This window comes from Lithobates pipiens, unplaced genomic scaffold (assembly GCF_037356315.1).
Source record: "Lithobates pipiens isolate NorthernLeopardFrog02 unplaced genomic scaffold, aLitPip1_a1.2 Scaffold_13, whole genome shotgun sequence".
Taxonomy (NCBI): Eukaryota; Metazoa; Chordata; class Amphibia; order Anura; family Ranidae; genus Lithobates; species Lithobates pipiens.
In genome coordinates this window covers 483,425,980-483,570,158 of record NW_027507718.1, presented here as the reverse complement: position 1 = coordinate 483,570,158, position 144,179 = coordinate 483,425,980, and the positions used below count along the sequence as shown (strand labels likewise).

At 43.5% G+C, this 144,179-nt stretch overlaps 2 protein-coding genes across 2 annotated transcripts in view; one reads left to right on the top strand and one right to left on the bottom strand.

Moving 5' to 3' along the window:
- Positions 1-59,166: 59,166 nt before the first annotated feature.
- Positions 59,167-113,688, top strand: KDM3A (lysine demethylase 3A). Its single transcript, XM_077477968.1, has 27 exons — positions 59,167-59,351; positions 62,956-63,134; positions 77,886-78,041; positions 78,309-78,419; positions 80,826-80,928; positions 81,098-81,222; positions 82,915-82,984; positions 83,092-83,174; positions 83,259-83,396; positions 84,880-85,031; positions 85,906-86,438; positions 87,397-87,598; positions 90,075-90,289; positions 90,378-90,530; positions 91,598-91,696; positions 100,642-100,769; positions 100,845-101,007; positions 101,152-101,321; positions 103,967-104,203; positions 106,276-106,447; positions 106,565-106,655; positions 108,038-108,168; positions 108,575-108,694; positions 108,784-108,923; positions 110,052-110,228; positions 110,337-110,471; positions 112,789-113,688. The coding sequence occupies exons 2-27, from the start codon at positions 62,964-62,966 to the stop codon at positions 112,867-112,869; spliced, it is 4,056 nt and encodes a 1,351-aa protein (XP_077334094.1). The 5' UTR covers positions 59,167-59,351; positions 62,956-62,963; the 3' UTR covers positions 112,870-113,688.
- Positions 113,689-140,862: 27,174 nt separating this feature from the next.
- CHMP3 (charged multivesicular body protein 3) overlaps positions 140,863-144,179 on the bottom strand; it is a 33,697-nt gene continuing 30,380 nt past the window's right edge. Inside the window, exon 6 of the mRNA XM_077477967.1 lies at positions 140,863-144,179. This exon is cut by the window's right edge and continues 2,248 nt beyond it. The gene's annotated coding sequence lies outside the window, so the exon portion shown is untranslated.

Genomic DNA, 144,179 nt, shown 5'->3' with positions numbered 1-144,179 from the left:
TTTCATACGAACGAACAAAACCATGACCTTGAAAGTGGCCATTTTAAAATGCACAACATGAAATCAAAGCACATGGAGCATGTATGCAAGCAAGAATAATCATATGAACACACGACAACTACTTACTTTTTTTAAGAACACGCTTGATCCTTAGGTACTGCTCGTGCTCCCTCAGTTTCAGGTCTGACCAGCGTTTTCTCAGTTGATGCTTTGAACGGTGTACCCCAAAATTCTTCAGAAGACTCTTCACAACTTTATTCATGATCTTGGCCTTTCTGATATTTGGGTTTGGGTAAGGTCCATACTTCCCATCATAGTCGGTCCTGTTCAATATGTCCACCATCTCCAACATCTCTCCAAAAGACATATTTGAGGCCTTAAATCTTGTCTTCCTGGATCGGGACGTTTTAGGCTCCGGGCTTTCCTCGCCCTCCTCCTCGTTAGTGGAACTATTATTGCGCACCTGCGTTCTCTCCGCCATGTGCTCTCCCCACTGCGCGGGAAGCCAAGGGGCGGGGAATAGTCTGGAATAAACATCAGGGGCGGGCGGAGTTTCACGCATGCGCACTGTATATAAAACGCCACATGTGGCGAACATCGAAACGAAGGTAACAGTTTTAACTTTGTGCTTCATTAGACTAGACTGCTTGTATCTAGGCCAATGTTGGGACAAGATTAGGAGGGATTTTAATTGCATTATTAGTATTTGAGGGTTTGTCTTGCAGACAAAATGGACCTATTCAAGAATGCCAACTTTATGGGGCTATTCCTCGAGCTCTACATGGAGATGCCCTGCCTGTGGCAGTTCCACAACAAGTTTTATAATGACAGATCAAAGAGGAACGCAGCACTGGAGAAACTGCTTGCTTTGGTGCAGATCAGGGTCCCCACGGCAGACATGACATATCTGAATCGCAAAATTGTGGCCATGAAGCTTACATATTTCAGGGAGAGAAAGAAGCACCTGGAGTCCTTGAGAGCAGGAGATCCAGATGCTGTTTATTACCCCAGGATGGTGCACTTTGACAGGCTGCATTTTCTGGTAGACCAGGGGGTACCCAGGCCACCACTCAGGCCACCACTCTCCAGGCTTCCTCCAAGGCATCCTTCACCCCCAGCTGAGGCTTCTGATGTCCAACCTGGGCCTTCCAGGCAGCACCATGTGATGGGGCCCAGCTTGAGACAGGTATTGCATTGTTGAACATATTTCTTGTGTTACATTTAATGATGTTAACTAGATGTTCTTATTGATCAGTAAGTTGAGATTTCTCCAAGTGGTTTACATCTCAATAGACAGTAGTGACCAAAAATGATTGGGACGGGAAAGAAAAATGCTGGTGTCAGGAGCACAAAATGTTGTGATTGATGATCAAAAAACTAAAACTATGTCCCCTTTTCATACACAGGAAGACCTCAGTCGGGGGGAGGCTGTGGCAAGTGGCAGCCAGGAGGTCCACCAACGCCCTCCTTCTCCTGCCCCAGCTACAGGAGCCCAGCCACAGCCTGGAAGGATGCCTGGTGGGAAGTCCCAAAGGAAGACCAGAGAGTGATGGCCTGGGTTGAGTCTGGTGTGCCAGAAGATGCAGCCTCTTGAAGATCACCATCCTGGGGACAGAAATGGCATCTGAATTTCCTGCTCTCTAGGACTTCGGGAGCAGACTTCTCTCCCTGAGATATGTACTCCTCAGGTCACCAATTTTTTAATATCTCATTTAGTCATGTCTGCCCTGGGGGCCAAAGGCTGCACCAAAGTTAAGAAGTTTCTCCAGTGCTGCGTTCCTAGTTTTATTTTCGAGCAAACAAAATAAATTTTATTTTTGTTTAATGAAATACTTGTGTAATGTGTTTTCCTTCAAAAAGTACAGTTTATTTGTGAGCAGGCAGGTACATTTCCAAAAAACAAAGTGAACTAAAGAACAAGGGGTACCAACACTAAACAACCTCCTGTAGATTAAAAAAGAAAAAGAAAATATAAAAAATACAATAATGTTGTTGTAAGTTTACACCCAAAAAAAAATAATTTAAAAATAAGGAGAAATGAGCAGTGTCTTTAAAGGAGATTTTTAGGGAATCCCCCCCCCCCAAAAAAAAAACATCCCCAAAATAAAAAAACAAATCAAACATTGTGTAGATGTGACGAAAACTAAAATTGTATTGCTGAAATGGTTAAAAAAAGAGTAATGAAATCCGTTCGGGAGAAGTGTGTGTGTGTGACTATGAGCATCAAAAGAAGTTCGTTCTTGCAGCATTGTAAAGAACAAGAGAATGCGCTTGATGAATGATTTTTTAACATTGCAGCGTGACGAATGTGCTATATCGCTTACAAGCAGTAGCTTTACCTGAACGAGCGCTTCCGTGTCGGAATTTGAATGTGAGCATGCGTGGCACTTGGTCCGATCAAAATGCTCTACACATGATCGGATTAGGTCCGAGCGGCCCAGTTGGTCGGGAAATATTTCCAAGATGTTGGAAAATTGGGTCGGACGGAGATTCGGACGGAATCAGTCCGATGCATACCACACACAGTCGGATTATCTGACGACACGGTCCGATAAGACGCATTCCGACAGATTCTCCGACCGTGTGTACAAGGCATAAGACAATACGCGTTAGGGTGAGGCTACACCGCAACTCAGCTTATCTACCCTCGTGGAGCTCAACCTGGGTATTGCCACGATCCTTTCAATACTAAAAAGAAGCTTTAATATCACGTTAACATTTTGGTATGCAATATTCAACAACCATGAAATCAGTGCTGAATTTGAATAGTGGGAGGACTGTGTATGGTTCTCAAACGTGAAAAATATCATGGTGCTTCCATGAAATTTACAAGGATTGGGTAATTAAAGTACAGAAATAGAGAAGAATACAAATACCTGTACATGTAAGAATACATATCCCACAGTTAATAAGTAACCCCTTTGCTTTTTTCCTGCATTGCTATTTAATATTGTACTTTGCACATATAAAGTGGACTATAACATTACTAGCATGATATTTGTTAAACCATAAAATGATGATAACATTGCTTTACAATTGTAATAAACAGCACCATGCACTGACTCTGAACATTTTCAGTTAGGCCGCGTACACACGCGCGGACTGTTTGCCCAACCTTGTTCGGCAAACAGTTTCGGCAAACAGTCCGCTCAAAATTTGCATGAGCGGACTTGCCCACACACGAGCGGACTGTTTCAGCGAACTGTTTGCCAAACAGTTCGCTCAACTTTTGAAATGAACGGACTCGCCCACGTAAGGAGGAGGCAAATCCGCCCATTTCGAGCGCGTGTACAGGTAGGCGGGGCCCGCGAAGGAGACGTCGCGGGCTCCGCCGCCTGGAATGGGCTTAAAGGGGAACCCCAACGCCGAAAAAAATCGGCGTGGGGGTTCCCCCAAAGTCCACACCAGACCCTTGTCCGAGCACGCTACCCGGCCGGCCAGGAAAGGGGGGCGAGCGAGCGCGCCCCCCCTCCTGAGCCGTACCAGGCCGCGTGCCCTCAACATGGGGGGGTGCCTTGGGGAAGGGGGGGCCGCGCGGCCCCCCCACCCCAAAGCACCTTGTCCCCATGTTGATGAGGACAAGGGCCTCTTCCCGACAACCCTGGCCGTTGGTTGTCGGGGTCTGCGGGCGGGGGGCTTATCGGAATCCGGGAGCCCCCTTTAAGAAGGGGGCCCCCGGATACCGGCCCCCCACCCTATGTGAATGAGTATGGGGTACAATGTACCCCTACCCATTCACCTGTGAAATAAAGTACAAAAAAAAACACAACACAGGGGAAAAAATATTTTATTGCACAGCTCCGGGGGTCTTCCGTCTTCGGGGGTCTTCTCGCCGGACTCCTCCGCTATGTGTGTGTAGCTCTTTTGCTAGCGGAGGAGTCCGGCTTTCTTCCTCCCCGCCGCCGGCCTCTTCTCCCGACTTCGGGGGTCTTGTCCCCCTCTTCGGTTCTTCTGCCGGGCCACCGCGCCTTCTTGTAGCTCTTTTGCAGGCGGTGGCCCGGTCTTCTGTCGCCGCTGCCTTCCGTTCTTCTGTCGCCGCCTTCGGTTCTTCTGCCGGGCCACCGCGCCTTCTTGTAGCTCTTTTACAGGCGGTGGCCCGGTCTTCTGTCGCCGCTGTCGCCGCCGACTTCCGTTCGTGTTCTTCTTCTTGTTCTTCTTGTTCTTCTCCAGGAGATGTTGACACGTCGCTCCCTCCGGCCGGAATGCCAGAGCCGCGCTGTGCGGTCACTTATATAGTGACAATGGGGCGGGGTCACATGGGTTGGTCACATGGTGACCCCGCCCCCTTACGATGTCATAGTCCCCATGTGACATCAACCCATGTGACCAACCCATGTGACATATACCATGTGACCCCGCCCCATTGTCACTATATAAGTGACCGCACAGCGCGGCTCTGGCATTCCGGCCGGAGGGAGCGACGTGTCAACATCTCCTGGAGAAGAACAAGAAGAACAAGAAGAAGAACACGAACGGAAGTCGGCGGCGACAGCGGCGACAGAAGACCGGGCCACCGCCTGTAAAAGAGCTACAAGAAGGCGCGGTGGCCCGGCAGAAGAACCGAAGGCGGCGACAGAAGAACGGAAGGCAGCGGCGACAGAAGACCGGGCCACCGCCTGCAAAAGAGCTACAAGAAGGCGCGGTGGCCCGGCAGAAGAACCGAAGAGGGGGACAAGACCCCCGAAGTCGGGAGAAGAGGCCGGCGGCGGGGAGGAAGAAAGCCGGACACCTCCGCTAGCAAAAGAGCTACACACACATAGCGGAGGAGTCCGGCGAGAAGACCCCCGAAGACAGAAGACCCCCGGAGCTGTGCAATAAAATATTTTTTCCCCTGTGTTGTGTTTTTTTTTGTACTTTATTTCACAGGTGAATGGGTAGGGGTACATTGTACCCCATACTCATTCACATAGGGTGGGGGGCCGGTATCCGGGGGCCCCCTTCTTAAAGGGGGCTCCCGGATTCCGATAAGCCCCCCGCCCGCAGACCCCGACAACCAACGGCCAGGGTTGTCGGGAAGAGGCCCTTGTCCTCATCAACATGGGGACAAGGTGCTTTGGGGTGGGGGGGCCGCGCGGCCCCCCCTTCCCCAAGGCACCCCCCATGTTGAGGGCACGCGGCCTGGTACGGCTCAGGAGGGGGGGCGCGCTCGCTCGCCCCCCTTTCCTGGCTGGCCGGGTAGCGTGCTCGGACAAGGGTCTGGTGTGGACTTTGGGGGAACCCCCACGCCGATTTTTTTCGGCGTTGGGGTTCCCCTTTAAGCCCATTCCAGGCGGCGGAGCCCGCGACGTCTCCTTCGCGGGCCCCGCCTACCTGTACACGCGCTCGAAATGGGCGGACTTTCCGAGCGGGAACAGTCCGCTCATTTCGAAAGTACAGCGGACTGGCCCACACACGGGCGGACTGTTCGCTCAAACACAGTTTCAGCGGACAGTTTTTCGGAATTTCCGAAAGACTTTGTCCGTCCAACTGTCCGCTGAAACTGTCCGCTGAAAGCCCACACACGAGCGGACTGTCCGCCCAAACACTGTTCAGCGGACAAGGTTGGGCGAACAGTCCGCCCGTGTGTACGCGGCCTTAGGCCGCGTACACACGCGCGGACTGTTCGCCCAACCTTGTCCGCTGAACAGTGTTTGGGCGGACAGTCCGCTCGTGTGTGGGGCTTCAGCGGACAGTTTCAGCGGACAGTTGGCCGAACAAGGTCTTACGGAAATTCCGAAAAACTGTCCGCTGAAACAAGGTTTCAGCGGACTGTTCGCTCGTGTGTAGGCTTGTTCGGCCAACTAAGTCTCGCGCATGCTCAGAAAGGATTTCCACGTCGGAAGGTTGCATTGCAGTGTATAGGACGTCGTATTTTTCGTCCCGTCGTACGTGCCGTTCACGTCATCGCGCACGGTTTCAGCAAACTGTTCGTCCGTCGTGTGTGGCCATGTCCGTCCATGCTAAGTTTGAGCGGACTGTTCGCTCAAACTGTTGGACGGACAAAGTTGGGCCAACAGTCCGCGCGTGTGTACGCGGCCTTAGAGTACAATATGTAATTCATATGCACGAGTATCTTAAAATGCCAACCGAGAGTAATGGGATGTCAATCTCATATGTAAAACATATGATTATATTTGTTTCCTCCTAGGATGCTATCTTTATTTTAGGCATTTCTTCCTGTTAGAAATGTTCTTTCATATTGCTATTGCTCATCAATTACTTGCTAAGTAATTTCTAGTGTGTTTTTTTACCCTTTTTTCATTCATAACATAAATTACTAATTTCATTAGACATCAATGCAGTCAGCCATCCTTAACCTTTTGCAAATGCTGGTATCTGTGCCTACTGAGAACAAATCTTACATTGCATCAATTCCAGTTTCCCAGCCTGGCTCAAGAAATACTTCAGCTCAAACAGCCTGATTCAATAAACTGCAAAGTAGCCGGTGTTAAATAATTAATCAGATTCAAGACAGTTTGTGCACACACCAATATTACACAAAGTTGTGTGCATTTCTCTGCCATTATGGTCTGCACCCAAATGTCGCGTACACACGATCGCACATTCCGACAATAAAACCGTGGATTTATTTTTGACGGATGTTGGCTCAAACTTGTCTTGCATACACACGGTCACACAAATGTTGTCGGAAATTCCGAACGTCAAGAACGCAGTGACATACAACACATACAATGGCACTATAAAAAGGAAGTTCAATAGCCAGTGCACCACCCTTTGGTCTCCTTTTGCTAATCTCGTGTTTATTTGATGAGAGACGATTCATGTTTTTCAGCCTCATGCTTTTCAGTTCGTTACTGCTCTTCAGTTTGTGCTTGTGCAGTGATGCTACTTATTATAGAGTTTGTGCAGTGCAAAGGCTTGGTGTTGGAGTTCTTGCTTGGATTCAAGCCCAATCCATTAACAGGGTGAGGAGGAATTAATGGACGAAGAATTGGTTGCTCTAGCGTGACCAATTCTCTCACATGCCTTTGTTGCGGGAGATCCAGGAGAATAATCCTGATGATTTCAGGAATTATCTCCGGATGTTTGTTGGCTTTGCTGTCCTCTTATATTATGAAGCAAGACTCCTGCATGCGACAAGCCATCACTCCTAAACAAAGGCTAGTTGCCACCTTGCGGTACTTGGCGACGGGGAGAAGTCTGCAGGACATCAAGTTCTCAAATGTCATCTCCCCCCAGGCTCTGGGGATCATTATTCCAGAGACCTGATCTGCCATTATTCAGGTCCTGCATAAGGACTATATTAACCGCTTCCCGACTGGCGCACAACGATGTACGTCGGCAGAATGGCACAGACAGGCAAATTGGCGTACAGGTACGTCCATTTAAAATTGCCACCGTGCCATCACATACCGGTCGGGACCCCCGGGAGTCCAGTCGCGAGTCCCGGGGACTCGATTGCCGCGGGGATACCCGCAATCGTCTCGCGGGGAGGCTGAACGGGGAGATGCGGAAGTAAACAGCATCTCCCCGTTCTGCCTAGCAACAAGTGACACTGATCTCTGCTCCCTGTGATTGGAACAGAGATCAGTGTTCATAACACACAGCCACGCCCCCCACAGTTTGTAACACGCCCCTAGGACACACTTTACCCCTACACTGCCAACACCTGGTTAACCCCTTCACTGCCAGTGTCATTTACACAGGAATCAGTGCATTTGCATAGCATTGATTGCTGCATAAATGACAATGGTCCCAAAAATGTGTCAAAAATGTCTGATGTGTCCGCCATAATGTTGCAATCACAATAAAAATTGCTGATCGCTGCCATTACTAGTAAAAAAAAAAATATTAATAAAAATGCCATAAAACTATCCCCTATTTTGTAAATGCTATAAATTTAAAAAACCAATCAATAATTGCTTATTGCGATTTTTTTTAACCAAAAATATGTAGAAGAATACGTATCGGCCTAAACTGAGGAAAAAAAATGTTTTTTTATATATTTTTGGGGGCTATTTATTATAGCAAAAAGTAAAAAATTATGCGTTTTTTTTTTTCAAAATTGTTGCTCTATTTTTGTTTATAGCACAAAAAATAAACACTGCAGAGATGATCAAATGCCACCAAAAGAAAGCTCTATTTGTGGGAAAAAAAGGACGTCAATTTTGTTTGGGAGCCACATCGCACAACCTCGCAATTGTCAGTTAAATAGACGCAGTGCCAAATCGTAAAAAATGGTCTGGTTTTAAGTCAGCAAAATGGTCCCGTCTGAAAGTGGTTAAGATAAGTTTTCTCCTTTAAAATCACATTCTATGTATTTAATGTATGCTAATGTATTGTATTTATTTCATAATTTCTTTCATAATTCCATAATTACCATGATTGTAATATGCTGTGAATGTCCCCTTTGTCCTCATGCATGCTGGAAGCTTTTAAAGTTCCCTTTTTTGTCCTTCATGCATATTTGCCTTCACTAACCTCCCCAGCATGCTATCCTGGGCCCATACACACCTACAGCCTAGTCACTTAACAATGTATTTTGTCAGCTCCATTGTAGTGCTTACCCTAAACACCCTCTAAAATGTGTAAAAATGTTTTTTTTTTTTGTCCTTCAATTCAGGCAGAGTGCAAGAGGCTTCTTTTTTTTGGAACCCTCCCCGCAACCGCTAAGTCGACCAATAACAATACTCTATCTGCTGACTTTGCCAAACCCATACACACTATACCTACCTATTTTGTGGTCATATTTATGGATGAATTCACCAAAGCATGTAGTGCAAGGGCCTGCCTGAATACTTTCAAATGGTACTGTTTAAAGTTTTGTTCTCCTATTATCTTGATAGGTAATTGCAGAAAGTATAAATGTGCTTCAAATTGTACAGTGTGTATTCATATTTTTGTATTATGACACTTCTTACCTATCCAGTGAGCTGCCAATAGTGTAAGTAAGGAGGGGCTGGCCAAAGTAACACACATTATTTATGCATTCAGCTCCCCATGAAGTGGAGAGGGTTACCTGCCAAAAACATCTCCCCCTCCCCCCTAAAATCTTTACAATTGGCCTTTAGAGGGGGTGAGGAATCTGATAAGTGGACCTTATATAGTGGTCTTTAAATTTGCCTTAAAATAAATATTATACTTATGCCAAGAATGTTTGTCTAATCTGCTTGCAATGTTATGTGCAAAAGTACCAACTTTTTTTTTCTTGTTTGACTCCACAGTTTCCTTCAAACCCACAGGAATGGCAGACTGTAGCATCCCAGTCTGCCCAGATTGGGACTTTCCCAACTGCAGAGGGGCAATAGATGGGAAGCATGTCCACATAGTTCCACCCCCCCAACTCGGGGTCATACTGTTCCAACTATAAGGGGTTTAACAGTATTGTGATGTTGACAGTGGTTTCGGGGACATACACATTCCCGCATATGGACATGGGGAAAAATGGCCGGATTTTGGATGTCATCGCCCAGACGGAGTTCTTCAGATGTCTCTAGAATGGCGGCTTGGGCTTGCCACCTCAGGAAGACAATGTTGGTTGGCTGGTCTCCCGTTTTGTGTTCGTCACTGATGAAGTGTTTGGGCTGGGTGACCATCTCATGAGGCCATTCCTGATGAGGATCCTCACCCTGAATCAGAGGGTTTTTAACTACCTGCTGGCCAGAGCCAGAAGAGTCATGGAGAATGCGCCTATTTCTGACAGCCATACACATGGCGGATTATAAACTGAATCATATTGTTCTTGCCTGCTGCATTCTCCATGATTACCTCAGAAAAAATGTAACAAACTCTGTGGCCTCAGTTGGGACTGAGGCCGGATTTCAAAATACTAATCTGACGACACTTGAACCTGGTCGTCTTGGCTTGCCCCCCCCCAAAGCACCCACGAAGTAAGACAAAGTTATCTTGAGTACTTTGTGAGTAGGAGGACCATTGATATGCCAGAGAATCTTTAAAAAAAATTTAAAATATATATTTTTTTAATAAACTGAAATAATATTTCATTTGATTTACTGCTTGTGTTTCTTTAAGCAGTCTCGTAGGTTCTCCAACGGCCTTTTATTTTTGGCCATTTTCTTCAATAGTGCAAACTTAATTTATTTGATACATGAGGCGGCAGTCTCTTCTTCAGCTAACTATTAAGCCGTGGGTCTGCTACACACACACACATTGTTTTTGTTGTTAATGTATGTAGTGCATTAATGATAAAAAATAATCATCCTTTTCAGCAACATGAATTAATTACTTTGAGTCTCTAAAATGGCCTGATTGGGGCAAATTTTAGAACACTGTGGGGGTTATTTACTAAAGAAAAATCCACTTTGCACTACTACTTGAAAGTGCACTTGTAGCGCAAAGTGGATTTGCCTTTAGTAAATAACCCCCATTGTCACTGTAAACATCAACTTACTTCAAAAACTGGTATTGATCATTGAAAGAAGTCACACATTGTTGAGTATAAAACATTTTACTCTGTGCACATTCACATGTGCGTTAGATTTTTAACAAACCAACATCTTTGGTGTATAACATTTTTATGTTTGACAGGAAAAATATCCTTTTTTCGGTCAAACAGGCATGTTTAAAACCATAACATACACAACTCAGGAACTTACAAAGTTCAACTTTGATAAAGTGAAGGCCATATCAAACATTAGTATGTCCAGACTTTGTTGATCTTGCCTTCATCAGATGGGGTGATGCCACCACTGTAAAAGCCAAATTTTGAAGATGCACACAATTTGGGAGTCAAAATGTGTCTTTCCCTCCTGATATCATGCCTAATGTCAATATGTGCTAGCTCCCATCATGGGGGATCAATGGACGTGTTTCAGGGGTGCAACCCCTTCCTCTAACCTATTTGAGTTGCGAGGAAGGGGTTGCACCCACAAAACGCCTACGTTGATATCCCGTGATGGCAGATAGCACATGTTGAAACACTGTGTGCATCTTCAAAATTTGGCTTTCTATTACTTTAAAACTTGACTTAAAATAACAAATTCAACAACAATACTGTACAATTTTTGTGTGTTTTATATTCTGCCTAAAACATCAATGATGTTCTTCATTTTTTGTGATGAGAACTTGTGCACTTGTACTGGTGAAATGAGTTTCTTCTTCTGCAACATCCACATCACCTTAAATTAAAAAACACACCACGTATTATAAATATGCAGGTATACATCTATTTCTTGAAGCTGTGGTCTCAGACACTAACCTGTTGTGGTCACTACTTCTCCCACATCACCCACCACTTCCTGAACCTCTCCCTCCACATCTTCTTCATGGTGTATGTGGATCTACCCTTCTTCGGGTGGTATGGGGTTCCAGGTGTCCTCATATGTCCTGATTCTTTTCTCACCTATGTGAATACAAAAAAGGTATATTTAGCACACAGACATGTGAGGTAAGAAATAGGAATATGAAACATTGCTTGGAAGTGTCGTACAATTGTCTGTTTTGGCAGAGTTCCAAGCTGAAGGCATGATTTGTTCCCTTTTTTAAAGCTGGAATACTTACCTTTTTTGGTACAGTTTCACACATGGAGAGACCCCTAGTATCCACTGGAGCACCTAAAAAGGGTGTTGTGGTGTCCCACACTAGTGCTCCTGTGTCCAGATGTGTAAACAGCTGCTGAGTGTCCTCTCCTTACATTGAATCAGGTTTGCATTTCATTATAGTTACAAACCCATCTAGACAACAATGTACTATTATGAAGCGGTAGGCCCGGGAGTAATAACCTCAACCATTAGGGCTAGGACGCGGTGGGAGAAGATTGTCCTGGAGTTGTCGGAAGAGATGTGGCAGGAGGCACTGGACACATATTTGGTGTCTGTTATCTCCTCTACAGATAAAATTATCCAGTATCGCTATCACCAGCAGTACTATACTCCAGCTAGACTTTATAGAATGCATGGGAGGGAGTCGGCTATTTGTCACAAATGCTTTCCTACATATGGTGTGGGAATGCACAAAGGTGAGACCATTATGATCACAAGTGACTGAGTTTATCTTGGAAAAGTTTGCTCTACCTAACATTTGTTCTCCCTTATGGTGTCTACTCGAGGTCTTTGATCAAGAAAAGATGAATGCATACACTAAAATATTCCTTAGGATCCTATAGTTTGAAGTGAGTAAACTCATTGTTACTCGTTGGATTCATGATGAGCAACTGACTCTGAGGATGTGGATAAAAATAGTAAATGATGATATATAAAATGATGTATGAAGCTAGGGGGGCTACCAAGAAGTTTAGGAAGGTGTGGTTCCGTTGGGTGGACTCAGAACACACACTGGAGGAGGAGGGGTTCTAGACCATTAGATAGGAGGGATCTGGGGCTACTACCTAATTCACGACAGAGAAGCGGTAGCTGGCTTGCTCCTTTCGCCAAAGACTGGCGGGGGTGGGGGGTCGGGGGTTCTTTATTTTATCTCTTTATCTCTTTTCTTTCTTTCTTTAAGCTCGGCGCTGAAGGGCATATTGAAATTGTAATGATATTTGCATTACTGATGCCATCTGTACGGAAACATATATGTGATGTAACCCCTATCTGATGCATTGTAGGATTGTTGTTTATGTGCACAACAAAAATCTTCTTTAAAAAAATAAAAAAAAAGACAACAATGTACTAAACTTCTTTTAATACAAATAGGCCTGAACAAATGTAGTTAACCTGCATCTGCCAAAAACATCGTATTAGTGGGCCAACGAGCAATGTTTACTAAGATCGATTACTGTGCCCACAAACCTGAAACTTGTCATGTTAAAATGTACAACAGTAAAGAAAAGCACATGGAGCAGCATGCAAGTAATAATAATAATAATAATAGGTACACAGGACAACTACTTACTTTTTAGAAGCAGTTTCCTGATCCTTCTGTACTGATCGTGCTCCCTCAATTTCAGGTCTGACCAGCGTTTCCTCAATTGCTCCTTGGATCTTCATACCACAAAATTCCTGTGCAGACTTTTCACAACTTTAGTCATGATCTTGGCCTTTCTCACATTTGTGTTGCTGTACGGTCCATACTTCCCATTATAGTCGGCCCTCTTCAAGATGTCCACCATCTCTACAAAGGACATAATTGAGGTCTTATATCTCCTCCGGGATTGGGACGTGTCTGGCTCCGGGCTTTCCTCAATGTTGCTGCTATTATCATGCACCTGCTGTCTCTCCGCCATGTGCTCTCCCAGGGGAAGGAACGGGGAATATACTAGAAAGAAGGTCAGGGGCGGAGTTTCACACATGCACACAATTTGCACAGTGTATATAAAGCATAACACGCGTGCGTCGTACGTACAATCTGTAAGCGGAGGAAGGAGTAACGCAAGCTCCGATCGTGCAAACAAAGGTACAATTTTTACTTGGGGCATCAGTGGTTAGTGGGCTTATAGATTGAGGCCTATATTGGGACAAGATTAGGAGAGTTTAGCCTGACATTAGGGTTTGTCTTGTGTTGTGTCTTGCAGATAAAATGAATAAATTCAATGACCGTGACTTCCTCCCCAACTTCATTGATATGTACAGAGAGCTTCCCTGTCTGTGGCAAATGAAACACCAATTTTATACCAACAAACTAAAGAGGAAGGCAGCACTCGATCAACTGTTGGAATTGGTAAAGCCGGTGATTACCACAGCAGACATCACCTATTTGAAGTGTAAAATTGGTGGCCTGAGGAGCACATATAATAGGGAGCACAAAAAGGTCCAGGATTCCATGAGATCAGGAGCAGCAGCAGATGACATTTATGTCCCCAGGCTGTGGTACTATGACAGGCTGCGGTTTTTGTCAGACCAGAGAGAACCCCGGCAATCACTCTCAACTCTTCCTTCCACTCTTCCCCCCACCTCAGCTGAGGCTTGCGATGTACAACCTGGGCCTTCCACCCAGGATGTGGAGGAGCCCAGCTTGAGCCAAGTATAGCATTGTTCAACATATTTCTTGTCAAAAAATTGAATGATGTTAACTAGATGCTATTATTGATCACTAATTTCTGATTTAACAAAGTGGTTTACATATCAATAGACAGTAGTAGCCAAAAATGATTGGGACAAGAATGATAGTCTTTTCTATTTGTTAACATTCAATTTGCAACAGTCATGAGCTCAAAATTGTGTGTGATTGATGACAAAAAAATAGGATTTTTTGTACTCACCGTAAAATCCCTTTCGCTGTAATTCACCGACTGACTCAGCTTTTCTCTTTAGACCATTGGGTTATTATGCCACCTTCAGGAGAGGACTAGGCATTACATGTTAACATGTGATAATAAAACTAGAACTTTCTAGTTCCGCCCAAGGGGCAGTCCCTTGGGTAACAACCCCTCAGCATGCTACTGCAGCCTCAGTACATCAACAAGCAGTATAACGTAAAGAAAAATAAGAGGGGCAGGTGCTGTGTCAGTCGGTGAATTACAGAGAAAAGGATTTTTTTACGGTGAGTACAAAAGATCCTATTTTCTCTTATATTCACCGACTGACACAGCTTCTCTCTTTGGACCATTGGGACGTCCCCAAGCACTACCAAAATGAGGGGTAGGAATACAGCAAAAAACTTCATCCACCATGGCATGTGGGAGCTAGTACAAACTTTACCCACAAAAAAACTACAGTGTATGAAATAACCACCACAAAAAAACAGGGTGCTCCTCAACAGAGAAGCACTACCCACAAACCTCAGCAAAACGGCGGCAACAAATGCAACAGTGCAATAACTTAAAGGTACTGCATTTTTACCCCCAAAAAACAGGTAAAAAATTGTATGTGCGATTGCCATTATACAGCCGCCTGCAAAACTTTGCAGCCAAAACAGGCATCAGCCGATACACTGACATCTACCTTGTAGAATTATGTAAAAGTGTGAACAGACGACCAAGTCGCTGCTTTACTGTCAGGGCTGGCTTAGCCCTTCCTTCTCTGGGCTGGCAGCTGTCGGCTAATTGCCAGCTCTCTTCTCTCTCCACAGTTACCAGCTGTTCCTGATGATGCTTGTCTGACCTGCGTACTTAAAGCCTTCCAGCTCACTTCACCTCTGCCTTCATCTTGGTCACATTACTGAAACCATCTCCTGCGGTTTGTTTACAGATTGGCTTGCTGACATCCCTTCTGGCTCCTTATCCTGCTTGCTGTGCTCTACTTGGATCCCTGACTTCTGGCCTGGCTGACTACCCGGATCTGGTTAGTGGACTCTGGCTATGCTTGACTATGCTTTTTCTATTTACCTTTTTATTTTTATTAATAAACTGTGTGATTTAATTGTACTTCTGTCTCAGCCTGATTCATGGTTTCTGACATTTACACACTTGAGCGACAGACGCTTGATGTAGGAAGGCCCAAGACGTTCCGATTGTTCTTGTAGCGTGGGCCTGTACAACAATCTATCTAATACACCTGGAAAAGGTGGCGACGAGACCGCCATGCCTTTTTTCGGACCAGCCACCGAAACAAGCAAGGAGTCTGACTTCCGGAAGGGAGCCGTGACAGACAAATACCCCACAGAGCCCGAACCACGTTCAGGGATTGGAGGGCCACTTCCTTAGGATGTGTCCGCTTAGGACACGGTGGTAACAGAATGCTTCATTGATGTGGAACGCCGAAAACACCTTCGGCAGAAAAGATGGTTGCGAACGCAACACCACCCTATCCTGTGGATAACCAGATAGGGCGACTTGCAAGAGAAGGCCGCCAGTTCCAAAACCCTCCTGGGCGAGTGATGACCACTAGAAAGACCACTTTCTGGGAAAGAGTCAACAGGGGAATCTCTCTGATATATTCAAATGGCGGTTTCTGAAGCGCCACTAACACCAGATTCAGACCCCACGGGGTAGCGGTGGACGCATCGGAGGAACTACATGTCGGACTCCTTGAACAAAAGTGCTCACTAGAGAGTGAGATGCCAGGGGTCACTGAAAAAAGACAGCCAAAGCTGATATTTGTCCCTTAATGGTGGTCCCCTAATGGTGCTTAAAACCAATTTCTGGTCTACACCTTGCTGTAGAAACAGCAGGATCCTGGATACAGAAAAGGAGCGTGGACGCCATCCTTTCTCCTCACACCTAGAGATGTAGGCCTTCCAGTTATGATGATATATCTTCCGAGAAGAAGATTTCCGCACTCTCAGCATAGTTGGGATCACCAAGTCAGAAAGACCCTGGTTCCTCAACACCTGGCTCTCAATAGCAATGCCGTTAAAGCCAGCAATGATAAGGTAGGATGGAGAATCGGACCTTGAGACAGAAGGTACAGAAGGAAGCGTCTGCCACCAGGCGCACTAGGTCTGCGTACCAAGGACGCTGAGGCCAATCTGGGGCAATCAGCATTACTGGGATCCCCTCGGCCACCACTCTACGAAGCAGACGTGGTAACAGTTTCAGTGGAGGAAAGGCATAGATCATCTGGTACTCATCCCACGGAGCCACCAGCGCATCTGACGCGTCTGCCCATGGATCCCTTGTCCTGGACACAAATCTTGGCACCTTCCGAATGAGACGGGAGGCCAGAAGATCCCCGCCTGGTGTGCCCCACCGAAGGCACAGTAGCCTGAACACCTCCGGATGCAACGCCCATTCTCCTGGGTCCAGCATCTGACGACTTTGATAATCCGCCTGCCAGTTCTCCACTCCCGGGATGTAAATGGCCAACAGGGACGGTACATGTCGCTCTGCCCACGGAAGTACGCGAGCGACCTCCCGTGCAGCGGCTGAGCTTCTTGTTCCTCCTTGGTGAGTGACATATGCCACAGCTGTGGTCTTGTCTGACTGGATGCTGATCGGACGCCCTCGCAGTCTCATCGACCATGTGGAGAGACATAGCCTGATCGCTCTCAGCTCGAGCAGATTGATCGGCAACTTGGAAGTCCTGAGTCAACTTAACTCCCATTACTCCACCCCAACCAGATAGGCTGGCGTCCGTTGTGATCACCATCCATTTCAGAGGTAGGAACAATTTCCCGGTCTGAAGTACCAGGGACCTCAGCCACCAGATCAGGGAATCCCTGACTAAATGGCTCACCTGAATCTGTCGATCCAGGGACAATGGTGATTTGTCCCACTTCGTCAAAATCTCCTTCTGCAGAACTCCGCTTATGCTGCCAAGTGCCTCATGTCCATCAAACAGAGTACGAGAACTGTTGCCGACTACGCCATTGAATTCCGTACGCTGGCAGCAGAGGTTGCTTGGAACAATGAGGCCCTCGTGGCTGCTTTTTCTCATGGTCTCTTGGGTTCCATCATGGATGAGATAGCAGCCCGAGATATACCCACTGAGCTGGAGAGCTTGTTCTTGTTTGCCATCCTCATTGACACCAGAGTCAGAGAAAAACTTCCTCTTAAGGAGCGCTTGCGGAAGCCTCCTGTACGTTTGCCTCCGAGCTTTGTAGTCCCACCCATGCCTCCCTCACCTCCCATGCCTCCTGGTACCGAGTTGGTCAGTGAAGATGAACCCACGCACCTGGGCTTCACGCGTCTCTCTGCGGAATGAGAGAGCCTTTAGGATGAGGGAGAGATTGTGCCTTTATTGTGGCCAGGCAGGTCACTTTTTGAAGTCCTGTCCTACCCGTCCAGGGAACGCCCGAACCTTGAGGTCCTGTCATGGACAGACCTTAGGTGTGGCGTTGTTTCATCCCCAGTTATCCAGAAGGATCAGCCCCTGGTTTTGGTCACCCTTTCTTGGGCTGAGTCGTCCATCGAGATACATGGTCTAATCGACTCTGGGGCTGCAGGCCTGTTCATTGATGCTGTATTTGTTTCGCAGCACTCGATTCCGCTGCAGCTGCGTGACACTCCACTTGCCATTGAGGCTCTTGATGGGAGACCTTTACAGCCTGCCCATGTGACTCATAAGACGGTTCCGTTGTCCATGGCCTTAGGGGCTCTTCTCCATGAGATAATCCAATTCCAAGTTATTTCCTCACCCAGGTTTCCGCTGGTTATTGGTTATAGAGGCACAACCCCTCTTTTGATAGGCTCCCTGCTGAGGTTCTCTCCTGGTCACCACAATGCATTGAGACATGCTTCCTGAAGGTATCCAAGGTCCTGTGCACCTCTTCTCTCCCTTCCCTGCCGGAGGAGTACCGTGATTTTAGCGATGTCTTTGATAAAGGTCAATACGGTAATTTGCCTCTACACCGGTCTTATGATTGCACAATTGACCTTCAACCCGGTGCCATACCTCCTCGTGGCTGGGTTTACCCTTTGTCGGTCTTGGAGGATAAGGCCACGGAGGAGTATGTTGCTGACGCACTTTCTCGAGGTTTCATCCTCAAATCCTCGTCTCCTGCTGGTGCTAGTTTCTTCTTTGTGAAAAAGAAGAGCAGTGAAATGAGACCTTGTATAGATTATAGGGGTCTCAATTGTGTCACGATTAAGAATGCCTACCCGATTCCATTGATTACACAGTTATTTGACCACCTCAAGGGAGCAACCGCTTTCACGAAGCTTGACTTGAGAGGGGCATACAATCTCGTGCGCATTAAGGAGGGCGACGAGTGGAAAACTGCGTTTAATACCGGAACAGCCCATTATGAATACCTGGTAATGCCTTTTGGCCTTTGTAACGCCCTGGCAGTTTTCCAGGAATTTATTAACAATGTCCTCCAAGATTTGTTGCAGTTGTGTGTGGTGGTTTATCTCGATGATATCCTCATATTTTAAAAGTCCCTGGAGAGCCACCACACAGATGTCTGTCGTGTGCTTTAGAAACTAAGAGAGAACAATCTCTATTGTAAACTGGAGAAGTGCGAGCTCCATCGTGAACAGGTTTAATTCCTGGGCTATATCATTTTCACTGCTGGTTTTTAGATGGACCCAGAGAAACTTTCGGCAGACCGACAGTGGCCTCAGGCCATGAGTTTACGTCCTCTGCAGCGTTTCCTGGGCTTTGCCAACTACTATCGGAAGTTTATTCGTAACTTCTCGTCTCTGGTCAAGCCTCTGACTGATATGACCAGAAAGGACGGTAACCCACAGAGTTGGTCTCCGGAGTCCATTAAGGCCTTTGAGACTCTCAAGGCTGCCTTTGTTTCTGCTCCTGTGTTGGCATATCCTGATCCTACGTTGCCTTTTATCCTAGAAGTTGATGCTTCTGAGACTGGAGTTGGCGCCCTTCTGTCTCAACGTCCTAACTCTGAGAGCTCTATGCATCCGTTTGGCTACTTTTCCAAGAAATTGTGACCTGCTGAGTGCAATTATGAGATTGGTGACAGAGAGCTGTTGGCGATCATTTTAGCCCTTAAAGAATGGAGACATCTCCTTGAAGGTACCACTGTGCCTGTTCTTATTCTTACCGACCATAAGAATCTTACATTCTTGTCTGAGGCTAAGAGACTCTCTTCCAGAAGGGCGCGATGGGCTCTTTTCTTGTCGAGCTTGAATTACATTGAGGCTCCAAAGAGCCGGTTGCCAAGGAAGGGTAAATCCGTCAGGGCTTTCTAGGATGCCTGGTCAACCTACCAGCATTTTAACCAAATCAGGTGGCTCAGCACCACTGCTGACACTGAAGCCCTGGATAACAGAGGGAGGGTATCCAGGTGCCGCGTCACAAACCTACTTAAGGCCTGCACTAGTTGGTCTGCTAATTCCATGCAGACAGGAGAAGCCTGTTGTTCTCCCAATTTGCGGTGCAACAGTTTTGCCCACTCAGTTAGTGTCTGCGACACAAGTGCGGATGCCAGTACTGGTCGCATGGTTGACCCCACAACCGTAAACAAAGAAAGGAGCCACTGCCTCGGCCTTCCTGTCCGTGGGATCTTTAAATGCAGGAGTCCCCTCTACCGGGATTGTGGTTACTTTGTTTAACTTGGATACTGGGGGGTCCACGACCGGAGGAGCCGACCACTTCTCGAGAAGGCTTTCCTCAAAGGGGTAATATACCACCATATATTTGCGGACTGAAAAGGTCAGTTGCAGTCGACCTTATTCCTTGTAAATGAACTAGTCAAAATAAGTGAGATACGGGAACACCTTAGGTGAACGGGCTGGCTTATGGGACCCAAAAGGGACCGCTACATCAGTAGAGGCATCTGCTGGCTCCTGAATTTTCAGGGTATCTCGCACAGCTGTGATAAGTGTTTCAACAAGCGTTTTTTATCGCACACGGACCCGGATGGGGACTTATCCTTACTGTCCGAACGGTCCTGGTCAGCGTCGTCTGAAACGACAGAGCAGGGATCACCAGCTTCAACAGGGCCCGAGTCTGTGTCAGAGCTCTCCCCAGAGCTGCTGGCTGAGGGGCTCTTTCCCCCAGGACCCACCACCTTGACAAGTTATGCGCTGTCCAGCAAGTAGTGCCTGTGTTCTCTGACAGCTCCCAGGTGCAGAGGAATTCGCTCTGTGTCATTCAAAGCTGCTGCTTACAGCACTGAAACCACTCTGCAATGTGCTCGGGCTCAAAGAAAATGGCCACCAAGCGTCCAGCATAAGGACATAAAGCGCTGGGAAAATGGCCGCCAGACTACAGGGACACATGCTGTCTATAGAGAATACTGAAAAAATGTGGCTTAGAGAAAATGGCCGCTGGGGGCGTCCAGTATAAAGGACAAAACCACAGTAAAAATGGCAGCAGAGAAACAGGAGAGCATGCTGTCCCTTGCCCATACCTAAGATTGCCACTGACACTGAAAAAACATGAAGTACAGTGACTGAAAATGGCAGTGATCAGCGCTCCAGAGATCACAGACACAGGGAAATAAAAAAACACATCACAGGACACAGCCAGCCAGCGCAGCCCCCCCAGGTGAGAGCCCCCCCTGGAGAGCCCCTGCACATGACACACACACCGCTCAGCAGCCACATGCAGCATCCCCCACAGGGAGGGGGAGAGAAGATAGGGACAGGGAGAGAAGAGAGGGAGCTGAGGGACCCCAAATCGACCTCCCAGGGACTGCCCAGCTGCTCAACCCCACTGAGGCAGGGAGAGCTGTACTTACCAGTCCTGAAGAGCTGGGAGACATTCCATCACAGACCCACTCTCCGATCAGTATGGGGTGGCTGCTGGCCTCGGCACACTGTGACGCAGACATCAGTAGCCCGGTCATATGTGCGCCCCCGGAGCATAAAAGCTCACAACCACCTCTGGAGCTGAGGTATGTCATGGCCGGCCTAGCACATAGCTGTGACCTGCACACGCTCGCTGGCCAGGCTGGGGAAACTACAAGGATAAGGGTATCCAGCCTGTCACCCAGCCAGCTGTTGATAGCAGATCACAGGATCTTTATCTTGAGCAAAAAGCAAAGCTTCTGCAGAAAAAAACACAGACCGATGGGCCCGTCAGGGTTCCTAGGTCCTTCTCCTTCACAAGGCAAAATAAAACTGAGGCTGCAGTAGCATGCTGAGGGGTTGTTACCTAAGGGACCGCCCCTTGGGCAGAACTAGAATGTTCTAGTTTTATTATCACATGTTAACATGTAATGCCTAGTCCTCTCCTGAAGGTGGCATAATAACCCAATGGTCTAAAGCAGGCATATGCAATTAGCGGACCTCCAGCTGTTGCAAAACTACAAGTACCATCATGTATCTGCCTCTGGGTGTCATGCTGGTGGCTGTCAGATTCTTGCTATGCCTCATGGGACTTGTAGTTCTGCAACAGCTGGAGGTCCGCTAATTGCATATCCCTGGTCTAAAGAGAGAAGCTGTGTCAGTTGGTGACTATAAGAGAAACTAAAACTATGTCCAATTTTCATACACAGAAAAGCCTTAGCCAGGAGGAGGCTGTGGAAAGTGGCAGCCAGGAGGTGGCAGGGAAAGTGGCAGCCAGCAGGTGGCCGGGCCCAGTAACCTGACCGAATGGCAGGTTCCTCCCCTCCACATTCCAACAAAAAGGCCCAGGAATGGGAGGAATGTGGAGTCATCGGCTGCTTTGATTCGGCAGGCTACTGCCATCCTCAGAAACACCCCCAGTGTTCAAGAGGCCTTTGGCTGTATGATGGGCAGTAAGATGCAAGAAATGGAGGAGGGCCAACACCTCATCTGTAAGGAGGTCATATTTCAGTGCCTAAATAAGGGGGTAAGGGGCCAACTCACCAATAAAAGTCACGTATGTGAGTTGGACCATACTCTTCCACCTCCTACAACAACCCAAACACCACAGCCACAGCCTGGAAGGAAGCGTGGAAGGAAGTAAAGAGAGTGAGGGCCTGGGTTCGGTCTGGTCTGGCAAAAGACGCAGGCTGTTGTAAGGCCACAGCCTCGGGACATATATATCATCTGCTGCTGATCGGACTCCCGATCTCTTGGAGTCCTGGACCGGATTGTGCTCCCTATTAAATGGTCTCCTCAGGCTACCAATTTTGCCTGTCAAATAAATAAATTATGTCTGCCCTGGGGTACAAAGGCTTCCCCAATTTCAACAGTTTATCCAGCGTTGCCTTCCTCTTTAGTTTGTTATGACCCCTAATAAATTTCTATATATTTTTTGCCAAATATTTGGCTATGTGTTTTACTTAAAAAAAGGACAGTTTATTTGTGAGTAGGCAGGTACATTTCAAAAATACAATGTCAACTTAACAAAGGACACCAACCAACCTCTTTGAGGTTAAAAAATACGAGATAATAATGATGTTGTGGTAACTTGACACACAAAACGACAAAAAATATTATGGAGATCACTATAAAAAAAAAAATCAGGAGATCTTGAAAAATAAAAAGAAGTAGATCACTACAAAAAAAAAAAAAACATTATTCTGGAGATCTTGCAAAAAAAAAATAAAAAATAGATTATTCAGGAGATCACGAGAATTAATAAAGAAATCAGATTGTCAGAACTCTGTGTGAATATCAGCAGCAAAGCAACTTCATTATTCTAGCATTATAAAGAAGAAGAGAATGCCCTGCATTGAAAGATTAAAAAATTAGCAGCGTGAAGAATGTGCTATCTCCATTATGAACGCTAGTTTTACAAGACTGGGCACTTCCGTCTCGTACTTGATTCAGAGCATGCGTGGAATTTCTGACAATTACATTTTTTGTTGGAGAATTTGAGAACCTGCTCTCAAACATTTGTTGACGGAAATTCCGACAGCAAATGTTCGATGGAGCATACACACTGTTGGACTTTCCGACAACAAGCTCACATCGAACATTTCTCATCGGAAATTCCAAGCGTGTGTACGTGACATAACAGTTTCCTATGTAAGCTGGGCTGTGTTCCAAAAAATTCCAATGGTGACACAATTGGGAAAAATAACCCTTACAGAATAGAGCCTTACTCTTCATTGGTTAGCGGGCATTCTTCCATGAATGAGCGCCACTCAGTCTTGAACTTTTGTGAGCCCAGCCTGCATGGTGATGGGCTCATGATAATGGGTAGAATGATGGTGTTGTTCAGCCTAGAGGTGGGCCTCCAGCGCTGGACCAAAGAGGTAGTCAGGGACAGTTCTGGAGCATGGACAGGGTAAGTATAACTGTCAAATCATTTTTTTTGTTATATTGATCCGTAGAGCAGGAGTGTCCAAACTTTTTTTCAAAGTGGACCAGATTTGATGAAGTGAACATGCGTGAGGGCCGACCATTTTGCCTGACATTCTTTGAACCATTAAAATTTGGTCTAAGTGGGTTCGTTCAAGCTCTAATACACTGTTCAACAAGAATTTTCTTGCCTTTAAGGCTGTGTGTGAGTAAAGAAATGAGCTTGGGCGTGTTATTTGGATATACTGTATTGATTGGTGTATAATACACACCTTCACTTTAAGAGGGAAGTTTCAGGAAAAAAATCTTAAATTTTAAATAAAGAACTGTGAAGCAAAATAAGTCAGTGCCCATCTGCAGCCTCACAAGTACCATTAATGCAGCACCCCCATTGCCATGAATGCAGCCCCACCATTGCCATGAATTCAGCACCCCCATTGCCATAAATGCAGCACCCCCATTTCCATCAGTGCAGTACCCCCATTGCCATGAATGCAGCACCCCCATTGCCAGGAATGCAGCACCCCCTATGGTCAGGTATGCAGCACCCCCCAGCACCATGAATGCAGCACCCCCAGCGCCATGAATGCAGCACCCCCCAGCGCCATGAATGCAGCACCCCCCCATTGCCAGGAATGCAGCACCCACCATTGCCAGGAATGCAGCACCCACCATTGCCAGGAATGCAGCACCCACCATTGGCAGGAATGCAGCACTCATCATTGGCAGGAATGCAAAACCCATCATTGGCAGGAATGCAGAACCCCCCATTGCCAGGAATGCAGCACCCACCATTGTCATGAATGCAGCACGATCATTGCCATCAGGGCAGAACCCCAATTGCCATAAATGCAGCACCCCCATTTCCATCAGTGCAGCACCTCCATTGCCATGAATGCAGCACCCCCATAGCCATGAATGCAGCCCCACCATTGCCATGAATGCAGCCCCACCATTGCCATGAATGCAGCACCCACATTGCCATCAGTGCAGCACCCCCATTGCCATAAATGCAGCACCCCCATTTCCATCAGTGCAGCACCCCTATTGCCATGAATGCAGCACCCCCATTGCCAGGAATGCAGCACCCCCCATGGCCAGGTATGCAGCACCATGAATGCTGCACCCAACATTGCCAGGAATGCAGCACCTCCCCAGCGCCATGAATGCAGCATCTCCCAGCACCATGAATGCAGCACCCACCATTTCCAGCAATGCAGCACCACCCAGCGCCATGAATGCAGCACCCACCATTGCCAGGAATGCAGTACCCACCATTGCCATGATTGCAGCACCCACCATTGCCAGGAATGCAGCACCCCCATTGCCAGGAATGCAGACTCATCATTGTCATCAGTGCAGCCTGATTGATGCCTATCCATCTGCAGCCTCAAAAGAGACATGGGGGGGGGGGGGGGGCGGACGATTACATACAGGAAAAACTCCTGTTTTTTCGGTAGCCTCTTTAATACAATGTCCCGACTCCAATGATAGACAGAACAGTGGTCCAATGGCAGTGCAGGAAATGGGACTTCCTATTACAAAGGCTGCCTTGTAAACAGGAAATTTTCCTGTGTGTATTGCACTCGTCTTGCCTCCTCCTTGTCCCCTCCAAGGCAGCCAGCATATATATCTTTTGTGGCCCCTGTGCTGGGAAATCGGTGGGGGCCACAAAAGATATATATGTCCAAATAACCAGACGGGTTGCTCAAAACCGGAACGCGGGCCACAATTGGCCCGTGGGCCGGACTTTGGACATGCCTGGCTTAGGGGGTAATTGCAGCTCATGGAACAATTCAGCAGAGGAAGGCACGGAGGAGGAGGAGGGGGCAGAGCTGACACTCAGCCCTGTTCTGCATCCTTCTGAGTTGCAAGCAGAGTTACCCAGTGTGCTGTGAACTAAATATATTGTCCCTGACCATGCCTGGATCACGTTTCAGCAGTAAGTTGGACCTTGTGGCTGACTGTGATGCTACAACATTGCCTGCCACGTGATGTCAGGGAGCTGGAATAGCCTTATATGAAAAGAAATAGCGACTAGGTACCATTGCCAGTGCATTCTGCAACTTCACGGAAGGGGGCAGAATCCGCCAGATGGAAAGGCAGGAGTTGTAAAGCCAGCAGCTTTGACAAGCTTGAATTTAGACACTGGGAATGTGGGTGTCAGTGACTATATATTTTTTTTTTTTTGCTGCAGCAGATGTGGCAGAGAAATTTGCCTCCTGTAGTCTACATCTGGTGGTGTGCTACTGGCAGACGTGCTGCAAGGACCTGCACTATACCATCATTCCTGTAAGTGGAGGCTGCTGAGAGGTCATGAGGTAGCGGGGGTAGACCAGAAAGAAGAGGAGGTAGGTGAAGTAGAATTGCATCCCTTTTGTGGGGCCTTTTGAACGTGCAGTACTGCACTCAAATATACTGTGTTAAACGTGCAGTAACGCACTGATATATACTGCGTTAAATGTACAGTAACCCACTGAAAAATACTGCGTTAAGCATGCAGTAACACACTGAAATATACTGCATTAAACATGCAGTAATGCAATCAAATTTACTGTGCAGTAACACACTAATATATACTGCATTAAACATGCACTTGAATATACTGCATTAAACCTGCAGTAGTGCACGGATATATACTGCGTTAAACTTACAGTAACGCACTGATACATACTGCGTTAAACGTGCAGTGACGCACTGATTTATACTGTGTTAACTGTCCAGTAACACACTGAAATAAACAAGCTGTAACGCACTGACATATACTGGGTTAAACCATCAGTAATGCTCCAGAATTTTCCTGCGTTAACCGTGCAGTAAGGCATTGATATATAGTGTGTTAAAAGTACAGTAACGCACTACTATATACTATGTTAACTGTGCAATAATGCACTGAAATATACTACGTTAATCATGCAGTAACGCACTGAAATATACTGCATTAACCATACAGTAACAAACTGATATAAATTGTGTTAAACCTGCAGTAATGCACTCATATATACTGCAATAAATGTTCAGTAACACATTCAAATATACTGCGCTAAACGCGCAGTAACACACTCAAGTATACTGCGTTAAATGTGAAGTAATGAACTCAAAAATACTGCGTTAAATGTGCAGTAATGCACTGATAAATACAGTGTTAACCACTTGCTGACCAGCCTCCACAGTTTTACTGCAGCAAGTTGGCTCGGCTGGGCAAATCGACATTACCTTACGTCACTTCCCATTGTGGCCACTGGGGGCGCGCATGCCCATGGCCCACCGCCGGAGCCATTGTGTGTGCCCGGCAGGCGCGATGACCACTGGGCACCTGCGATCGCTCGTGACAGAACAATTCCCGGGATCTGTGTGTGAACACACAGATTCCAGTTCTTTCAGGGTAGAAGAGATTGTTCAGGTGTTCATACAAAGTATGAAGAGCGATCTGTCATCTCCCCTAGACAGTCCCATTCCCCCCTTCAGTTAGAACACAGTGAGGGAACAGTTAACCCCTTCCCTGCCAGTGACATTTATACAGTTATCAGTTCATTTTTATAGCTGTATAATTGTCAATGGTCCTAAAAATTTGTCAAAAGTGTCCAATTTGTCCACCGCAATATCACAGTCCTGATAAAAAGATCGCCGCCATTACTAGTAAAAAAATAAATGATAAAATGCCATAAATCTATCCCCCATTTTGTAGATGCTATAACTTTTGCGCAAACCAATCAATATACACTTATTGCATTTTTTTTTTACCAAAAATATGTAGAAGAATACATATGGGCCTAAACAGGAAAATCTTTTTTTTTTGTAGGATATTTATTATAGCAAAAAGTAAAAGATATTGGTATTATAAGGCACGGATGCTAAGTTCCTCCGGGTTTGGCAACCTTGGGTGGCCCATATTCATCCTTCAAGATTAGACCCGACACTCCTCTCCCTTTAATAACTCACTATTCCTCCCACCCCAGGGACCTTCCCCAACCCCCTCCCCTCCCACCCGCTTTCCCCCCCTCCTTCTTTTTTTTTTCTTTTTTCTCCCCACTGTCCTTTCTCTCTCTCTTTAACCCACAGCTCTGATCCTGCTGGGATTGGATATTGATCAGTTACACTTTATTGGACGTACTGGGGAATGTCATACCTCCCTACGTAAGCAGCTTAGGTTGATCTCTTTCTCCTATAAACATTTTATTATTAAGTTATCCTGTTATATGACTTACTTTTGTAATGGAGCGTCAATAGTAGAGATGGCCTTGCGGTTCACCCGGTGGTCGGTTCGTGGCGAATTTTGCTCGTTTGCAATTCGCCAAACCGGTGGACTTCTGCCACTGTTCGCGGCGGCCATATTTATTTACATTGTGAAGAACTTTGACCCATGACACATCCATCATGGGGTACAGGACAACCAATTGAGACATTTCAGCACATGGACAATTGGACATACCCCCTACCTTATAAATAGACCTGATATAGTGGCCATTTTACATTCTGTCTTTTGTCAGTGTAGGGAATGGACACTGTGTGGAGCAGGGACAGTCAGTCTATCACTAGCTATTACTATTAGGTCCACAAAAGTCCTTTTAAGGACTGGTATAGGTGTACAGTATATAGGGTTGTAATACACCTATAATATACTTTCTTTCAAGTATATTATGGTGCACTGCTGAGTGCTGTGCTGCTGAGTGCTTGCTGACTGATTCTGCAGCTGTCTTTTATCAGTGTAGGGAGGGACAGTTTGGTGTTTGGAGCAGGGACAGTCTGCAAATCACTAGCTACTAGGTCCACAAAGGTCCTTTTACGGACTGGTATAGGTGTACAGTATATAGGGTTGTACACGTATAATATACTTTCTTTCAAATATAGAAAGCATATTATACTTGACTGCTGTGCTGCTGAGCTGATTGCTGAACGATTCTGCAGCTGTCTTTTATCAATGTAGGGACTGAGGGACAGTTTGGTGTTTGGAGCAGGGACAGTCTGCAAATCACTAGCTACTAGGTCCACAAAGGTCCTTTTAAGGACTGGTATAGGTGTACTATTTGGTGTGCAGTATATAGGGGTGTAATACACGTAGTGCATTTCCACTGTGCAGCATTGTGACTGCTGAGCGGTTCTGCAGCGATAGTACAAAGAGTGACAAACAAAATTAGAAAAAATTATTATTACTGGTGTGATAGACCAGTGGGCCCCCAAAACAACAGATTGAAGTGGGCTGTTATATACCTTTTTCCACATACATACTGCACTTCTTAGAGACTTTTGTCACAGGGTCATTTAAAAAATGACAGGCAGAGGAAGAGGCAGGCACTTCCGCAGGGGTGGTAGGGGTACAGCAGGAGCAACAGGTTGAGCCAAAGTGGCAAATTGCAGAAGGTGCGTGCGATTACGTCAAAGGACGCACCAGACTTTGTTGACTGGCTCACTCAGCCTTACTCTTCTGCACCCTCCTCAACCTCTCGATCTGCACCCTCTTCTTCACTCTCTGCTGTGTATATCCCCAAAGACACTACCACCAACACCACCACCACCATATACCCTCCGCTTGAGTCACAGGAATTATTTTCCGATCCATCACAAGACATTGCCGATGCACAGCCACTCTTGCCATTGGATCAGGAAGAGGAGGTAGCAACAACCGCCACTCAGCGGTCTGACGACAGTACCCAGATCAGCCCATGCAGGAGGTTGGTCCCCGGTGTTGCTGCCTACTCCGAGATCTCTAATTATAGCGGTGGGGAAGGTGACGTCGATGATGACGTGTCTAGTGATGTCACGTGGGTGCCCACAAGAGAGGAAGAGGAGGGGAGTTCAGAGGGAGATATGGACCAGCAGACAGGGAGGAGAAGCAGGCAGAACTTAGATTGCACAGGAGGGACAAAGCAGACTGCTAATGTATCAGGAGCAAGGTACCAACCATGTACGGTCACATCTGGCACTCCCAGGATGCCAGCATATGGCTCTGCAGTATGGCCTTTTTTTAACGTGTCCGCTGCTGACAATAGTGTTGCCATCTGCAATCTTTGCAGTCAACGCATAAGTCACGGTAAACCCAACACTCACCTAGGGACGACCGCCTTAAGAAGGCACATGAGCTGCCACCACTGAGCCCAGTGGAAGCAATGGAACCCACAAAGCCACACTCCAGGCTCTCACCATCCAGCCTCGTCTTCTACTTCTCCTCACAATTATCCTCCACTCCACCTTTCATCATGCCGTCCACACGTTTTTGTGGAAAAAGGCAGGCTTCTGTGGGCCAAATGTTCGAGTGTAAAAAAATGATGATGCCAGATAACCCTCTTGCCCAACGGTTGACGGCTGGCTTGTCAGAACTGATAGCCCACCAACTACTGCCATATAAACTGGTGGACTCGGAGGCCTTTCGAAAATTTGTGGCCATTGGAACACCACAATGGAAGGTCCCAGGAAGAAAGTATTTCTCATAAAAGGGCATCCCAGAGCTATATGGCCATGTTCAGCGGCAAGTGAATGTATCTCTGGCACACAGTGTCGTGCCAAGATACATCTGACCACAGACACGTGGTCTAGCAAACACGGGCAGGGAGGGTATATAACTTTTACTGCCCACTGGGTGAACCTTCTGATGGCCGTCAAGCATGTAACCCGTGGCACCCGTGTACATTTGGTTTTACCGCCACGGATTGCATACAGGCCTGCCTCTTCTTCTCCTCCTCCTACTCCATCCTCCTCCCTCTCCTTTTCCGCTGACTCCCCCTTTCCGCTGCTAGCGTCTCTTCCGCTGCGCCGCCCAAGATCCCCAGAACCTATTCGACATGCCAGGTGAGACATTGCCATGCTGTGCTGCATCTGTTGTGCCTGGAAGCCAAGAGCCACACTGGCCCTGCACTCCTTTCAGCTTTGCGTTCACAGGCAGATCAGTGGCTAACACCGCTCAATTTGACAGTTGGTAAAGTGGTGTGTGACAACGGTGCCAATCTGCTTAGCACATTGAAACGGGGCAAAATTACACACGTGCCTTGGTCGTGCAGCGATTCGTTGTCAAATACCCTGGGGTTCAGGACATCTTGCGGCAGGCAAGGAAAATCTCGGCCCATTTCAGAAGATCTTACACGGCCATGGCTCGCCTTGCTGACATTGCCCAATGCGATGGAACTCAACCTTCTATATGCTTGATAGGCTGCTCCAGCAGAAACGTGCAGTTAACGACTATCTGTATGAACCCTGCGGCAGAACAGGTTCTGGGGAGCTTGGTTTTTTTCACCGCGGCAGTGGCTGCTAATGCGTGACGCATTAATGCGGCCATTTGATGAGATCACCAAACTGGTCAGTCGCAGCCATGGCGCCATCAGTGACATGGTACCTTATGCCTCCTTTATGGAGCGTGCATTGCGTTGTGTCCTTGATCAAGCCGTGGAGGAGCAGGAGCAAGAAGATGAGGAAGTCGCAATGCTAGATGAATGCCCAGGGGGATATCTGAGACAAGTCAACAACAGGAGTCTGAAGAGGAGTCAGAGGAGGATGGTGCCGGGGCAGATGAGGAGGAGCAAGAAGAGCATGCTTTAAACCTTTCTGGGATCCCTGTTGTGCGTGGATGGGGAGAGGAGAATGAAGAGGACGACATTATCCTGGATGATGAGCAGGAGCCAGGCCACCACACCGCTTCCAATTTAGTGCAAATGGGGGCCTTCATGCGCCAGTGTTTTAACAGGGACCCCCGTATAAAAAGCATAAAGGTCAAGGACCAGTACTGGGTGGCAACTGTACTTAGACCCCCAGTACAAACACAAAATGGCGGAAATGTTCCCACGGTCACAGAGCGCTGTCAGAATGGAGCACTTACAGACCTTGCTTCAAGAAATGCCGCATTCTGCTTTTGCGTGCGCTGGCAGAGGAGGAATTCCCACTCCCAGAGAAAGGATAAAGGTCAAGGACCAGTACTGGGTGGCAACTGTACTTAGACCCCCAGTACAAACACAAAATGGCAGAAATGTTACCACGGTCACAGAGGGCTGTCAGAATGGAGCACTTACAGACCTTGCTTCAAGAAATGCTGCATTCTGCTTTTGCGTGCGCTGGCAGAGGAGGAATTCCCACTCCCAGAGAAAGAGTTGCGGGTAACAATCCAACAGCGCCTGCAAGAAGAGGGCAGTTTGAAGATGTGTTGGTCACTTCTGATATGAGGTCATTCTTTCAGCCGACCCATCGACAGGTGTCATCCGGATCCAGCATCGGGGAACGCCTAGACCGTCAGGTGTCCGACTACATCGGGTTAACGGCCGATGTGGATGCTCTGAGGAGTGATAAACCCCTGGACTACTGGGTGGGCAGGCTTGACCTCTGGCCAGAGCTTGCCCAATTTGCAATGGAACTGTTGGCTTGCCCCTCGTCCAGTGTCCTGTCCAAAAGGACAGAGGGCAGAGGGAGGGGCTCAAGCACAGGTTGGCACACTGGGACACTGGCACAGGACTGTGCTGCCCTGACTGTGGCACTGATCATCTCCTGCACCCCCTTCATAGCCTAGCCTGACCTTGCCTCTCCTCCATGGACTTCATGCGCTCCTGAATTGTCAAAATTTCACAGATAAAAAAAGAATGCTTGTCGTTGTCTTTCCCAGATTCACTTAATACTTTTGTTATGTCAGTGTCCATGTTGTGGGACTATGTGTGCACAGCTAGTAAGTATTTTGTGGCTGAAAATATGACCTGGTTCGCAAACTTTTGGCCGCGTTCGCGGTTTGCGAAACGTCCTGTCGGAAGTTTGTTCATCACTAGTCAGTAGAGAGACAACCCCTGGCTGACAGTGTGCCCTCTTACCAAGACTTATGGGGTGTAGTCACCTTTGTGCAGCCCATCCATACTTTCCCTTGGTCTCGTATGGGCTGGCTTGAATTGTTTGAATCTTAGACTGACCTTTTGGTAACCTACACTTGTTCACTTGCTTGTATACGTTATGCTCCTTACTGTATCTGTTCTTTCTCAACTATGTGAATTTTCAGTAAACTCTTTGTACAAAAAAGTAAAAGCTATTGTGTTTTGTTTCCAAAATTGTCGATCTTCTTTTGTTTATAGCTTTTTTATACCAATTTTGGGTACGTCGCACGACCGCGCAATTGTCAGGTAAACTGACGCAGTGCCATATCACAAAAAATGGTCTGGTCATTGAGCAGCCAAATCTTCCGGGGCTGAAGTGGTTAAACGTATAGTAACACATCGATATATATACTGTGTTAAATGTGCACTAACGCACTGATATATACTTCTTGAAATGTGCAGTAAGGCACAGATATATACTGCCTTAAACATACAGTAACACACTGATATATACTGCTTGAAATGTGTAATAAGGCACTGATATATACTGCCCTAAATGTACAGTAACGCACTGATATATACTGCTTTAAACGCGCAGTAGCACACTGATATATATTGCGTTAAACATGCAGTAATGCACTCATATATACTGCAGGAAACTTGCCCTGACAAATTAAACTGACACGAAAGTAAAAATGAATGGTCACACTACACTCACACTGAACTATTATAAGATTCACACTAAACTAATATTCTACACTGACAATAGAAGCACTATAGCACACTAACTCGCTAGCACCACCGAACAGAGCCCTGTTCTATCTCTCTCCACATCAATATCACGCTGCAAATGGCCACTTTGGGGAGAATATTTTTTTATAGTGAGAGGTAGGACTAAGAACAATGAGCCACGATTGGATAGAGTCATTACTTTCTCAAATCATGGCTCTGACAGTGCTCTGTGCCCTGACTGGGCAAAGCTTTCATTGCTTCAGCCAATCAAGGCTTCCAATGCACTGTGCTGCGGGCGCAGTGCGTTGTGCTCATTCAGAAACAAAGGGTCGAACGCCCTGATAATTTGGGTGTTCTTCGAAAGGGCAAACAGCCAATATTCAGCCCGAACTCATGCTTGGGCGGAACTGTTTGCCCAACTCAACAAGGCAGGTTACATTACAGAGATGCTACATATTTCAAGGAGAGACATAATATAGTGCCATATTACTTTGGTATAATAGAAAAAAGATGAAAATCCTATATCGCCTACAAGATCTGTCCAACCTACTAATACTGAAAATGCAAAGTGCCGCGCTGATAAATATATGTTAACAAATAACATACATGCAAAATCTGTGCTAATAAAACCATGATAAATTACGTAATACAGCAAAATATTATATAGTAGTCCCATAAATCGTGCATGCAAAAAAGTGCCAGTGTGCTATTAAAAATATATAATTTTCTTAATTATAAATAGTAAAGTCCCAAGTGCATATTAAGTGCTCAGATGTCCATTATAAATAAACTTCCAGATTAATGTGAACTGGAATGGATCCTTGTGATGGTGCTCCAAACTTAATGATAAATGACAACACTCTTGTGCTCCCCCCTTTGTAGTTTTTCCTCACCTCAAGGTGTGTGACTGCACACTTAAGTTCAGTCAAAACACACAATTGAACCACCCTTGCCATTCAGAGATTGTATCCTCGGTGCGTATTATAAAAAACAACCTGGATGGCGTTTTATCGTTTAAAACCACACTTTATTTAAAAATCCTGTACATGGTTACTCACACTTTCAAGGTGCTTGTAGCACACCAATCTATTTCCAGCAACAACTTTTATTTCCCAGTAAAAGCCGTAGGTCCATTTGTATAGGCACAGCAGGTAGTTCAAATGCTGCTGCTTCTGCCCAAGCCGTCCTGTCCCCTCCCCAACGTGTGACGACACAGGGAATCACGTGTCTTCCTCAGAGGGATTGCTATTGGATGGTTAGATCGACAAATTAAAATAGTGTATTGGCGGGCATTGTGGCGTAGCCCACACCTCCTTTCGTGGTCTATTGTGTTATATCATTTAACTTGTGCTGCAGTTACTTTACAAACAATAATGTAGAGATATATAAATGGTCTGTAAACTATATTCCTGGATGGCGATTTCAAAGGACCTGCGTCTCCATGATTAAACCTATAACACTAATCTAGAATGCAATCACTTAATAACCCTTCCTCCTTCAATAGTTTGGTATATAAATTTATACATATCAAACAATAAAAATGATAATAATACATAATTGCCTCTATAAAATCGATTACATCTGTGATTTACCAACACAACACTGATGATCATAAATTTAATCATAATGTCTTAGTATTAACTTAAATCAATAATATATGAACATAAAATTTAAAAAAAGTATTACATAAAAATAAAAATATAAAAATAAAATTGAAATTAAATAAAACCCCGACAACATGGAAGTTCTACACACAGTTAATCTATGTACCCCCATATGATTGCGTAACCCTCTAGGATATCTAAATAGTTAACCAATAATATATCAATGTAACCCTAACCAATAAACATAATAATGTTAATTTAAAGGTCTAAACCTCAGATCATGAAGTAATATACTTCCTAAATTATATACTTAATTCCGGTATGTAAAGAAGGGAAATATCTAGCGGTCACTGAGAAAACAATGAAGATCAAAATCCTTGTTGAGCCTCCCTCTGGTACCAAAGAATCCATTTGATGTATCCACCATGATTCTTTTATACTAATTTACCTTATATAATTACTCCCTCTTTAATGATGCTTAGAGGCCTCTATTCCCCAAAACTGCAACCCTGCTGGGTTTTTTCATAATACTACTTGAGTATCCTGCATTCTAAACTTAGTTATATAGTAATCTGTGATAAGAAGAATAACAACAATAAAAGATACCGCTAAATGAAACTACGGAAAAAGGGAATATGTATAGTAATGTTTTTGATGTTATCACATGTAGAAAGAGGTCCACATGAAGAAGCAGAGAAAAAAGGAATAGAAAGAGAAAAGGAGAAAAAGAAGGGGAGAGGAAGGAAGGGACTGGGGATGTTGTTTTAGATCCTGCACATTTGGCACGCTAAGTCAAAAAGAAAGAAGAAAAATAAGAGGTGGGGGGGTGATGAGCAGACAGCACTCTACCCTCCCAAATATTGAGAGAATGTGGCCAAGGTTTGGAAGTACTACCATTGGCAAAGATCATCTGTTCCATGGACTGAATTTTGTTTGTTTCACACACATTAACAGCTGCTTTCAAGTAGTATGGATATTTTTTACATACTTACTATTGGTAAAGCTTGGACCAATGTAACTGTATACATATGTACCATACCTGTGGGACCCCCCTTAAAGCTGTAAATCACTGTAGGCACCGTTACTATGTAAATATCAGAGAATGCCTACCAGTCGTTTGGCTAATATAAATGTTCATACACAAAGAATGGCTAATAGAAATTCGCATGCGCACAGAATTCTCAGCAGAATGCACACAGGCGTGTGCGCACAAACACAAGTGTGCATTTAATGTATGTTGGGGCCAGACAGACTATTTAAAGGGGCTCATGCTCCAGTGCTGACTGGTCTTTCAGCTGTTCCCCGTGTCCTGCTATTACTCTGCTTGTTCTCCTGTTGCTGACTTGCCTTTGACCTGAACTTGAATCCTGCTCTGTCGCCAGTTCCTGACCCCAGCTCTGTTCTTGATTACATCTTTGTCTTATGTCTCAGTACCTCACTGCCCACCCTGCTGCTGACCTTGGCTATTTCTGTGACCATGATGCTGTTCCTGGCTTTACTCTCACATCTGGTTCAAGTGCCTATCTGGCTGTCACCTGTATCAGTTGTACTCATCGCAGCTTGTTCCTGTTTTAAGCCTGCTAGAAAAGCTCTGACAAGCCTCAAATTTGTACCTGCCCCTTTAACTTTGGCTGGATCTGCTACTGTTCCTGACCTAATGTCCTGCCAGGATCTGCATCTCCTGCTGCAAACACTCCTATCAACACCTGCCAGCACTTGTGTTTCTCCTGTCCCTTGGTACCCTCTGTTCCACCATCATCGGGCCCTGGGCTGGAGATACAAGAGAGGCCAATCTCGTCATATCAGGTATGTGACAGTAAAAATAGCCATGCCTGGCATTCATCTTTAATACTAATTGGATGGGAGCTGGGGAAAAGAAAGTTTTGGGAGGTCTCTAGAAACCAGGATACTTAGAATGACAATGAATCAACAGAAAAACAAACCCTGCCTAAAATTGTACATTTCAATATGCAAATGAATCAATAACATGTGAGCATGTGGCGCACACTGCTCTTTTATTTCAACATACATGGGGTGAAAGCTGGGAAACAGACAGAGCTTAAAGTGGAAGTCCATGCAAAAACTAAAATCCCTGCATCTATAGACACCATGGATCTAACACTAACCTCTCTATCCCTGTAAAGAAAAAATGAGCATACATACCTTTTTGGAAGCCGATCTGACCACTCCGATCCGATCTCCAGCGGTAGAAGCTCTGCAGAGGACACGACCGACAATGACTGTGAAATAAATGGAAAGTAACGTCACCCATACAGTTACTATGGGGCTTCCGTTGTCGTTCGTCTCCTCTGCATCCGCCTCTACAGTGAAGCCTGGCTGACAACTGTCAGGAACCATGAAACAGACAGAGACAGAACGACAATCAAATCACACTTGTTTATTAATAAAAATAAAAAGGTAAATAGAAAAGAGCGTAGTCAAGCATAGCCATAGTCCAGTAGCCAGATCGGGTAATCAGCCAGTCCAGATGTCAGGGATCCAAGGAGAGCAACTGCAAGCAGGATAGAAGCCAGGAGGGATGTCAGCAAGCCAGTCTTGAAACAAACAGCAGGAGATGGTTCCTAGTGATGTGACCAACGCGAAGACAAAGGAAAGAGTGAGCTGGAAGGCTTTAAATAGCAGGTCAGACGAGCATCATCGGAAACAGCTGGTAACTGTGGAAAGAGAAGAGAGCTGGCAATTAGCCGACAGCTGAGTGGCCAGCCCAGAGGAGGAAGGGCTAAGCCAGCCCTGACAGTACCCCCCCCCCCATGACCCCTCTCCCTCGGAGGGCCACCGGGCTGGAGTGGAAACTGTCTATGGAACTCACGGAGGAGGACAGGGGCATGTATGTCAGAGGATGAAACCCCCACGGTTCCTCCAGACCGTACCCCTTCCAATGCGCCAGGTACTGTATGCACGCACGGAACCTACGGGAGTCAACAATGGATTGTACCTCATACTCCTCATGGTTCTCAACCTGAATAGGGTGAGGACGTGGCACCAAGGTGGTAAATCGGTTACAGACCAACGGTTTCAATAAGGAAACATGAAACACATTAGAGATGCGCATACTAGGAGGAAGGTCCAACGCGTAAGCTACTGGGTTAATCCTGCGAAGGATACGGAAAGGCCCAATAAACCGAGGTGCAAACTTCAGTGAGGGAACACAAAGCCGGAGGTTGCGACATGACAGGCAGACCCTGTCCCCAACCTGGTAGGGAGGCGCAGGCAGGTGTCTGCGGTCAGCATGGAGTCTGTACCTAGCATTAACATGACGCAAAGCATCCTGGACTTGTACCCAAGTGGAACGAAGACCACGGAGATGCTCCTTTAATGCAGGAATACTCTGCGGAACAGACGAGTCAGGCAACATGGAAGGTTGAAAACCATAATTCTCCATGAGGAGACAAGGAGACAATCAGGAGGCAGAATTCAAGGCACTGTTGTGAGCAAACTCTGCCCAAGGTAATAGGTCTGACCAGTTGTTATGATGGTCAGAAATATAGCAACGTAGGAATTGCTCCAAGGACTGATTGGCTCGATCTGCGGCCCCATTAGACTGCGGGTGATACGCAGAAGAGAACGCAAGCTTGATTCCCAACTGTGCACAAAAGGCTCGCCAGAACCGGGAGACAAACTGACTGCCTCTATCCGAGACAATCACTTTGGGTAGCCCATGTGAGCGAACGAAAGATCTCCCGAGCAAAAATGGAAGCCAGTTCCTTAGAGGTGGGCAACTTCTTAAGTGGAATACAATGACACATCTTTGAGAACCGGTCAATCACCATAAGGATAACAGTGTTGCCTTGGGAGTTGGGCAATTCCACAATAAAATCCATAGACAGGTGAGTCCAGGGCCTCTCTCCATTGGGTATGGGATGTAGGAGGCCCACTGGAAGGTGTCGTGGAGTCTTACTCTGAGCAAACACGGGACAGGCAGCTATGAAGGCAGTAACATCAGCCCGTAGACTAGGCCACCAGAATTGTTGGGAGATGGCCCAAATGAGTTGATTCTTGCCAGGATGGCCAGCTGCCTTGGGAGAATGGTAAGTCTGGAGCACTGCAGTACGGAGACTCTCTGGGACAAAGCAGAGGTCACAAGGTTTATCAGGAGGAGCATGGACCTGAGCAGCAAGAATTTTGTCACCCAAAGGAGAAGTAAGACTGGTGCGAACCGTAGCCAAGATACGATCAGGAGGAATCATAGGAACCGGAAACCGACTCCGACTTGGAAGTGGAGGAAAATGTACGTGACAAGGCATCAGCCCTTAGACCCCTTTCACACCACACCGCACCTTGCGTCGGCGGTAAAACGCCGCTATTTTTAGCGCTGATTTGCAGCGGATTTGCGGCGCATTTTGGCCGCTAGCGGGGCGCTTTTACCCCCGCTAGCGGCCGCGAAAGGGTTAACACCACTGGCAATACGCCGCAATAGTGGCGTTTTGCCGGCGGCATTACAGCGCTGCCCCATTGATTTCAATGGGCAGCAGCGGTGGAGGAGCGGTAAACACACCGCTCCTTCACCGCTCCAAAGAAGCTGCTGGCAGCACTTTTTTCTGACGTCCTGCCAGCGCACCGCTGTAGTGTGAAAGCCCTCGGGGCTTTCACACTACACACAATGGTGCAGCTTCTTTAGGGCGTTTTGCAGGCGCTTTTTTGCAAAACGCCCTGGTGTGAAAGGGGTCTTACATTCTTAGTACCGGGTAAGAATGAGACAATGTAATTCAAGCTTGACAAGAAAAGAGCCCATCGCGCCCTTCTGGGAGAGAGTCGCTTAGCCTCAGACAAGAAAGTAAGATTCTTATGGTCAGTAAGAATAAGAACGGGCACAGTGGTACCTTCAAGGAGATGTCTCCATTCTTTCAGGGCTAAAATGATCGCCAACAGCTCTCTGTCACCAATCTCATAAAGTAACCACACGGATGAATAACGCTCTCAGAGTTAAGACATTGAGACAGAAGGGCGCCAACTCCAGTCTCAGAAGCATCAACTTCTAGGATAAAAGGCAACGTAGGATCAGTGTGGTCCAACACAGGAGCAGAAACAAAGGCAGTCTTGAGAGTCTCAAAGGCCTTAATGGACTCCGGAGACCAACTCTGTGGGTTACCGTCCTTTCTGGTCATATCAGTCAGGGGCTTGACCAGAGATGAGAAGTTACGAATAAACTTCCGATAGTAGTTGGCAAAGCCCAGGAAACACTGCAGAGGACGTAAACCCATGGGTCGAGGCCACTGTAGGACTGCCGACAGTTTCTCTGGGTCCATCGAAAAACCAGCAGTGGAAATGACATAGCCCAGGAATGTAACCTGTTCACGATGGAACTCACACTTTAGTCTACAATAGAGATTGTTCTCTCTTAGTTTCTGAAGTACACAACAGACATCTGTGTGGTGGCTCTCCAGGGACTTGGAAAATATGAGGATATCATCGAGATAAACCACCACACACAATTGCAACAAATCTTGGAGGACATTGTTAATAAATTCCTGGAAAACTGCCCGGGGCGTTACAAAGGCCAAAAGGCATTACCAGGTATTCATAATGGACTGTTCTGGTATTAAACGCAGTTTTCCACTTGTCGCCCTCCTTAATGCGCACACGAGATTGTTTGCCCCTCTCAGGTCAAGCTTTGTGAAAACCGTTGCTCCCTTGAGGCGGTCAAATAATTCTTTAATCAATGGAATCGGGTAGGCATTCTTTATGGTGACACGATTGAGACCCCTATAATCTATACAAGGTCTCAGTTCACCGCTCTTCTTTTTCACAAAGAAGAAACCAGCACCAGCAGGAGACGAGGATTTGCAGACGAAACCTCAAGAAAGTGCGTCAGCAACATACTCCTCCATGGCCTTACCCACCAAGACCGACAAAGGGTAAACCCGGCCACGAGGAGGTATGGCACCAAGTTAAAGATCAATTGCGCAATCATAAGGCCAGTGTGGAGGCAAACTACCGGCTTGACCTTTATCAAAGACATCGCCAAAATCATGGTACTCCTCCGGCAGGGAGGGATGAGAAGCGGTGCACAGGACCTTGGATACCTTGAGGAAGCATGTCTCACTGCATTGTGGTGACCAGGAGAGAACCTCAGCACAGAGACAATCAAAAGAGGGGTTGTGCCTCTGTAACCAAGGATAACCAATAACCAGCGGAAATCTGGGTGAGGAAATAACTTGGAATTGGATTATCTCATGGTGAAGAGCCCCATTACGGCCATGGACAATGGAACCGTCTCATGAGTCATGTGGGCAGACTGTAATGGTCTCCGATCAAGAGCTTCAATGGCAAGTGGAGTGTCATGCAGCTGCAGCGAAATCGTGTGCTGCGAAACAAATGCAGCATCAATGAACAGGCCTGCAGCCCCAGAGTCAATTAGCGTCTGTATCTTGATGGACGACTCAGCCCAAGAAAGGGTGACCAAAACCAGGGGCTTATTCTTCTGGATAACTGGGGATGAAACAACGCCACCTAAGGTCTGTCCATGACAGGACCTCAAGGTTTGGGCGTTTCCTGGACGGGTAGGACAAGACTTCAAAAAGTGACCTGCCTGGCCACAATAAAGGCACAATCTCTCCCTCCTCCTAAAGGCTCTCTCATTCCGCAGAGAGACGCGTAAAGCCCAGGTGCGTGGGTTCATCTTCACTGACCAACTCGGTACCAGGAGGCATGGGAAGTGAGGGAGGCATGGGTGGGACTACAAAACTCGGAGGCAAACGTACAGGAGGCTTCTGCAAGCGCTCCTTAAGAGAAAGTCTTTCTCTGAGTCTGGAGTCAATGAGGATGGCAAACGAGATCAAGCTCTCCAACTCAGTGGGTATATCTCGGGCTGCTATCTCATCCTTGATGGAATCCGAGACACCATGAGAAAAAGCAGCCACGAGGGGCTCATTGTTCCAAGCAACCTCTGCTGCCAGAGTACGGAATTCGATGGCGTAGTCGGCAACAGTTCTCGTACTCTGTTTGATGGACATGAGGCACTTGGCAGCAGAAGCGGAGTGTGCGGGAACGTCAAAAACCCTTTTAAAGGAGGCCACAAACTGAGGGTAACTCAAGACAACAGGTTTTTGCGTCTCCCAAAGAGGGTTATCCCAGGCCAAGGCTCTCCCAGAAAGCAAAGATATCACAAAACCTACTTTGCTTCTGTCCATGTGGAAACGCCTGGGGCAGCATTTCTAAGTATATCTCAACCTGATTGAGAAGCCCTCTGCATTGAACTGGATCGCCCCCAAATCGCTGGGGAAGCGGAGCAGAACCAGACATACCTCTTATAGAGGTAATACCCGAGGCAGGTGCCTGCACAGAGACTGGTGCAGCAGCAGGGACGGCCTGCGGCTCAGGTTGTACCGAAGCAGTCACCATAGGGGATTCCAGGTGAGCCGTGCGATTCAGGAGCATTTGTAATGCCAAGGCAAACTGATCCATGCGGTGATCTTGCTCATCCAATCTGGAAAAAATATTACCAACAAGTGGATTGACTGTATCTTCTGAATTCATGGCCTTCGCGTACTGTCAGGAACCATGAAACAGACAGAGACAGAAGTACAATCAAATCACACTTGTTTATTAATAAAAATAAAAAGGTAAATAGAAAAGAGCATAGTCAAGCATAGCCATAGTCCAGTAGTTAGATCGGGTAGTCAGCCAGTCCAAAGTTCATAAACCAGATCGGGTAATCAGCCAGTCCAGACGTCAGGGATCCAAGGAGAGCAACTACAAGCAGGATAGAAGCCAGGAGGGATGTCAGCAAGCCAGTCTTGAAACAAACAGCAGGAGATGGTTCCTAGTGACCAACGCGAAGGCAAAGGAAAGAGTGAGCTGGAAGGCTTTAAATAGGCAGGTCAGACGAGCATCATCGGGAACAGCTGATAACTGTGGAAAGAGAAAAGAGCTGGCAATTAGCCAACAGTTGAGCGGCCAGCCCAGAGGAGGAAGGGCTAAGCCAGCCCTGACAACAACTCAGCGTGGCAACAGGTCGAAGTAGGTCAGATTGGCTTTCAAAAAGGTATGTATACTCATTTTTTCTTTACAGGGATAGAGAGGTTAGTGTTAGATCCGTGGTGTCTGTTGATGCTGGGATATTACTTTTTGCATGGACTTCCACTTTAAGAGGTCTCCATAAGCCACTGCATAAAAACTGATACACTAATTATAAACAGAAATGAAAACACCAGTGTAGTGATAGGGCAATCTTGGGAAATTGTTCTCAAGAGAAAAAAGATCATAATGGAAACACAGCTTTCTAAAAATGTTTTGGCAAACCTTTAGCGATTTGGAGGAATGATGATATTGCATAGAACAAGGTTCCAGGGAAAGGTTAGTAACAAGACAGAATTTGTGGAGCATGAGTGTAAATGAGTGAGATCCCCAAATCTGGATGATTGACTTTGACCTATCTGAAATCAGTCAGTTGTTGTTGTCACCAAATGTATGACTAAGAAGATCTGCAAATTGATTCTGATCCACTGGTACAAACATGGATGTGAGATCCAAAAGGTAATGCTTGGCTCAATCCATATTATGAAGAAACTCGCTCATTGTGGAAATAGCTCTGGGTCCTACCTTCAAGATGAATGTAAGTGATAGCAAGAAAGAGCAAAAAACGCAGAGACATTGAAGTTGCTCTGTCCTAAGAAATTCAATGCTATACTGGAATGAAAAATCCAATATCTCTGAGTCTAGAAGACCTGTAGATGTGTTCTCCAATCCAGGTGGCTGGCATCTGAATTAATTAGGCTCCAATAGACAGAAGCAATTGGCAGGCAGTTCTGAGGAAGGCAGGACCTGTTCCACTTGCTCAGAAACCCCAACTGTAAATGTCTAAGTTGCCAATTGACCCAGAGAATGGTTTAAGGCACAAAAACACGTGTTGTGCATTATCAAAATTCTGTCTGTAAAAAAATTTGTGCACCATTGAATATAGTGAGGAACTTCATGTTGAACTTTGTCGCACTTTGGGAAACGTGAAAAAAAAGGGGTGAATGATGTCTTTAACTGTATTATTCATCTCTTTTATTTTGCATGCCATCATGTGGAGTACTCCCAGTGTAGGCATTCCATATGTATAATGTTAAAGTGGAATTATAGTCAAAATTAAAGACGACATATATGATGCAGTCTGTTGATAGCATTAGAAGAGCAGTGCCCCTGTTAAGATACCTGTTGATCCGGGCAGTCAATCCCTTCTCTTTTTCCTTCTTTTAGTTGTCTAGCAAAAGTTTCTGTTACAGGTGTAAAAATAAAGGAAAAAATAAAAAATATTTCCTCCACCACATTTATAGGCCGTAAAGACACAATTTTGCTCTAGAAGTTAGTTACACTTTAACCTGTGAATGCTCCATAACTCATGATCCATACATATGAGGTCCCTGAGATCATAATAGCATGTTAACTGGAACTATAACCTGTTTATAATTTAAAGTAAAACCTTGGTTTGAGAGCGTTCTGCAAGACAACCAACATTTTTTTGTAAATCTTGACTTGATATACAGGCGATGTCTTGAAATACAAGTAGCGCCATGTTACAACTAAGTATAAAAGAAAAGATGCCTCTAAAGCCCCATATACACTATTAATTAGATTTTGTCTTCAGATTTCCCAAAACCATATAATATGAGGTCAAACCTTAAGAGTTTCAATATGTATGCAATCAGGCAGGCTCTTGCACTACTACATGTTGTAATGTAAATTTGCATGTTCTGTATATAATTGTATTCTATTTTATATGTATTGCACGATGCCCTCACTGTGCACATGGCACTAACAATGTTTTGAGTATATTTTTTGCATTCTTTCAAGTCCTGATTAGAATTAGCCTGCCTATGTAATGCCCCTTGTTACCATAAACATACAATTGTAATATTAATGTGATACCTAGGTAATCATGTGTATAAAAGCCTTCAAATGCGTCATAATAAAGGAGAACGGTTATTTGGAAAGATGCTGAAATAGATATTTTGATGATAGGCAACTCCTATCCTCATATTGATTAGTGGTTCCAAATTAATAACTACTGCAGTAGGGAACAGACACAAAAGATACGCTCAGCATCTTTCCAAATAACCGTTCTCCTTTATTTCTTTCATTTAGTCATATTTGCAGTGTCTGGTGTGGATCCAGGTGACTTTTCTTTCAAGTTTTGCAAAACTGTACATGAAATAGATGCTGTATTGAGTCTCCAAACATTTCCTTATATATAAATGTCTCTTAACAATCCACAAGTCACCTGGCTTTAGTTTTAGATCCTTCCAAACTTTTAGGATCTGAAATTGGGGAGAAAACACATAAATAAGTTTGTCAAAAACCTTAAAAGATCAGCAACATTCTCTGTGAGATCCGAATGGAGAACTTCAGCTGCTAAGACAAAATATAAGCAAGTGAGTAACACACTCCCAAACCAAATCCCATAGGGAAAGAGTCCAACATCCCCCTACGGGCTTGATAAAATATAATAAAACATTCAGGCAAAGGTTTTCTAGTTTCTTACTCTACTTTGTCCACTACATTGTAGACAGTAGGGGGTGTAAAAATAAAACCTCAAAACTTCTAGTAAGGACTCTCCTATAAAAATGATTTCCTCTGTTACTCTGTAGATTCTGCACTCTGCACTTAAAAACTACTTCTGAGAACACCTTTTTACTGTGGCCTTTGCAGTAGCATTTGCCACTGGACATCCATAAAACATGTCCATACACACAAAATACATACTCGTAAGATCCTGACTTGGGCATCTGGATATATCTTTTTGTTATCTCTGGAAGGGATGTTCAGCTTTGGTAACAGGTAAAACAAGAAGTGGTATGTTATAAAGACAAACTGTGTTGAACCCTGGCTCTATCCCAAGCTCATTTACTAAGGCAGCCATAACTGCTTGTGACTGATGACACGGTCCATGTGTCAAGCTGAAGGGAAAAGAGTGTCTGGCAGACATAAATGATCACCTTTTCCAAAGTCTTGTTTCGTAAGAAGTTGCCCTCTGTGGACCACTTGTGCTTCTCGTTCTGGGGTCCTTAAAATTGAATTATTAATCCCAGCTATACTGGGCCAGAACTAGGGTGGAATCTGTGAGTTGCACAGACCCAGCAAGTGTCAGGGGCTGTAAATGCAGCATCCTTAGAGTCGCCTGGTCTGCTTCCATATGTGAGTTTTACTGTTAGTATGGCTACCTCAGCAAGAACCTGGAAAGCTGAAAACAGCCGATCAAATTAACTTGGCATGCTTCATTGGTTTACCCCCGAAGTAAAAACAAACTTCTGGCCCTTCAAATGGAACCAAAAGCTCTCTGTCTTGACTATCTATATAAATATATACTCTTTTTATAGCTCACAGGCTTTGTCTAAAACATGGAGCTCTGCTTCTTGAGCTGGGGAAAAAGGATCCAATGACTCTGAATACAGGGAATCCTTCTGGGTGATAAACGTCATCCTCGGTATAAAACCAGGAATAACACTACAAAAAAGTAAATACTCAGTTCTCCAGGGAGTGTGTCCTGCACTGGGCTCACAGCAGCGGATTCCCACGTCATCAATTTAACACATGTGCTTTTTCTTTGTCTCCAGCCTCCTCCAATAGAGGCAATAAGGTGGCTGGATTCAAATGTACACATTTTTCATTGTTAGATTTGTACATAAGCAAACAAATTCATATTTTGAACCTTTCATTAGACAAACATTTAGTTAGCTATATATTTGCTGTGCAGAATGTCGGACCATTAAAAATTAAATATTCAATCAAAATAATATCTGTAACTTTGTCTAATAGCAACTTTGCATAAAGCTGCAGCTCTGATCTATCGGGGTGAACCCTTCATTACTGGGTCCAGCTTGCATAAATATAACAATAGCTTGTTTTCTATCATGCTGTTTGTGTAAGAACTCCAGTTTCATGTTTCAAAAAGACAACTTTTTCCTGGAAATATTATAATAAATGATAAGAATACCCTGCAGTCATGCAGAGATGTCCATAAATCCAAAATATTCTTCTACTTATACCCACTGCACTTACAAGGAAAAGGGGCACATCATTTCACAATCCACACATTCTGCTTTGGATTTAAAAAATAAAAAAATACATAAAAACAAAAGGACCAACAATATGTATGACGGACCAGAAAGCACTTGGCCATCAAAAACTATAAACCAACTGGCTGCAGGCAGCAGCTATCCTAACAGGGTGTGTGGACTTGATGTGATGGGTCTGTTATATTTAAATGTTATTATTACTCTCACATCATGGACCGCACATCAAGTTATTATCAGACTTTTTTGATTTCATTTCTGTAGAAAAACTTCCTTATGTATCCCATTCATCTTGGCTTTGTTAAACATTATTGCAGCTGTATTCAAATTAACAACCTCATCTTAATCTTTTTTTTCTTCTCACTTAATAAATATAAAATTACAAAAGTGTTATCTTAATCTAAACTAATTCCATTTTTACCAATTTCCCCATTAACCTTGATTTCATTTCCAACCAAAGGTTGTCTAAACCAGTTTCAATATATCTATATTTATTAATAAAATTGTTAAACTCATATGATAATTTCAATATCACACACTAATATATATGCACAGATAAATGTCCTTAAAGGGGGACATATTACTTAATTTTACTCAATTTCTCTCTTTTTTTTAATGCACTGTTTCCACTATCACAGGATATTAAATTTGTGTAAGACACGGTTAATTTGTAACCTTCATTTTACCATGTTTGGAAAACAGATTCAAAAATAATTGTGATCACATTGTTTATCATTAAATTCGTTAACCCGGCACATTTTGTTATAAATGTTTTGTCTAAAAAACTGAAATTGGCATGGTGTCCTTGCAGCTTATCACCAATCTCTCATCCCAGCTACATTCTTTCATGAGAGCACAAAGGAGGGGTCACATCTGCGTACATGACACAAGCGATAGAACTAAAGGTTCCAGCATTCACAAACATACTCAAATATATCTCTAAAATCGCTTACATTATTCCCATTTGTACACAACACATGCATATCATTCTCTCACTTTATTTTAACGCTTTTTTTAATACTTCCTTGCTTAAACTTCTGCTTTCTTTATTTTGTTCTGATATCCTTTGCATCCAATGTACTGTAATACCATACTTCACATACTGTACCTTCTATGATTAGACGGGCAGCCATAGTGCTCATCCCATCTTCCCTCTCTGACAACATATAAAGCATTCTGTTTTAACTCTCATTACTGTTTCTTGACTTTACTAGTTGTACTTAACATCAAAAGGTCCCTTTCTGTCTAGTGTTAATGTCACTCTTGATCCATCCTGCTCACATAAATAGCCGTTTCTCTAGCTGTATAATCTGCATGATTCTTTGCCCCTGTGGACTTTGGTGGTAACCCAGTTACCCTTTGTGGTTCCCTGTCCACTTTAACCCTTAATCTAGGGGCTCAGTATAGGCGGAACCGCACCTTCGGTTCATATATAGCGCTCCTCTTGCGCTGGGCATTTTTGAGGGTCTCTTACCCGTCATTCCCTTACTTAATTTAATGCCCATAATGACTGGCCAGTCTTCTCTATGTGTGCCTATACCCTTTTGCCTCTAAACGACTTTATCTAGCAGATGTACTACATTATACTCTGTGAACAGCACTATTCTTCCCTTTCTCTATAACACTCTGATGGACAGTAGACAGTGACAACATAACATATAACCACTAATCAATACAGTTCGATTAAGGGGAGTAAAATAGGTACCCTTTGTCCCGAAAACGCCTTACCGATCAAGGAAGTCTGATAACTCAAATGTAAGCAAAAGGCTTACCTCAGCCGGCTGATTATCAAAAATTCCCGGATCGTCTCAAGCTCCTCGTTTCGGATACTCAGGGTCACCTGATAACCCCATCTGGCTGGCTTCGCCACCTGAAATGGATATTTTGATGATAGGCAACTCCTATCCTCATATTGATTAGTGGTTCCAAATTAATAACTACTGCAGTAGGGAATAGACACAAAAGATACGCTCAGCATCTTTCCAAATAACCGTTCTCCTTTATTATGACGCATGTGAAGGTTTTTATACACATGATTACGTAGGTATCACATTAATATTACAATTGTACATTTATGGTAACAAGGGGCGTTACATAGGCAGGCTAATTCTAATCAAGACTCGAAAGAATGCAAAACATGTACTGAAAACATTGTTAGTGTCGTGTGCACAGTGAGGGCATCGTGCAATACATATAAAATAGAATACAATTATATACAGAACCTACAAATTTCCATTACAATGCTGAGCGTATCTTTTGTGTCTGTTTCCTACTGCAGTAGTTATTAATTTGGAACCACTAATCAATATGAGGATAGGAGTTGCCTATCATCAAAATATCCATTTCAATGTGTATGGGGCTTTAGTGCAGCAATACAGTTACAATTAATGAAGATACAACATTTAGAAACTCACATGGTTGATGATTAAAATAGGCACATCTAAGTATGCAGGCATCTGGGGTAAAGCTGTCCACATAGACCATCCTCCTCAACGCCATTGACATTGTCCCTTCCACACTGTGCTCGACGAGTGGTTCAAGCCACGCTTTTAGATCGCTCTACTGTAGGGTAATCTTCCCGTTCACCATTGCAGATTGACAGCGGTGAGAGCCGGTGCGGGGGATGGTTAATGTGGATAGCTTTACCCTACAGATGCCTGCATATTTAGATGTGCCTCTTTTAATCATCAACCATGTGAGTTGATAAATGTTGTACCTTCATTAAATGTAACCATATCGCTACACTTAGAGGGGCCTCTCTTCTCTTATATACTCTGTAGCTCCTGCTGGATTTTGCTTCTAATCCCCTTGTTGAGGCTTCCATTTGTGGATTTTGTTACCTGCCTGCCAAACATTTTATGGTTACACAACCTGGTCACATTGCTCTAATCTTTTTATATGGACTATAGACTGAAGGACTTATGAATAAATGGTTGTGGAACGAATCATTGGAGTTTCCATTATTTCTTATGGGGAAAGTTACTTTAGATTACAAGCATGTTTCTGGAAAGAATTATGCTCCCAATCCAAGGTTTTACTGTAGTATTCACTTAGTAAGTATTGTTTTCCATTAGCAAGAATTATGAGGCACTCCTATTGGTTTATCAAACTGTAAAACAAAAATAGCACTCCTCTTCTAAATACCCCTTTCATGACTAAGCCTATTTTTGGAATTTGGTGTTTACAAGTTAAAATCCATATTTTTTGCTAGAAAATTACTTGGAACCCCCAAACATTTATATATTTTTTTAGCAGAGACTCTAGAGAATAAAACGGCGATTGTTGCAATATTTTATGTCACACAGTATTTGCGCAGCAGTGTTTTAAACGCAACTTTTTGGGAAAAGGGACACTTTCATGAATAAAAAAAAAACAAAACAGTAAAATTAGCCCAATTTTTTTGCGTAATGTGAAAGATAATGTTACACCGAGTAAATAGATACCAAACGTGTCACACTTTATAATTGCGCGCACTTGTGGATTGACGACAAAGTACGGTACCTAAAAATCTCAATAGGCGGCGCTTGAAATTTTTTTTTTACGGTTACCAGGTTAGCGTTACAGAGGAGGTCTAGTGCTAGAATTATTGCTCTCGCTCTGGCGATCGCGGCGATACCTCACATGTGTGATTTGAACACCGTTTACATACGCAGGCGCGACTTCCGTATGCGTTTTCTTTGCTTCGCGAGCTCGCGGGGACGGCGGGCACTTTAAAAAAATTTTTTTTTTTTTTTTTTTTAGTTATTTTAAAATGACTAAATTAAAAAAAAAAAAAAAATTGTTTTATCACTTTTATTGCTGTAACAAGTAATGTAAACATCCCTTGTGACAGTAATAGGTGGTGACAGGTACTCTTTATGGAGGGATCGGGGGTCTAAAAGACCCCCCACCCCTCCTTTACACTTCAATATATTCAGATCGCCGAAAACGGCGATTCTGAATACCGGATATATTTTTAAAACCGGCGCCATTGGCAGCCGAGTAAACGGGAAGTGACGTCATGACATTGCTTCCGTGTTTTTACGATGAGGAGACTGGAACGAAGCCGATTACGGCTTCGTTCCAGTTCCTCCCCAGCAGCCGGAGGCAGCGGAATTTGAATCGGTGCTCCCGATCGAGCGGGAGCACCGGTAACGGCGGCGGGAGGGGGGGACGTCCCCTCCCGCTCCTCCGGCATAACAGCCAAGCGGCTTTTAGCAGCATCGGTTGTTATGGCTGGCTAGCCAATCGCCCGCTGAAAAGAACGGTACCGGGATGATGCCTGCAGGTGCGGGCATCATCCCGGTATACCCTCGGAAGAATAGTACGCACATCTGCGTACGCTCGGCGGGAAAGGAATACTATTTCTGCTGTGCGGCTTTGAAAGTTAACCATTTTAGACTGCCCACCGCATAAATACTGCGGCAAGGCAGCTCTATGGAGCGAAATCACGCACCTGTACGTCATTTTGTGCAAAAGATACTGTGGGCGCACACGTGCCGCTAATTGTACAGAGGGGGAGCCAATCAGTGGGTCTGCCAGCCACTTGTGATCATTTCCCAGAGAGGCAGAATGGTGATCTGCCTATGTAAACAAGGCAGATGGCCATTCTGACGGGGGAGGACACAGAGATCTTCTGTTTCTGCTAAGCAGGAGCATGGATCTCTGTGTTCCCTCAGTCAGTCCATCCCCACACAGTTAGCAAGCACCTCCTAGGGACACACTTAACCCTTTGATCGCCCCTGGTATTACCCCTTCCCTGCCAGTGTCATTAGTACAGTAACAGTGCATATTTTTAGCACCGATCACTGTAATAATGTTACCATTTCCCAAAAAAGTGTTAAAAGTGTCCGATTTGTCCACCACAATCCCACTAAAAATCACTGATCTCTGCCATTACTAGTAAAAAATAAAAATAAATAAAAATGAACTATAAATATCCAATAGTTTGTAGACACTATAACTTTTGTGCAAACCAACCAATATTCGCTTATTGCGATTTTTTTTTAACAAAAATATGTAGCAGAATACCTATTGGCCTAAACTGATAAAGAAAATTGTTTTACAATTTTTTATTGGGTGTGTTTTATAGCAGAAAGGTAAAAATATTGTTTTTTTTTTTCAAAATTGTCACTCTTTTTTTGTTCATAGTGCAAAAAATAAAACCGCAGAGGTGATCAAATACCACCAAAAGAAATCTCTATTTGTGGGAAAAAAAGGACATCAATTTTATTTGGGTACAGTGTTGCACGACCGTGCAATTGTCAGTTACAGTATCGTAGTGCCGTATCGCAAAAAATGGCCTGGTCATTAAGAGTGTAAAACCTTCCGGGGATTAAGTGGTCAAATCCCTTAAATTTTTGAAGGCAACTTAACTTACAAGAGATGACTATTTGGAATTTGAAGATACCTATATGCCATTGTTCCTGGCATCCAAAGATACAATTTTACAATTAAATGGTTTAACCAAATATACTATTACCCCAGTAGCGCTCCCAATTCCTTGCTTCAAGGAATGTGGCGAGTGAGCAGATATATGTGTACATATACTTGAGATTTGGTTCAAAAAATTACAGACTTCCTTAGCATATCCTTGGGCTTATCAAATATCTGCAACTCCACTGTCTGCATTCCGGGTTTCTTGGAAGACCTTCAAATAGACTCCCATGTTATCACTTTTTGAGAATTTTGTTATTTTACTCTAAGTGGGGATCCTGTTGGCATGGAAGAGATCTACCTCCTCTACATTGGGAGAATGGATGAAACAAATGTACTTATTATTACCCCTATATAAAATTATAGGGGTCATCTGTAATAATTTGAATGTATCTGAAGCCCATGGCTTGCTTCCACTCCCTCTATTCCGGACTTGCTTTAATATGTTTGTGACATTGTTGGTCTAAAATGTACTTCAAACAAAAAGGTGGAGATTTGCTTGTTTTCCGTCCCCCCCCTCCTCTTTAACAATTGGAGGGGGGTGTTTTGACAGGTACCCATTCCCACTTCAGCCTGGTTTGACGGAAGTTCACCCACCCTTTGCCTACAGCTTTCTGGGACACATTACAGGTCCCAAAAGACTGTGGGACCAATTCACAAAATGCTGAGCGGCTCACACTTGCTTCACAACCATTTATCTGTAGTTAAAAAAAAGTTTTTTGAGTTTTACCTACAGGAAAGCCTATAATAAGGCTTACCTGTAGGTAAAACAATATCTACTAAACCTGTATGGTTTAGGAGATATTCCCCTTGCAATGTGCCGCTGACTGCAGCGGCACATGCGCACAGGGGATTCTCGGCTGGAAGCCCAGCAGAGGCCGGACCCTGCCGGGAATAAATCTCCCGCACGCAGGCCAGTCACAGTGCAGGAGCCACGATACCCGGAAGAAACGCAGAGGGAACAGGTCAGCTCCCTCAGCGTGGATCGGGCCAGATGTTGGGGCCTTGTTCTAAGGTAAGTATTTCATAATGAGCTAGTATGCGGTGCATACTAGCTCATTATGCCTTTTCCTTTGCAGGTGAGAAAAAAATTAAAAATTCAGCGGGATTACAACTGCTTTAACTGTTGCATATGAAGGGCCACTGTCACTCAAAATTTGTGACATTTCATCAGGGATTTGCTTCGCACCTTTTCCTTTGGAGAAACAGGAACTTGATTATGGTCCTATGCTCTTCCACATTGAATTTTTCTGGAGGTGCTGCCATGTTCAATTTGGACCTGAAAGAGAAAGATAAGTTAAAATCATAGGTAGTTGATTTTTTGCACCTTTGAATATAGGCAAATTGGCCAGTACACCCTGCAATTTACAGCTTCCTCGCTCAATTGTTTCTGGGTAAGGCTCAGTACTTATCAGCAACCCTTCGTATAACCAGTTTATATCACTGCATCCACGTGAAAACCATACATTTTACAGTACATAATTTGGGATATTATTAACAGGCTGGAAAAATCTTACGGCAGACACATCTACCCTTACAAAGGCATTTCTAGCGGAGTGCATACAACATATGGAATGCCTATGGAACTCCTTAGCTCAGTCTGTCCAATTATAACCTACTCTATTAGCTTTTAGAGCAGTGGTCATCAACCTTGTCCTCAGGGCCGACTAAGAGGCCAGGTTTGCAAGATAACTAAAATACATCACAGGTGATATAATTTGCTGCTCAGTGATTGCAATATTCTAGTCTGCATCTCCCCAAGGTAATACATAAAACCCGGCCCGTTAGTGGGCCCTGAGGTCAGGGTTGATGACCACTGTTTTAGATGATCCTTAAAAAAAAACCTTCTCTTCAGGGAAGCCTACCCTACCGACACCTAACAACTGTATTTTCATTTTCTCCATCAGCTCATCCTTCACAGTTATTACCTTTTGTTTCACTTGACCCTCCCTTCTAGATTGTAAGCTCTAAAGAGCAGGGCCCTCTGATCTCTCCTGTATTGGTTTGTATTGTAACTGTACTGTCTGCCCTCATGCTGTAAAGTGTTGTGCAATCTGTGCGCTATATAAATCCTGTATTATAATAATAACAATAATATATACAGTAAATACAATGCAAATGTGATTCTAGCCAGCAACCCACCCCAGAGCATCTTTACTGAAAGAACAGTAAGGTTTCAAAACTACAATATCACTTTATTTTATATTATTACCTCTGGCATGTTTGTAAAACGGTTCATCTAAAAAAACAAAACAAAACAAAATTAAAATTCGATGTAAACAATAAGGAAACCACATTCAAAACCATTCACTAGCTATATTCATTATACACAAAAAATTATTTATTAAAACCTTAACTTATTCTCGTGTGTTATGTAAATTGATGTTTGTAACAATTTTGTGTGCAATGTAATCATAATAATTAATTTTAACAACTTGATTGCTCTGCTTAATCTTAACAGCAACATTTATACAATATATGCATTTTGGCAGAACACATTTTACAGCTGCCGGTGAGATAATTACCAAACCTGAAATCATCAATCGAAAGTCAGATTTTGTATAAAGTTTTACTGTTCAAGTGTATTATAATAAAATATAAGAACAATTCATGTTGTGGACATTATAATAAACACTTTTCATCTCAGAACTCATCTGTCAGGTTTGGCCCATGAAACCATTTCCGTAATGTTAATCCCTAAAAATCGAATCCATGTTAGGCCTCTTGCACATGATACTCCTGTTTAAGCATCTACTTTTTCAGCCTTTTTTTATTTTGTATGTATTTACATGCATTTTCACGCATATACATTCGTGCATTTTTACACACACTTGCACATTTTTGAGCAAGAGAGCGGAAACTTATTCTCGCGTTCTTGTACTGCACAATATGTAAGCGGGCATTTGCGCTTGAGACATAAATTACTGACAAAAAAAGCTCATTTTTTAAAAAATTTTAACTGAAGAATGCACAATGCTTGTTTATGCTCCTGTGTGCATAGGCACATTACAATTAATGGGCTGTATTTTACCTCAGTAAAAAAATTTATCAAGCTGCAGTGTGCAAGAGACCTTAGACTTGTCACTGAATTTATAAATGAATGAAGTGGTATGATATTGTACTGCATTAGCCATTGCCTAACGCACACATTTTGGAGTAACATCCTAACTGCGTAACTTTATAAAGCCTGAACAAGGGACCTAAGGCATTTTTTATAATAAAGGGTACATCTAAATTAATTTACAAATGAAAATAATTACATGGGAACCCCATATAATAAAATTGATAGAGCTTATAAAAATATCATAATTTTATAAATATATATAAAATATTATTGAATTGAATGGGAACACCATTACATCATGTCTATGGAACATATTAAAAATTAGATAGATAGATAGATAGAACATCTCAATTAATCCATAGCTCCCAACTGTCCCTGATTTTGAGGGACTGTCCCTGATTTGGAGCGATGTCCCTCTGTCCCTCACTCCTTCTCATGTGTCCCTCATTTTGGTCTGATCTATATAGTTGTATATAAAATGTACTTTTTATCTATCAAAAAGTGTTTTCCAGTGCTAAACCTTTCATCCAAATTCTAAATTGCTGCATTTGTAAATTCCAAAAGCCAATATAAAGGAATAGAAGTGGTAAAAAAAAGCCTGTGTGGGTTTAACCAATCTTGTTTTTTTGTAAAATTCCCCTTTAAGGGGCATGGCAGGGGGTGTGTCCTATGCTGCATACTTTTGCTGATAGGTGTCCCTCATTCCCATCTCAAAAAGTTGGGAGGTATGATTAATCTACAAAAGAAAATAATTAAAGATATATATATATATATATATATATACCGCATTTATCGGCGTATAACACGCACCCCAAGTTTAGGAGGGAATTTTAAGGAAAAAAACTTTTAGGAGGGAAGTTTAAGGAAAAAAAAAAACCTTACATTTAAATGCCCATCAATGCAGCCTTATCAGTGTCCATCTGCAGCCTTGTCAGTGTCATTTGCAGCCTTATCCATCATTACACCCTTGTCAGTGTCATATGCAGCTTCGTCATGAAGCCTGTCTATCATTGCAGCCTTGTCCATCGTTTTCCCCTTGTCAGTGTCATTTTCAGCCTTGTCAGTTTTATTTTGTAGTTTTATTTTTAAAAATGGCGCAAGACACAGGACAGGACATCTCGGCGGCGCTCGGTAGTTCTCGGCCGCCTTCGGCCCTTCTCGGTAACTTTCGCCCGTTCTCGGCTGTTTTCGACCTCCTGCCGAGAAGGGTTGAAGGCGGCCAAAAGCCACAGAGAAGGGCTGAAGGCGGCCGAAAGCAACGTTCTCGGCGGAAAGCCGCCCAGAGGCTTATAGTGGACAATCGGCGTATAACACGCACCCGTGATTTTCCCCTGATTTTAAGAGGAAAAAAGTGCGTGTTATACGCCGATAAATACGGTATATGTATATATATGTTTAATCTAATTTTATTGAAAAACTAGATGTTTAAAATACAGACAAATAAAATAATTGAATGAAAATCCCATATCATAATTTTATAAATATATATAAAACATTCTTGAATTGAATGGGAAAGCACGTAACACCATTCCATTATGTCTATAAGACATAGTAAAAAATAAATACATTTATAAATATACATTATATATACATATATCTATATATAGTGTGTTAATGTTTGTACATGTTCTGTAGAGTTTATAGGATATGGTTCTCACCCTATTATTAAATATGTAGAATAATTGAGGAATTTATTAATGTATGATAATATATATATATATATATATATATATATATATACATACACGTAGTATATATACAAAACATTCTTGAATTAGATGTATCTACAAATGAGAATAATTGGATGGGTGTCCCATTCCATCAACCCTAAATAACCTATAAAATATATTATTCATACATACTGTAGTGTGTGTATATATATATATATATATATATATATATATATATATATTGTATTTCTTGAATAAAAGATACATTCAAATTAAATGAAATATTTGGATGGGTACCCCACAATTCAATCAACCCTAAAGAACCTATAATTATTATATAGCTATTTATATATATATATATAAAATCTTAATTGGATAGGAACCCAATTTTACTAACTCTATAGAACATGCACATCAAATAAATGTAAGTATATATATATATATATATATATACATATATAGTATATTTTTTTTAATAAAAAGTACATCCAAATTAAATGAAATAATTGGATAAGAATCCCATTTCATCAACCCCAATGAACCTATAAATATATTATATTATACAGTTCAAATTTTTATACGCTCTAAAGAGTTGATACAATGGGGTTCCCACTCAATTATTACCATTATTATACTGATCTAGGTGTACCTTTCTAGAATTATATATCGAGAGAGAGAGAGAGAGAGAGAGAGAGAGAGAGAGAGAGATCTAGTAATGCATTCTAAAGAGTTGATGGAATGTTTTTAAATAATAATAATTGGATGGGAAACCCATTCCAACACCCCTTAAGAACCTATAAAAAATATTATTCATATATGTGTGTATAAACTCTTAATTGGATGGCAACCCCATTAAATGCATTCTATAAAACATAAACATTTAATAAATATATATATATATATATATATATATATAATATTTATGATGTGTAGAGTGTATTTCTTGAATACAGGGAACATCCAAATTAAATAAAAAAATTGCATAAGAACCCCATTCCAACAACCTTAAGGAATCTTCAAAATATTATTTTATATATAGTAAAACATTCTTGAATTGGACCCCATTACATTGGCTCTATAGAACACACATATATATATATATATATATGTATATATAGTACATGCTCTATAGCGTTGATAGAATGGGATTTCCATTACAATATTATCATTGGACATGAACTCAATCCCACCAGCTCTATGGAGACTATAAAATAATGACTTATAAATAAAGATTGTTGGATGGAACCTATCTTGTGACATCATGTGCTGGTGTGGTGATGACATTGTGTGTTTGGTAATGGTTCCTCCCATTGTCATGAGTGGGGTGGCAATGGTTCCTCCCATGATGATCATGGTTGGTAATTGTTTCTCCCATGATGATCGTGGTTGGTAATGGTTCCTCCCATTGTGATCATGGTTGGTAATGGTTTCTCCCATTTGTGATCATGGTTGGTAATGGTTTCTCCCATTGTGATCATGGTTGGTAATGGTTTCTCCCATTGTGATAAGTGAGATAATAATGGTTTCTCCCATTGTGATGATGTGTGAGTGGAACGTGCCTCCATGGTGTTTCTATCACACTATGTAGACCTTCCATTGGGTGTGTACATTGGATAATATTGGATAATGATGGGTAATGTTGGACATGGAGAGGTGTCATGGCGGTTTCCAGTCACACTCTCCTCCCCGCCATCTCGGGGCTCTGTCCATCCTCCATTTCACGTCCACCACACAACACGCGGACACAAAATGGCCGCCGGGACTCTTCATGACTTTTCCCCAAGGCGGGAGCCGCGCCTAGGGCCGGGCTGTTGGCCACCCCCATGTGTTACCGCCCAAGGACTAACCCCCGGGTGGTCAAACTGACTCCCCGCCGCCTGTCCACGACGTATCTCGGTCTACTTCGCCAAGACCGTCGTGTGAAAACAAGATGGCAGACGTGTGAGGGAAGGCGCAGGGCGCAGCCTCGTTCTGGGTCTGACGTGACTAATAGGCGCGTGCGGGGGAAGCCCCTCCCCTCATCTCCACAGCTGCCTTCCTACCCCACCCCCACCAACTGACTCCGCTATCCCCGCTGCGGATGCACGGAGCTGCACGTAGACCAGAGCCCTAGAACTGCGAGAGCTCCTTCCGCCGCCCGGGACTATTTCCCCTTTCGCCTGGCTGGTTACTAGGTATAAAGCCGACAACAAGGCGTCTCTGAACTAAGTGTTCGCCGCCCGCTAGTAGCCGTACTCGGCATATGGAGATACAATAACACATTCCTATGTGGACTATTTTCGCTGAGTGACGTGCCCACATCTATTCCATAGGCGGCGGAGGGATACGTGTTTCTTCTCTCTTTTTTTTTTTTTTTGTGGGAGCCGTCACTGGATTCCCCCAGCGCTGTAGGGAATCGCTTTATAACTTGAGAGGGGAGGCGGAGCGTCACTTGCGTAGCTTAGCAACTCGAGCTTGATCGACGCTGCCGTTTACCCAATCGGAGACGTAAACTGTCTGCCCGGCCCCGCCTTCCACCCTGTTTTGGCCAATGCCAAGTTAGGAGGCGCGGTTTGCAAGGTGCGCGTGCAGCGTTGTTCCGCCTCCTCCTCCCAGCATAGTAGTGTCCTGCTGTACGGAGCTGGGTGAGGAAGGATCCCGGGCGGGTTGAGTACAATAGACGGTGACGGGTGGAGAAGAGACGTTTCCTGTGGAAGGTGACAACCACTGGATGAAAAAGTGGCGATAAACGGTGAGTACCGCCATAAGAGAGCGCTCTCTTGTAGTCACAAGTCTGCACTATCATCTGCTTTATTTACTGGAGGACTGCGGGCTGTGCCCTGCAATGCTTGTCACCTTTCCAGACTCCCATTACATGATACAAAGCCTCGGAGGGGCACCTGGCAACAATGTATCGATATGTAAATATTGCCGCATTGTATACCCCCAGGAATCAAAGTTTAGTGGGGGAGGGGTGGTTTTGGTAGGATATGGGGGGGTCATCTAGCAGAAAAGAAGGTGGGTGATCTAGTACATGGATTTGTAGACCCCTATGCTAGCTATCACCTTGGTTGGCATTGCCCACCATTGATGAGTTAGATCGGTGTCCTCAGCTTGGTTGGATAAGTTGATTCCTATTTCTGATTGGATGTGTTGGTTGGATCTCATGCTGGTTAGGAGCGCATCCTAGTTGGTTACGTTGCACCCAGCATGGTTGGACCTTGTGGTGATTGGATCCTGACCTGGTTGGATCTCATCCTGGTTCGGAGCCCATCGTTGGAGTGGTGGACTTCATTATGGTTGGATCTCATCCTGGTTCGGAGCCCATCGTTGGATTGGTGAACTTCATTGCAGTTGGATCTCATCCTGGTTTTTGGAGCCCATCGTTGGAGTGGTGGACTTTATTGTGGTTGGATCTCATCCTGGTTCGGAGCCCATCGTTGGAGTGGTGGACTTTATTGTGGTTGGAGCTCATCCTGGTTCGGAGCCCATCGTTGGTGGACCTCATCATTGGATTCATGTCCTGGTTGTATCTCATCCTAGCTGGACAGATTGGCAAAACCCCCTCATACTGGCTGGATATATCAGATCATATCTGCCTCTTTATGAATCTGGAAGGGACACAGGTTGTATTTCTGGGGGTGGCAAGTCCAGGTGACCCCCCAATTTTCCTGACCTTGTTACCCCTGAATGTAAATATTTAGCACTTGCTCCCTAGTCATGTCTTGGTAGGATATGTAAGATCCCATTTTGGTTGGTTGTGTCAGATTGATCACGTCTGCCTTTTTATGAACCTGGAAGGAACTGGGGTTGTGTTTTGGAGGTGACAAGTCCAGGTGACCCCCTATCTTCCTGGCCATGTGTCACATCTGGATGTAAATATTTAGCCACCTGCTTCCTGGTCACGTGCTTTCATTGGTATGCAATGAAGGGGCGGGGACTTATGCTGCTGCATGTATGACCCTGGCTGTAAACTTGACGTTGGTGTCTATTGTAGAGTGGTAGTCACACTTCATTGTGTGTGTGTTTTTTGTTAAGGAAGGACCCTGACCTGATTGGATGTCTTATTGATTACATCCTGCATTTTATGAATCTGTAAGGAACTGGATTTTTTTTTTTGTGACAAGTCCAGGTGACCCCCCCCCCCCCCCCTTCCTGACCATGTGTTGCCACCTGTGCTCTCGTCACCTGCTAGAACCCTGTCTCGGTAGGATATGTTAGACCCTATTTGGTTGGATGTGTCAGATTTATCACGTCTGCCTTTTATGAATCTGGAAGAAACTGGGCTTGCAATTTTGGGATAAGTCCAGGTGACCCCCTATGTTCCTGCCCATGTGTCACATCTGGATGTAAATATTTGGCTACCTGGTCACGTGCTGTCATTGGTATGTAAGGGCGGGGACTTGTGCTACTGCGCGTATGACCCTGGCCGTAAACTTGATGTTGGTGTCTAATGTAGAGTGGCAGACGCACTTCATAGTGTGTGGGGTTTTTTTTTTTTTTTTTGTTAAGGAAGGATCCTGACCTGGTTGGATGTCTTATATTGATTATATCCGGCCTTTTTATGAATCTGTAAGGAACTGGGTTTGAGATTTTGGGATGACAAGTCCAGATGACCCCCATTTCCCTGGCCATGTGTTGCCACCTGCTCCCTAGTCGCATGCTGAACCACGTCTCTGTAGGTTATGTTAGACCCCATCCTGGTTTGGTGTGTCAGATTGATCACATCTGCCTTTTATGACTAAGGAACTGGGTTGTTTTTTGGGGGTGACAAGGCCAAGTCATAAAGAAACTTCCTGGCTATGTGTCACCAGCTGATGTAAATATTTAGCTGCCTGCTCCATGGTCGCCCGCTGTCATTGGTATGCAATGAAGGGGTGGGACATGTATGACCCTGGTCATAGACTTGACATTTGACGTCTAATGTAGAGTGGCAGACACCCTTCCTAGTGTCTTTTGTTAAGTAAGGACCCCCTCCCTCCTCTTGGTTGGATGTGTCATATTGATTACATCCTGTCTATTATGAATCTGTAAGGAACTGGGGTTGTGTTTTTGGGGTGACAAGTCCAGGTGACCCCCATCTTCTTGGCCATGTCCTAAATGTAAATATTTAGCCACCTCGTCATGTGCAGGACCTGGTCCTTATTGGATGTGTTAGAGCCCATTCTGAATCCATAAAGAACTGGGTTTGAGCTTTTGGGGTGACAAGTCCAGATGACCCCCCCCCCATCTTCCTGGCCATGTACTGCCACCTGCTCCCTAGTCGAGTGCTGAACCCTGTCTCGGTAGGATATGTTAGATCCCATCCAGGTTTGATGTGTCAGATTAATCACACCTACCTTTTTATGACTTTAAGGAACTTGGGTTGTGTTTTTTTTGGGGGGGGGGGGGGTGACAAGTCCAAGTTATGCCCCCTCCCCCCCCCCAAAAAAAAAATCTTGGTTATGTGTCACCATCTGATGTAAATGTTTAGCTGCCTGCTCCCTGGTCAGGTGCTGTCATTGGCATGCAATGAAGGGGCAGAACATGTATGACTCTGGTCATAGACTTGACATTGGTGTCTAATGTAGAGTGGCAGGCACCCTTCCTAGTGTCTTTTGTTAAAGGAGGACCCCCCCCCCCCCCCCCCTTCCTCTTGGTTGGATGTGTCATAATGATTACATCCTGCCTATTACGAATCTGTAAGGAACCAGGTTTGTGTTTTTTGGGTTAAGTCCATGTGAACCCTGTCTTCCTGGTCATGTCCTAAATGTAAATATTTAGCCGTCTGGTCATGTGCAGGACCCAGTCCTTATTGGATGTGTTAGATCCTATCCTGGTATGAATCTGTAAGGAACTGGGTTTGAGCTTTTGGGGTGACGAGTCCAGCTGACCCCCATCTTCCTGGCCATGTGTTGCCACCTGCTCCCTAGTCGCATGCTGAACCACGTCTCTGTAGGATATCTTAGATCCCACCCTGGTTCAATGTGTCACATCGTATCTGCCTTTTTATAAATCTAAAAGGAACTAGGGTTGTAATTTATTTATTTTAAAAGGGATTGTATTTTTAGGGTGACACTTCTAGGTGCCCCCCCCCCCCCCCCCCCAATCTTCCTGGCCATGTGTCGCCTCCTGGATGTAAATATTTAGCCACCGGCTCCCTGGTCACATGCTGTCATTGGTATGCAATGGAGGGGCGGGAACATGTGCTGCTGCATGTGTCACCCTGGCTGTAAACTAGAAGTTGGGTTTTAAAGGTAGAGTGGCTCCACACAGACACCCCATAATTTTGTTTTTTAATAAAGAAAGTACTTTTTATGTAATTGTTCTGAGTTTAAGGTCCTCCTCTAACGTGTTTCATTCTGTTTGATCTCTAGAAACCTCCATGATGGTGCTTGTGCACCAAGACAGCATGAATGTCCTGGTGGGACAGAAGTTTGCCTGTGTGTTGGGGAACGATCTAAAACTTGATGCTTATGATGTAGCAGACTGGCCGTGGAAGAGCGGCATCATTCGGGCTGCCTCCCATAAAGAATTGGACTGTGACGAGTTGAAGGTAATTGGGTGCTTGTGAAGTCTACGTTATTCTTCTCATGTGGAAATGTTTGGCAGCTGCTTGATAAAGGCTGTGTAGTCATCTGTATGTAAATCTCAACAATAAATGTCTTTATTTGCTCCCTTTTGGTCTTTTACAATTTACTTTTTACCATTGAAAAGTGTTTTGTGATATATCTGTTAAGTGGAAAAAAAAAAAACTGATCATGTCAGAAATTCAAAGCTGTCCTGTTACTCCGCCAGTGTCTCAAAGAGCCCTCCTAGTTCTTATCATAGACTACAGAATGGTTTACCGTTTTATGTTGGAGGTTGGGCAAGTGGTAGCAATAGAGTAGTTTATCATTAGACATTGGGCGGGGAAGACACCACTCGGTCCACAAAAAATGGTTTGTTGCCAGCCCACATTGGGACTTAGGAGCAGAGTGCATTTCTGGCAGATCAGTCTTTTTTTTTTTTTTTTTTTCTTATTGAACGTCGCATCGCTAAAGAGTTAAAACAGAGAAGCGTCCATTCAGAGATGTACAGCGTGTGTTTTGTTTCCCTCGTTTTACCTTGACATATATTTTCAATACTGCATGTCATATTGTGGTATTTGTTGAAATACTGTAGACCTTGCCTTTTTTTTTTTTTTTTTTTTATTTTTTTTTTTTTAAGCAGAGGTAAGGGTGGGTGTTTTAGCTTAACCCTTTATAGAGTATGACTAGTTGGAAGTTGGAACATGCATAAGTTCAATGTTATCATGTGTGGGTTCTTTTGTTATATCTCCAGTTGCCCAATCTTTGCTTCCTTCTTGGTAGTCAACGCATCCTCTAGACCAGCCTTTTTTCAACCAGGGTGCCTTCAGGTTTCTCCAGGGGTGCCTTGGCATAATGCCTAAAATTTTCCCAGAGATTCTATACAAGCCAGTGGGTAGATGAAGCCCGACTTTTTTAGTTATTCAGTCAAAGGTGTTCATTGTGCACCATTACAACTGTCTAGCCACGGGGTCCTAACAACCAACAATGCTATTGGTTGATAAAGGGGGCATTTGGCACCTACACAGCATCCTTGTTTGACCTGCCCAGCCCCCCTCCATAAGCACTGGGGGGTCACATTTCCTGAGTGAGGGAGAAGAGAAACCTTGGAATATTAGTCAGTACCAGTGTGCAAAGTGTTTTATATTTGCTTTGGAAGAATAAATTGCCTCTAACTTTGCGTGTCCTGTGGATGTTATGTTTTTTAATATATTTTACAATGGGTTGCCTTGAGATTGTGCAGAGTGTAAGGGTGCCCTGACTGAAAAAAGATTGAGAAACTGATCTAGGCTTTGTAGGGATTCATGATCCTAGAGCAGCCTTTCTTAACCGTTTTAGACCTGAGGGAAACCTTGAAATATTTGACCTCCTGCTAAAAGTATTAGATCTATATAGCTAAATGATACGTTGGTGTGAGCAGTAGGTTATATAGACTTTTGTGTTTTAAAGGGGGCGGGGGTGTACTTATTTAGTCAAGAACTGAAACTCGTGATGGACAGAATGCATAGACCGAGAAGTGTCTTATGGCATTTGGGTGTATAAGTGATGCTTTCCATAGGTAGTGGGTGTAGATGTGACTCAACCCCCTTAAATACAAAAGTGGTGGATGCAGGAGATCAGTCTGCCACTGTTCCTTTCTCAAGGAACCCCTGTCAACCTCTTAAGGAACTCCCAAGGTTTTCATGGAACCCTGGTTGAGAATGTCTGCCCTAGACCACTGTTAACCTGTAAACCCCATGGTCTGTAACTGCAGGGTCTTCTGGTGACCTGTAATGGTTCATTCTTCGCTGTGTTTAGTCTTTCAATATGTTTTTAATTCAGTAGTCATCTATCTTTGTGCTCTTTTTACATGGAGAACTATTGTGTACATACTTAAAGTTCCATAAAAGGTTCAGTACCTATAGGGAATTTGAAGCGTGATCATATTTGTTTGAAATTGTGTGTCCCCAGGCTATGGCATTTTCTGTGCTTCAGCCTTAAGGTGGTTGTAAACCCTTACAAACCACTTTGACCTACAGGTAAGCCTAGATTAAGGCTTACCTGTAGGTCCAAGCAATATCTCCTAAACCTATATGGTTTAGGATATATTTGCCCGAAAACGGGCACCGCTGTCTACGGCGCATGCGCCGTAGACAGCGGCGCGCAGGCGCACTGAGCGCGGCATTTCCAAGAATGGAGCTGCCGCGCGTGTCGACTCCCGTGCGCATGCGCGGGAGTGACGTCATCGCGGCTTCGCCGAATGACAGCGGCTGAGCTGCGAGACGCCACCAGCAAGATGGATGCGGCGGACTACAGGGGACAGCGGTGACTTCGCTGGCTCCTGTGTCAGGTAAGTGACACATAATGGGCTACTATGCGATGCATAATAGCCCATTATGTTTTGCCTTTGCAGGGAATGAAAGAGGAAGTAAACCCATCAGGGTTTACTTCCTCTTTAATGTTGGTATTTGGCATTCTCAGAGATGGTCCCATTCTTTCCCCTTACTCCTTTTTACCTTTTTGGTGCTGTATCAATATACTTACAAATGGTGTGGCTCCAGCAGTGTCCTCTTCTCCAAATGCCCTCCTAGTTGAGATCTTGTCCCGCACCACTCTTTTAACATCACAGGGAACCGGCTGCTTCATTACAGTTCTTGCAGTTGGCCCTCTAATGACGTGGTGCCCAGATTGTCTATGCAGACAGGTGCCGCCGTGTCTTGTGTTTATAAATTGTTCTGTGACTGGAGGTTAGTAATGCCTCCTGGAATATTGACTTCACCTATCTTGGGCTGCATTCATTGAACAAGTAAACGGATATGACAGATCTGTCTCTGCATGTGTAAGATCTGCCACTGCCCCTGTTTTCTGTGAATGTGGGGAGTATTGATTGGCAGTTCGCTTTGATCACAAAGTTGGCTTGACTGCGTTTACCCTCCAGGGTGAACCCAGAGCAGGAATTTCAAATCTGTGCAACTGGACAGTTTCTGCTAGATCTCTTTTGTGAAACCATCCAGCAATTGTCGGCTGACCTGCTCTGGACAAGGCATGTAGACAACAAGGAAGTTTGGGAGGGGAAGAGTTTCAGAACTTTATTAGTGTCAGGAATGACAGCTTAGCCCATGTGTTCTTTGGTTGTAGGTGGGATACATAATGAAAAGTTCTTAACCTAAATGAACACAAAGGAACCCTTGAAATTACTTTCTGGTCTCGGAACCCGGGCTAAAAAATGCTACAACTCATGATACATTAGTGTGGTCAGTGAGAAGAATGTTTGTTTCTTACGCTTGTGGTCATTGAGAAGAATTATCCCCTTACATATAGCTAAGAAGGCCAAAGTTGTCAGTGGGAACCTATGTGAGAGGCAGAAGTTGCTTAAGGAACCCTAGTTGAGAAACCCTGCCCTAAATGAATGTGAACCCCTTTTCAGGTTGTTTGTTTTCTTTTGCTTGCATCCCTGCTTGGGAGTTTTCGGCATCACCATTAATACACAAACAGTCTCATTCTGACTTCTCATGAGAACAAACCTTTATTGTGGTGAGAGTCTGTTTGGAATGTTTCTCATCGCTTCCTGTCCCAGGTGGTATCCACCACCAAGACAAAAAGGGAGAATCTTCTGAACCTGGGCTGAGAGAACTGGCAGATGATTAATCTTTGGTTTGAGCTACTGTTGGGTGCCCATCAAGTGAAGCCTTGCTGTGTGGGAACCACATTGCTGGAACTATTAAGCTTATTTAGGCTCAGTTCATACTGCCACGATTGGTATCTAACTTGAGACCCCAAGCCGCGTGACAAAAATCCTACCTTGGTTAATGAGAGCTGTCTTAATTAGCACTACTGAAGTCGCTACTATTTTAGAAAAGGTTCCTGTACTACTTCAAGGTGACTTCTATCTGACTTGTGCCTCAAAGTACTCAAGTTGCCAGGAAGTCTCTTGGCAAAGTTGCGTGACTTTCAGGTTGTGGCAGTGTGAACCGAGCCTAAATGGTGTTTTTTTTTTTTTTTTTTTTTTTTTTTTTTTTTTTTATATCTGGCTACACTTGAAAGCCTAAAAGTTCCCATTGCGTCGTTGAGTATGTTCTAGAGATGATCAAACTTTGACACTCCGAGTCCATTTTTTTTGGAAGCCTATACTTTTGAATTTGGTTGGCTATCGAATGAGTTGTCTAAAAGAGTTGGGTGTCTCTGCATTTGTATGCATAGTTGGATTTGTTTTGTAGTCTTCTTAAATCTAGAGATGGAAGGGTGATTGTTTTTATCTGTTATGGTTTACCTGAAAAATCTTGGGAATTTAGGAACCAAATGTTAGCGAAACAGCAGGGTTATAACTTTTTTGGTTATTGTCCGTGGAAGCACCTGGCTTTCAGTTGTTAGAGCAGAGGTAGGCAACTGTGACACTCCAGCTGTGGTGAACCTACAAGTCCCATGAGACAATGTAGGACTATGACTGTCATGACTTAGAGGCATGATGGGAGTTGTAGTTTTACCTGAGATTACCTAACACTCTGCTTTAGAGTGTGCTGACTTTCAGCTTGGATTGACTTTTAGACTTGAAGCAAAACTTGACTTTAAGTATAGTGTCATTTTGTAATTGCCAGCCAAAGCTGCCCCCTTGCTCTGTTGGTTGGTATCCACTGCTCCTATCCCATAGTTAAATGAATGACGCCTGGGGAAACTGATCGGCAAGCATGGCCGTTCTTATTTTGGGGCGAATCTGTTGATAAGCATTGTCTTCTGAGAGTCATTGTTTGCATAGGCATTTGGGAGGCCGGCGCAGGCATTGTCATAGGTCCATTCTTTCCATGTTTTGTTATGCAACACTATTGTGTTGTAAACCAAAATGATTCATAATGGCTTAGCCATGTGATAAACAATGCAACACACACGAGTTTTATCTGGTAAAGTGTAAGCTAGTCTGTTTGCCGGGAAGTATTGTAGACACGTGTGTAGATGTCCTTGCCGAGCCTCAGTTTGGTTCTTTGTGCGAGATTTAGCTTGCCTCTTATTTTAACTATGACCATGAGATTATCATTATATGCTGTTGACAACATTTTCTAAACTTTAGAGCCAACCATTAGTAGCATGAGTTTGTATGGAAGCCAGTCAAACTTTCAGTATGTTTTTGGAATTTTGACGGAAACCAAAGCAGCTGAAAAGGAATCTCTCATGTGGAGGAGCATATAACCTCCGGGCACATGGGATGCTGTTGTAAATATTAGCCAGGAACAGAACATTGAGGTCACTGTGCTAATCTCAAAAGCACTGTATTTTAACCCATTGATAAAGCAAATTTTTATGGCAACCTTACATTTCTGGATACCTCCAATGACTAAATGAGTGCTTGCGTATGATGCAGCGAGTTAGATCTAGTTGCCAACGTTGAATATTCAGAGGTCGTTATAATTACACTTTTTCTTTTTTTTTTTTTTTCTTCTGTTGCCTTCCATACTTTGCTGCTATATTTCAGACATTGAAAGATACTAAACATGCCCTTGACCACCATTCAAACTAATGCTTTCATTTCCAAACCTGCACTGGAAGAATGTTGAAGAGATGTTCTCCTCATAGGTCCATTCTTGGACCCTTACAACAGTATTGGGTTAATGTGTGTTTTTTTTTTTTTTTTTTTTTTTTTTTTATTGAAAGATTGGGTTAATAGCTTTTTTATTTTTTTTATTTGTATAAGTAATCAGTATGGTGTGCTGATCCTAATGAGCCTTTCTTTCTGTGCCCGATCCTGTATTGAATGCTTCTGCATATGCCAGCTGCCATTGGCATTGTTTGGCAATGCCACTTAGAACCATCCCTTTGCTTCCTTGAGCCAAGTAGTTGCATAGTTAATTGGAGCACAAAGAAATGTGTCCATTGTGTCCCATCTCAAATATTCAGACAGGACATGTTCAAGTGCTTGATATTCTTGCAGATATTTGTTTAGAAGATTGCTGACACAGTTGTCTTGTAGCTTCCATAAGAAGTCTCGATCCCACTGATGGGTTAATGAATTGGCCAGAAGTGAATGCTTGGTGCTGTACACGGTCTGCTAAAGCTGTAAAGTGAACCTCAAGCAGCTTGCCACTGAGTAAAGGAGGCATTAAGAGTTCTTTGTAAGCTGGCCAGATGGGCTACTCTATATGCTCCTTTCAGATCATTCTACAAACCTGCAGCTGACAACTGGAGGCAGACATCTTGTGGGCTGGGACATCACTGACAGTATGAACCTGATAGGCTACACTTGGAAGCTTGGTTCTGCCCACAATATGGCTGCCTCTACAATCTGATTAGTTTCAGTTTAAGTTATGTCATTGTTTTATGCTGTGTACAGTGGGGACATTAGGAGAATATACAACATAGTAACATATATAGAAATGTCTGGAAGAGTAGATGAGGGTAGTAGAATACCATTAGCTAAGTTCTCCATTTTTATTTTTGTCAAACCTACTTTTTACTAAGTGGTTCTAAAAGCAAATAATCATGCTTAATGTTATGATCATGGGTGGTTTTGGGCTTGGAGACCACTTTTTAACGGGGTGTTGTCTGTTTTGTATGGATGGTACGGTGAATGTTTTAGAGCCCTCAAAGAACACGGTGGGTCATGTTATCCCTGCATCAGGACAGGTCCAAACATAAACGGGCTACTTCACCAGTATTTTGTAAAAGGATCCAAAAAATAGGACCGGCTATTGGTCTTTGAGTAATGAGTACAAATATGTGTCCATAACTATTGGTTTTAGAGGACTGATTTAGAAGACATGGTTGCATTATTGTATGTGCTGGACGTAAATATGTAACTTGGTGTTGCTTAAAAATGAATATTGGTATTTATAGACAAAGTGCGGTATGAAAGTCGTGATACTTTTTTTTTTTTTTTTTTTTTTTTTTATATGGTTGATTTGGACATTGTGGCTGCCTGATGGTGAACTAATGTTTTTACCATCTGAGGCTCCTTGTATGGCATTGCCGTGTGTGTGTGTGTGCATGCAATGTCGGCGTTGGAGAACTTGTTTTTCCACGTAGTATGTTCTTGATCTGTTACCAGGCAGAGTTGAGTAAAAGTGCTGAGCTCTCTGGGAGATACTGTGATCAGTATAGTAATCAGAATTATGGGGAATTTAGAACAGTACATTTTTGCTATAAAACATTCTTCACATTGTAAAGTTAACTGTGGTTTGTCTACAGTTTAGTGATTAACGGCACGTCCTTTGTTGCATGCCTTCTTGGTTAATCAAAAAAATTGTGTGTGTGTGTGTGTAAGAAGCCATGTGACCCAGCCCAAGCAGTGAGAGAGCCATTGTTTTCTAGTGAATGTCCTTAGCAATGGTGTGCTGCTTTGCTTCTCTTCCCCCACCCCCCAGCTGCTGTGGGTTTGCAAGTTCCTCTGTGTACGTGCGGTCTGCCTTGCTGAGGAGGGGGTTGTTATCGTGTGTAAACTTGGAATGAGCAGATTCTTCAGCATACAGTTGGGGAGGGGAGCGCTAGGCTAGCTTGTTGATCTCGTGAGTCATGCGAGGGGTGTAGCCCGGCCAAACATGACATTATCGTGCTCCATGAAAGTCGACGAGCAAGCTTTTTTTTTTTTTTTCATTACATTGCAATATGCATCTTTATGAAATTAGTGTTAAGGTTTTCTTCATTTCCTGCTCATTCATCCATAACGGTGCTTGAAATCTTGCTAATGGCCTTGTGTATTGTGTGCAATTATTTTTTTTATTTTTTTTCCACCGGCAAAATGCCTGTTGGGTATTATCAAAAAAAAAATATATAAAGTATATCTTGCATTGGGTGTGCCTGCTTCAGCACATATGGCTATTGAAGACTTTGATCTTGGATAAAAAAGCAAGAAAGTCTGCAATGGTGGCCTCAATGATTTACTTTAGGTGCAATTGGTTTGCATTAGCTGAAAGGGAAAGTAAACAAATCCATAAAATGGTTTAATTTCCGTCACGTGCCGGAAATGAATTGCTCCCATTGGTTGTGCTCTCAAACTGTCAAGCCATCCAATGGCAGCATCATTGGGAGTTGTAGATTAAACAAAGGTAAAGGTGGTAGCTTCCTGGGTTTAGTAACACTTTAAGCATGTTGGCCAGGAGAGGTACTTTTTACCTGCTTATTTTATTCTCTGTTCTGTATATGGCATTGGCCATTTGATATCAGTCCCAGCCCTTTGCTGCATCCATTCTGGGGTCCCTAATGTTGGCCATGAAATCAGTTGGGGGTCATTGATTTAACCAGTGTTTTACTCTGGGAGAAAACCAAAACACCATAAGTGTGTGTGTGTGTGTGTGTGTATATGTATATATATATTCTAATTTTTATTTTATTTTTCATGAGCCAGACCATTTAAATGCTTTCCATGTCCTTTTCTGAGCCTCGTGGCCAGTGTTGGGCCACACCTGTAATTGTTATACTTTGATCCAAGTAGCCATTGCTCTTTAAATTACAGTTGGCACCGAAAATGTTGAGGTTTCCTCTAGTCGTTGAGCTGGTTCCTGGAATGGACAGGCTGGCTCTAGAATTCCGTAATAATTTGACCACCCCCGATGTTTTAATTTGCGATGCAAACAAATGGCTTGCTGGATGCACAATCAGAGCCCCAAAGCAGTGGTGACATTAAATCATGCTTTGCTTTCGATCTGATTTAAGATAGTTGCAATGCTTTGGTTGTAATATCAGAACAGCAAGCAGATTTTTCTTGACGTCCGTCAGCTGTTTACTCTTGCTGACTCCTCCCACCAGCCAGTAAATGGCAGACTTTCAGTTTCAGGCCTGCTCTTATAGGTTGACGGGCAAATCAGGAAATGATGCAAGCTCTTTCATAAGAAAAGTCTCTGACTGTAACTTTGTAGAATTACACTGCATGCATATGGCCATGCATGCTTGCAGTCAATCCACTCCTGCAATTTTGCTATTAAATAAGGCAACAATGGAACAATATAGATTAGCTTATCAGTGGAAAGGCATGAAAGTGCAAGTTCCTGTAGGTCAACCATTTTTGAAATTAGGCCCTTTTTTTACAATTTGTTTTTTTTTCTTGGCTGCCTCCAGGCATTTCCCTTTTGCAGGAATAAGTAGAGGAGATGGGAGGGTGCTTGCATTGCAAATTGCATACTATAAAAGGAATTTACTGGGGGGGGGGGGGGGGGGGGGTGTGCAGGCTGTTGGAGCAGAGGATGTGTGAGAGCGGATTAGTCTGGCAGCTGTGCACTTCAATAGATTTAAATATTGCACAGAGATGTTCTTAAAATTATTTAAAAAAAATACATGTGGATTGTGAGTTTAGGTCTGTATTTTGCATCGTCATTGCAGAGGCCAAAATTCTCTTAGAAATGACTTGGTATGTGTATTGCCTCTTTGCTGGATGGTAGTCAAACTTATAGCCCAGCCTTTCTCAACCATTTTAACAAAGAGGAACCCTTGAAACTTCATGGGCTGTGGTTTGGTGATCCCCGTCTTAGGGAACCTCTACTAATAATTATAGTATATAGAGCTAACTGGGCGTTTGGGCAGTATGAAGACTCCTACATTCTGTGTTGGCTAAAAAATGTTCATCCATAAAGATGGCTAAAAATATCAATTGCTCATTGCAGAAGGATCATCTAGCCGTCTCTGGAGGAATCCTTGGGTTTCCCGGCACCCTGGTTGTGTGCGACTGCTGTAGATAGGGTTGCTGCCTCATCCCTTTAAACCAATATTTAATTACACAATTTCTGTGGCTGAATTAAGGTGGTAATTCAACTCTGTGCCTTTTCTGAAATTAGCATCAGAACCCGTGTAATTCATATGTGTTCGGGTTTAAAGAGATGAGGTGGCAACCCTAGCTGTAGCCCATCTGGCATTGTCGTGTGTGGTGTGTGTTTGTTTTTTTTTTTTTGTTTTTTTTGTCTTCATCGCGTAATGTTTCATAACAAACCAGTTTAAGCCGTTTGAGAGCAGGAAGTGTGATTAGTGAATTGACTGCAAGTGAATGTGTATTCACAAGTCTTTCATACATTTGGTGAACAAATAATCATTGATGGGGGTGGGTGGAATCCGGTTCCAGCAGTTTTTCTCATACTGGATTAGATGTAGCTTGGAATAGAACTGGATATGAGCATGGGACATGTCTTAGATATATTTTGTTTTTAATTTTTTTTACCTGTAGCATTTATCAGTGGAGATTATACTATGAACACAAGTCTACCTTGTTCTGTTCACATTTCATGTAGTAAGAACAAGCATTATCATGTGTAGGGTTTTTTTATTTTTATGTTTGTGTTGCGCCGTAAGGGAAGCCCATTCATTTCAGTGGACTGCCCTATGGCACGTCTGTCACCCAAAATAATCTCTTGCTCCTCTGGGTGACGTGCTTCATACAATTTATTTAAAAGTGTGTTTTTATTGGGTTGTGTGGCAACTGATGCAAAATCGCCCAATGTTTGGGGTGCCATGAAGAATTCTGGCATCCAAGTGCTCATTTTACCACAATTTCTACTCGCGGGCAGCATTACGGTGATTCCAAACTGCCAAATGTGAATCAGGTTTCCATTAAACTCTAGGTTTCCTCCAGAGATTGCTAGGGGTTCCTTGAGCAACTTCTGGTTCTCGGGTTTCCACTGACACAATTTGATCTTTTTTTATCTATCTGTAAGTGGGTACTTCGGTGACCGCAATTGTAAGGAGCATTCTTCCCACTGACCGTTACACTAACGTATCATGAGTTGTAGCTATATTCCTTTTTAGCAGGGGCTCCCTGAGACTGGACATTTTTATTTAAAGGGTTCCTGTGTTGAAAGGCTGATTTAGAGAGGCTTTCCACCTCTCCATTCAACGTCTCCTGAGCTGAATGTATGAACTGAAGAGGACAGCTGGGCAGGGACCTGCAGAAGAGACTCTTACCAGGGAGCTGTTTTCTGCATTGCCCTTGGCCACCCGTGGAATGGCAACTGAAGACCATTTGCTTGAAGATTCTTAAAGGAAAACCCAATGGCATTTTCCTAAAAAAAAAAAAAAAAAAAAAAAAAAGTTTGGCTCCCAGATTGATCTGTGGTAATACTCAGTACATGGGCTGAGTGGGTATAACTGTGTCCTGTCTTGCAGGGATCTGTGATGATTAAAGGGGTGTTGCAAAGCATGATGATGTAGGAAATGGTTAAAAAAAAAAATTAACTTTTTTATTTAACTTCATTGCTTTTGCAGTTGAATGGTTAATGGCTGTGCATTAATTCATTGCGATAAGCTGGGTGTACACTAGTAGAATTTTGACATTTCTTTCATGAGTTGTTTTTCTGCTAATCTTTGAAAACTGGAAATGCTAAATTTTGTTGGGTGATGCTCTCAGGTGGGAGAAAACCCGAGTTCTTCCCTCCTAGTTTTGGGACCACAAGCTCCCGTTTTCATGTGAGTCTTTCAAACTGTTTTCATCATTTTTATAAGCTGTTAATCCTTTAGGGTCGCCCTGCCCCAGTAACCATTCTGATGCCACCAGTTTATGTTCAGTGTGCGTTTTTTGTTTGGGTTCTGCTTGTACTGGATTCAGATGACCTAGGGAAGGATTTCAACAGTGAGAAACGTTCAGTTTGGTTGCAGGAGGATTTTCATCTTTAACCCTCATGTGTCTCTGTAGACTTTGTTTTTGTGGTTAGATCTTATCCCAAATAAAATAGATGCAATGCCACCAGTTATGTTTTTGCTGGGTAATCTTAGAAAAAGAAACCCTCTTCTAGTGATTACTCATCCCTTCCCCCTGCTGGCTAGACAATTTCATGTAAACAAACAGCCACATGGTGATCAACCCCTCCCATCACTGGAAGTGGGTGTGGAGATAAATCCCGCCCTCCCCGGGGAGGTCACTTCATCTCTGACACATCCATGTGCCGTGTATATTACCAACATTTCCATTCACTATTTAAATACAATAATTGCAGTTTACAACGGATCCTATTCTCTCCAGCTGTACTGCCAGTAGAACAGAATACATTGCGGGATATGATTGTGTAATAATAAGACTTCTATGTAGATGTTAGAATAAAATCTCATTTGGTGCTGGAAGTTGCAGAAGCACCGTTATACATTCCCATCTGATTTCTTTTATTTTTGCCTTTAATTTTTTTTATTTTTTTTTTTTTTCATATTAACCCATTATGTTATGGTTTTTTATTTTTTTTTGGGTGGGTTTATATCTGTATTGATGACTAGTTTTGTAAACTGTTAATCTAGACACCTACATAAAATTCTGCTACCAAAATCGATGGTTTAAAAAAGAAGATATTAGCTTTTTTTTTTTTTTTTTTTTTTTTTTTTTTTTTTGTCTCATGAATTTTAATGACTAAATTGTCAGCAATTGTAGGCACCTTTTTTTGAAGGCGTGTTAAAAATCCTGCTTGTTGTATATTTGGGAAATAAAAAAATAAAGATGCACCTCCCTGTTGGTTTTGAAAATGCAGCAAGAACGCTTCAAAAGTGTTGCGGTTTTTGAATTTTTCATGACCTGTGAAAAACGCACCATAAGCACAGCAAAATCACGGGCATCTTCGGCAGTCATTATCTTATGTTTTTTTTATTTATTTATTTTTTTGGCACATCCCTGAAAATCCTATTTTTGGCCCATAATTTTTCAGCGGATCACTAAAACAAAGTGTAGATAATATTTGACCCGATTTTGCTTAATTTTCTTTAAACCCTGTAGTTTTGGTTCCTAAATGTGTCGATGTCCTTATTTTAAGCCGTTGGACCATTTCAGATGTGGAAAAGTACTGAACTAAATTCCACAAAATACTCCCGTTTAGCAATGGGACAGTCAGGCTGGCCACACAATTTTCCTTTTTGAATTTACCAAAGCCATTTAATGAGGCCAAACCTACGCATTTTCAATTGGTATGCAATCAGGGAGGCCCTTGTACTACATAGTTGAAGGTATATCTGAAGGAAATTGTATGATGTATGGCCAGCTTTGCATCCCTTGCTGGACACTGTTGTCTTCCCCTTTTTGGGCTAATGCTGGGTTCCAGGTTTTTGGACTCTGGTCAGCAGGAGGTGCATGCACATGGGAGCCGTCAATCCACACAGCCAGGAATGTATGCGAGCTGCACATTTATTGCAAAACTGCAGGCAGGCAAGTGTGTATTACACAGAAGAGACCTGGCATATCTCTTCTGCAATAAGGTACTGCCACTCATTTTTATTTGTAGATTTAGTTCCACTTTAAGAAATGTTGGTTGGCTGAAACCTACAGCTATCTTTTTTGAGGATTTTTTCTTTTTTTTTTCTTTTGAATCTGTTCTGTCATTTAAAAGGGGAATCACAGCTGCAGCTCTTTAGTGTAGCGTTGTTTTTTTCCCTCTAAGCACGCATGGACATTTATGCCGTTCAAACAGAAATTTTATGAATGTTAAAAATAGTTTGGCATGGCAAGAAGCAGCTGTTGCTAGGCGTGGTGTGCTGAGGAGTGAAGGTTCATGAAGACCGGCTTTGTTTATGAACCCTGCATTTTGCGGTTGAGTGCAGCGCTGTGTTAAAGCGTGCTTTTGAATGCCGAGCACAGCTCCAGAATGATCCTCGCTGCGAGATTAAATGGGAACCTTTAGGCCCCTTTCACACGGACAGCTGTTCTGTCGCTGTTAAAAGCATGTTTTGTTTGCAATTCAGAGAATCCTGGAACAGCGTCCACTTGCAGTTGTACATTGCGATTAGCTGTGTTTACATGCGGCTGCGTTGGAACATTCTTGCCATTTCTGATGTGCTTCGTGTCTTTTTCCTTGTTGCCGCTATCTGCGGGAGAAATAGTACACTGCGATTATGTGCAGATAGCTGCAATAAATCGTTGCTGTATGCAGTCAAATATTTTTTTTATTTTCTATCCGCACCAAACCCCATGTGACAAAAAAACGTTGCTGAATGCAGTGTGTGAATGGGGCAATAGGAAAGTATTGTGTGTGTGTGTGTGTGTTTAGCTGCGGTAACTTGATCGGTCTACAGCTAAAAGCTGAATTCTGTCCACCCGTGTGAAAGGGGCCTTAGAGGACTTTCACACCTAGCCACGTTCGCAGTAAAGTGCCACTATTTTTAGGCCGCTAGTGATGTACTTTTTATCCCTGCTAATGGCTGAAAAAGGGTTAAAAGCGCCGCTGCACATTGATTTCAATGGGCAGGGGTGTTGTAGGAGTGGTGTGTACAGCGCTTCTACAGCACCTTAAAGATGCTGCTTGCAGGACTTTTTTGTGCGTTCTGACAGTGCTTTCACATTGGAGTGACAGGAGAGGCACTTTACAGGCGCTATTTATGGCGCTATAGTGCCTGTAAAGCACCTCGGTGTGAAAGGAGTCTTAAGAATAACAGATGGTAGCTCATATTATCAGTGAAACACTATTTTACATATTTTGTCATTGTAAACTTTAATGCCTACAAGAATTATTTTTTTATTTTTTTTGATCCTCCTTTTGTGTGTTGGTCTGCGGAGGACATTGGTTGCTTATACAGAATTGAAGTGTTGCTAACCGCCGCCTTGACAAAATTTATTTTTTAGTCATGCTGACTTGCATTGAATCCAATCTAGGTGGAACAGCAGGCTGTGAGACCTACATTAGTCATTTATCTGGCTGTGGTTCAGTTGTGTGTGGGTGGGTGGGTGGAGCTATCGCCCGTGTTGTGCAACGTCATACTGACGGAAGTTCTGCATGTCTGCTACTAAATATAGTTTATTGTCACAGTGATGTGTCTTATCTGCTGCATCATTTCTTTGTGTGTGTGTGTGGAGGTTTTTATTTATTTTTTTTCTTCCCCCCCCTAAGGTCTGTGTGGAGTTTGAAGATGAATCCTGGGAGAACAGATCGTGGATTGATATATATGGACCCCAAGTCCAGTTGTTCTTGGTTGAGCACAGCCTGGCAGTGGCTGATCGCCAGTGTCCAAGTAACCCCTCGGTATCTGTGCTGTGTCCAGCAATGGTGAGTATCCACGCAAGCAGTGACCTCGGGTTGTGAAGAAATGGCAGACCCATCCTCATATGCCACTGACTTTAATAAAAGCTATTTCAACAAATGGCTGATTAGAATATCTTCTAGAAATTTTGTGTATTACTTTTTAAATGTCGCACCTATAGTCTGACATTAGAAGTGGCAGATACATTTTTTATTTTTTTTGTGTGGTATTTGCATGTTTTCTGAATTAAATGTATATAATTATAATTTTTTTTTTGTTTTGTTAAAACACAGCAATATAAGGCATTGGTGGCCAAAGTGTCTATGGATCCGATGACCTGCATACAGTTTCTCGGGGACAAGAACAAAGTCTACATGCATACAGAAGTTGTGAAGCCTGTGCGGGTAATTGTTGACTTCATTGTTCTCGTTCAGAGAGCAGCTGGGTGAAACCGTATAGTCAAATTTTGACTTTAGGCCTACATTAAGGTGCCGGCACATGAGTCGATCATCATTCGAATTATATATTACATCTTGTCCGGCAATCCAATCTTCTACCCTTTTTATTTTTTTCTCCCATCGACTGCTTCCTGAATTTTGAGTCTTTATGTTCTCATATAACAATGGAAGATGCAGCACTGGAAGGATTGTACTGCTTGTGTGATCTCTACTAATGTCATGGGCAAAAGCTGACCACCTGGAATACTGTTTGGCTGAGCAGCATTGCTAAAAACTGGCTAGTAGTAGTCTTAAAATGTAGAAGTACTTTTGTTGCTAGATCACATGCCAGTGTTGCTTATCAGAAGGCTTCAAAAGGCTTATTTGGTTATATACATTTTGTTTGATAAGGAATTTATATCTCATTGACCTTCTGCACTTAATGGCTATTTTAGCCTTAAGGCCCCTTTCACAAGGGTGGACCGTTAAGAGCCGCCCGTCAGGTTTTTTTTTTGTTTTGTTTTTTAGGCGGACCTGAACGGATGCTCCATGCAGAAGTCTAAGGAGCGACAGATCTGCTGACGTCCGATCCAATACACTGAATCCAGATGGATGGAACCCCTATTTTCCATCCGTCTGGTGTATCGGATGAAAACTGACAGGCGGTCTGTCTTCATCCGATTCCCCCATTTAAGAGCGGAGATCTAACAAGTCCTTCCCTGCACAGTTAGTGGAGACGGACCTGTCATCCGCTGGCTCGGCGGGGATCAATGGATCGATCGCTGCTGAGCAAACAGTCCATGCACGGACAGCCCTGTGCGAAAGGGGCCTTCGCGTTCTGTTATGGTTCAAATCCTTTTGGTAATGTTTAAGCCCATAGAATACTATTAAGCTTTGACTTAAAATGTTTAAACCCCCCCCCCCCCCCCCCCCCCCAAAAAAAAAATAATCCTGTTACTTTAAAGCATGTTATTCAGCACGGTGCTTGTGCTGTCATTTGGCTACTTCATCCGCAGCCCTGATCCCTGCCCATCGGCTCATGGCAGGGCCCGCCCCTGCAACTCCTGCTGCTCAAATAACATTTATATTGTCATACTATCAGTGTCCTAATCCTGTGTCCCCGTGTGTGCTTTATAAAAAAAACAAAGCCGATTTGTGTGTGTGTGTGTGTGTGTGTGTATATATGTATGTATGTATGTATGTATGTATATATATATATATATATATATATATATATATATATATATATATATATATATATATATATATATATATAATGTGTATGTATAGTGTATATATATATATATATTTTTTTTTTGGTTGAACTGGATGGACTTGTGTCTTTTTTCAACCTGACTAACTATGATTTCATACCTCATTTTACAGCGCCTCTTTCTCCTAACAGCAGCAGAGGAGTCTCGGCCCGCTTGATGCAGCTGTTGGAGAGAGAGAGCCAGCCTGGCATGTGATTACCCCCCTTTAGCACACAAAGGGGGACACAGGATTAGGACACAGTGGGGATAGTATGAAGATGTGAATGTGGCTTGACAACCACTTTAATTTGATTGTACAAAATTGGTACTGAATGGCCATGGTCCTCTCACCCTATGTCAAATATTCAGTGACCGTCCAACTTCCACATCTGATAAGATGTTTTGGCACAACATAAAAATCTCTGCATACAGTTTTTTGCTTAAAGTGATTCTAAAGGCTTTTTATTTTATTTATTTTTTATAGACGTGTTATTGCATACCTGCTCTGTGCACACTGAATTTGCACAGTGCAACCCTGGTCCTTCTCTTCTCAGCTCCCCTGCCCCCATAAAAAAAACTGCCTTTTAAACTATTTTAAAAAAACAGGCTAGAACAGTTTTGGGGAAAAAAAATATATTATGGCAGTGGTGCAATCTCTGGCTGTTGATTATACCTAAAGTGGAGACGCTGGCTGGCAGGATTGTGACTTGTATTTTTGTTTTCTGAACTTTAAGCTCTGTTAGGTCCTCATATAACCTGGTGGTGGAGCTCATTATTCGTTTCAGCTGTTCACAGGCCTGTCCCCCCCCCCACATGTTATAGTTTTTCTTAAGAAGATGACCAGTCATAAATCATTAAATTCTTTTACAAGCTAACTGGATATGCCACACCTAGTGGTGCCTAATCAATCATTTCGATTTCTTTTTTTGGAATGAAGAAAGGAGAGGGGGAAAAAAATTGCAAAAACAGCATGTGAAGACCAAGTCTCTTAATGATCCCACTCATTTGCTTTTATATATACAACCGAGAAAGTAGTGTACACCCTTTATATATTGCCTCCCTAAGATTCATCTACCATGTGCAGAACTGTTAATTGATTTTTACAAACTGCTTTTTCTAGGATCGAGACAGCTTGAAGCAGTTTATGCAAGGAAACCGGACTTTTAACAAGGCTTTTCAGGAGCTGATAAGAAAAAATGTGGATGAGAGCCGCATATTACAAGGTGAGGTCACACACTACGGTGTTTAAAAAAAAAAAAAAGAATTGGTGAGCAATCAGTATTGGTCCGTTTTTAGTAGTGGCCTTCTCTTTTCCGATAGAATCAGCAGTTGTGTAGCTTTGAGTGTATAGTAGTAGTAATAATTAATAATCATAATGTTTTACTTCTGAAGGTGCCAAGAACTTAGTTGGGACATCTATAAAGGTTTACAGCATGAGTGAAGGAATCCAGTGGTTCACTGCCACAGTGGTGAATGCCAACGGAAATTCTCGCACTCTGCAGGTTAAATGTGAACAGGTAAATATCCGTTAGAACTTTAATATGGTCTTCCTGGTTTATCCACCACTGTTCTTGCATGCACACAATGTTCTATTTTATTTTTTTGCTTACTATGAGTAGAAGGTTTTTCATGGTTTCCTCATAGTGCACCTGACATCCCTGAATGAGGTTCTCTGTAGCGGAATTAATATAATAACTAAATTTTTTAGTTGCTGGAATTAGACCTATCCCTTGGTCTTGATTTTATCTTATTATGCACTAGAAATGGGAAGGGAGCTGTAGTAAGTTGGCTATACATGTAGAGGAATCGTCCTGATTCTCTCCAAACCCCCCCACCCCCTTTTTTTTTTTTTTTTTTTTTTTGTTTAATGGTTTAATGTTTATGTATAAGGCCCCTTCCACACACAGGGCCAATCTATTTAGCAGAGTCCACCAGCTCAGCAGGAGATCACTCAATTGATCTCCGACGAGCCGGCGGATGATGGGTCCGCCTCTGGTCACTGAGCAGGGAGAGGCCTGTCGGAGCCCCGCTGATTCCTATGCGGAGATCGGACAATCGTTTCATCAGACAGGTGGCTGAACGTATTGCCATACGTCTGATTTTAGTCAATCGGATGGCAGACGGGTGTCAGTGGACACATCTCTGCTGACATCCGCCTGCCCATGGGAGTCAGTAGGTGGCCTGCTCGGATCCACCTGAAATGGACAGGCCGTTCTGAGCAGGCTTGTCGTGTGAAAGAGGCCTTATTTGTAAGTAGATATGTTCATAGAGCAGCCTTTGACTTATTACCAGTGCAACGCAATGCTTTGACATGCTGCTCATTATAGTGCCTTGCTAGAATCTTCTTGTCTCTCTGTAAAGTCTGCTGGACTTGTGCTGAATAAAAATTTAAAAAAATTCTCTGCTGTTCGTTATGTTAAATGCAAACGGCGCTTCTGATAGCCAGACCATGTAATCTAGGCTGTAGGTTACAAAATGGCTATACATATTTTTCAAAAAAAAAGTCTTCATAAATTTAGGCCAATGTGTATTCTGCTACATATTTTTGGTAAACATCCCAATAAGCATATAATTTGCGCAAAAGTTAGTGTCTACTGGGATTTTTTTTTTTTTTTTTTTTTTTTTTTAAACTAGTAATGACAGTGATCAGCTACTTATAGTGGGACTGTGATATTGTGGCAGACAAATCGGACTCTTTTGACACTTTTTTGAGGACTAGTGACATTTACAGTTATCAGTGCTAAAAAATATACACTGTCACTGCACTAATGACAGCGCGCAAGGAAGGGGTTAATCAAAGGGTTAAATGTATGCCTAGGGAGTGTTTACTAACACTGGGGGAGGTGCTTTGATTGCTTGAAGACATGAGTAGGTGTTCGTGCTTCACAGGATCCATGTCTTCTGTACTCGCACAATGATAGTCTGCCTTGTTTACATTGGTACTCTGGCAGAATAACAGTCTGCCTAACGATCAGCGGTCATCAGGTCCTCGGAACCAAAGTTAGTCGGCAGCTCTTGCCTGAAACCTGGAAGTGCAACGATTGAATGTGTGTGTAATAAAGATATATAGATAGAGATTTAAACCTGGTATAGGGTGGTCAGGAAGAGGTTAAAGAGCCCCGTTGTTTGGGGATCATAAACTGCACACTTGGCTAGTGACTTTTTTTTTTTTTTTTTGTAATGTGAAATTTTTTTTTTTTTCTTTCTAGGTTCCCAGTTTAAGTATTGTTGACCCAGCATTGATTCATGTGGAGATTATGCACAACTATGTGGATAAAGGTATGCCTTGGTCTCTAACATTTTTGTTTGTTTGTCATGTTCCTAGAAATGTAGATTATATATGCACGTGTGCTTCTTGGCTTACAAACCTTTGCAAATTGTTTTAGTGAAACTTAAGAGACCACCGAAAAGGCCAACTTCAGAAGCAACTCCAGTAAAGCCTAAAGCAAAGCAGACCTGTGTCGAACCAGTAAGTGAAGTGTTTGATGGCCAGTACATGCATTTGTAACCCTAAGAATTTGTGTAGACTCCAAATATGTGTACTTTCTTTTAGGCGCCTGTAAAGGAGCCTGCCCAGAAGCCAAGTTTTATCACATATTCCAGAGATGATGGAAAGACATTGGTAGTGGTGGACAACCCAAAGTCTTCAGGAAATTCTCTTCTGAGCCTCATAAAAACAGCTGACCAAGGAGTAAGTGAACCTAATTGCAGTGAGTTCCTAACTGTAATATCTACTGTGTGTGGGGTTAAAAAAAAAAACCTGCTTTCAGTCTGGGCCAATTCTGATATTTCTCATGCATGTAAAACGGCATTTATTTTTTTCTTTCCAACCTGGAGGAGAAATGTGGGGTCTTGTAGACCCCCCACATATCTCCATAGAGGACCTGTCATGCACCAATGTTTACATTCCTTGGAATGGGAATAAAAGTGATCAAAATCGAACACGCGTATATCGCTCCCGCATATGTAAACATTGTTCAAATCACACATGTGAGGTATTGCATGCATTAGCATGAAAATTCTAGCACTAGATCTCTTCTGTAACTCTAAACTGGTAACCTGTAAAAAAAAAAAAAGTATTTTTAAGTACCAAAGCTTGGCGCCATTCCACAAGTGTGTGCTATTTACTCTGAGTAACCTCTCCCATGTTATACAAAATAATTAGGCTAACTTTACTTTTTTTTTTTTTTTTTTGTTGTTTTTCAATGAAATCGTTGCACAAATGACATAAAACGACTGCCATTTTATTCCCTAGGCTCTCTGCTATTTATGTTTTGGGGGTTCTAAGTAATTTTCTAGCAAATAATTTTTTTTTACATGTAGGAGAGGATTGCCAGAATATCTCTGGTATGGAAGTGGTTAAGCAGAGGCCCTGGAAAATAAAATGGTTATTATTACCGTTGTTTTTTTTTTTGTTTTTTTTTTTTTTTTTTTTCTTTTTCGCAAAGAATTACACCTTGAATTTTGGTACACACAATATAATACCCAATTTTTGGTAAAATGTAAAAGATGATACGTCAAGCTGAACTGGTGTACTCCAGTGAAAAGGGGACAATGTACCTAAAAAATCTCCATAGGCGGCACTTAAAAGCCATTACAGGTTACCAATTTAGTTACACAGAAGGTCTCACACAGATGTTCATGACGATACCATTTCTGACCACAGTACATTTCATTATTTTTTTATATTTTTTTTTTCACTGAACTGCCTTTACAAGGATTGAACATCATCCCTTGTGATAGCATGGACCATGACAGGTACTCTTTATGGATCTGGTGAGCGATCTGTACCACTCTTCTCAGGGATGGGAGAACCTGGTAAAGGCAGCGCCACCCGTAAAAGTGACTTGAGCGTCTGTATATCTGCTCCTATCACTTACATTTTGTAGGAAATTGCTGGCAGAACAAAATATCTCTTTACTGCAGCGATGTCCGAGCTATCACCTTCCGTGTGTGTGTGTGTGTGTGTGTGGATATCATACGGGAATAGGTTAAAAGAAACCTTTTGGGCCGTGTATGTATATATCCAACTCTATCATCTCTATCCTTGTAAATGTGCAGTTTGTCCCATAAATGGGGTAGGCAGTAGTAGACAATGGTTTGTTTTTGGGACACTGATCAAATATTTTTTACTTGGCTATAATTATCAAATTTATTTATTTTTTTTAATGTAGAAAACGGTCTCCAAGCAGTCTGTTCCAGTGGGATTTGGAGAAGCATTACTAGGATGCACAGCTACAACTCCTGCAAGCCAAACGCAGACATCCCGTGCTACTCCACCACAAGCCAATTCTCCACCAAACTTTGGTGCTGCCACACCTCCAGGGTAAGCAACTGTCTGGCTGTACATACTAGTATTAATTAGTTCACTTGGTTTACCAACAGAAAAGTTAAAGGTTTACATTTTGGTATAATAATCTAATTCCAAATTAGAGAAGAGATCCTTTCAGTTTATTTCAACAGCACTCTTCCAAGTCAGTTTTCCAAACTGCATCCTCAGGGCTACTCCTTTTTGCTCATTAAACTGGCCCTTGTGACACTCTTCCTCCCACTGATGCAAGGAACTATTCCTTCTACACCAACAATGGGCATGATTGCTCCTGCTGACACCAGTGATGGGGCACTATTGTATGCCCATTTAATGTATTTTGGGCATATTTACATAAAGACTCTCTTGTGTGGTTACAAAGCCTGGCGACTGCTGCTGGATGGCCGCCATGTTGGATGTGATGTCGTCAGACTCAAAGCTGTTGCTTACATGACATTCTAATTTTCCCATTTGCTCCTCCTCCAGAGGCAACATAAAAGGTTATGTAGGAATGGTAGTGGGGTTGGAAGAGCTAGACCAGCACTGACAGGAATTAACATTCCCAGAGGAGGAGAGGACTGTATTGAAGGATGGAGAGGGCTGTGCTAGGAAACTCTTGGAGAACATGGTCTATTTTCTCTTGCTAAACTTATTGATGCAATTTCTGATTAGGCCCAGTGTTCATGCAGAGGCTACCAGGGCTTTCTATCGTGTACCCATTCAGAAAAGCCTTTTTGAGCAGGCATTGGTGAATTTGATAGTCGTCACGAGTTCCTCCAGTATTCATATTAAAAATGTTGGTTAAGGCTGCTCCAGTCTTGTTTAGAGAGAGGGTGGTTTTTTTTTGTGTCTCCCGCATTCTAATTTTTCTTAATTTTTTATTTTTTTGCAGGAAATGTACCCAGAATTTACCAGGTGAAACTTCTGTACTAAACGGGGAAGAGAACAACTTGTTCCTAAGTGCTGCAGCTTCTCAAGGCAATAAGGGTCTTGGATTTGGATTGGACACCTCAGCTGGGCCCTTCTCCTCGGGTGGAGGTTTCTCTTCCTGGGCAAGCAAAGCAAATGGGGATAACGGACTGAAATCTGAAAACCTCTTTGCTGCATTTACAAAACCATCAACCGTTTTCCCTAAAGGCTTTGAGTTTTCAGTTGAGCGATTTCCAGAGAAGAACACCCTGTCGGTGACTGATTCTCCACGGTTGGGAAGCTCTGAGGCTTGCAAGAACATGACATGGAAGCTGGATAGTAATCAGCGTCTCTTTGGCACTAAACTTCCGTCAGCAGAATCCAAGCCTGCCCCTGCTTTATCGGCTGTTTCAACTGTTGCAGCTGATATCAAAATCAAGCCACAAAATATTACTCTTGTGATGCCAAAAAAACTTGAATCTTCACTTTCCAAGAGCCCTAGTAAAAACGAAGGGGGTAAGTTAATAGATTCTTACAATTGTAAACACACTTTGGGGGTTATTTACTAAAGGAAAATCCACTTTGCACTACAAAGTGCACTTATAATTACACTGCAAGGGCACTTGGAAGTGCAGTCGCTGTAGCTCCGAGGGGGACACGCAAGGAAAACGCAGCATTTTAGCTTGCACATGATTGGATAATAAAATCAGCAGAGCTTTCCCTCATTTCCGATCTACCCCTCAGATTTACAGGGACTGCACTTCCAAGTGCACTTTTGTAAATGACCCCCTTTTGAGTAGTATGATCACAGTATTCCAAGAGTAGGAGGGGATGCTGTTGGTAAAAACTAAAGCACAGTTAGCTGGGTAAGTAGCTGAATTTATTTGCAGGCAGCATTTTAGAAAGTTAGTGAACTTCTTTTAAGGGCTTGGTATGCTTTTGCCAGAAACGGCATTCATTGTTCTTGCTGTGTTTAAATAGTCGCCAGTTCTGATGAGAAAAATCCCTATGCTTTCTGGTTGTGTTGGAGCTCTGCGTGTGTTGTGTAATTTATTTATTTATTTATTTTTTTTCACTGTGGAACTTTAGTCAGAACATCCTGCTAGGTCATATTTTGCAGGTATAGCTATGTAAAACATTAAAAATAATTGCCTATACTGTTTGAAATCCAGTAATACCCTGCTCAGTTGCTTTCTATTTTTTGTCATTGTTGAAAATCAGAGCCACTCTCTGAGGCTGATCTGCTGGCAGCCTAAAGGTTTGCTGCTGCTCAGGGGCTCTGCAAAATGTCAGTCTCTGGCAAGAAACAGGAACAATGCTGCAGGCAATTTATAGCACACTCATTTGTGGTAGCATAATTCCAATGTGGCATGTGTATTCCTTGCTAAAGAATATATGTATATGTGTGTGTGTGTGTGTGTATATAATTTTGCTATGGTAAAGTTACACTTTGAGGAATATGTTTTATTTTCAGTGACCTATCCAAGATCTATACTAATGGACCCACAAAAGCTGAAGAGACTCATGTCAAATGGGGACTGCTTCGTGCAGGATGGTTCTTGTAATGACATTGCACCTCATCTTCACAAGTGCAGGGAGTGCCGCCTGGATCGGTTTGGGAGAAGTAAGGAACAGAGAGATGCCGCTGTTTTCTGCCGCTTCTTTCACTTTCGAAGGTAAGATAGATCCCTTGTGGCTTTATTTTATCATTTCAAATGTGCATTGTCCTTTACTCTGGAACCCCTTGTACAAACATTTAAGTTGGGCATTTACTAAAGTATATATAAAAAAATATATATAGCTATTCACTGTAAGACATCTGAAGAAATATATTCTGAGATTAAAGTAAAACTACAGGCAAACTTTATTTTTTCATTTGGCTATAGTAAAGGTGTGTGTGTGTGTGTGTGTGTGTGTGTGTATATATTCACACACTCTCAGATTTATTTTTCTCGCCCTATGTGTCCCATTACGGAGATTTCACTTCCTGTCTCACAACTGAACATGAAGTGAGGGAATTCCTTGGGGACCCCCAGATCACCCGAACTAGTGTCCCGTTGGAATATTTTCTCTCTTAAGAGAGGAAATATTACACACACACACACCCCTTTTCTGTCACCGGCGATCGCATGTGACCGGCGGACATTGCAGCTGCCGGACACGCACATCGTCTCCCGAGTGACGTGGCAGACGCACGCCCCCTATACCGCCGGGAAGCCAAGGACGTTGTATGATGCCCACCCGGAGGGACAGTGTTTCTGCAGATGTCATATGACAAGGGGCAGTAGGGAAGTGGTTCAAAAATTATTCAGTATAAGAATTCTTTTATTTTTATTTAATACATTATTGTGGTCTAATGCTGTTCACTTTGAATGCGGCTTTGGAATTGTGCAACTTCATCTGAAATCGCACACTTTCAAATCCGCATGTCATCCGCAGGCACCTTTGTGGCTTCATGCACAGATGTTTATGCAAGTCGCACCCGAAATCGGCAAAAGTAGGGCTGCAACCACTTGTTCAAATGGATGCGGCACCGTAAAGCCGGCGTTGTATCGATTTTGAACTGTTCCATTAACTGGACCAATAGGTTGTGATTCAACCTGTCATATTGCATGACAAGTCACTCCACTGTGAATGGGAACCTAACCAATTCCCGCCCGCGCTATAGCCGAAAGATGGATACAGCGCGGACGTTTCCTGCTGGGTGGGCGTCCCATTTGCTTCCCCTCTACGCACTCCTGAGAGCGCGCATCGGGGAAGTTCTGTGCTGGCCATTTCCCACGGACACAGGCAGTCACAGATCGATGTAAACGGCCAATCGCAGCGGCCGTTTACAGTGCGATCGGTGTGTCCCAATGAGAGATGATCTCATATGTAAACATATGAGATCATCTCTCGGCGCCTATCTCCCTCCTCACACAGACAGCGTGTGAGGAGGGAGAGATGAACGGCTGCAGCGCCCGTAAATTAAAAAAAAAAGTTAGTGCCATCTGCCCCCAGTGCCACATCAGTGTCATCGGTGCCACATATCAGTGCCATCTGTCATCAGTGCCCTGTATTAGTGGCATCTGTCATCAGTGCCATGTGTCATTCTCCTGCTGCTCCAGGGCCTTCAAAAGTGTAATAGGTAGTCAACAACTTAGATGTGTAATTTATGCTCCTAGAACACGTGATGGTGCTCTCTGCATTTTGAGCCTCTCGAAGTGGCCAGGCTGTGAAAGTCCCACACGTGGTATCGTAATACTCAGGAGTAGCAGAATTTATTTTGGGGTGCCATTTGTGGTATACACATGCCATGTGAGAGAAATAACCTACTTACCTAACCTAATTACAATGACAATTTTGTGGGGGGGAAATAAAAAATCTTCATTTTGCAAAGAATTGTGGGAAAAAATGACATCAAAAACCTCACCATGCCTCTTGCTAAATACCTTTTGAATGTCTACTTTCAAAATAGGGGTCATTTGGGGGGTATTTGTACTTTCCTGGCTTGTTTGGGTCACAAATGAGATCGGCCGCCAGTACATCAGAAGTGATCACTTTTGTGTGATTCGCACCACAGCTTGTAGACGCTCTAACTTTCACAAAGACCAAATAATATCCACTAATTTGGGTTATTTTTTACCAAAGATATGTAGCAGTATAAATTGGGGCCAAAATTTATGAAGAAAAATTAATAATTTGCATAATTTTATCACAAATAAGATAAGAAATTCATTTGGGTACAGCTTTGCATGACTGAGTAATTGTCATTCAAAGTCTGAGAGCACCGAAAGCTGAAAATTGGTCTTGGCAGGAGGGAGGTTTAAGTGCCCAGCGGGCAAGTGGTTAACATTTAAAGGTCAAATCACATGGCAAGCCACATTACCAGATAGAGGGACAGGGGGTCCTGCAGCCTTATAGGGCAGTGAGAGCAGAATGAAAACTCCTGCAAACTTTAACCAGACACTGATAGAAGTCACAAGACTGCTATATACTGCTGATGAGAAAAGGTATTTGGCAGTTTAGATTTACTAAAACTATTGCATTTTCCATGTTCTGTGTACTGTAGTGAATGCAGGGTCCTGGATTTAGTAACACTTTAAACTGTAATTTTTTGGAAAAAGTTGGCACTGGAATTAAAGGTATGAACATTTCCTAACTCTTCTATAGGTTACACTTCAACAAGCACGGGATGCTGCGGGAAGGAGGCTTCCTGACCCCTAATAAGTTTGATGCTGAAGCAATAAACTTGTGGCTTCCATTAATGAGCAATGTTATAGACTTGGACCTAGACACAGCCAAATACATCTTAGCCAATACTGGGGACCATTTCTGCAAACTTATCATGTCTGAGAAAGAAGTGATGGCATCTGTAGACCCCAAAAGTAAGTGTTTTTTTATCTATATTGTTCAAGGGGAAAAAAATTCTTGCTTTATTAGAGACCTGTTGATTGCTTCCTGTTGGTTTTACAGAACAAGTAGCCTGGAAACGTGCCGTACGCGGTGTACGAGAAATGTGCGATGTTTGCGACACAACTATCTTTAATCTGCACTGGGTCTGTCCTAAATGTGGATTTGGAGTGTGCATGGACTGTTACAGAATGAAAAAGAAGAGTATGAGTGAAGGTACGTGTTAATACTATCCACAGATTATCAGTTTAGACTTGGTGACATCAGATCTGGTACACACAATGAGATTATCAGACTCATAATTGTCGTGTGTCTTTTTTTTGTTTGCTTGTTTGTTTGTTTGTTTTTTTGGCATGCTAATCTCCGATTGAACCTGAAGATTTTTACTAAAGTCACAAGTTCTCATACGACAGAATAAAAATTCGGAAGCGATGTAATGTTTTGGTGTTCAAAAATGCAATACAAATACAACTGTATTACTATCTGGCATCATACAATATTTTTTCTTTTTGAGAGTTTTTTGCAGCTTAAAAACGCTTGTCCATGTTAGTCTATGGCTTCATGCCCACCTAGGCGTTTTTGAGCTGCAATTGGCATAGGCGTTTTTAAGCTGTAAAAAAAAGGACCAGTGCGTTCCATGGTGCGGCGCTAGAGCTGTAAAAACGCCAATGCAAAACGTGGTAAAAATCGCGTTTTAACTCCTATTTTTTTTTTTTTTTTTTTTTTTTTTTTTTTTTTTTTCAGGAGTCAGAGCTAGCTTTGCAGCCAGTTTTTTAAAACGTCCGTGTGCATGAGGACTAATAGTGACCCTGTCACTACAGACTTGAATCTCACACATTTATACCTGTAATAGTGTACTTGACCTTTTCAGCGGGTGTATTGCATTGCGGATCCCTGGCTTCTGCAGGTATTCGACACTTAGCTGGGCTTCAATACCTGCTGTGGTTACTGCTGCCGACTTGTGCATCCTGTAGTGACCTAAAGCTTGACCTATAGACTCGGCCAGAAGTGTAGAGTACCTACAGCAGTTGGTGAACAGCAGTGGTGCAATGTTTTAACACACAAACTGTTGGAAAGGTAAGTATATAGCCCCTTCTGGTTCACCTGTTGGAACATGTCTGTTAATACAGTCCAGAGCAGTGGTGGGAATATCTAACTGCTGGCAGTACCCATGAGAGATGGCCCAGCAGACTTCATCAATAACTAAAATAATCATTTTAAATGGAACAGTTTGTGACTAGAACAAGATTTACTAATGGTTCGCCATTCTTCTCTTAATGCAGGCAATGATGGCATTGAAACATTCTCTTGGTTAAAATGTGTGAAGGGTCAGTTACATGAACCGGAAAATCTAATGCCAACACAAATTGTTCCAGGAAAAGGTAATTTTATTGCATGTGCCAAAATGTTCACAAGTGTTTATTTGTTCTCTACGTATTTTGATATAAACTGTACTTTTTAAAATGAGCTCATGATTTTATCGCCTGTGTATCTACACTATTCTATGTTTGATTCTGGTTGCTGGTTTCAAGCTCCTTTCAGATGTGCTGTACATGGCTGCCAATTACAATCACGCTAAGATGCATGCAAGATGCATTAACTGCAGATTTTTTTCATGAGTTGGTTTAGTTGAAGTGATTGTAAAGTCTCGTGTGTGTGTTTGGGTTTTTTTTTTTTTAAACTTTTTACTTGCCTGCTCTGTGTAGTGGGTTTGCAAAGAGCAGCCCAGGTCCTTCTTTCTTCGGCTCTCCTGGCCCCTCCCTGTTGAGTGCCCCCACAGCAAGCAGCTTGCTATGGGGGCACCTGAGCCGAGTCACAGCTCCTTGTGTCCATTCAGAAACGGTGCTGCTGTTCGTCCCTGCCCCCTCTCCTTATTGGCTCCCAATGCTGTGTCTCAGTCAATCAGGTGGGAGAGTCCTGGGACGGCCATGGCACTCATGCACTTATTAGGATAGAGGGGGGAGCTGCTGCATACAGAACACTTTTTATCTTGAGGCATAGAATGCATTAAGATAAAAAAAACCTTCTGACTTTACAACCCCTTTTAATAGTGTGTGTATATGAGATTATATACATGTGTATGAGCTTTACTTACAGATATTTAAACGCTGGCTCAGTAGCCCATCTAGTGAAAGGCTTTGTTTTATGCTTCGGTGGACTTTGGAGGACTCCACCTATTTAGGACCCACTCATGTCCAGGCTAGCATATGTAGTCTGGCCTGGAATCTTTTTCCAGTACCAAAGTGCTGCAGAATTAAAGGCGATAGCCAGTCTATAAATTGGTTGCCGACCGCAGTGGATTTAGCTTACTGTGGAAGGAGGGCCAATGTGTGCCATACCACTGTGCAGAGGTGGTTACAACTGGTGCTCTTCCTGAAGAGGGGAGCTTGAACTACTTTCTTCAGTCTAGCAACGTGTATTCTTTCCATTGATCCAAGAGCCGAGAGGTTTCTAACTCACAACAGCTGAAAATGAGCTTGATATGCAGCCGTTTCCATTCAAAGTGTCTCTTTGGCTGTATTGAATGGTACCCAGGCCTCGTGTCCGAAGAAACTAGGTTTTGCCTGTAAACGCTTCTCTTTTTAGAGAGCTGGACCCCGGGATCTAGTACTTTTGGTATTAAGGCCATAAAGTTTTACTGGTGATGGTGCTATTACAGGTCCAGCATTGTTTCCCCGAGGGTCCCTGGTTCCTGAAGGTTTGTTAATGGAACCCACTGTGAAGGGTGAAGATTGGGTCTGTTTTTCCACAGAAAACCCTGCGGCAGGAAAGGCAAGTGGCATTTTCTAAGAAATTTTTTAATTTTTCTTATGAATGTCTCCTTTTAATTTAGTGAATGTTGTCATGTCTGTGTCACCACTGGGGGCTGTATAGAGCACATACCATCTCACACTTGCTCAGAGAGCTCTTGTTGTGTTTGGTACAGCAGCTTCCTTTCCTCCAGCCAGCAGCAGACCTCCAGTAAGTCTGGGATGGTTTTCCTACCCACCAGACGCCTGCCACCTGTGTTGTCCCCCCCCCCCCCCCCCCCCTCTTCATGTGGATGGAACGGCACGCAGCCATACTTGGTGGCTTCCGGGCTCCCTCTTCGCCATTTTTCCCCCACACTGCACAATCCCATAGAATCAGAGGCCCACGTGGGAAATCTTTTTTTAAAATAGGGGGCCGTAGGCACGGGGCTTAGTGCAGCATTGGCGTCCAGCACGGGAGAGTTTGTTTTATTTTTTACTTTTAGCACCATTGTTACTGCTGCAAGCTGCGGAGGGGCATGCAAGAGGTTTGGTGACACAGGCATTCCTTTTTGACACATTTACTATTGGATTAGGCTGAGCAGTAATAGCAGTGGCAGGGCTAGACTATTGCTCAACCAATGGATGCGGTGTTCTTCTGGTAGTACCTCTGCTTTGTGCATCTGGCTATGTTCAGAACGGGGGGGGTTGAAACACCCCCAAAAAAAGGAGCTAAAGGGGTCTCCCTCAAGCTATGGAAAGCCTACTCTACAAATGGCATCCTCCCCTGAGAGGGGGTGGCTGGTCAGAGTGGGCATCGGGGCCATAAAGTGTTTACAGCTGTCTTCAACAATGCAGCCCCTGTTCATTTTCCTCAGACTGAGGAAATAGGTGCAGGAAAAGTTGAATTCCCTCAGGGGACCGCGTGGTGAGGCTGATGACTCCTCTTCTGAGGTGTCTAATGCGGGACAGTCTGCTTTCACAATCTGTAAGATTGATGGTACAATTTCTTGCTGAATGATCAGCTTCACATTTATGTATCTTTAACTGAGTGGGTTCGCTAAAGCCTTCTCAAAGCTGTGTATGCTTTTTCCTGTCCATTCTTCGTTGGAAAAGTTTTTTTGTATCTGGAGAATCACCCAGATGAGCATTATTTTCCTTTCTAAAAAGTTTTGACCCTTTAACCTAATAATAGAGAAAATTCACTAAGCGGGGTATACCAGCAATTAACGCTACTTTATCCTTTTGTGGGTACGTTTTCCCTGTCTGGCAGACTCAAATACTTGGGGATCCAACAGATAAAAGGTTGGAATTCCTATTCAAAAATAATTTTCCTCTAGCATTGAGTCTCCGCCTGCGCTGACAGTAATTGGTTAATCGTTGAGAGACCCGTTTAAACAGGTGTTCAAGGTATCCTGCTCAGCAGGTCCAGGAGGCAGCTTTGTTTGCTATGACAGATTCTATCCTTTAGGCCTTATGCCCTTCGCTAAGCGTCATGCAAGAAGTTTCTGGCTAGTCTTCCTTTTTTGCGGTAAAACAGCTATCTGGGGATATTTTGGATAATGTATCCAAAAAAATTCTAGTAAAAGAAAGATACTCCTTTTTGCCATTTAACTACTTTCCGACCAGCGCACGACGATGTACGTCGACAGAATGGCACGGGCAGGCAAATGGGCGTACATGTACGTCCCTTTAAATTTGCCGCCCTGCCATCGGGAGCGCGCTGCCGGCGGCGCGCTCCCGCGCTGGTCGGGACCCTCGTGAGTCCGGTCGCGGGACCCGCGGACTCGATTGCTGCGGGCATCCCCGCGATCGTCTCACGGAGCGGCCAAATGAAGAAATGCCGTTGTAAACAGCATTTCTTCATTCTGCCTAGCAACTAGTGACGCTGATCTCTGCTCCATGTGATTGGAGCAGAGATCAGTGTTCACTAAATGAAAGCCCAACTCCCCCACAGTTAGTAACACACCCCTAGGAACACTTAACCCCTACGCTGCCACCCACTGGTTACCCCCTTCACTGCCAGTGTCACTTACACAGGAATCACTGCATTTGTATAGCAGTGATTACTGTATAAATGACAATGGTCCCAAAAATGTGTCAAAAATGTCTGATGGGTCCCCCACAATGTCGCAGTCACAATAAAAATCGCTGATCGCCGCCATTACTAGTAAAAAAAAAAAAAATTATTAATAAAAATGCTATAAACTATCTCTATTTTGTAAATGCTATAACTTTTGCGCAAACCAATCGCTTATTGCGTTTTTTTTTTTTTTTTTTTTTTTTTTTTTTTTACCAAAAATATGTATAATACGTATCGGCCTAAACTGAGGGAAAAAATGTTTTTTTATATATTTTTGGGGGATATTTATTATAATAAAAAGTAAAAAATTAGTTTTTTTTTCAAAATTGTCGCTCTATTTTTGTTTATAGCGCAAAAAATAAAAACCGCAGGGGTGATCAAATACCACCAAAAGAAAGCTCTATTTGTGGGGAAAAAAAGGACGTCAATTTTGTTTGGGAGCCACGTCGCACGACCGCGCAATTGTCAGTTAAAGCGTCGCAGTGCTGAATCGCAAAAAGTGGTCTGGTCTTTGACCAGCAAATTGGTCCGGTCTGAAAGTGGTTAGGTGAAGAAGTAAATATTTTTTTATTTCAAAGCTTTCTGTGCCAGGGGCATCATCCACCTGGCAGTCACGACGGCATCCGCCGTCGGGTTCAAAGGGTAATCCTCAGGGTTAACCCCAGGGAGAGGTCTTAGGGGAGGAAGCCTACAAGATACTGTAGCTCCCCACTTGTTTAATGGGGAGCATTTTTCTGCAGTTCTCAGGGATCTGGCAGGAGCGTCAAACGAATGGGGGACTTCCTCAATAGCTCCAAGTTACAAACTGGAGTTCCAAGAGTTTGTCTCCTTGTTTTCTCAGATCATGCGTTCCTAAGGATCCCAAGAAAAAACTTCTCAAATATTGGACCATCTTTTGGAAAAAGGTGTTCATGATGGGCCCCCATGTAAGAGCAGAGGTTGGAGTTTGGTTAAATCCAAATAGACATTCTGGATCTCAAAAATCTAAAATTCGATTCCTGAATATAATCTTTAATTTTTTTTATTTTTTTTTTGCATGAAGTCAATCTGATCTATTATCTCCACCCTACAAGGACTTCTGGCGTCAATCGACGTCAGATGCATATCTCCATATGCCTGTTTCCTCGCTCACAAGTAATATCTATTTTCAAAGTGGAAAATCTTCATTTTCAGTGTGTAGCTCTGCTGTCCGAGCTAGCTGCTGCACCTCGAGTACAAAGGGGCTCCTCTTCTAGCCAGTTTGAGGGCCCAAGGTATGATTATGGTTTACCTAGTCGATCTGTTCTTGATAGACCAGTTGGCAGCCCGCTTAGACCAAAGTATGGTCGCCACATTCGACTGCCTGGAATATCTAGGTCGGATTCTCGACCTAGAGTCCTCGACTTTGCTGCAGATGGGTTGAGAAATAAAGCTGGCTTTGAGTGCTTTCTAAGGACAGGTCTGGGCCTTATCGGTATTTCAATGACCACTTGATTTGCATTCTTTGGTTCATAACTTTATTCAGGGGGTAACACTGCTTAATCTCCGGTTAGGTAACCCCTGAACCCTTGGGACTTGAATTTTAGTTTTGTCGACATTACAAAATGGCCTTTTTTTTTTTTTTTTTTTTTTTTTTTTCGATACGACCTATTCCCTTGGTCCTTTTTTTTGACAAGGAAACTATTTTGTCTGGTGACCATGTCTGCTGCAAGAAGGGTATCAGTATTGGCTGCTCTTTCTTGTAAAGAGCCATATTTTCCTTGTTCACAAGCATAAGGTAATATTGCGTCCTCATCCTAACTTTTTACCAAAGGTAGGATCAGGTTTTTATTTAAACCAGGATATTCTATCTTCATTTTTCCAGAACCCTGTTCTTTTGGAAGAAAAATTGCTACGTTCTCGATGTGGTGAGAGCAGTCAATGTCTACTTAAAGGCGATTGCTCAGATTTGGAAAAGGATGTTTTGTTCGTGTTGCCTGAAGGTCCTTTAAGGACAGGCAGCATCAAAATCTACGATTACTAAATGGATTTGACAAGTAATCGTTCAAGCTTATGGTTTAAAGAGGTAGGTCTACTCTCAATCAAAACGCACTCCTCTAGGGCTGTAAGTGCCTCGTGGGCAGTGCATCACCAAGCCTCTATGGCTCAATTCTGCAAGGCTGCAACTTGGTCTTCAATCCATACATTTACCAGATTGTAACTGGTGGATGTAAAAAGACATGAGGATGTTGCCTTTAGGCGCAGTGTACTGCAGGCAGCAGTATAAATCCACTGATCTCATGGTGCCCCACTTGGTTGTCTCCCTCTCCTCAGTTGCTCTGGGACATCCCACATATTTACTATGGCTCTATGTCCCGTAATGTATGTTTAAAGAAAATGGGATTTTTATAACAGCTTGCCTGTAAAATCCCTTTCTTTTGAAGTACATCACGGGACACAGAGATCCCACCCCTCTTTCTGGTATACACATGTATTGCTTGGCTACAAAACTGAGATGCTCCCAGTAGTGGGAGAGGTTATATAGGGAGGCAACTTCCTGTTTGAGGTGTGCCAGTGTCCAGCAACTAAAGGTGTACTATAACCCACATATTACTGTGGCTCTGTGTCCCGTGATGTACTTCAAAAGAAAAGGATTTTACAGGTAAGCTGTTATAAAAATCCTATTTTAATATCTATTTACAGTATTTTAAAAGGTCAGTTCACCTTTTTATAAGAAAAAAAAACTGCCTCATTTTGTGTAACCCCATTGCAGGGTGATGACCTTATACTTTAAAGTGATTCTGTGGGGAGAACACTAGGAAAGCAGACTTGTTTTATAAAGATGCAAGCTCTTGGGCTCTTTACACTTTCATCTGCCCCCATTGGCTTGTTCAAGAGCCATTGGTATTGTTTGGGAGTAAAGGCAGGGTCAGAAAAACAGACCTAGACCTTGCTCGTGCACCTTAACCACTTGACCACTGGGCACTTAAACACCCTTAATAACCAGACCAATTTTCAGCTTTTGGTGCTCTCGCATTTTGAATGGCAATTACTCAGTCATGCAACACTGGACCTATATGAATTTTTTGTCCTTTTTTTCACACAAATAGAGCTTTCTTTTGGTGGTATTTAATCACCGTTGGGTTTTTTATTTTTTGTGCTATAAAAGAAAAAATACCGAAAATTCTGTAAAAAAAAATGAATTTTTTCTTTGTTTCTGTTAGAAAATTTAGCAGATTAGTAATTTTTTCTTCATAAATTTTGGTCAAAATTTATACCACTACATATCTTTGGTAAAAAGTACAAATTGGTGGATATTATTTGGTCTTTGTGAAAGTTAGAGTCCACAAGCTATGGTGCCAATATCTGAAAATTGATCACACCTGAAGTACTGACGGCCTATCTCATTTCTTGAGACCCTAACATGCCAGAAAAGTACAAATACCCCCCAAATGACCCCTTTTTGGAAAGAAGACATTCCAAGGTATTTAGTAAGAGGCATGATGAGTTTTTTGAAGTTGTCATTTTTTCCCACAATTTGCAAAATCAAGATTCTTTTTACTTTTTTTTTTTTTTTTTTTTTTTTTTCACAAAATTGTCATATTATCGGGTTATTTCTCACACACAGCATATGCATACCACAAATTACACCCCAAAACACATTCTGCTATTACTCCTGAGTATGGCGATACCACATGTGTGAGACTTTTACACAGTGTGGCCACATACAGAGGCCCAACATGCATGGAGCGCCATCAGGTGTTCTGGAGCACCCAGGACAATTCTGACATTTCTCTCCTACATGTAAAAATCATCATTTATTTGCTAGAAAATTACATAGAACTCCAAAACATTATATATGTTTTTTTAGCAAACACCCTGGAGAATACAATGGTGGTCTTTGCAACTTTTTATCTCGCACGGTATTTGCGCAGTAATTTTTAGAATGCTTTTTTTTGGAAAAAAAAACAGTTTTGTGCTTAAAAAAAAAAAAACACAGTAAAGTTAGCCCAATTTTTGCATAATGTGAAAGATGAAGTTACGCTGAGTAAATAGATACCTAATATGTCACTCTTCAAAATTGCACACGCTCGTGGAATGGCGCCAAACGTCGCTACTTAAAAATCCCCATAGGCGACGATTTACATTTTTTTTACTGGTTATATGTTTTGAGTTACAGAGGAGGTCTAGGGCTAGAATTATTGCTCTCGCTCTAACGTTCGCAGCGATACCTCACGTGTGGTTTGAACACCGTTTTCATATGTGGGCGGGACTTAACGTATGCGTTCGCTTCTGCATGCGAGCACATGGGGACAGGGGCGCTTTAAAAAAAAAACATTTTTTTTATTGTTCATTTTATTTTATTTTAGTTTGACATTTTTTTTCCTCAAAAATAATTTTTTTGATCACTTTTATTCCTATTACAAGGAATGTAAACATCCCTTGTAATAGGAATATGGCATGACAGGTCCTCTTTACAGTGAGATGTGGGGTCAATAAGACGGGGCGTTGAGGAGCGTTGCTGGGCGTTGAGGAGCGTTGCTGGGCGTTGAGGAGCGTTGCTGGGCGTTGAGGAGCGTTGCTGGGCGTTGAGGAGCGTTGCTGGGCGTTGAGGAGCGTTGCTGGGCGTTGAGGAGCGTTGCTGGGCGTTGCAGAGTAATGGCAGGGCGTTGCAGAGTAATGGCAGGGAATCGAGGGGTTAATTTTCGGTGAGCAGCGATGTGGGCACTGCAGATGCAGCCCACATCGCTGCTGACACCGATCTCTTCCCCCTCCGCTGTACCGATCGGTACAGAGAGGGGGAGGGAGGCTTGTTTACAAGTGATCACTCCGTCATTTGACGGAGCGATCACGTGGTAAACGGCCGCGATGAGCGGCCGTTTACCGTGATTCGTGATGCGCCGGGTCCACTGGACCCAGCGGTCACGGATGCTCTCGTGTGCGCGCCCCAGGGGGCGCGTGAGAGCAGAATTCTGGGAGGCCGTTAATTAACAGCCTCTCAGAGTTAAACAACCGCCCTGAAGCCGTTAATCGGCAATGGGCGGTTGTTAAGTGGTTAAAAAAATAAAAATAAAATCAGTAACTAACTGCTGCTCACGGGTTCTCATTAATGAAAATACAGAGGCTGCCATTGATGGCAGCTTGTAAAAATACAGGTTGCCTCTCTATCATGCAATAAGGTCTATAGGTACTTTTGAGGCACTGACCTGGAACAAGTATGCAGATTTTGAGATATTTCAATCTATCTGCTTGCTTCTTTCAGATCAGCTGCTCAATGCATTGAAGAAAGCAACTAGGAAGCTAGTATCAGATGGATACCTGCAATTGACAGCTCTTGTCATTCTCGGTTGTTTGGTGTTGGTCCCTAGTTGATCTCTTCTTAAAGTTGTTTTTCAGAAAATCTGACATTTTTTTGCTGGCTATCTCTGTTGACCACTTTTTGGCATGGAAGGATTTGTGAAACGATTGACCACTTGCGCCCACTAGGGGTTGCCAATTTTTGCACTGGTGATTTCAGTTCATATTCCCTTTAGTGACCACTGTTTTTGTGTTTCAGCACTGTACGATGTGGGTGATGTAGTTCACTCTGTCAGAGGGAAGTGGGGAATAAAGTCAAATTGCCCGTGTTCCAATAGGAACCAAAAACCTTTACCTAAACCAACTGTGAAAGAAGAGGTGAAACAGGTATGCAGCCCTATATTTGTTATGTACCTTATTTCTGCTTTCTGCCTTTTCTTACCATTATGTATTTAATTGCAGAGTTCTAGCACTGAAACCACAAATGGAACTATACCCGAGCAAAGTAAGCCTTCCACACAAGATCCTTTACCCCCTAGTAGTAAACCGCCTTCATCTTCAGGCTCTGGTCCTTTAAGTTGGCTGACAAACCTTCCCAACACAAATGTCAACAAGGAAAACAAAGGTAGGAAGTGGTGTTCTTTGCCATTTGTCTTTGACCTAGGGCGGTACATGTGTAATTTTGCCAGTGTGCACAAGGAACAAACAAATCTAGATTAAAGGTGATACAAGCTTGGCTCTACTTTTAACAAGTGCTTGTTTCCTACAGATAACCCATTCACATCTATAGTGAAGACAGAAAGTAAAACACTACCCTCTTTTGCTAGTTTTGGGAAGCCAGCTGCCTCTCTACAGCCATTCAGCACCTCCATTCTCTCTCCTATGAGCAGTAATAGCTCTGGCTTTTTACGGAATCTCCTCAATTCTTCCAGCATCAAGGTAAGGGCCTTTGGTCACATTTTACTTATCTATATGTGGAGCCCTGATAGATATGCAAGTTAAAAATAGGAAATACAAGAGGCAAGGTTTGACACACACTGTTCTAGATTCTTACTGCTGTCCCTCTAAATGCAAGTGATTTGTAAAGGCTTGTGTTTGTTACTTTAATAGGGGGGGGGGGGGGGAGAAACGTACTTGCCTGCTCTGTAATTGTTTTGCACAGGGCAGCCCGGGTCCCTGGCTGGAGCTCCTGGCCTCTCCCTCCTTTTGCGTGCCCCCACAGCTAGCAGCTTGCTATGAGGGCACCTGAGCCAAGCTGCGTCTCCAGGTATCCATTTAGACATGGAGCTGCAGTTTGGCCCTGCCTCCTCTCCTGATTGTCTGACTGAGTTTGACAGCAGGAGCCAATGGCACTGCTGCTGTTTCTCAGCTCAGGAGGGAGAGTTCTGGACAGCCGAGGGACTCCTTGGACATCACTGGATAGAGATGAGGCTCGGGTAAATATCGGGGGGGGGGGGGGGGGGGGGGCTGCTGCTGCACATAGAAGGCCTTTTATCTTAATGCATATAATGTATTAAGATAAAAAAGACCTTATGTCTTTGCAACCCCTTTCATTCATCCATTGGGGCGGCCAGGGAAGAGAGATTATGCGCCATTGGTATCGGATGAAAATATTTCAATTTTGAATATTTTCTTTGGAAATTATATGGACATCTACCATTAGTTCATTGGCACATATGTTTATGAATCCACTTATTTTAGCACTATTTTTTTATGTATGGTTATGAGGGCTCGACAAAACCCGGGCGCCAGGTCGCATTTGCGACTAGAATTAGTGACCTGGGGCAGCACAGCTGGGGATATCCTGTCTCCGTGGACCCCCCCCCCCCCCCCCGGCGTGATCGCATCGGGCCGCGCCGCCGGCGGCCTTCTGTGATCCTATGGTTCTTCCTGGAATCTGGTGCCCTCTTGTGGTGGCTGTCGGAATTACAACCAGCAATGCTAATGGAGCTTGCCTTCCCTTTACTTAGAACCCCAAAAAAAATAAATATATATACATATATTTATATTTTTTATTCTAACACCTTAGAGAGTAAAATGGTGGTCGTTGCAATACTGTCTGTCACACCGTATTTGCACAGCGGACTTAAAAGTGCACTTTTTTGGGGGAAAAATAATTTATTTAATAACAAAAAATAAGACAACAGTAAAGTTAGCCCAATTTTTTTTTATATTGTGAAAGATAATGTTACGCCGAGTAAATCGATGCCCAACATGTCATGCTTCAAAATTGCGCCCGCTCATGGAATGGCAACAAACTTTTACCCTTTAAAATCTCCATAGGCGACGTTTAAAAAATTCTACAGGTTGCACATTTTGAGTTGGAGGAGGTCTGGGGCTAGAATTATTGCTCTTACTCTACCGATCGCAGCAATACCTCACATGTGTGGTTTGAAAACCGCTTTCATATATGCGTTCGCTTCTGCACGCAAGCTTATTTTAACTTTTATTTTTATTTTTTTTCACTGTTCTTTAAAAAAAAATAAAAAAAAATGTGTGTCACTTTTATTCCTATTACAAGGAATGTAAAAATCCCTTGTAATAGAAAAAAGCATGACAGGTCCTCTTATATATGAGATCTGGGGTCAGAGAGACCTCACATCTCATTTACACTAAAATGCAATTTTAAAAGAAATTTGTTATTTGAAAAATAACAAATAAAATGTCCCTCTAAGAGCTATGGGCAATGATTTGGAGACAGGTGGGGGGCTGGGGGCAATCTTCCCCTCACTCGTCTCCATGTCAGGCCAGGGACAGGTCCAGATTGCCGTCACGGACCTGGCTCCTAACTTTTTTAGCTGGCTCCTAGATTCCAAGCAAATTTGTCAACCCCTGGGTTATGATTATTTGGAGCACAGTATGAAATTTATTTGATTTCTTTAAAGCGGAGGTCCTGCAAAATTATAATTTTTTATTTTTATTTTTTAAGTCGGCAGCTACTGCAGCTGCTGGCTTTTTAAAATATGGACACTTACATGTCCAGGGTGCCCGCTATGTCAGCACCCGAGCCTGACCAATCCCTCAGTCCTTGGATGCTGCCGCCGCCATCTTCGGTAAGGGAATCAAGAAATTATGCTTTGTTCCCTACTGTGCATGTGTAAGTCGCGCTGCACAATCCGAATGGTACCTGCTGTCTCTGGGACCTGTGTATGTGTCCCAGCAGACAGCCCGGGGGGGGGGGGGGCGGGAAGGGGAGTAGACTCCTGCGGGAGTCTATGCCCGGAAGTGGGTGTGAATACCTGTCTTAGACAGGTATCTGCACCCCCCTCCCCCCTGAAAGGTGCCAAATGTGACACCGTAGAGGGGGGGGGGGGGTTCCGAAAAGCTGAGGTTCAATTTTTGTGTGAACCTCCACTTTAATGAATCATTAGACCTTTGATCTCATTACCAGCTGCTCCTTAAAAGGTTTTGGCACAATGTACATTCACGTTAATTGGTCTCAGGGTGCGCAGCTTATAGGTATTACCTATTTTCTTCAAAAATCAAGCAAAGGGTCGCAGTTAGAAGACCGCGAATATAGTTTGTTTTTGTGAATGAGTCTGTGGTCTTTTTTGCCTTACTTTTAAATGTGGTTTGTTCTGTAGCAAGAAAGCAGCGAGAAGAGCACTCCAAAACTCCTCGATGACATCTTTGCATCACTGGTACAAACAAAACCTATGACTGAACCCATCAGAAGGACACAGGGGCTTGCAGTCCAACCCAGCCTCATGGGATTCAATACACCGCACTATTGGTTATGCGACAACAGATTACTCTGTCTACAAGACCCCAGCAATAAAAGCAACTGGAACGTTTTTAGGGAGTGCTGGAAACAAGGCCAGGTAAGAGTCATATCTTCATGGCTATAGATCAGTGTCACACTTGCTTTATCTGGTGTATGTGTTCTGTTTTTAATAGTTATTTAAATTGGCTTGTGGTTCTGATGCCTAGTGGCTTTTACACTCCTGGACAGTTGTAAGTTTCGAGACTATAAGAAAATAAAGGACGTTAGTAAGGGCCTTTAGACCAGTTTGTCCAGTGCTGGTTTATCACATTGCTGCATCAAATCTGGCTTCGATGGGTTATGTGAAATGGCTGTTTGGTTGCATAGATGGACACTTGTGGTGTGGTAACCCACCATATCAGTGTTGGTTATGAAAGGATTCAGACTGGAGCCCCGGCCATTTTGAATGGTATAAGGAACAAACAATTCACCCACCATGTATTGTACAAGGGAATGAATATGCATGTTTACTGGATGACGGCTGATGCAAGAGAACAGCAAAGACTGTGATTTCTGTAGAGTTAAGTGAGCCCTTCAGGCAACCTAAGGCTATATGGCTACACAGGTGATTAACCACTTGCCCCCCGCCATATAGCAAAATGACATTGGCAAAGTGGTTGCGATATCCTGGCCGGGGGTCATATGATGTGGTCAGGATAACCAGCAGCTGGGGGCGCACATTGCGGTGATCGTAGTTGCGGTGTGTGTTTGACGCACAAACTCCGATGGTTGCAGCAGCACTAAAGGATTGGGCTCAGCTAAGTAAAAGGGGGAGGGCTGCAGCAGCAAAAAGTTTTTCACCTTAATGCATAGAATGCATTAAGGTGAAAAACCCTGAGGGTTTACAACCCCTTTAACCACTTGTTGGGAAATCTGAGTTTCATCTCACTAAATGACATGTAATGATACAGCCATCAAGAAACTTTATCGGCAGAGAGTTAATCACCAGTCCTAGCCCTAGGATTTTCTTGCAATGAAGTTTTCAGAATGTATATTTCAGTTGCATAAGTGTAATCTACCCCTTTCTCGGTTTCTTAGAAACAGGAATAGCAGTTTTAAAGGGAAGAATACATATCGTAAAAGATGATAGTGCAGCGCTAAATTAAAATTAATTAAAAAGTTTTATCAAAGTCCATATCAGAGTCCATATGAAGTATTCAGCGGAGGTAATGATACTATAGTATAACTAAGCATCATACTGTAAGCCTGAAGATAACAGCACCCGATCATATTGCCTCTTACCCTCCAGCATAGACCCTCACAACAAAGTTCAAATGCACAGTGGTCAGCAATCCAGTGATAGCTCCAGCAGTATTAATCCACCTCTAGGACTCTGGCGTCTTCACCAAGGCTTCATGAATCTCATACAGAGACAAAGTAACACTCCTTATGGTGTAGAAACCCCAAATTTATCAGGTAAAGAGTAACCTAACCCTCACATTCTTAGGATAAAAATCTTGCATATCTGTGTATAAGATCCGGTGTTTCTAACCAGGAAGATTGCTGCAGCGTCCCAACATGCTGTCACGTTGCATGCCATCCTATGCATTTTGTTGTAAGGGTCTATGCTGGCGGGTAAGACGCAGTGTGATGGGGTGTTGGTTGTATCGTCACGCTTATGATGCTTAGTTATACTATAGTGTCATTACCTCCTCCTGGATACTTCATATGGACTCTTAATATGGACTTTTGTAATAACTTGGTTTTAACCACTTCCCGTTATGTAGCAATATGACGTGCGCAACGTTGTTTAGTTATCCTGACCGGACGTCTTATGGCGTGATCAGGATAATGAGCTCATGCGCAGTGTGGTGATCGGCGGTGCGGCGTGTCAGTCTGAGACACCAACTCCAATCTAGGTAGAGTCAAATACCACCAAAAAGCTCTATTTGTGGGAAATGATAAAAATGTTTGGATACAGTGTAGCATGACCGCACAATTATCATTTAAAAACCATCAGAGCTGAAATTAAAGCTGGGGGGGGGGGGGGGGGGGGGTAATTTTTGCTTTATACCTAGCACAGCAGATTTGTGTGTTCACAACGATGCATATCAACCCTTTAACTTTTAGTGACAGGTGTAATGCTTCTTTTGCAAAACATTTTTTTGGTAACGTTTTGTTCTTTTCTAGCCTGTGATGGTATCCGGGATCCACAACAAATTGAACAGAGATCTTTGGAGGCCGGAATCTTTCAGGATAGAGTTTGGTGAGCAGGAGGCTGACCTGGTAAACTGCAGAACCAACGACATCATCACAGGAGCCACTGTTGGTGATTTCTGGGATGGCTTTGAAGATATATCTAGTATGTAGGATTTTGTCACTTGCTATTTGAAACACAATGTCAACAAATTTGATTGGCTCTTCAGTTATAACAATCTGTAACCTTTAATATATATTATATATTTTTTTTAATTTACAGAACGCCTTAAAAATGACCAAGGGGAGGCAATGGTGCTGAAGTTAAAAGATTGGCCTCCTGGGGATGATTTCAGAGATATGATGCCCTCTTGGTAGGTTAATCCAGCCTTTGTGAACCTGGGAGCGCCTTCCCAAATAGGGGTGCATTAGCAAAATGCCTTAAAATTGTGTGGCCAGTGGGGAGGATCAAGTCTCAGCGGCCGTTTACTGTGATCCGGTGGTCACGGATGTTCCCGGGGGCATGCGCGAGCAAGATTCTGGGAGGATGTCCACCCAGAAAAACACAACCGCGCTGTAGCTGCATTTCGGCTGTGGCCTGGTCGGCATGTGGTTAAAGGTGCCTCAGAATTGTGCATAATTGGGAAAAGGGTTAAACACTGCGTTGTTCAATATTTTACTGTTTAACTTTTGTAGTTTGCCAATCATAATGGTAGTGGAGGCTGAATTGCCATGGGAGAGCAGTTTACAGCTGATTTCCTCAAATGTTGTTCAATATTGTCAGTTTATGGCCTGACGATGAGAACCAGTAATAAGTTATGTGAATCCAAATGTTGGGTATATATCCATCATAAAATCGGTAGCAATGGTGGCTTGAATAATCCTACCTATCCAGGTGATGTGAGTTCTCCATTGCTCATCCAGTGGCAGCTGGAGATGAGAAACCACAACAGATGTGTCATTGAAACTGATGGGTGACTGCTCCAGGAATAACCAGCTGCTGCTGGAAGTGCTCTCTTCCCTTTTTGAAGCCACAACTGTAACACAGGGAATTGCATGACTGGAGCGGCCTGAAAATAAAGTAAGAGATGAGGTTAAGTTCTTGCCCTCACCATGATCTAGATGTGCTGAAGATTTGAGATTTTGCAATTTTATAGGTGGATATCTTGGTAATATGCATGCTAAATTTTTGTTTTTGTAGGTCGTGGTGCATTATAGTTAGAGCCAAAAGAAATGGGGTAGTTGTCATGGTGGACAAAGTTGTATACCAAGCTGTGTTTTGGCTCCTCCATCTCCATCTTCCTCCAAGGGAACTCTGCCCAAATGTCAGCTGTGTATGGATCATGGATGAAAGTTGGGTATATTTATATGATCCTGAGAAATGAGTAAATCATGGAAATCTGCCAAATTGCCCACCGCCACAAACTCTAAGGTGCAACATTCATCCATGAATTGCAGCTCAGTATTCAACTTTGTCCGACATGACGCCTACTCCATTTCTCGTGGCTCGAACTATAATTCACCACGACCTACAAAAAAACACAAAATTGGCATGCATATTACTAGGAGCCACCTATAAACATGCACAATTTCAGATCCCTAGCACATCTAGATCATGGTGAGGGTAAGAATTTACTTACCTCCCATTGTATACACATCTTTATTACACAGGTAAGCATAGGTGTAATAAAGAAATCTGGAATACGACTTGCTGTTTTCAAATTGGTTTTATAAAATATCTTCATTTGTATGGCAGGTTTGATGATCTCATGAATAACATCCCACTGCCAGAATACACCAGGAGGGAAGGCAGGCTAAATCTCGCCTCTCGGCTTCCATCATACTTTGTGCGCCCTGATCTTGGACCCAAAATGTACAATGCTTATGGTAAGAATCCTCGTCATCTCGTGTTCATTACAGTAGCTAGCATACTAATCTGAAAATCTGGGCTGCTCTGTTGTGATAACCTCCGGAAGATGAGTTTTGGATGCTTTTGTTCTGGGATTCGTGTGATCTTTCTGTTAATATCATTTTTATACATACAGTATAACACAGTACATAATTGTTGAAAGCTGTTGACATTTTTTTGTTAGGTCTCCTGAAAAGCAGTTTCCATCCACTTCTTTCTAATTGAAATTTCAGTTTTTTAAAGGCCACACATCCTTAAGAATTCAGCTGTGTGTGTGTGTGTGTGTGTATAATCTAGTGTGTAGCCCCATATTTTAACCCAGATAAATGCAAACTTTATTTTTTCACTGCTTGGATATTACAACGCTTATGTACATTTTAATAGGTTTAATTACACCAGAGGACCGAAAGTATGGGACAACCAACCTCCACCTTGATGTATCTGATGCTGCCAATGTTATGGTGTATGTGGGAATTCCAAAGGACGAGGGTGATCAGGAGCAAGGTAGGCCGATTCATTATTTATTTGGCTTGGTTTTCAGAAGCATTCCAAAGCTGGACACTAATTATTAACATTGATTTCTAATGCAACAGAAGTGCTTAGGACTGTTCAAGACGGAGATGCCGATGAACTGACCATTAAGCGATTTGTGGAGTTCAAAGAGAAGCCTGGAGCCTTATGGCACATCTATGCAGCAAAGGACACTGAGAAGATCCGACAGTTCTTAAAAAAGGTAATGTGCCTATTTATTACACATGGTGCCTTTTTAGTGGACTAATGTTTACAGCTGCTGTAAAACGGTTAAGTACCAGAATGATTGGGAGATGGACCTCTGCTCTCGAACAGTGCAGTGGTCTGACCTACACCTTCCTCAGTATTCCAATCAAGCAGCTGACAGCTGAGGTCCAACTCTTTAGGATGATGCTGGTTAGTACAGATAACCTCTTTCCAATGACCGCATCGATATGTGGATGCACAGACCTCAGCCTCATTCCATCTGCTATATATGCACTACTGCTTCATGTTGGGAGTGCACTTAGCACTGTGACCATGTTGTCACCTACAACTTCCATTCACACAGTGATGATCAGGAGATGGTAGGAATGGGCTGCTGACCACTGTAATAGCCAATTGCATGATCAGGTAGCTAATGTAACTGGTTTTAAAATTTCATATAGGGCCAGCAGGAAAGGTTTAAGCAATGTTCTATCCAATCAAAAAAAAATTTTTTTTACTAGTAATGGTGGCAAGCTCTGTGTGTGTGTGTGTGTGTGTGTGTGTGTGTGTGTGTTGTATTTTTTTTATTTATTTTTTTATCAGGACTGCGACATTGCGGAGTAAAGATAGGATCATTTTGACACTATTTTGGACCATTGACATTTATACAGCAATCGGAGCTAAAAATAACCACTGACTACTGTATAAATGTTACTGGCAGGTAAGGAGGTACCACTAGGGGGGCGATCAAGGGGTTAACTGTGTTCCCTAGGTGTGTTCTAACTGTAGGGGGGGTGGGACTGACTAGGGGAGGAGACAGATCTTGTTAATGCCTAGATCCCGGTTCTCGCTCACAAGCGATCGCACACCCACTGACATCTTAAAGGAGCGACGTACGGCTAAGCCGATTTGCGCAGCCATGCCAACCTGCCACAGTATAACTGTGGTGGCCGGTCAGCTAGCGGTTAAACAAACACAGTATATTTAAAAAATGTATATAATTTTTTTTTTTTTTTTTTTTAAGTGGACTAGCATGTAAAGCTGCTGTAAAAAGCAATAAAGTACTAGAACTAAAGACTTCAATTGGACTTTTATTCCCAGCTTAAATGATACCATGTTAAGTTTATGACCTGTGTTTCTAAAGGTGGCAGAGGAGCAGGGTCAGGAGAACCCCCCAGATCACGATCCAATCCATGATCAGAGCTGGTATCTAGACAGCATTTTGAGGAAAAGGCTTCTCCAGGAGCACGGAGTTCAGGGCTGGGCCATTGTACAGTTCCTGGGAGATGCAGTCTTCATTCCAGCTGGAGCCCCTCATCAGGTAATGTCATTTTTTGCTGGTCCTATTATCTTTGCCTGTGAAATGCTGATACCTTAAGAGATGTTGGGATTATTTCTGATTCCTTTTTATTGCTTTTCTCGATTTCAGGTGCACAACTTGTACAGCTGTATAAAAGTTGCAGAAGACTTTGTATCTCCGGAGCACGTTAAGCACTGTTTTTGTCTCACTCAGGAATTCCGCTATCTTTCCCACACACATACAAACCACGAGGACAAGCTGCAGGTATGAAAGGGTTTCCAATGCCTTATGTATATGGTAGTTTCCACACCTCAAAACTAGAATTAGCGGCAGATTTTATATTTTTTTTTAAAACACATGCGGTTTTGTAATGCATACTCCCCATATTCTGTCAGGTACTTTTAGGGCAGTTTTTCAAAATGAGCATAATATACCAAATTTGAAAATTACTGGTGAAAGTCACAAAATCTGTACTATGAAACTCCATAAGTGGCTTTTTTTAATTTTTTTTTTCCCTCCCATGTTTTGCTGATAGTTGAAGTCACTCTAATTACGGTTTTCTCACTTAGCCAATATCGGTCATTTAGGATATTCCGGTAAAATGATTAGTCACTGATGCAGCTTTATTGGTGTTGCTTAATGGCCAGTTTACACCAGATGCAGTTCCGTGTGCTTTTTTTTTTTTTTTTTTTTTTTTTTTCTGGATTAAATATGCATGCGCAGTGTTTTCCATGTATTCCAATGGCCTCTGACGGAGGCTCTTTACCACGTGATCAGCCGTGTCCAATCACGATGTAAACAGGAAGAGCTGTTGATTGGCTTTTTCTCGCTCGCGTCTGACAGATGTAAGTAGCGGAGAGCCAATCGGCGAGGTCTGTGCTGATTATCAGTGCAGGGATGCCCACAAAGGTATGCTACCCTGGACCACCAGGCAGATGTCAATCGATGCCACCCTATCAGTGCCACCTTAGTGCCCATCCGTGAAGGAGAAAAAGTATTTACAAAATTTTATAACAAATGTTTTTTTCAAAATTTTGAGATTTTTTTTTTTTTAAAGCAAAAAATAAAAACCGCAGAGGTGATCAAATACCACCAAAAGAGCTCTATTTGTGGGAACAAAATGTTATAAACATTTTGTTTGAGTACAGTGTTGCATGACCGCACAATTGCCATTTAAACAGCAGCAGCGCTGAAAATTGGCTTGGGCAGGAAAGGGGGCAAGTGCCTGGTATTGAAGTGGTTAAACAATGAAGGGTCTCCTGTGTGGTCATCCTGACTTTTAATGCTTAAAGCGGAGTTGCACCCACAAAATTAACCTTAAATTATTCAACTGCAAAAAAGCATCAGAAACGTTTGAGAATTTTTTTATACATGTTCAGGGCTGTTGCCATGGGGTCCCTTGTAATCTGCCCCCTTCCTCTCTGCGGCGCCTGACATCATTTTCTATGGCGCCTGTGTTAGCTAGTGCTCCTAGGAGATGTCTCATTTCCCAGGAGTCAGTGGGCAGCGCCAAGGGCTAGAATCGTAATATTTTAAAACTGGAAGTGGTCTTGGTTGCCATCACAATAGGGTGGGCACTTGCGATGAAGTTACCCGCTGTGATGACAACCTGAGAAGTTTTCTGAGCTGCTAAATGAGCTTACTGCGCATGCTGGTTATTCAACAGCACCAAATTCCGTAAGTTTTATGCTTGTGGGCTTCGCCTGCCCACAAGCAAGATGGGAACGCCAAGCACAAGCAATATAAGGTGAGCTTTTAAATAAAAAGTTAGCTAAAGCTGCGCTATTTACCACACAAGCCAATACAAAAATAAATCATATGATGGTAACAAATCTAAAAAAAAAAAAAAAAGTAGGTGGAACTCTGCTTTTAATAAACACATTTTGCTCGGAATGGCGAAAAGTAATAACTGGTTCCTTTTACAGAAGGGGCTTGAAACATCTACTTCCCCTTTGCTCCCTCACCTTCCCAGTCTAAATTTGCAGGCAAATTTCCCTTTTTTTACCACCTAGCAGCACTCTGTCCATGCACTTCAGACAGTTTTGTAATGGCACATATTCTCCTATGCCCAAGAATATTAACTATTTGGTGAGTCGGGAAACTGCAGGGAAATTTGGCTCGCTTAGTGGCCCTTGCCCTGCTTCCAATTCTTCAATCTTCTCTATGTGTAAGAGGTTTGGCCTTAAACAGAATGTCAGTGATTCCTTATCCCCACTGGTTTGTCTGATGGCTCCTGAGGAAGTGTCTGATATATAGATTCTGACGAAGGTCTGTCGTAACTGTTCAAAGACCCTAGGACCATGTAGTGGAATAAGCTATTCTTTTGAAAATTATTATATATTTTTTTTTTTCTCCCCCATTGTTAGAATAGCAACATGGCTGTTGAACAAAATAAGCGATTTTTGTATATAAAGAACAGGTTTCCATAGCCTTCAAAACCATCATGAAGTGAAATATTTACACATCCATAGTGCCCTTGGGTTTGGGTGTACCTGGGAGGGTTCAGAAACTAGTCAAAGTATATTATTGATGCCTTAAAATATACTTCTGTATATTGAATTTATATCCTTTGCATATACAGGTGAAGAACGTAATCTACCATGCAGTGAAAGATGCAGTGGCAGTATTGAAAGCAAATGAAGCCAGTATCGGGAAAGTTTAACACCTTTTGACCTCCATACTGTATATCGAATGGACTTCCTGTGGCAGCTGACCTACGCCTATATATAGTTCTATGAAGCTTACCTCGTCACAGCACGTTCCCAGCACCGGCTTAAAGGAAGTGTTTACAATCCCTGGAATAGTTTGGAGATTGCAAAACAGACACACTAGATAAAGGTTCTGCTTTTTTGGAGTTGCATTGTCTTACTGCCGAAAAGAACTCTTCTCCGCTGAGGTGTGAGACCAGAAGACCTACAAGTCGAAAAACCAAAACACTTTTTTTTAGACTGTACAAAATATACCTCTGGTTTTTGGAGTTGCTCCAAAGACGCCCTGTAAATTTGATTTAAATATCCTTTTCCCCTCTTAATATTTTGCGGGCTTATAGGGAAGTTACTTTATAGAAGGGGTTTTCTTTTCTTTTTTTTTTTTCTTTTTTTTTTTTTTCTTTTTTTTTTTTTTAAGCTTTTCCCTAAATTTTTTTAAATGAATACTATTGTAGCCATGATGCTCTGCTAGAATGCGTGTTCTAAGTAAAATGTAAATAAGCAGGCTCTTATAATTTTACATTGATTTAGAACTAGCACTGATGTGCCTGGATTTGTGTATTGAATTGATTTAGACCTATTTTTTGTTCAAATGTATTCCTTTAATTTAATTAACATTTCCTTTTTGGCTTATTTACTTTGACGATTCAGAAGACGGAAGGGTGGGGAAATGGGCAAGCGACCTGGACCATTACCAGGTCATCGAGTACTTTGTAATTTTTTTTTATTACTTCAGTACTTAAAAACAAGGAAATAAAACAGTTATTTGTGTTCGTGTTTTGTACATTTTGCGTTGCTTAATCTTCAAATTCCTTTCTATCTTTACTGTTCCCTGAGGTTGTACCTACGATCAAAAATCTAAATTCAAGCTTAATCACTGTGCTAGTAACAGTAATAAAGCAGCTGCATTAATTGTATAGTGACAATAAGAAGCATGAAAAATGATATGCAGCGCTAAAAATGTAGTATTGCAAATAAAAAGTCCATTGTGTTTGAAATAAAGCCCTTGTTCAGGAGAACGCTGGAATCGCCCAGTGTAGACAAATACAAATGAGGTGAATACGGACTTATCCTTCACCGAACATCCACACCAGGCCTCTTACCAAAAAGAATAGACCACTTAATTACAGGTGGTCAAAGAGGCATGATAAATCCACAGAACCACAAAACCAATAATTGAGATCGCAGATGGCTGGGTCTTGTGGTTTCACCAAATCAGAGGTGCATGTATAAAATATATAAAAGGAACTCCTGATGGTGTAGTTTTATAAAACCAGGGTCATATTTATTCAAAGAAAAAAATCCAGGGTACTCACATTTCAACCGATAAATGAGCATGTAAAAGACAGCAGTTTTTTTCCAACCCCAAAGATGGGTGCAGCCGACACTTTGCAGTGTTGTGACGTCAGAACTCCTCCTAATGGCACGTTTCATCCAATCTAACTCCCCGGACGATGTTAGATTGGACGAAACGCTGCGTTGGGAGGAGTTCTGACGTCTTCAATTGGCTTCAGGTGCATGTGTTGCCATCTAAAGTAAGGAAAACAGGCAATACAGCCTAGCGTCAAAACAAGGTCCCCCCCCCCCCCCCCCCCAAAAAAAAGATAAAATTGCTACCAGTCTGTGATCAGTAACTTATAATAGGATTGCAATAGTGATCAATCTGACAATAACCAAAGCTGAGGGGGAACTAACTGACACCACCAGTGACCTTAATACAGTGATATTATACACTGGCTGGGAGGGGGTTAACCTCTAGGTCGATCAAGGGCTATGAATGGGCACCTGCTATTGTAATGGTTAAGAACTGCAATCGAGTTCAAGGTTAGTTGTCTGCTGCTCTTTCTAATTAAAGTGTGGATATGCATGCATGCTGGAAGCAGTCCTGACACGTCTGCTCAGTACGAGCATATACGTCATTTCTATGCAAATTTGGTCAGTCTAATAGGTATATCTTATTGGTTGAAATGCAGAAACTTGATGCTTGAAGCTGGTTCTCTCTTCACTTCCTCATTCTTCCAATGTTGGGGTTGTAGGGGGTAGGCGCCATCTTGATTCCAAAGCAAAGCTGAGCTGTTTTACTTAAGGGTGCACCGAATGGGTTTTTTGGTGCCGAAACTAATACCGAAAATGAAAAATACACTAGGCTGAAAACCGAAACGGCACCGATACCGAAATATATTTTAAAAAAATTATATTTCTATACAGGAGATGGTCAGACGGGGGACGTGGTACAGGAGATGGTCAGACGGGGGACGTGGTACAGGAGATGGTCAGACGGGGGACGTGGTACAGGAGATGGTCAGACGGGGGACGTGGTACAGGAGATGGTCAGACGGGGGACGTGGTACAGGAGATGGTCAGACGGGGGACGTGGTACAGGAGATGGTCAGACGGGGGACGGGGTACAGGAGATGGTCAGACGGGGGACGGGGTACAGGAGATCAATGCAGCCAGAGTGTCCTCTATTGCAGCCAGAGTGTCCTCTATTGCAGCCAGAGTGTCCTCTATTGCAGCCAGAGTGTCCTCTATTGCAGCCAGAGTGTCCTCTATTGCAGCCAGAGTGTCCTCTATTGCAGCCAGAGTGTCCTCTATTGCAGCCAGAGTGTCCTCTATTGCAGCCAGAGTGTCCTCTATTGCAGCCAGAGTGTCCTCTATTGCAGCCAGAGTGTCCTCTATTGCAGCCAGAGTGTCCTCTATTGCAGCCAGAGTGTCCTCTATTGCAGCCAGAGTGTCCTCTATTGCAGCCAGAGTCCTCGGAAGAGAGGAGAGCTGCCGCCTGTTTGATCACAGCGCCGGGAACATCACAGCTTTCATTTCAATAGCTGTGTGTTCCTGGCCACGTGCCGTCACACAGCCCCTCCCCCTCTTCCAGGCACTTTGATAGACAGATCATCCGTCCAATCCTGCAGGTGATCTGTCAAAGTGCCCGGACAAGGAGGAGGGGCTGTGTGACGGCGCGCGGCCGGGAACACACAGCTATTGAAATGAAAGCTGTGATGTTCCCGGTGCTGTGATCAAACAGGCGCCCGAGGTGGCTCTCCTGCGCTATAGGACACCCCCATGATGGGCGGCACCAGGGGTGGAGCCCTGCCCCCCCATCCAGGCCATGCCCCATTTTCGGCTCCATTATCGGCCGTTTTTCTCTTTGGCAAACTGCCGAAAAGGGCATTTTCGGCCGATATGTTTCGGCGGCTGAAATTTCGGTGCATCCCTAGTTTTACTATAATAAGTAAGGTGTTGCATAGAAACACGTACACACATAAGAAAATAGGCATTTTTATGATTATCATTATATACATTCCTTAGTTCCCCCTAAAATGACTATTTTATTCTGTCCCTTATCTAAAGGTCCTAACTGGCCCATTCTCCTCAGCAACTCTTTTAGACTGTATAGAGTTGGGCAGCAACTAGTTAACTACCCCCATCAATACAGCTGGAGCAGTGCTATCTATCCCTATAGGATTGTGAGCTTATGGACAGGGAGTGACTGTAGACGAGTGAAGGGTTTGTCATCTTTTATCATAAGGGGGTCCTCTTCTTGGTGGAGAAATGTAGGTGTGCTCTTGTCTACAGCCTTGCTCATTAACTTCTTTACGAAAGGTAGAATACAGCATACAATCGGGGCTAAAGGAACCAGGATTATTAATACCATTACCCCTGTCTGGGCGACCACCTTCTTGCCATCCACTCATCCAGCTAAAATATTGATCCTATGGGTTTGTAATACCGGAGTTCTTCAACTCCAATGACAGATCTTCTAATTTCTTTCTAGCTAGAGTAACCTTACCAGTTGGGCCTTTATTATCCGGAATGTAGGTGCAACAGGTTCCTATTTTTATCCCCCCCCCCCCCCCTATCATTTTACAGACGCCTCCTTTCTCAGCCATGTCTAAGTCCATCCGGTTCTGGAATGTCATGTAGGAAGTGGGGGCTAACTGGTCAGCAATTCCCTGGAGGACATCTTTGTGTAATTCACAAATCTTTGTTGGTTATAGTATATGTAGTTGATCCAATCTACGTTCTTATCTGTTATTATGGGGATCAAAGACTCAAAACCAGCTTTTACCTGATCCCTGGCTTTGAATTCACCAGAGTCCCCCCTTGGGACCCCTATGTCATCTATGTACACATGAGGGTCAAATGGACAAGGTACTATGTCACCGTAATCAAAGGTAAAGGTGGCGACGTGCATTTTTTTTTTTTTTTGATGGCCACCTCCTGGCCCCCCCAGACCAAACAGAAAAAGGATATGCAGCTTGGGTGTCATGAAGTGGGTGGGATCTTGCCCTCAGGGATTGGAGCTTTCTTCCAGTGGGAAGCGTGTATCCAGGTCTTCTTCCAAGCCAGTTTGACTGAGGTGGCTGTGGTCAGCAAAACTTGGAATGGACCATCATATCTTGGATTAAGGGAGTGCTTCCTCACAAACTTTACCAGCACCCAATCTCCAGGCAGTAGTTGGTGTGTTCCTGTATCTAATTCAGGATCTGGAATGGAAGAAAACACCTGGGCATATATTTTGATTAATTCTCATGATGATGCGGTTACATAATTGGTCAACCCATCAGATTGTAACTGTTGTGGAAAGTAACAGCCAAGTCTGGGGCTGAACCAAACAAAATTTCATAAATGGATAGGGCATGTTTCCCCCTGGGCATTTGTCTAACACTGAACAGGGCAATGGGCATACTGTCTGGCCAAGTCATGTTAGTCTCTCAGGCTATCTTTAACATACTGTTTTTAGTGTCCCATTCATCCTTTCTACCTTCCTGCTACTTTGAGGGTGGTATGGAGTGTAGAGCCAACTGAACCCCCAATGCTGCCCAAATCTCTTTGTAAGGGTTGCTGTGAAGGCTGGGCCCTGATCACTCTCTATCACCACTGGGACCCCAAATCTACATACTATCTCAGTAGTTTCTTGGCTGTCATGTTTGTATCCCCAGGGATAACCACCTGGTTAAGGTGGTTATCCCTGGGGCCCAGTAGTATTTGCTGATCAGTGAATTATTTAGGTTCGTAGACATGCAGGTCTATGCACCCATTGGATAACTGCTAGATACATCTCTAATCAAATACACGTGGAATAGTGAGTGCGCTGGGGTAGCCCTTATTCTCTGTTAATGACTTGTGCTGGTCGTGAAAAAACAAACCCAAATGTATGAATCGTGGGAATGTTATGAATCGGTGCCCATGCCCTATACAATGATGGGAGGCGTTTCCAAAATAATACAAAAAAACAACCAGCAAAGGAATATACGCCTACAGGGGCTACCAATTTCAATACAAAATATATGTATTGGACATATGATTGGCAAATGGCATTGGCAAGGCCCTTGTAGGTGTATATTCCTTTGGTGTTTTTTTTTTTTTTTTTTTTTTGTATGACTTTTGCCTGTACCTCTTCCTCCTGGATCTATTGCTTACTGTGGCCGCTTGTGTTCTCCTTCCCTTTAGCCACTTACTGTGCCTGTGATAAGATATCTGGATGACTTTCTTCTGAGAAAGCAATCTACTTCTATGCTGGAGGACGATGAACCAATGTGTCTCACATGGTACACACTCTGGCTTGGACCAAGGTCAATGTCTGAGAATGCATAACCCCTCTGAATCACACCAGAGCTTGGAATATTTAGGCCTGAGCCTGAATTCCCTCCAGGCAAGAGTTATGCAGTTGTTGGATTCCCTGTTATTATTGAACCCCTATAGACACTGGACTGGGATCTCCTAAGAGATACTGGAGATGTGAAGTTGTTTCTCCCTTTCTCTAGAACAGTCCTTACAGCAGATGCCAGCCTGATGGGCTGGGGTGGAGTTCTGGACAATTTCCCGGTCCAGGGACATTGGTCATTGCAGGAGAGGTCTTGCCCATCAGCATTCTTGAATTGAGTGAGATTCACCTTGCCCTACTACATTGGTCAGTGCACCTGTATAACCTTTCTGTAAGGGTCCAGTTCGACAATGTATGTACTTCTTCCAGGAGGCACTAAGGGTTGGGCTAGTCTTTACCCAGACATGTTCAAGGAACTCTGGCACTGCTGGGGCATCCAAGTTCACTGAAAAACTGGACTGGTTTGTCTCAAGGCCCTGGGGATCCTCAAGCACTTGTGGTGGAATTCAATTTGTCAATTGGATTCAGTCTTGTGGTTCCTGAGGGCCCAAAGTGGAGTTACGCAGCTTCAATTTTTTTAATTTCTCGATTGATCCGTCACCTGTTTTTCAAGCTTATTGTTAAAAAGCGCCACGGTTTCTGGTGATGGCTCATTCCTACCAAGAGCCGTGGGTGCTTCCTGGGCTATCTGACATCAGATGTCTCTTCTAGTTTTTAAGTTGCTATCCACTTCATAATTTTACTATATTTTAACAAGTGGATGTTACAGTTGTTGTAAATGATACCTTTGGTCGGTGTGTTTTGCAAACTGTTGCATGAAGGTTCTGACCTGTTTTGGTGGTTTGCAGCCAGATGACTTGTTACTGTGTTGCCCTCCCCTCAGTGTTTTGAGACATCCCTATAATAATGTATGTGAAGATGCTCTGTACTTCGTGATGTACTATAAAGAAAATTAGATTTTTTGCTTCCCTCAATCTTTTTATTAGTGTATATCACAAGACTCATAAATCAGTTTCTCTTCCTTTGTGGTTTATGCTTGGCTACAAAAACTGAAGCTTTGTGTAATGGGCAGGGGTTATGTCTGGGAGGGGACTTTCTGACTTGTGTTTTTTTCTTGCCAGTGTGTAATCACCTGAAGGTGGCTGCATAACCCTATCATAATGGATAGTAAGGTGTCCTGTAATGTAATCAAAGAAAAGTATTTTACAGGTAAAGCAAAAATATAATTTTTTGTCATTATACATTCTGAGACAGAGTATCCTCATCTACATTACAATAGGGTTATGCTGCCAACTTTAGTTGACTACGCAGATGAAAAAAAGGACAGAGAATCCCTTCCCATGCATAAACCCTCCACCTCATTGAGCAAGGCTTCTGTTGTTTTGCTAGCGTGTTAGGTAATAGCCATATATGTACAGTCTCTGTACGAAAACATAGCAGCTTCTTAACAGTTCCATCTGGGATTAGGAGACAGGATTTTTCCATTTTCTATGGCTTTGTCTGCACTCAGATATCCGGACTCAGCACTGGACATGCAAGGACAGCCTGTAATATCCCCGGACCCTACAAAATGATACATTTATACGGATCAATTGGTCCAAATCGGTACTATTCCCATTAGATGTCAGGGCGACGGGTCTCGAGCCTCGGCTGTCGCTGCGTTGGGTTGAGGAATTTACTTACCTGGGCATTAAGGTGACAAGGGACCTCCAATCGTACCACCGTCTGAATGTCCGCCCCCTGGTGCAGCAGCTGAGGGATCATTGTGCCAGGTGGACCTCTCTCCCTCTGAATTTATTGGGACGAATTAGCATTTTTAAAATGGTTTATCTACCCAAATTTCTCTATTTCTTTCGTAACTGTCCGGTGGGCCTGCCCCGCTCTCTCTTTAGGGAATTGGATGGTTACTTGGGAGGGTTTCTATGGCAGGGTTCCCCCCCTAGATTGGCCAAGGCTACGTTACAGATGCCGGTCAGTAGAGGGGGGCTGGCGATGCCCAACCTGCTGTTGTACTATTGGGCGGCCGTGCTAGTCACGGTGCGATGGTGGCTGGGGGGGAACAGGGGGAACGCTGCAGCTCGTTTAGAGGCGGTTCTGGTGAGTCCCCTGGTGGAGCTGGGGGGGTGCTACATTCAGGAGCGACACATCGCCCTGCACTTGCGGGTCCCACTGGGTCAGTGGTGCGGATCTGGAGGGCCGTGGTGAAGCGATTCCCTGGCTCGGGTAGGTGGTCCCCCCGCTGTCCCTTGTGGGGTAACCGTTGCTTCCCCACTTCAGAACCATCCCGAACCCGCAGCTGTGGATTCGTTGCGGTATTAGGACTCTGGGGGATGTAATTTCCAATGGGGCTCTGGTCCCTTTCCAGGAGCTGGTGGAGAGGCATGCTGTACCTGGTAGTATGCTTTTTCGGTATTGGCAGTTGCGGCATGCCTTTCGGGCTCAGTTTCCGGAGCCGCCTATCCTTGAACTTGATGCACTGGAGGACCTCCTGGCTCAAGACTCACTTACGAAGCCCCTCTCGGAATTATACGCAGTTCTGATCAATAGCTCGTCCTCTAGGCTGGAAACTCTGTGGGACAAATGGAGGGGGGACATCCCAACTCTGGACAGGGAGGACTGGGAGGACTGCCTGGAGGAGAGTGTTAGGCTGTTAATATCTTCTAAGGATCGGTTGATACAAACGAAGGTTTTACATAGGATACACCTCACGCCTCAGAGGCTACACAGAGTGTATCCGGACAGGTCTCCGCTCTGCCCTAGATGCCGCTCCTGTGAGGGCTCCTTCTTGCATATGTTCTGGACGTGTCCACGTATATCGCAGTATTGGTCTGCGGTGATGGACTGTATTAATGAGCGGCTCCAGCTGAGTGTCCCACTGACGGCTGAGCTGGCACTCCTGGCCATACACGAGGATATACAGAGGCCCAGACCCACCAAAACCTTGATTTCGTTATTACTGTTCTATGCCAAGAAGCAAATTCTTCTCAAGTGGATCTCGCCTCTTCCGCCTACTAGGAGGGCCTGGGAAAAGGCTGTAGATGCTGTACTACCTATGTATAAATTGACTTATGCTAGCAGGGGCTGCCCGCAAAAATTTACAAGGGTGTGGCAACCGTGGGTGGGTTCTGCAGAATAGCCGATCTTGTTTTATCTTCTTTCTATTGTCCCTTATCTGGGGGTATGACTTTGGTGTTGATATACTGACTGGTTCTGTGATTTTTCGCTCTGTTATGTGGCGTACCTTGCATCTGTGTTGTATATTGTGTCATATACTGCTTGTAATTGCTTGCTCTTTTACTAATAAAGACCAACCTTTTTGTTACAAAATGATACATTGCCTTCAGGGCTGGTAGGGTGTTATACAGGTTCAGGACAGGAATTTTGTGTTGTGTAATTTCATGATAATGGCCCCTCCAGTTATACCCTGAGCAAGAAATCACAGTAGAAGAGTTTAGGGGCAGTTACGGATGGCTCAGGGTGCCTATAATCCAGGAGAGGACAGAGCAATGCACTTTAGTATGATCGGGCCGTGAGCGCATGCCCAGTATGGGCTGGTGACATCACAAGTGGAGTGGCATACACAGGCAGTGGTCTTCTTGAATTTCATATACGATGGCAGTGAGGGTTCTCTGTAGGAATACAGGCTGCAGAAGAACACCACTGAGTGGGACTACACAGTGGAACAAGTGCTTTTCTGTCGGGCAACTGCTGCTGCAGAGCACAACTTCCACTGTGTGGCTACAAGTCACAGTAAGTATTAAAGTGAAAACATTTCCTTGTTGGGGCGGTGGGGCACTGGTAGGATTAAAAGTGGTTTATTTTCCTGGGGTCACCAGCGCACTGGAATTTTTTTTCCTAACTCAGTGTTCCCTCGTCCGACAGGTACCGCTGTTTGAAGAAAGGGGTTCCTAAACACGTGTCAGCAGGCCATGTCTCTCAGATGGCAAAGAGGAGGGGATGTAGGAGGTCATGGGTCCCAAATACCTAATCTGTAGGGAAGAACCTGGGCCTACCCCCCCCAGTGTAATGTATTCCTTGGTGTCAGTTTGTTCCATGTGGATCTGATTCCCTTCACTTATCTGGGGCACTTTACTCCAGTTCAGTTGTGACAAAGGAGGAATCCTCATCTACTATCATTGCATAACAGCTGCAGCTTTCCAGAATACTTACTGGCTTGGACCGCCTTGGTTGCATGCGAAAGCGTTCCCCCTACGCGTTAACAGAGGAATCAGTGGATGATGAGGTAGAGAACAGCAAGACTGTTCTGATAAAATGGAATGCAGAGAAATCCTCATCTGAGGAATCAAACCTGAACTATGGGGTTCTTTCAGGAGTAATCTCAGACCCAAAAAGGCCTTTGTGAGTTTTCTCTCAGAAGTAGTCTGGACCAATTTAAAGTTACCACTTCCTGAGTCCTCTTCTCCAAAGGTTACAGAATTTGGATTGTGGCAGCCACCACAATTTCCATAATCCTTTCCTGTATGGCCTCAATTTAAGGATTTTTTTTTTCACATAGACTGGGCTCACTCTGATAAAGTGTTCTGAGGTGGAGCTGGCGGTTTCTTCTCCCAGTAAGACCCTCACATGTCCAGTAGTCCTGGTATATAATGCTTTTGCTGCCAGAGTTTTGTGGGTTTTTTTGCACACAAAAAAAAACCTTGTAGGCATGAAGATTAGTTAAAATCCACAAACATCATATTGTTTCTGAAAGCAGGGACCCTGGAGAATAAATTAGTGGTAATTCCAAGTCTGCAACATAATAGCCTCTCTGCTACAAGCTGGGAATTTAGTGCCTTATCCCTTACCTTTTCTCTTTGTAGTCTCACTGATTGGACCAGCACCTTATCGGTTTGAGGAGGGGGCGATTGACGTCATGCTCGCCCAGAGCAGTTTTAATCCTATTGTGCTGTGACTGACCTCACCCTGAAAACAAACCCTCCAAAAACATTTGCTCAACAATATCCATTTGAGGAGTGTTTCCTACAGAAATGGACAGTCCCTGCGGTGAACCCAGCATGTCTTGTTTTATCCAGATGCTGTGGAGGATAATCAAGGACCCAAAGGTTAGAGGCCCTAATTTTCCCTAGTGAGTCACGTCATGCAACCTGCAGTTGCTTTCATGGCCTTTTGCCAGACCTAGTTGTCTGGACTAAGCGCACGGCCAGAGACACTACCTCCATCTTAATGGATCCCTCACATTCACCAGCACCTACTGCTTTTACCTGTGGCCTTACAACGCTATATGAATGGCTTGGCGAATACACTTCTGCCAGATCTCCAGGTTGAGCCTTCTCTCCAAGCATATGCCAAGGACCCTTTGGCATTTTAGGCTTGTCGGCAAAATTCCCATGCAAGAAATGCCTTTAGCAGTTGCCCTTTGAGGGAGAAACCTATTTGGTCCCTTATTGGATAATCGCACTTCTGACAGTAGACTTTTTTCTCCTAATCTAGGAAAAGATCCTTTCGATCCTATAAGGCCTCTAAGTCTGGAACATGCTTTTGTTGAAAAACATAGACTTCCAAGCCAGGTTTGGCTCTAAAAGCCCTCTTCCCAATGAAGAGTTCTCCACGCTTGTCACCGCACTTGGACATCTGTTGGTCTTCAGGTCCTAAGAAGTCTCCAATGTTTTGGTCCAGAGTGTCATTTCTAGTCATTACAAACTGGTATTTAGGACTCATCATCCCTGCTTCTTGCTCGCCATCTTGCCTCTTTGCCAGCTAAGACTGGCAAATGTGCTTGCTGCTGTTTAGCAGGATCTTGAGCAATGGGTTATTAAAATGCTGCCAAGGTTTCTACTTGAACATTGTCACAGTTTCTTAGCCAAGTGGAGGCATTCAGCCAATTCTGGATTTGAAAACACTCAAAATGTTCATGTAGGTCAGGGATATGCAATTAGCGGACCTCCAGCTGTTGCAAAACTACAAGTCGCATGAGGCATAGCAAGACTCTGCCTCTGGGTGTAATGCTTGTGGCTGTCAGAGTCATGATTTTTTTTTAACAGCTAGAGGTCCACTAATTGCATATCCCTGATGTAGGTTCTAGTCTCCCTCCTTCCTAAACATTTTCTGGCCTCGGTGGACATCTGGGATGCTTACTTGCACATTCCCATTTTTCCTCCTCACATATGCCATCTCTATTTTACTGTGAGTGCCCAGCATTATCAATTTGTTGCCCTTCCCTTTGGCCTTTGCACAGCCCCTTGGGTTTTCACCAGGGTGCTTATTCAAGGCTTAGATATGCCCTGGTCTCAGAGATAAATGTTGAGGGTTGCCTGGATGATCTTTTGTAGCCCGTCCTATCCTTGTCTATCACTGCCAATATCCAGTGGACAGTGCAGACTCTGAAGAGATTTTGTATGATCCTCAACCTCTAGAGGTTGTCAGAACTGACTCACTGATTGGGGTACCTGGACTTGGCATTAGATATGGCCCTGCCAAGAATCTTTCTGCCTCGGGACAAACTCCTGTTCCATCGTTCACATGCCCAAGCCATTTAGTTCCAGGGTGGGCCCTTGAGTCATGCCTACATGAGTGTTTTGGACCAAAGAGTAAAGCAGTACCATATGCCCATTTCAAACCTTGCAAATCAACATTCCGGCAATGTTGGAGAGACTCTGTTCTTGGACCACCCCACAAGGATTTTCGACCTGGCACTGGTGTCAGGTAAACCCTTTGCCACATAGGGTGGCATCAATCATAAGAACCTTCCACTATTGGGCTGGGGAGGGTCCTGGATGCCCTCACGGTACATGGGACTTGGCCATCAAAGGAAGCCCATCTTCTCATAAACATCCTCAAACTCAAGTTGATTTGGTTGTTCTTTCAACTCTGGACTTCCCAATTGGTAGATCTTCTGAAAAGAATTCAGGCAATACCACAACTGTGGCCTCCATTAACTATGAGGAAGGTACCAAAAGTTGTGTCGTTCAAAAGGAAGCAGACTTGATCCTCATTTGGGCAGAACTTCAAATCTCAGGCCCTGTGAGCCATCCACATCCCAGACATGGAAAATTGTCAGGTGGACTTTCTCGGTCATCTGTGTCTGGTGGAATGGGAGAACACCCAGAAGTGTTCCAAGACCTAGGTGGGGGACACAAGAAGTGATTTCTGGCATCTAGATACAACAACTAACTGGCCAGGTTTGTTGCACAGTTCCAAGGACCCTTGGACCTTCACAGTTAACTGGTGATTTCATGGGTCTAATCTCTGCCTTTACCACCAGCTTCTCCCTCATCTGATCTACAGGAAAAGGGAGGAAGGGCATTATGGTGATTCAAATTGAACCAAACTAGTCCAAGAGGATATGTTACTTAAACATACAAGAAGTCTGCCTTCCCTCCAGGAAAAACTGTAAGCGTTGCACAAATTTTTGTTCTTATAAGAACAAAGGGGTACATTTGAAAAGCGGTGGTATGGTAAAAATAAGAAAATAGACTCCACACATTTAAAAAAATAAACAGTGATGTGCTTAATTATTGTGCATTGCAGTCTGCTGGCTGTAGCTGGCCATACATCGCTCAAATTTCTGATTCCTGTGAATCCACCTAAACTCAAGCCGTGGGTGTCTGTGCTCATCAAACCTCCATTTGACGAAAGGAGCCAGACAAAAAAATAAGTCAGCAGAAAACCAATTGCAGCCAATCAGCTACAGTCACTATAACGGGTATTCCAAAAGCCACAGGTGCTGGCTGTCAGAATACAATAATTGGCATTATGAGATTCCCCTATAAACGCAGTTTAGCATGAATGGGGAAGTCTATAGATTTCTCACGTTCAGCCTGCGGGTTTGAATGAGATAAATTTGTATTGCCAACTTTTTTGTAGTCCAAAGTCTGTAATGAGGACTTCTTTGCTTGCATTTATTGAACCACATTTTTTCGGCCGTGGTGTGCAAAGTATAAAGGAGAGCAATCAGCAATATTCACTCTCTGATACAAATGAGCCCCATGCTCAAAGGGAATACAAAGAAACGTAGTTAAATAGGATTTAAAAAATATATATATAATATAGGGGGAGAAAAGAGCATTTTAACACTTTAGGCTGAATACACACAAGTGCTTGCATTGTGGTAAGTTTTTGACACGCATCTTGATTTGTTCACATGTGCAACTATACCTATTAAAGTGGTTGTAAACCCTCTCCTACAACTTTGTCCCATGTGAATCAGCATAAAAAAACCCTAATGAACACTGCTTGTAGATATCTCCTGTAGACATGTCACTGGAGAAGTGATCGAGGGGGTGTACATCTCACCTAGGTTGCTACACAGTGTGAGATGGTAAATCCAGGATGGATCAGTTTCTCAGCAGCGATATGCTGCTGAGTTGTTATTTAATTTTGCCGGGCCTGGGTTTATATGGAATGGCAGGTAGGTTTGGTAGAGGGACCTGTCATTCCACATCCCCCGATCCAGTTCTGGGTTTGGGATCAGGTGAGCTTTGATCCTAATTAGCCTGGGAAGCTAAAGGCTCTGCAGGGTCTGCAGGTGATTGCTTCTCAGCCGGGGAATGAACAATCTGTGTGTTGAAGGAAGCTGCAAGCACAGCCACTGCTGGAGCTAAAACTCACCCTGCGATATCCAGGCGAAAGACGCTGTGTTTGTAAGTGTCAGATAGGTGAGCAGAACCTGTTAGTAAGCGCCCAGCCGGGCTAGGACTTTTATTTTTGTTGTACTTAGAAAGCACGGTGTTGCTGTATATTTTGTTTGCTGGACTGTTTGTACCACGAATAAACGCCAAGATCTGCTTTATAAATTTCAAGTCTGCTGTGAACTGTGTCCAAACACACCCTACCCCGGGAAGATCCCTTACACTCCTTACTTGCTTAGTATTTTTGTAATCCTTTTTGTTCTTCCTACGGCACACAGCACTGAACTCCCAGCAGACTGCTAATCACTCAGAGCTTCCTTCTACACACCATGTGACCTCACATACAGTGTAAAGCAGGGAATGGGACAGCAGTACTGCAGTCTTATCAGCTGAAGCTGATAGGACTCATACAAGCAAACACTAGGTAATCAGCACAAGTAAATACTATGAAATAAACAAGTCCGCTATGGACAGGGAAGCAGGGTTGCCATAGAAATGCTGGATTGAGAAGGAGGCTTGGTTAACAGTATAGGAAGTGCTCAATATAAGAGCGGAAATACACTCCACTGTGAACTCAGAAAACAATACTTAAGATGGTGCTGCGTAACCCCTGGAAACAAATTTTTTAAAGTTTCTTTAAACAGAAAGTAATATGCAATTTGGGCTGGATTACAGTGGCTATAGTCTGATAATTACTTATTATAATGAACTAAATGAAAAAAAGCATCAGAGTGGGAGAGTTTACTTCCTCTTTAAAAGCCCTTGTAATGCATGTCGACGGATGTAAAAATGGACATGAGCTTTTTTTTTTTTAAATGTATTATTATTATTTATTCATGTCAACTAGCTGTGTATGTGTGAACTAGTACCATCAAAAACAAGGGAGACCTTTGTGCGTGTGTTGATGCACATTAAACTGCATAGGTATGTGTGGGCCTGAAGGTTGAGTGTATTAATTAATGAACTATGAATCTAATATAAGCTGCAAAAAAAATAAAATTGGCAGAGGTTGAAGATGAAAAATGGATAGCTAATGACACAAGTATATACAGTCTAAGAAGTCTGATAATATACTACTTCATATAGGACAGGACCAAGCTCGGCTTCAGGAACTAAAGCTGAAAGAAAATCTTCCCTGACAAACATCAAGGCTGACATTGCTGATTTCTAATTCTGCAAATGCTGGCTGTCTGCCTGTCATGTTATTCAACTCTGAGCTATTGCTAACTTGTGCTGGTTCAGCATAACAACCAGGCAACTGGAAATTTCAGGAGGTCAGCAGTGACAGCCCCCATATTTCTCAAAGGAAGGCTTTACTTGTAAGGTCAGCTCCATTAAAAATAAGATATATGACTGTAGCTCATTAGTGAAAGAAGCATTCCAATTAAAGGAGATTTATAATCGAAACTTGTCTTTGTAGTTTCACTGAAAGCTCCCAACGACCTCTAGTGTCTTCTTTGTTAGCTACAAATAAAACAAAATGTAACCCACACTGGCACCTGCTGGTAAAGTCAGGTATTGTCTATTACAGAACTTGTGCTAAACTTTGTATAACCATAGCCTTCAGGCCAGCACAAAGGTGACTATAATAGGAGTTCTACATGTGTGTGTGTATACCTATATGTATCTATGTATGTATAGCTATATATTCAGTAAAATAAAGTATTAATATTGAATACGTCACCATTTTTCTAGGTAAACATATTTCTTTTTTTTTAAATTTACATAATCTTTATTTATTTTATATTTATTTTTCCATAAACAAACTTTATACATTTAAATACTCAATTTTACAAAATTAACAATTCTCTCTACCCCCCCACCCCCTCCCCTTCAAGGACAATGTGGGAAAAGACAAAGGATCCCTCATACACAGACTGTGAACATAATACTCCCAGTATCGCTGTCTTCTTAACACCTTTTCCGAAGAACTCTCTCTCTCGTTCCTCCCTCCCATCCTCAGTTACTCCAATCCCTTATGCTGGGTATCCCAGCCTATCCAACCATGGTTTCCACATCTTTTTAAATTCCCTAAAATTCCCTCTCCTTACATATACTACCTTTTCCTTCCAAACCGTCTCTGTAATTAGCTGCCTCCAGTCTGCTACCGTCGGAGGGTTTTCTGCCTGCCACCTCTGCGCTATCAATTTTCTAGCCTGAAACATACACCTCATCACTGCTTTATTTATACAGACTGATCCTCTTATTCCCTCGTTCAGGCCCAGCACACACATTCTGGGGTTCCCATTAATCGTCACTCTAAATGTTTCATTCATATCGGCAATAACTTCTGACCAATAGCGAAACAGTTTAGGGCACCTCCAGAACATGTGTGTCAGATCTCCTGTCGCCTGACATCTCGGACATCCATCGTCTACTCTTCGCCCAAACCTGTATAGCCTCTTCGGTGTATAATAGGCTCTATGTAGCAGCATCAAGTGTGATACCCTCTGGGCTGGCGAGACAGATATCAAATGTCCCCCCTCAAGTATCCTCATCCACTGCTCATCTGAGAATGTTCCTACTTCCTCCTCCCATTTTCTTCTACTTTTAAGTTTTCCTGGGGTTACTATACTCCCTTCACATATGTGTGGATACATTTCTGCTATAAAACCTCTCTCTCTATCTTGGGAGTTTAATCTATTATAAATGGGGGATTTACTCCAAACTGGCCCTGGTGTATCAAATTGTTTCGATAAAGCGTGTCTAATTTGTAAATATTTATAAAACGAATATTTTGGTAGATCAAATTCCATTCTCAGTGTATTAAATGTTTTTCTGTTTCAATATGTTTATTGTGAGTTTTTGAAAAAACAGTAGTAAACAAAAGAGCATAATCATCTCCTTGTGAGCCCTCGCAGGGGCCACTAATCATGAATATAAATCCAAAGGGCTAACCATCACAATATATTTCTAATAAACTCAGGATAATAAAGTGAGATGAGTAAAAAATGGAATCCAGACTGATTCAGTGTCAAACAACTCGTCTCTTAATTATGTTCTGCGAGTAAGCCCTGTTCCTGCCACCCCCGTCCATGGGAGGTAGCAGTTTGTAATTAGCAATGGGAGAGATTACGAATGAGAGAGAAGAGAACTAGAGAACAGAAGAAAGAAGGGTAGGGAGAAAGAGAAGACAGAAAGGAAAGAGAGAAAAAAAAAGGGGGGGGGGGAGAAAAGGAAGGGGGGAAAGCTCGGGCTCGGACGCCCCGCCAGGAGAATTCAGACCAAGCCCAGGCATGCCGCCTGGAGCGTGGGGAACTCATAAGAGATCCACGGCTCCCAGATCTTCAGAAATTTAGCATGAGAGTCATGGACAATACTGGACATACGTTCTTGAAGTAACATAGCAGTCATACGTGTCTTAACCCCTTGAAAATCTACCCGTTGTGACTTCCAGGCTTGGGCAATGGTCCGCTTGGCCGCTATAAATAGATAGGCAGCCAGCTTCTGTTGAGGGCCGCACAGGCCAGGCACCGGGCAGTGTAGGAGAGCTAGCCTAGCGTCCTTTCGAATCGTTAGATGAAAGAGTGTCTGCAGTAAACCAAAGATCCTAGACCAGAACCCCACCAACCTTGGGCAAGCCCACCAGGTGTGCATGACATCACCTCGCTGACCACAGTTGCGGAAGCATCTGTCAGTACTCCCAGGGAACGCCCGGGCCGTGCGGGCAGGCACCCAATACCATCGGAACATTACTTTATATGCGGCCTCTAAGGTATTTGTGTTGAATGAACATTTGGCGACCGTGTGCCAGGCTCTGTTCCAATCCTCAGGGTCTACTGGGGCCTGAAGGTCCTTTTCCCATTGAGTCATATAAGAGAGGGGTGCTGATGGCGGGCGACCATTCAGGGAGGCATAAATGGCCGAGATGAGGCCCGGGGACCCTGGGGAGTGATGGCATGTATGTTCAAAAAAAGTTTTTTGGAAGGGATAGGTGGACGTGCGGCGCAATGCCCCAATCCAGTGCTTTAATTGGATAAAGTGATAATGCTCCGTGACCGGCGCCCCCTGCACTTCCCTGATACTCTCCCAGGAGGGGAAAGAACGTGAAGATAGAAAATTTTTAACTTGTGGGTAGCCATGCGAAGACCACCAGGAGAATGCCTGAGGCTCCACATAACCGGGAAGGAAAAGAGGGTTATGGGTGATGGGGAGTAGGGGTAGGAAGGGGGACATCAAATTGTTAACCGATCGAACTGAGTCCCACACCTGCAGACCATGAAGCAGCATGGGGCTTAGAGAGGGAGGGCGTAGATTCCTGGGGAGCCATAGGAGTGCCTGAAGTGAACACGGGTCAGCACCAGGTACCTCAAGGAGCACCCACAGAGGAACATCCGTGGTTGCATGAAGCATGGTCAATGGGGAGATCTGGGCAGCAACGTAGTATTTAGAGATGTTGGGGACCCCCAGGCCTCCCCGGAGCCTATGGGTATACAGGGTCGCTCTAGGTACCCTAGGGCGTTTGCGCTCCCATATAAATTGGAGGATCCTATTCTGCAGGAGTCGAAGGAAAAAAAGCTGGTACCCGGACAGGCAGGGTGCGAAAATAATAAAGGACTTTGGGAAGTATCGTCATCTTTGCCGCCGAGATCCTCCCCACCCAGGAGAGCGAGGGAAATTGCCAGGATTGCATAAGGGTGGACACCATGCGTAACAGGGGATAATAATTGGCAGAGAATAGGGAGGAGTAAGCTGGGGTCAATTTGACACCTAAATAGTCAATCGAGTGTGATGCCCAACGATAAGGAAAATGGTCTTGAAGTCGCTGTACCAGTTCCAAAGGGAGGTTAACATTCAGCGCTGTGGTTTTGGAGTGGTTAATTTGGAGACCTGAGAAGGCTGAAAATTGATCTAATACAAGTTGCAGGTTGGGCAGGGAGATGAGCGGGTTTGAAATGGTCAAGAGGGCGTCGTCCGCGAACAGGTTCACTTTGTATTGAGTGCCCGCGTAAGGAATTCCCGAGATATCATTATTGGCCCTGATCGCCGCCGCCAGTGGCTCCAAGGCCAGGATAAACAGTGCCGGGGACAGGGGGCAGCCCTGTCTAGTTCCCCGGAGTATCGGGAAAGGGTCCGAAAGGAAGCCCGCGTATTTTACTGATGCCGACGGTGCGGAATATAGGGCTTGGATCCATTGCAGGAAATGTGGACCAAATCCCCATTTGGTTAGAACAAAATAAAGGTAATCCCACGAGAGCGAATCAAACGCTTTATATATGTCTAGGGAAAGCAAGAGTCCAGGAATTTTGCGCTGATTAAGTATATGGAGGAGATGGACCACCTTGCGGACATTATCCCCCGCCTGGCGACCGGGCACAAAGCCCACCTGATCCCTGTGAATGAGGGCCTGAAGATATCTGTTGACCCGCGCACTTAGGACCTTGCCCAGTACCTTCAGGTCAACATTCAACAAGGAGATGGGACGAAAGGACTGTGGGTCCGTGGCCTCCTCAGGCGACTTAGGTATCATAGTGATATGAGCTTTCAGCGAGTCCGGCGAAGGTCTTGCGTCATCCCGCCAGGCGTTGAAATAAGATGTGAGATGGGGCGTGAGCAGGGGTGCAAATGTCTTATAATATAGACCGGTGAAGCCGTCCGGACCCGGAGCCTTGGAAGGCTTAAGGGACTTTAGGGCTTGAGCGACCTCCATTTCCGTTATAGGAGCATTCAAATTATCTCGTGCCGCCAAGGACAAGGTAGGGAGGTCAATCAATTGGAAGAAGCTCTCAGCCCTGTCTCGGTCGAAGGCTGCCGGTCTATTATATAGGGATGAGAGGAAGGAGGCAAAGCCTGCCACTACTTTAGATGGGTTTGACGTAAGTCCCCCTCCCGTCTCCTGCAGTCGAACCGGCCTGCCCGGGCGTCCCACTGAATTAAGTTTCCTAGCCAACATAGGACCAGGTTTGTTCGAGCAACTATAAAACTTATATTTGGACCAACGCAGGGCCTTTTCCGCCTGAGCAGAGGCGAGCAGGTCTAACTCAGTGGCCAATTTGTCACGTGTCCGCCTATGGGTTACCGTAGGGTGCGCCTTCCATGTCGCGTCCGCCGCCTCTAATAAGGAGATCAATTCCCGTATCCGCTGCTCTCTGGCCCGCTTTGTACGGGAAGCGATCTGGATCAAGTGTCCCCTGACCGTCGCCTTGTGGGCTTCCCACAAGGCGACGGGAGAGCCGACCGAGCCCACATTTTCTGCAAAATAAGTTTGGATATGAGTTTCTATCTGGGAGGATGTAGCTTTCGTACTTAGGAGGGATTCGTTAAGCCGCCAAAGATAGGCTGGGCGGGAGAATCCCGCCCAAGTGATTCCAAAGATCAGGGGATCGTGGTCGGACCACGGAGAGGTGGCTATAGTGATCTTTTGTACCAATGGCAGGGAGCTAAGTTGCAGGAACACGTGGTCTATCCTACAAAAACTCTGATGGGGGTTAGAGAAAAAGGTAAAATCCCGAGACAATGGATGTAGCTCACGCCACACGTCCACCATGCCATAAGATTGGAAAAGATCATGCAATAGTTGTTCCTGAGAGGCATCACGAGACGGAGGCACTTCCCTGAGACTACGCCTGTCCAAAGAGGAGTTAAAAACAGAGTTTGAGTCTCCCATCATAATCAGAAGGCCTTTTTGGTGCCTGGTGATCACTTGAAGTAGGTGGGAGAAAAACTTCTGCTGAAATGAGTTAGGAGCGTAGTATCCAACCAGAGTGACCTCCTGGTCCCACAGGGTGCCCTGCAGGATCAAATATCTACCCGTAGGGTCTGCTATTTCTTTAGAACAGATAAATTGGAGACTACGCCGGAAGGCCATCAGCACCCCTCTATGTTTCTCAGTGGCAGAGGCCGTAAAAAACATCGGGTAATAGGGGGACAAATATTTGGGGGATGAGGATTGGGAGAACCTGGTCTCCTGCAGACACACCACATCAATAGATTGTGATTTTAAATGGCGGAAGACCTTCGATCTCTTATTGGGGGAGTTGAACCCATGTATGTTCTGCGAGAATATTTTCAACTCATTTTGAGCCATCTGGGGGGCAAAGGAAGGTACATATAATGATAGCGCAGCCAGCAAGGTACGTACTTACCCTGATCCCATGGCGAGGCAGTCCGAGCCCGAGTAGGGGAGCGGGAGGGAGGAGAACACAGAGGAGAAGAGGAAGAAAGAGAAGAGAAAACATTGAATAGACATGTGACACACAAACACCACACCACAATGGGTGGGCTTAGCATCCCGTTACCGGACACTAATATAGGTGGCTGCACCACCAACCACAAGGCTAACGAATAGTAAAACATAACAACAGTAGGAACAATAATACTTCAATTTTCTAGAGCATTACTACCTTATTATCCTATTACCGCCCCTGCACAGGGCTACGAGAACTAAACCAAAAACAGATGAGATGAGCCTGGCCCATCCCGGAGAACCGCTATCGGATGGCAGTGATAAAAACTGGCCCCAGGACCATAGGTTCTCCCCACCAGGCGTCACCCCGTAGGGAGCGCCCGAGGAGGGGACGTGACCACGGTCCCCAAACGTGACCCCCGCGTTGGTTCGCCGCCAGACCCCTGGAGTCAAAAAGGGTAAAAAAGGGAGGGAGAGGTCAAGGAAGGGAGGGAGTCAAGTGGAGAGGGGGGAAGGGGGGCAAGAGGGGAAGCAGGAAGGGGGGAAATAGAGGAGCAGGGTAAGGGGAGTAGGGGAATTGACGGGGAAACAGGTAGGGGCCATGAACAAGGGGAGGGGGGGTGGGGACGGGGGGGAGGAGGGGCAGTATTAAATGTTTTTATTGTATTTCCATCATACAGCTGGGCCAAGGTAAACATATTTCTAAAGGTGCTATTGCCATGAAATGTTCACCTCATGTCGGTAACAGTCCGTGCAATCCATACATACAAGGAAACCAAAACAAATAACTTCAGAAATTAACTTCTGTGTAATAAAATGGAATGACACAGGGAAAAAGTATTGAACACACTAACCAAAATGTATTTAAGACTTCGTACAAAATCCTTTGTTGGTAATAACTTCAAGACGCCTCCTGTATACATTGCTCAGGTGTGATTTTGGCCCATTCTTCCACACAGTCTTCAGATCTTGAAGGTTCTGTAAGGGCCTCTTCTATGAACTCTGATCTTTAGTTCTTTCCATAGATTTTTCATTGGATTCAAGTCAGGTGATTGGTTGGGCCATTCTAGCAGCTTTATTTTCTTTCTTTGAAACCAATTGAGAGTTGCCTTGGCTTTGTGTTTGGGATCATTGTCTTGCTGAAACGTCCACCCTTGTTTCATCTTCATCATCCTGGTAGATGGCAGCAGATTGTTATCAAGAATGTCTTGGTACATTTTTCCATTCATCCTTCCTTCAATAATATTAAGTTTACCAGTACCGTATGCTGAAAAACAGCCCCACATCATGATATTCCCACCTCCAAACTTCACTGTGGGTATGGGGGTGTTTTTGGGGTGATGTGCTATTTGACCTCCAAACATGGTGTGTATTATGACATCCAAAGAAATACATTTTGGTCTCATCTGACCAGACTATATTCTCCCAGTATTTCACAGGTTTGTGTAAATGTTGAGCAGCAAAATTGAAATGAGCTTCAACATGCTTTTTCTTCAGCAATGGAGTCTTGCGTGGTGAGTGTGCTTATAGGCCAGTGATGGCGAACCTTGGCACTCCAGATGTTTTGGAACTACATTTCCCATGATGCTCAGGCACTCTGCAGTGTAGTTGAGCATCATGGGAAATGTAGTTCCAAAACATCTGGAGTGCCAAGGTTCGCCATCACTGTTATAGGCCATGGTGGGCGAGTGCATTACTTATTGTTTTCTTTGAAACAGTTGTACCTGCTATTTCCAGGTCTTTCTGAAGCTCTCCACAAGTGTTCCTTGGTTATCTCTTCTGATAATTCTTTTCACTCCTTTGTCAGAAATCTTCCAAGGAGCACCTGGTCTTGGCTGGATTATGGTGAAATTATGTTCTTTCCACTTCCAGATTATGGCCCCAACAGTGAACACTGGACCATTCAGAAGTAGAGAACTCCTTCTATAACCAATGGCATCAGTATGTATTGGAACAGGCTGCGAAAGTCTTGAGAGAAACCTCTTTGCTTTTACCTATCATGAGATGTTTCTTGTGTGACACCTTGGTAATGAGACACCTTTTTATAGGCCATCAGATGAGACTGAACCAGCTGATAATAATTTGCACTGACAAGGATCAGGGTTGCTTTTTAATTACTGATTGATTTCAGCTGGTGTCTTGGCTTTCTATGCCTTTTTTGCATCTCCCTTTCTTCATGTGTTCAATACTTTTTTCCCTGTGTCATTCCATTTTATTACACATATCCTAATTTCTGAACTTATTTATTTTGGTTTCTTTGTATGTATGGATTGCATGGGTTGTTACTGACATGTCAAAATTTCATGTCATTAGCACCCTTAGAAATATGTTTACCTAGAAAAAATGTGACATGTTTAATACTTATTTTAACACACACACTTTGCTTTCAAAACAGCATCAATTCTTCTAGGTACACTTGCACACAGTTTTTGAAGGACTTCAGCAGGTAGGTTGTTCCAAACATCTTGAAGAACTAAGCACAGATCTTCTGTGGATATAGGCTACCTCAAATCCTTCTGTCTCATCATGTAATTCCAGACTCCATTATTTTGAGATCAGGGCTCTGTGGGGGGGTGCGCAAACTATCGTCTTCAGGACTCCTTGTTTTTTTTATTTTTTAAGCTGAATCGTTTTTAATGACATTGGCTGCATGTTTGGGGTCGTAGTCCTGCTGCAGAAGAAATTTGGGGCCAATCATGTCATACCATCCGGGAGGCATGTAAGTATCTTCCTGTATTTCTCAACATGGAGGACGGCATTGATTCTGACCACATCAACTCTATTTGCAGAAATGCAGCCCCAAGCGGGCTTAAAGGAGAAGTACAGACAAAGCTGCTCATTTGGCTGTACTTCTCCTGTGAATCACAGGAATGCAGCTCGTTCTGCACTCCTGTGACCTGTTTTTAGCAAACAGCTGCCGGCATACATCACAGAGCCAGTCCCGGCTAGTGAAAGATCACACCCTCATAGCAACCCTAAAATTCAGATGCCACATTTTTTTTGTACATGTATATTCTCTATTGATGCCAGAAGGCTGGGGACTCCCAGTGGAGGGATACAGCTGCTCCAGCTGCATAAGCCAATAATTTAGTTAGACCCGGCAGTCTGATTTCAGAGGCGGATCGATATACAGCCTCTCTGCTGCTTCCTCAGCCAATGACAAAACATTGTACCTGCCTGCCTGATCTGAGTTCTAAGCTAAGCTGTATCAGGAGGAGGTGCCGGAAGATCGATAAGAGGAGAGAACACAGCCTGCTATGGTTGGAGGATGGATTACAAGAGGCAGACGGATCATTTCTCAGCCTCTGCTCTCTCATTCTTGGCAGAAGCTGTTTTCAGTGTGTGAGATACAGAAAGTTAAAAAAGCAGCACCAGGACAGGATGTCTATGTGGTCTATCCCTCCATCCCCCCCTCCACCCACCCATCTCTTGTTCTATCCATCTATCCCCCCCTCCACCCAACCATCTATTGTTCTATCCATCTCTTCCTTCCTCCTTCCATCAGGGCAGGGCTCTTTCACACAGGTGGCTGAGCCCATTCAGTGTAATTTCAGCCCAGGTGCAATGTATAGCCCATCACTGACATGAATAGTTGTGTGCTGCTGTATTAGGGCACTTTCACACTGGACTGGGAGTCAGCGGTAAAGCGCCACTATTTTTAGCGATGCTTTACCGTAGTTTTTGCAGCACTTTTTTGGCCAATAGCATGGGTTAAAAGTGCACGTTAAAAGCCGAAAAAAGGTTAAAAGAATCCGCAAAGCACTGCTACCCATTGATTTCAATGTGCAGGGTTGCTTTAAGATCGGCGTATACACCGCTCCTAAAGTGCCTCAAAGATGCTGCTTGCAGGACTTTTTTTTAGCGTCCTGCCAGCACATCGCTCCAGCGTGACAGCCCTCGGAGTTACAGGTGCTAAATGCCTGAATGTTACACATAGGGGTTGATTTACTAAAGGCAAATCCATCTTGCACTACAAGTGCACTTGGAAGTGCAGTTGCTTTAAATCTGAGGGAAAGATCTGAAATACGGAGAAGCTCTGCCGATTTTATCATCCAATCATGTACAGGGAAAAGTTGCTGTTTTTTTTTATTTTTTTTATTTACCTTGCATGTCCCCCTCAGATATACAGCGATTGCACTTCCAAGTGCACTTGTAGTGCAAAATGGATTTGCCTTTAGTAAATAAACCCCATAGCATGCTTCTGAACTCTGTACATAACGCATTCCTGATCTCTGCACTCTATATGTAGTGCACCCCTGAATGCTGCGCTCTGTACATAGCACTATTAATATTTGATTATTTATGTTCAAAGGCATCCTACGTGCTACTATGCAATATTTTACTGTTCTGAATTGTTAATTTACATTGTACTTTATTCTTACCAAAGAATTTTGGTTCAACAATAAACTATGCATTGAAAAGTTCTTTATCTTATTTTCTTAAGAAGTATCTTTTTTTTTACATCATGGACGAAATCTGAGAAATAACATATAGACAGTGCCTTGAAAAAGTATTCGCACCCCTTGAAATTTTCCACATTTTGTCATGTTACAACCAAAAACAAATATATTTCATTGGGATTTTATGTGATAGACCAACACAAAGTGGCTCATAATTGTGAAGTGGAAAGAAAATGATAAATGGTTTTCAATTTTTTTTTACAAATAAAATATATGTGAAGTGTGGCATGCATTTGTATTCAGCCTCCCGAGTCAATACGTAGGAAAGCCACCTTACAATGCAAAGTCTTTTTGAGGATGTCTCTACCAGCTTTGCACATCTAGAGAGTTACATTTTTGCTCATTCTCCTTTTCAAAATAGCTCAAGCTCTGTCAGATTGGATGGAGAGTGTCTGAACAGTAATTTAAGTCTTGCCACCGATTCCCAATTGGATTTAGGTATGAATGCTTTGATCTAAACCATTCCATTGTAGCTCTGGCTGTATGTTTAGGGTCGTTGTCCTGCTGGAAGGTGAACCTCCACCCCAGTCTCAAGTCTTTTTGCAGACTCCAACATGTGTTCTTTTCAGATTGCCCTGTATTTGGCTCCATCCATCTTCCCTGTCCCTGCTGAAGATACGCATCCCCACAACATGCTGCTGCCACCACCATGTATCGTGGTGGGGATGGTGAGTTCAGGGTGATGTGCAGTGTTAGTTTTCTGCCACACATAGCGTTTTTCTTTTTAGGCCAAAAAGTTTAATTTTGGTCTCATCTGACTACAGCATCTTCTTCCACGTTTTTAATGTCCCCCATATGGCTTCTTGCAAATGGGACTTCTTATGGCTTTCTTTCAACAATGTCTTTCTTCTTGCCACTCTTCCATTAAGGCCAGATTTGTGGAGTGCACGACTAATAGTTGTCCCGTGGACAAATTCTCCCACCTGAGCTGTGGATCTCTGCAGCTCCTCCAGTTACCATGGGCCTCTTGGCTGCTTCTCTGATTAATGCTCTCCTTGCCTAGCTTTTCAGTTTAGGACAGCCATGTCTTGATATGTTTGTATTTGTGCCATATTCTTTCCATTTTCGGATTATGTATTGAACAGAGCTCCGTGAGATGTTCAAAGTTTGGGAAATTTTTTTTTTATAATCCAACCCTGTTGTAAACTTTATCCCTGACCTGGCTGGTGTGTTCCTTCGCCTTCATGGTGCTGTTTGTTCACTAATGCTGCATACACACGACTGGACCTTTTGACAGCAAAGGTCCGACGGAACAAGTCCGTCTGAAAATTTGATCGTGTGCGTGGGCTCCATCGGACCTTTGCTTGCCAAAAATCCAGCGGACTTTAGAAATAGAGCATGTTTTAAATTTTCCAGTCGGATCGAGAAATCCGTTTGTGTGTATGCTAATCTGACGGCCAAAAAACTATTCGAGGGCAGCTATTGGCTACTGGCTATGAACTTCCTAATTCTAGTTCGGTCATACTTCATCACATTCAAATCCGTCAGACTTTGGTGTGATTGTGTGTGTCCAAGTCATTTGTTCATTCAAAAAGTCCGTTGGGAAGACTGTCGGACCTAGTCCAGTCATGTGTACACACCCTAAGGTTCTCCAACACAGCTCCAAGGGCTTCACCAAACAGCTGTATTTATACTGAGATTAAATTACACACAGGTGCACTTTTACTAATTAGGCAACTTCTGAAGACAATGGATTCCACTAGATTTTAGTTAGGGGTATCAGAGTAAAGGGGGCTGAATACAAATGCACCCCACACTTTTCACATTTATTTGTTAAAAAAAATAAAAATAATAATATTGAAAACCATTTATCATTTTCCTTCCACTTTAAAATTATGTGCCACTTTGTGTTGGTCCATCACATAAAATTCCAATAAAATACATTAACATTTTTGGTTGTAACATGACAAAATGTGGACAATTTTAAAGGGGTATAAATACTTTTTCAAGGTACTGTATCATACAATCATTACATACACTACATAATTAATGAGGAAAATATGTTTATAAAAACAGTTTACAATTTGCCAATAAAAAGATTGTCCCCAAATTTAATTTTAAAAATCTGGTCAACTTACTGTATGGGTACCAAAAACAAAAAAGGGAGTATATGGTTTGGCTAGCCCTGTGCAGCAGTATATCATCAAAACAAAGAAAGACCCCAGTAAGTGTATAAACAGCCTTTATTATAGTTACAGTGCCACACTAATTCCATATTGTAGAAAAATAAGAGGATTCACACATTTTAAAACACTCCCACACCAGGCAATTTCTATTAATCTCTTGTACCAGGCTATAAATTAGGCTACACAACAGAGTCAACCATTTTTTTTTGTTTACAGTATTGGTGACGTTATGGACGAAAATTTGGCCTGTGGCCATCAAATCTGTTAAGCCATCACAGAAGCATGTGTGCCGAAAACATGCTCTGTTCACAAAATGGCGGCTTGCGTTTTACAGACTTCACTTTTACTGTACATATTTTTGGCATACAAGTAAGAGTCAACATTTTAAAAAACAGAAATACCAGAAACCTCCAAGAAATATATCAAACAAATATTATAAAGATGGAAACTAATGTCTTCATAGATAATCTTGGAAATGGAAAACAGACTCATGTAGCTGTCACTGCACATAACTAAAAATGTATACTTTATTAGAAATGTCTGTTCTCTAAAAGACGTGTGAAGTTTTGGAATAAAAGAGAACATTTTTAGTTGCTTATTTGCAGTGGCAGCTGCGTGAGCTTTTTAGAGTGTGTTCCATTGGAAAGATTCAACACATACCTGAGAAACTCGTGTGAAGTCATTTTGTGGAATGGGACAAAATCTTAGTGTCTTATGAATAAGCGACACACTGGGGCCTCTTTTCCCAAAGCTCCTGAAATCCTGCAACTTTATCACCACAATGGTCAATCAGCTTCAAGCTGGTATCACAGACTTCAAAATTAAGGGTAAAAACCATTATTGCCATAGACCACATCTCCAATTTCTTCAGGGCTACCGCATGCTTTTTTTGGCCATACCCTGGTGAGGCTGCCCCTTTGGAAAATGTTTGCCCAACCCATAAAATGGCTATTGGGGGTCATTTGTAAAACTCATGCAGGTTTTTTTTATGTCATTTTGCATACAGTAGGGAGGTCTTCACTGCTATCTGGAGCTCCATTCGGGAGATTTACATTCACATTCTGTCTTGCTAACAACAGTTAACATAAAAAGTGGGGAAAGATCTGCAAGAGGGACACAGACAAAAAACAAAAATCTGGTGGAGTTTTACTTTTCTATATTCAACTTAAAAAAAAAAAATAATAATAATAATATCTGTGTGTCCATTGCGGATTTATCCTCACTTCTTTCTATAGGAAAGTCCCAAACAACATCCAGGACCCCTTTCTGCCTCAGACATGTGAGAGCCGGCCACATTCACGTTATGTGTATTGGATGCAGATAAAAATGCATCCAGTTAGCATATATATTTGAACCCGGCCTAAAGGATAAAATAGAGCACCTAATCGATAGCAATAATAAAAGGTGGGGGGAAAGGGAACCAATTAAAAACAATAAATATACTTACAATTGTCCTATAAGGATATTTTAACCCATTCAGACTCACTTTTAAAATGGGTCTTGACACCGCAGTGTTGGGCTTGGGGGACGGACGGATGGGACTTACCAAGCACGTGTTCACTGCGACTGGCTACGAAAGTGGTCTCATAAATTGGGGGCCCACTCACAACTAAATACTGGGAGCTATTTGTGACAGCTCTATCACCGTTCTTTGAGTGCGCAGTGAGCACACTTTCAGCACAGAGAACTCCCTTGCCGCAACTACATATGTGTGAAGTGTGGGTCTTCAGGTCCACCCTTCCTGCTGCAAATATGAACACTCATAAGAAAAGGTTAATCACCACAGAGCTGCATTAATTGGTGTCCTTATATTTACTCAGATTTTAGCTTTAAATAAATTTGAAAACAAATTGCCCTTTTTAGCCTAAGAGTTTTACAAATGACCACCTTCTGGTGTTTAAAGTGTTAAAATGCATCCTACAGCAGTTATATAATTCCCAACATGCCCTGCATTGCATCTATGAACTCCGCTGCTCACCTGTCATACTCCATTCTTTGGGGGCGGGGTCAAGCCTACAATTCTCTATATAGATTTTTTTTTTAAAATTGCACATGAAGAAATATTTTTTTCTGTAGTGTTAAGTTGTGGTACATCAGCTGCTAATAGGCGGGGAGGGCTGGGGGGAGAGGAGAAGGTGTCTATTGGAAGGGAACTTGCCAGGAGACAAACATGAGAGTTGCTAATGCGGACTTGTTTTTGCTGGTTCAAGGATGATTTCTTATTCTTGCTTCTCTGCTTGGCAAGTCAAGCATCCATACACTTAAAAAGGAGTATAGCCAAAACTATTTTGGCTATACTTCTCCTAGGGATAACAGGGGTTCGTTCAGTTCCTTCTGCACTCCTGTGATCCATTTTCAGGTGACGGCCAGCTAAAGCCCAATGTTGGCTGACATCGCAGAGCCAGGCCAGGCCCTGAAAAGATCCCGACCATATGGTCGGGATCTGCCCAGAAGCCTGAATGGCCAGCTGGCTCAGCCTCTCAGCAATCTGCTGAGCCAGCCGCTCCCACCCCCTCCATAGCTCAGCACTCAAGTGAGCGCTGGAGGGGCAGAGCAGAGAGCCGGTGACTGACGGTCTCAGACTCTCTGCTCACCGAAGGCTGAGAACCGAGGGATCAGGGGCTGTTGATCGCTCTCTTCTCACTCTTAGAAGCAGCGGGGGACAGATGCAGCATCAGATCAATGTTGCATCCATCTAGGCGAGTATAAATGTATTTGTTTTTTTACAAGCTAATACTTCTCTTTCAACCTGCCTATGTTTGTTTCAGGTCACTCTCTCATGGACTAGAGAAGGAAGGATAAAAATGGCAATCCTGGAGCATGCACCTACAAAATCAAGTCAGCAATGGCAGCGTCTTTTTTTTTTTTTATGGAACCTGTAAAAATAAAAATATAAAGATGTGTTGTCCATATCAAAAATCAACTAAAATTTCAGTTTCTAGCCTGCACTAGATAAATGACAGTTGTGGTCTTGCCGATTTCTTGTATTGACATCACCACTTTCCTAGTGTACCTAAACAAGCCTCAGTACTGTGTTTCCAAACTGGCAAGGGTTTATGGATAAGAGCAAACAGACCTATTAGTGGAAGGGAACAGCAGCAACAGTTCTGTCACCTTCACAAGATGCAGCCGTCTCACAGATTGCGCCCGTATTACAGAAATTCAGGCTACGAAAACACCAATCCAGCTAAAACTGCTGGCAGTTATAGGCAGATGCTTGTGGCAGACCAACCAACTGGCTTTTTAGCTCTCCAAATAACTCTGCTGTTGAAATAGTTTCCAGTTCAAAACCCAACCTCTCATCAGCTGCCATTACAAGGGGCTCCCCACTCTATGTTGACAATTTTTTATTGGAT

What these genes read in the sequence shown, in the direction of transcription:
- KDM3A (XM_077477968.1), top strand. Translation starts at nt 62,964, where the DNA reads ATGATGGTGCTTGTGCACCAAGACAGCATGAATGTCCTGGTGGGACAG. An exon ending in GGCATCTGTAGACCCCAAAA is followed by an intron (nt 90,290 to 90,377) that starts GTAAGTGTTTTT and finishes TTGGTTTTACAG; the next exon opens with AACAAGTAGCCTGGAAACGT. An exon ending in TCCGACAGTTCTTAAAAAAG is followed by an intron (nt 108,924 to 110,051) that starts GTAATGTGCCTA and finishes GTGTTTCTAAAG; the next exon opens with GTGGCAGAGGAGCAGGGTCA.